The sequence below is a fragment of the Pseudopodoces humilis genome, chromosome 5, assembly GCF_049639895.1.
Source record: "Pseudopodoces humilis isolate 2021_Gansu_Grassland_sample_001 chromosome 5, ASM4963989v1, whole genome shotgun sequence".
In the NCBI taxonomy this organism is placed as follows: domain Eukaryota; kingdom Metazoa; phylum Chordata; class Aves; order Passeriformes; family Paridae; genus Pseudopodoces; species Pseudopodoces humilis.
Genome location: NC_142204.1, coordinates 26432895 through 26569062, shown reverse-complemented (window position 1 = coordinate 26569062; position 136168 = coordinate 26432895). Strand labels below are relative to the sequence as shown.

Genomic DNA, 136168 nt, shown 5'->3' with positions numbered 1-136168 from the left:
TTACCTGCTTTTGTGGTAATCTTACAATTGTGAATAATGCTGATGAAAAATTCTGTAACCCCATCATAAAAAAAGTATTCATCAGCAGAAAGTGATTTGTTATTCTGTGGGGAGTAACTTAAAGAGAATTCTTGACAGGTTACCATGTCTGTTCTGCTACGTGTAGACCTTTATCTAATTCAGTGGTTCATTTGTCATTATTGGAACTTCATAGTTATTTGATATTGACATTTACTAAGTAAGTACAACTGTGAAATAAACAGTTGACCCTATGGAAGAGAAAACAAATGAAAACAGGTCTTCCTTGTAATAAATTACAATACTGAACCCTGTTTGGTATTTTTTGTTTCTACCTTCCTTCTAATTTTGGGGCAGCTAAGAATTTAATCATAAAGTATATCCTTTTGTTTTTTGTCAAAGTATGACTAGACACTAAACATGAGCACATAGCACACCTCAGCAAATACTGAGCACAGCTCATATATTTTCTTTTACCGGTATCATGACAGTAAACATGTTTGACAAAAACAATTAACTACCATATCTCCAAAAAATATGTCATAGAAGAGTGAGATGTGTTCCCTTTTCACTGCAGTCATAAATCACACAATTGAACCTCAGTCCAGTAGGTTAGCTAGAAATCTAAGCCATGATAGCAAAAGATATCCCCTGAGTTTTTCTTAGGATATCAATTTATGGTCAGAATAGGGATCTGCTTGTTAGCTAGGGAAGCCTGCTGAAGGTGATGTGGGGTTCTGAGGGATGCACAGTGATCAGACACCATGTCAGTGACTCAGTAATTTAACATAAGCTGTTTCTGAGGGAGAATCAGTTGTGGAGCTGTGCACAGCTCTCCCATAGCTGAGATGAGATGGATCTGCAGAGCTAGCAGTGCACAAGCTGAAGGGAAAGGTGGATGAGAGATGATGAATTTGGGTCACTGACTGACAAGTCAGTAGTGCAATTGTAACATAAAGAAGACATTACACTTATCCCTGTAGTATGTTTTTTCTCAGGCCACTCTTGCTCTCTGCCACTGCAGTCCCCTTTTCCAGTAGGTATCTATGCTACACAGCCCAACTCAGCTTTACAAGTTTAACAGGAATTTTTGATTTGATTATAAATTTGTTCCTGTAATGGACAGTATAACCACTGGAGCTTATATACAGTGCATTCAGTGTTCCTGCACACATTTACACTTTTTTGTTGTGTGGAACAATTTCTTACAATATTGAAGTTATATCTGGAGTGAAAGATTAACTTTGCTGGAAGTTTGTGCTCATTAACTGTTATAGATACATATTATATTGTTGGCTTTTCGCAAATATTAAAATGAATGTTATGTGTATAAGAATGGAAAATTTTGTTGTATTAATATAGTTTTCTTTGTTTCTGTTATTGATGAAACTTAGAAATAGTAGTATAATACATATGTTAGGCTATGGCATAGTATTAAAATAAAACCTGCTTTTGTTTGTATAACCCAAAGACTGAGAAAAAAAAAATAGCTAAAGAACCCCTGCATTTGTAAACTATCTTACCCAGATGAAGACAGCAGTGACCAGAACTCTGTGGGGAGGAATTTATTGCATTTCTGGTATCAGGGAATGTAAATCTCAATGGTGACAATAAGATTGACCTATTGGGAAGGGGGCAAGAGAAAACTAAACAGAAGAACACCAAAGATCCTAAGAAGAACGTATGAACATGTATGAGAATTTATGCATATGTAGTAAGGTTCTGCTTTTAAGGGACAGTCCTTTGTTAGTAAGGTGTGCTCTCTTGGCTGAATGCAGAGACACCCGGCCGTACCTGTATACTTTATTTTTTTCTCTTAATTGTAATTTTTATTTAACTTTTAAATCCTATAAAAATTATGTGAACATCGTTTTTCACATTAACAACGTAAATCCCTGCCCAGAGGCTATGATCACCTTATACTCAAAATAACCCAATTCCTCATAGAGCAATTGCAGTAAAAATGTGCGCACGGCATCCTTTAAACCGAGACGGGAGAACTGCCAGTGACTGCAGCGATACATTGTTACGTGTGCAGAAAATATCAAGTTTTTACGGTTCGAAGTGCGGAAAAAGGAACACTCGGCAAAGAACTGAGCGCAGCAGCCCAAATAAGAGACTTAGAGCGCCGGAGGACTGCGGGCAGCACCAAGGCAGCTCCAAACCTCGAACTGCCCGGACCCCGCTGGCCCCACGCTTTCTAGAGCGGGCACAAAACTAGACTGGAAGTGAAAAAGCCGGAGGGGATGGTGGAAGCGGGGGGAGATCGTAAGCGTCTTCCGCCAAGTGAATGTAAAGAAAAAAGCGGAGCGCCTTTTTAACCCGAAAATTGCCGGGCACTAGACAAGCCAAAGAGCTTTGGCCAATCTTTGCGGAGCGCGGGCTTTTCGAAATGTGCCGGGCTCTGGGGGCGCTCCGAGGCGCTTCTCCGCCTCTCTCCCGGCTGACCGGAGACAAACTACGGGGAACCGCACCGTGCCCACCCCCATTCCCCCTCCGAAGAGCCGAGGAGCCCTGAGCAGTGCCTCAGTACCCCGAGGAGTTCCGCTTTCGCAGCGATTTCCTGCGGCGAACGGGAAGGAATTTACACCGACGCACGGGATTTTTTTGCTTTTTTACTTTATGAGATGTGCCGCGGTGAGCTCCGCTGCAATGCTGCTGTGCGCTGGCGAAAAACAAAGCAAAAAATGTTAACGGGTTCACCTAAAAGGTACTGCAAAGAGAAAAAACAAAGCTTAAATTCAGCACGAGTTACACGAAAACTGAATTAATGAAATGAAGTGAGTTCCAGCTCATTTTGTGAAAACTTGGGTGGCTCTTAAAAGAGCCGTTGGGTTTATCTGCAAGGCAGATGGGTTTTTTCCGCACCATTTACTTCTTCTTGGGAGCTGCCTTCTTTGCCTTGGCTGCTTTCGGCTTGGCCGCCTTGGGCTTGGCTGCTTTGGGCTTCACCGCCTTCGCCTTAGCCGGGCTCTTCACTGCTGCTCCTGCTTTTTTGGGCTTGGCAGCCTTTGTCGCCTTCTTGGGGCTCTTTGCTGCCTTCTTGACTGCGGCGGCCGCCGGCTTCTTAGCTTTCTTGGGGCTCTTCTTCGCCGCCGCCGCCTTCTTGGGCTTCTTGGCAGCGCTGGCGGGCTTCTTAGCCGCCGGCTTCTTCGGCTTGGCAGCAGCAGCTTTTTTCTTGGGGGCTTTTTCCTTTACGTCTCCTGGCTTCTTGCTGAGGCGGAAGGAGCCGGAGGCGCCGGTGCCCTTGGTCTGCACCAGGACGCCCTTGCTGACGAGGCTCTTGATGCCCAGCTTGATGCGGCTGTTACTTTTTTCCACATCGTAGCCGCCGGCGGCCAGCGCCTTCTTGAGCGCGGCGAGGGAGAGCCCCTTGCGCTCCTTGGAGGCGGACACGGCCTTGGTGATGAGCTCGGTGACGCTGGGCCCCGCGGGCTTGCGGGCTTTCGAGCCGCTCGCCGCCTTCTTCGGCTTCTTAGCGGCGGCAGCTTTGGCCGGGGCCGGGGCGGCGGCGGCGACATCGGGAGCGGCGGCGGGAGCGGTCTCGGCCATGACGGCTCTGGGTCGATCCGGACGAACAATGGGAGCGGAGCCGCCGCCGCCCCCTTTTATAGCAGCGCCGCGCGCTCTGATTGGTGCGCGCCGCTCCGCTCCGCCGCCCGCCGCCGCTCCCGTTGTGTTTCTTCCAGCTCCAAAAAGGACTTTTTCTCTCCGAAATTTAGCGCCGATGCACCCCGTTTGTTTTCGGGAGGGACGGGGGGAGTCTGTTCTACAAGTTAATGGAGTTTCCCGTTAGAATGAGCAGAAATGAGGGAAATGCGACCGCTGAAACTCGGCGGCGGGCAGCCGCGAAGACCTCGGCGTAGAGAAACCTTCGGTTTAAATTTTAAATTAAAATTTTACCGTGAGCTAAATGGGCACAATTGCCATGAAATCTTGTTCTTTAGAAGGTTCTTTACAGAACAGGTAAGAAACCGGAGGGTTTGAACCTTTGGTCTCAGAGTAAATGGGTGTTAAATCCGAGGAAGTAACACAGTTTCAGCCCCTGGTCCCGGACGCTGATGCAGCGCTGACTCCCTCGGCTGAGCCGCTTCCCTCCGAAATCAGCCCGCTCGGCCTCTGTCCAGCAGTCACTGCTGCTTTTTGGGGACAGGTTTGTGCTTTAGCAGCCTCTGTGAAAGCCGATGTACTTTCCTTATACTTTGGTATTTCAGTGAAATAAAGCACCGACGTGCCCCTCTCAAGACTGATGTTCCTGTCATTTCGTTCTCAATATAAATTTAATGATGTAGCTTTTGTCTGTTAAATTCGAAATCAGGATAACTGCAATTACAGTAGATCTGCTTTTTTGTGTTAATACTTACAGCAATTGTTCAACTTTGCCTCGTAATTAATTAAAATTGATTGGGAAGCAGAAGCTGGAGTGTATTGAATTTTGAATTTTAGGGATAGTTAAACATGAAAATTATTCTTTTGAGGGTATATTGAGTAGCCAGGACACTTAAAGCAAAACTGATTTCTCGGTTTCAGTGAATGAATGCTGATTGTATAAGTTTTTATCTTTGATAACACCATCTGGTGATTCACCACTTTGCTACTTTCAGAAGAGAAGAACCTACACCTTACCGAGAGGATTCCTGCCCAGCGAAGTGGCAGCTCGATATTACAAGCAATGGATGGAATCTCTTTTTTTTTCTTTTTTTTTTCTCTCTTTTTCTTCGTTTTCAATGCAATGCTTCTTCTATTGAAATTCCAAGCAGTTAACAGCCTGCCTGCAATAGTATTGTGTTTGTACCTTCCATATCCGGGCTATCATCAGCTCCTAAAAACTTGTGAGCAGCTACATTCAGAGCTAAAAGCAGGTGTGAAAGGGTGAATGAAATGTCGGTAAAACAGAGTGCCTTCTGTTTAACAGCGTGAAAATAAAGAAATGCACTGACTTGTTCTTTTCTTATTACCCATGTTTAATTGAAAAATCTAAACTGCTACATTCAGAGGAAATACTAGATGTATTCTTGTAATTTGTAATACCTTTTTTTTTCTCTGCTTGAAAATAAATGCTGAAAAACTACAGCTTAGTGAGGTCTCCCTTAGAAAATATATCAAACAAAGGTCAATGTATGTTTTGGATGATCTGGCTGCAATAACGAGCACATCAAAACTGCAGAATGTTGTATTGTTTCTTAATTAAACGCAGAAATGGGAAAATACATTTAATTCTCATTTTATCTCTTATTTCCTGTAGTGGGGGAGGATTAAGGCCTTCTGACACTACTGAACACTATCAGAATGCTGAGAATATTTTTTTCTAAACTAGTAGTAGTAACCACATAGCCAAGGTTAGAGTTCAAAACCTCCCAGAGGCACCAGTGCTAAAATTCATAGTTCTCTAGTCCCTTGATATTTGCATGTGAGTGGTTACTTTGTGTCAAGGTATTTACATTTAGTGGCAGCTTTCTGTCAACTGCCTGGGCTTGTACAAGAAATATTGTCATGTTTATCAATCCTTGAAAGACTTGGTAATCCTTTTATTTCTTCCTACTTCTTTATGGCAGAAAGGAATTCTGAGATTCTTCAAAATATAAACAGGACATTAGTATTTATGTTTATTTTCATTATTTTTATTGCATATGGATTTACTTAGAAACTGGAAGGTGTTCAGAGATTTGATTCTAGTCTCTCAAGCTTATCTTTCCTTCATGTAAGATATTACTGAGCCTTGGAGATTGTCTCTACCCACTATGAGAGATTGATAGTATGGGGCAGTGGATGCTCCTAGGAAATGATCCATTATGAACTCCTATTCAGTGGAGACCAAAACAAAAGTGGGCATAAACTGGAAGACAGGATGGGCAGACCTGACTACTGATGCAAGTCAGAGATAATTTGCCTGACTTTTTTCCTTCAGCTATGTTTTGCTTTTGGAAATTCAAGTATAATAGCCTGGAGTCATACAAGTATTTGTATTCTAACCCAGTAAATGGGTTTTAATTTCTCAGCCACTGTAGAATAAAATTTATTTTTTCAGCCACTATAAAAGGAACCCCAAAAAGGGAACTTGTGCTCAACACTGCAAGTTGGTGCATTTACATATGTACAACAGAAAGGTTTCCCAAGGCTTTGATACTCCATCATTTCTTCACATAGAAGCTGCATTTGGGTATCATCACTCTGTTCACCTTCCCCACATTTTTAAAACCAGCAATAGTCAATAGAAACACTGAAATATTTTAGTAAAATATCACTGTTTTCCTTCCAGGGAAAGAACATGTTTATTAATTAGCACAGACCTTTACAGAGATTGTACTCAGAATTCTTTTTGAAGGATAATAGAGGAAAAAACAGAAAACAGAAAAAATTAACCATTGTGAAGTAGGCTTATGTTCTGCATCAAAATCACACACAGGCTGTGAAATAATTCAACTTTATGCAGAGTGCTTACAGAAATTAGACATCTACCCTTGGTCCTGTTCCAAAGATGAATAGGGGAGGTAGTAACAAATGATTGGCATTAAAACATAGGCAAACAAATTTCAAAGCTGATGCCTAGCACATGTGTTCTAATGTAAAATAAAAAATGAATCCCTGCTCCTTCTGCTTAAAAGAGTGATAGGCTCTGTGCCTACTGACATTTATTTTTCTAAATTATTAGTAAAGTCATAGTGTCTGGTAACAAATGTTGATTTGGTATTTTCATTACCCCACCCTAAAGGTGTAGCACTCAAATTCTTCACCAAGTGTTGTGGCTTCCATAATGGTGAGACTCAGAGCTCACAGGTAGTGCAATCTTATTTTATTTATCTGATAATTTCTGGTATAGGCCAAGGCTCATGGTGAGATATGTACTTCAGAATGTTAAATAAGTCTGTATTCCACATTTGATAGACATATAAATTTTATTTCTTTTTTTCACATGCAATTGAACATGCCTGATTTTCAGGAAATAAAATAATTTCTAAATTACAGAAATTAAAATTCACACCATTCAAATACAGATGGAAACTATCACTGTCTTTCAACCTTTGTCCACTAATGCTTTTGAGATGACAGAAATCCTCTTGCTCAGCATGCAGAAATACAAATGGATTGTATGTATCTGCACAAGCAGACAAAGTTTTCATGCAGTGTAGTGAGGGAAGTCAAGGATGTTCACAAAATTTCTAACCTATGTAGATTTTTTTTTTTCTTCTGTACGGCAAAATCAGTTCATGAAGCTCCATTGATACCAGTGAACTGAATTTGTATTACTGTGTAACAGACCAGACTCTGGGGGTTACTTTAGACGACACTCCAGGTCTTTCTGCACTGAATGGAATGTTTCAAAATTTATTAAACCAATGGTGTAGTTTTAGCACAATGTATCTTGCATTGTAACATTAAAACGTACAGGACTTTTTTCCCTTACAGTTTCTGGTAAACTAACTTAGAATATCAATTCTCCCACCTAAAAAAAAGACATTCCTCCTTTATTTCTGATGTTCCTTTTATCTTAATACTGCTGCATTAAAATCTCTTTACTGAGCATTCACAAAAGAGGAATATTTATTTTTAACCTAATGCTGTAAATTGCAGATGAATGAAGCAAAACTTCCAAGAGAACTTTAATCTAGCCTTCAGCACCTGGAATTTTGAGTAAATAACCACAATTCAGGGAAAAGTGGGTCCCTGCTGCTTTGCAGCTTTGTGAAGATTTTAACCCTTGCACATGAAAGAAGATTGTCAGGTAGATTCTCCAGCATGCACTGAAGTAGATAAAAAGGGGGAAGATAACCAGATGGCCCATAAGTAAATGAAAATGTTATTCAAGAAAGTGCTAAATAGAAATAGAGTTAGAGTGAGCTTGAAAACCTTTCTTTATAAGGTTCTACATATCTGTAAACATTTATGGGCATAGAAAGGCCTAAGCAGCCATTTCACAGTGATTTCTGCTGTTTCCTGCTGTTGGGATTCAGTTTACAGCTGACATGATTACATTTTATGTACTCAGTGCTGGTCCTCACTGTTGAAATACAAAGAAATCAACTTATTATTTTCAACACACAAAACAAAATAAATTCCACATAAAATGATATTTTCATGTTGATTTTCTGAAATAAAAAAAACAAAAAACAAACCAAGCCAAAAATAAACCACGCAAAAAACCAAACACTGCCAAACCCTTCAGAAAAACACAACACCCCACAAAAAAATAAAAACACATCTAGGAAAATCTAAAAGGGGGAAATAAATTAAGAGAAACTGTAGGAAATTCTTTCAGAATTTTCATGACTAATTGACAGAATACCTGCCAAGGTTAGCCTGAGGCTTTATAAATTTAATCATTTGTTATTCTAGGATATATAGATGCATTCACATAAAATGATGTTTAAAATGGTTCCAGTGCATATGTAGACCCAAACCCCTTATCTTAAAAAAAGGATAAAGGCTAATGAAGTGGACATACACTTTTCTATCAATTATTTCCACTGTACCAGGTTAAGTTTCTTCAAAAGTACTGTTATAGAGGTTCCCAGTATATGGTACCCAGCAAAACAAGAACAAAGGATTAAGAGGATTTAGTGCTACTCACAAAGGGAAATGAAACAAAATCAAATCATGACATCAGTGTCCACTCTTGGAAAAAAAATAGTACACAAAATATATAGGCTATTTATACCCAGATTTGACAGGCAAAAGAAAAAATAAAATTGTTCTATAGGTAAAACACCATAGTAAGGTAAAAAATATTTGTTGTAAATCCGACAGACCAACAACAATAAGAAGACAAATATTTTTCAAACAGTTGTGCCATCTGGTAGAAAAAGCGATGTGACAACGTTAGAAGAAAATGGCATGAGGCGCATCAGGTGGTAGGAGAGAATAAGGCGAGGTTCAGGATATCAACTCCTAACGCTTTTCGGGTACACTGCAATGGGAGAGCGCTGCACCAACACACGCTAAAGGCTCATGGAGTCGGCACAGCCGGCCCAAGCCCAGCGGAAGGGCTGCAGCCCGAGGAGGAAAAACTGGATACACCGAGCCCGCATCGACTCGACCGCAGGGACCTGCTCAAAACTTTATAGACAGGTGAGGGGTGGCCACCCCCAGGAGGGGAAGAAGCAGGGAAAAGCGTTTTAGGGAAACCGAGAGGCTGCGGAAGAGCGAGCGAGGCCGGTGGGGCAGAGGCGGAGGCGGGAGCGGAGCCGGCGGCGGGGCCCGGGGAGGAGGCGGCGAGCGGCGAAAGGGGCGGAGGCGCAGGCCCGGCCCCCGCCCGCCGAGCCCGCCCCTGCTCCCAACCAGGTCGGACCGCAGCGCATAAAGGCGGCGGCGGGAGCGCCGCTGGCTCAGAGCGGCAGCAGCAGCAGCGGTTCCATCATGTCCGGTCGAGGCAAGGGCGGCAAGGGGCTCGGCAAAGGAGGCGCCAAGCGGCACCGTAAGGTGCTGCGTGACAACATCCAGGGCATTACCAAGCCGGCCATCCGCCGCCTGGCTCGGCGCGGCGGCGTCAAGCGCATCTCGGGGCTCATCTACGAGGAGACGCGCGGCGTGCTCAAGGTGTTCCTGGAGAACGTGATCCGCGACGCCGTCACCTACACGGAGCACGCCAAGAGGAAGACGGTCACCGCCATGGACGTGGTGTACGCCCTCAAGCGCCAGGGCCGCACTCTGTACGGTTTCGGCGGCTAAAGCCTTGTGCTCGTACTGGACCATCTCGACAAGAACCCAAAGGCTCTTTTAAGAGCCACCCACTTACTCTTTTAAAAGAGCTCAATTGCTGTGTTTCTAGATTCTGTTACTGGTAGTTTTGTTCCTGATTCTCTCTCCCTTAGTGCAGTAGTCCTAACTGCTGTTTCGGGCAGGTCGGGCTGCTGTTCCTCAGCGCCCTTTTGGAGAGGGAAAAACCCCGCACAGGGCCAACGATTAAGCTATCCAGCCCATGCCAAAATTCAGGGAAACTTACACACCAATAATGCTCCGCATTATCGTTTTCTCTATTTCTCGCCCCTGTCTGAAAAGAACCGAGGATCCCATAAGCAAAGCTGTGGAGGAGGCTCCACACATTCCCTCGCGCGTGGCCGGGGCAGCGCAAACTGACCAGGGAAGTGAGGGGGGGCGGGGAGGGAGGGAGCGGCGTAGGGTGGGTTCAGCACCGCGAGGTTCCCAAAAGCCCGCGCAGGCCACGAATGGCTCCGGGAGGTTCCCCGCTCTCCTCCTCCCGCGCTCGGCTCCTTCCACAGCAGCTCCCAAGCGCCGGGAACAGAGCGCTCCCACTGATCCTGGCCCAGGACGGTAACGGAACCCAGCAGAACCGGCTCGGGTTGCCCACAGCAACCACACACCAAACCACACGAGCTCCCCAAGACAAACACGGGGGGCCTTTCCCCTCCCCACCCCACCGCCCGGCACCAGCTCTGTAGCGTCTCAAGCTCTTTCTCGAGGTCGTGGGTGGCTCTGAAAAGAGCCTTTGGGTTTCGCTTCTGGGCACGGGACGCTTCCCCCGCCTGCTTTACTTGCTCTTGGCCTTGTGACTCTCAGTCTTCTTGGGCAGCAGCACGGCCTGGATGTTGGGCAGCACGCCGCCCTGCGCGATGGTCACCTTGCCCAGCAGCTTGTTGAGCTCCTCGTCGTTGCGGATGGCGAGCTGCAGGTGGCGGGGGATGATGCGCGTCTTCTTGTTGTCGCGGGCCGCGTTACCCGCCAGCTCCAGGATCTCGGCCGTCAGGTACTCCAGCACGGCCGCCAGGTACACCGGGGCGCCGGCGCCCACGCGCTCCGCGTAGTTGCCCTTGCGCAGCAGCCGGTGCACGCGGCCCACGGGGAACTGCAGCCCGGCCCGCGACGAGCGCGACTTGGCCTTGGCGCGCGCCTTCCCGCCCTGCTTCCCGCGCCCGGACATCTCGCCTCACTCGCTCGCTCGAAACACAAACTGCACGCCGCTCAGTGACCGCCCTCAGCCCTCCGCCCTTATATCCCCTCCCTTCGCGCCGACACCGCCTCCTGATAGGCCGAGGCGCCCATCTGGGCACGCGCGGCCCAATGGCGCAGCGAATCTCACGCTGACCAATCGCGAGGGGCGCAGCGCCGAGAGGCTCCGCCCGCGCTCTCCCCGCGGCCAATGACGGGCAGGGACGGCCGCGCCTCGGCTCCCGGCCCCGCCCACCAGGACCGGTCGCTCCCCCGCAGCCGCCGCCCCGGCCGCTGCCGCTGCTGCCCGGACCGGCGGGGCCGCGATGCCCCGTCCCGCACCGTGTTTGCTCTCTCCTGTGTTTTATTATGTTTTTAAAGGCCGCCGGGCTGCACAGTGCGGATCGCCACGGCCGAGCCGAGGAAATAGAGGAGGAAACAGCCGGGAGTTGTCAGTGTGCGGGAAAAGGGGGACGGGTGGGACACAGGGTTTGACAAAGAAATAGATATTTGTTTCTCGGCGGATATTTCTCCTCGGCTATTTCGACCGCTCCTAACACTATTTCGATCCTTTTTTCCAGCTTAGAAAGAATAATATATTTTTACGAATGGGAAAAGCATAACCCTTTCTTTCACTTATACCCTATGGGTAAAGTATACAAAGAGCTACACTATGTCCACCCCATTAGTTTTCATCTATTCAGTTTAGTTCTTTAGTGTCCCTCGAAACCTATTGCAAACATAATAGTGTTACAGCTCTTTTTATTGTGCACGTAGTGGCTCTTAAAAGAGCCTTTGTGTTCGTTAAAATACTTCAAAAGAGATGGTAGCGTTCTGACAAAAGCTTATGCGCGCTCTCCGCGGATGCGGCGGGCCAGCTGGATGTCCTTGGGCATGATGGTGACGCGCTTGGCGTGGATGGCGCACAGGTTGGTGTCCTCGAAGAGCCCCACCAGGTAAGCCTCGCTGGCCTCCTGCAGCGCCATGACGGCCGAGCTCTGGAAGCGCAGGTCCGTCTTGAAGTCCTGCGCGATCTCGCGCACCAGGCGCTGGAAGGGCAGCTTGCGGATCAGCAGCTCCGTGGACTTCTGGTAGCGCCGGATCTCGCGCAGCGCCACCGTGCCGGGCCGGTAGCGGTGCGGCTTCTTGACGCCGCCCGTGGCCGGCGCGCTCTTGCGGGCAGCCTTGGTGGCCAGCTGCTTGCGGGGCGCCTTCCCGCCCGTCGACTTACGCGCTGTCTGCTTCGTGCGCGCCATCGCTCCTCAGAAAAGCTCTCAGATAGGCACTACCAACAGCAGTAATAACTTGCTTGTGTTCGGGGAGTATTTATAGCACCGGTGCCTTCTCTGATAGGCTGACGGATACGGGCTCCGTTTCATTGGTGGATTCAAATTTTAAAGTTCCCGCCCTTGTGAGATCCCGCTTACCCTTTTCAACCTTGCTTCTGACTGAATGCTTGGTGTTCTTGTATAAAACCATCACGTATATTGTAATTGCTTGCGGAACCGCTAAGACTTAGGCTTGTTATTATCTGACAAAATTTAAAATCACTGTTAAACCACGTAAAGCTTAAAGCTTTTTTACATTATGGAAGCTTATAATTGCATCTACCTTAATAGCTCACTTTATCACTTCTTAAGTGTGAAAATTTTGCTATTATTCTACAGGATATATTTGTTTATGGATAGCAAGGACAAATATTTCCTGGAAAGTATTTATATTTTAGTTTAGATACGTTGAACTACCAGAGAAATTTTTTAAGCGTAACGAGAAAAAAATCGTATTTGAAAATTTCTACTTAAGATACAAAATTAAAAAGGGATATTAAGTAAAGTAACATGAGCCCAAGAATGAAAACCCTTTAGAGCTGTTGGGTATTATTGACAGGTCACTGATCTGTAAACTTTTTCAAGTCGTTGTGGAACAAAGGGGTATGGCTAGGAGTAAAATCTTGTAACCAAAGGTTTAGATGCATTTTAGGTTTTAAGTGAAGAACACCTGTTTAAATAACGTCCCGCTAAAAACATGGGAGGGAACTGCTGGCTTGTCAGTCCCTGTGTCCCACCCGTCCCCCTTTTCCCGCACACTGACAACTCCCGGCTGTTTCCTCCTCTATTTCCTCGGCTCGGCCGTGGCGATCCGCACTGTGCAGCCCGGCGGCCTTTAAAAACATAATAAAACACAGGAGAGAGCAAACACGGTGCGGGACGGGGCATCGCGGCCCCGCCGGTCCGGGCAGCAGCGGCAGCGGCCGGGGCGGCGGCTGCGGGGGAGCGACCGGTCCTGGTGGGCGGGGCCGGGAGCCGAGGCGCGGCCGTCCCTGCCCGTCATTGGCCGCGGGGAGAGCGCGGGCGGAGCCTCTCGGCGCTGCGCCCCTCGCGATTGGTCAGCGTGAGATTCGCTGCGCCATTGGGCCGCGCGTGCCCAGATGGGCGCCTCGGCCTATCAGGAGGCGGTGTCGGCGCGAAGGGAGGGGATATAAGGGCGGAGGGCTGAGGGCGGTCACTGAGCGGCGTGCAGTTTGTGTTTCGAGCGAGCGAGTGAGGCGAGATGTCCGGGCGCGGGAAGCAGGGCGGGAAGGCGCGCGCCAAGGCCAAGTCGCGCTCGTCGCGGGCCGGGCTGCAGTTCCCCGTGGGCCGCGTGCACCGGCTGCTGCGCAAGGGCAACTACGCGGAGCGCGTGGGCGCCGGCGCCCCGGTGTACCTGGCGGCCGTGCTGGAGTACCTGACGGCCGAGATCCTGGAGCTGGCGGGTAACGCGGCCCGCGACAACAAGAAGACGCGCATCATCCCCCGCCACCTGCAGCTCGCCATCCGCAACGACGAGGAGCTCAACAAGCTGCTGGGCAAGGTGACCATCGCGCAGGGCGGCGTGCTGCCCAACATCCAGGCCGTGCTGCTGCCCAAGAAGACTGAGAGTCACAAGGCCAAGAGCAAGTAAAGCAGGCGGGGGAAGCGTCCCGTGCCCAGAAGCGAAACCCAAAGGCTCTTTTCAGAGCCACCCACGACCTCGAGAAAGAGCTTGAGACGCTACAGAGCTGGTGCCGGGCGGTGGGGAGGGGAGGGGAGGGGAAAGGCCCCCGTGTTTGTCTTGGGGAGCTCGTGTGGTTTGGTGTGTGGTTGCTGTGGGCAACCCGAGCCGGTTCTGTTGGGCTCCGTTACCGTCCTGGGCCAGGATCAGTGGGAGCGCTCTGTTCCCGGCGCTTGGGAGCTGCTGTGGAAGGAGCCGAGCGCGGGAGGAGGAGAGCGGGGAACCTCCCGGAGCCATTCGTGGCCTGCGCGGGCTTTTGGGAACCTCGCGGTGCTGAACCCACCCTACGCCGCTCCCTCCCTCCCCGCCCCCCCTCACTTCCCTGGTCAGTTTGCGCTGCCCCGGCCACGCGCGAGGGAATGTGTGGAGCCTCCTCCACAGCTTTGCTTATGGGATCCTCGGTTCTTTTCAGACAGGGGCGAGAAATAGAGAAAACGATAATGCGGAGCATTATTGGTGTGTAAGTTTCCCTGAATTTTGGCATGGGCTGGATAGCTTAATCGTTGGCCCTGTGCGGGGTTTTTCCCTCTCCAAAAGGGCGCTGAGGAACAGCAGCCCGACCTGCCCGAAACAGCAGTTAGGACTACTGCACTAAGGGAGAGAGAATCAGGAACGAAACTACCAGTAACAGAATCTAGAAACACAGCAATTGAGCTCTTTTAAAAGAGTAAGTGGGTGGCTCTTAAAAGAGCCTTTGGGTTCTTGTCGAGATGGTCCAGTACGAGCACAAGGCTTTAGCCGCCGAAGCCGTAGAGAGTGCGGCCCTGGCGCTTGAGGGCGTACACCACGTCCATGGCGGTGACCGTCTTCCTCTTGGCGTGCTCCGTGTAGGTGACGGCGTCGCGGATCACGTTCTCCAGGAACACCTTGAGCACGCCGCGCGTCTCCTCGTAGATGAGCCCCGAGATGCGCTTGACGCCGCCGCGCCGAGCCAGGCGGCGGATGGCCGGCTTGGTGATGCCCTGGATGTTGTCACGCAGCACTTTGCGGTGCCGCTTGGCGCCTCCTTTGCCGAGCCCCTTGCCGCCCTTGCCTCGACCGGACATGATGGAACCGCTGCTGCTGCTACCGCTGCCGCTCTGAGCCAGCGGCGCTCCCGCCGCCGCCTTTATGCGCTGCGGTCCGACCTGGTTGGGAGCAGGGGCGGGCTCGGCGGGCGGGGGCCGGGCCTGCGCCTCCGCCCCTTTCGCCGCTCGCCGCCTCCTCCCCGGGCCCCGCCGCCGGCTCCGCTCCCGCCTCCGCCTCTGCCCCACCGGCCTCGCTCGCTCTTCCGCAGCCTCTCGGTTTCCCTAAAACGCTTTTCCCTGCTCGCTCCCTCCCCTGTGGTCGCGGTGGGAATGTAGAAACACATTTTTTTCCCTGATCGGGCGGCAGTGTCCTTGCGCAGGGCCCTGGATGTCTTTCGGGCGCCGCGCACGGTTGTTACGGCCGTGCTGACCATAGATTGTTACTTCTGAGGTTCCATTTAGGCATTCCATATAATGAGGACCATCTGATAAACGTAAGGTTTCTTTGGTTAGTTTCACGACCTTAGGGTCGTATTTATCTTCTATACCATGAACCGTGAGGAAAACTATTCCCAAGTGCTCACCTCAGATCAAAAGGAAACGTTTGTTTTCCTTAAACCTGGCTACATCTGACTCTAAGAGTATTGTATCATTGGGAAATTTGCACAGGAATGTTTCAGTAATGAACTGAAGACCCTTTATTTTCTATCCTACTGTTTCCAGTGTTTGCTTCCCATTCACCCTTTATTTTCTGTCTCTAGTGCTTGCTTCATGTTAAATTCTGGACATCGAGCTGATATACAAAAACCATTACATTTGCATCAGATAATTATTTCTAACTGGATTAAAATTATTAACATATACCACATGCACAACAAAAATGTCTGTGCCAGCTGTGTTCATGTGTAACCCCATGTTTTCAACATCTTGTCACAATCCTGAAGGGATACTTTTTCTTTCATGTAATATGTTTTCTTTTCACTAGTGTGTGTTGCAAGTGATGACATTTCTCTTTGTTATGGTGGTATAAGTTCATGACTCTGAAAATCAGTCATTATGGCTTTTCCATCTATGCCTCATTTCTGTTGGCTATGCCTGCAGTCCTCCATTTGTAGTTCAGGACCTACTGTGTCTAGGAAATTAACATAATTCCAATATGGAGAATTTGCTGTGCTCATCATGGCCAAATACACACGTCATTACTCACAGAGAGAGAGGAAAGTCCTTGAAGGTGAAGGGCTCTGAAAGATCTCTGTGAACTCTGGCAACCCTTTTTCTCATTGACTGGCATTTTTTTCTGCCTTAATCACAGTGACTCCAGGTTACAGGTTAAGTCTGAAAAAATGATGGGGTCAAAAAATAGAATGGTGAAATTGAAATAATTGTTTCACTGAATCTTTAAGCTCAGATATTATATATAAGAATGTCTTAGCCTAGCCCTGAAGACCTATGAGGTTTTTTTATCTCATCATTTATAAAACTTGCCATTCCCTCTGTTCCACGTGTATTACCTTCATCTCTGCAGGGAAGAGTACTGAGTTCACTGTCTTTGCTGTGGGCAGTTTGTTCCATTTCATGCATGTTTTCCAGCAGCATTTTACAGGCACATACTGAAGACAGCTAACCACATATTACTGGAATTCTCCACTATGACAGGGATACAGCCCATGTAGCCCGTGTCCATCACTCATTTGTCCATCTACTACTCCCACTCACCTATTCCTCAAGATTTTGATTTGTAATGCTAAAGCAAATTCAAAAACATGAAAAATGTTTTGTCTTGGGAAAGCAACTGCTACACAAAGAAGAAAAATCCATTTGCAGCTCCCGATTTCATCCCTGTCCTACAACATCCCCTCTGACTCAACAAGTCTCTGGCCTATAAAGTACTAAAATCTAGAGGACCACTTTGATGAGATTATCAGCTATTATTCTTACCCTCTTTATTTACTAGCCTCTGTCACAGGTATGATATTGGTCCAAAAAGAACTTTCCTGTTAATTACTAATTTCTTCAAGTGTTATAATTATGTCTCCAGCATGCAATTCAAAGAGAACAGAATCTCAAGGCTCATGTCCTGCTCATAACACCCCTTAGTTTCTCCCCACTCTGGATCTCTGCTTATATTACTAACTTAAGAAAGTTCTGCTACTACACTGTATATTTTTCTGACCTCTCACAGGCTTATAGCTTTCTTTGTAGCTTCTACTGGTCCAAATACTAACCTAATAAAGCTTATGTGTCCCTTTAGTTGGAAAGGACCATAAGTGGATGACTCTGCTAACCAAGGGGAAGGTAAAAACAAAACCAAAACCAACCCAAAAGACCCAAACAAAACCATAAACTAAAGCTAAGACTATTTACCATGAAGGGAAATTAAGCACATGTGGTAAAATGAAAATAATATAAATCTAATCTCAAACAGACTTGAAGATAAAGAACCTGTTTTTTTCATTAGTGTTAAGTACAAACAAAAATTCCTGTCTTCATCCACTGATGTGGCTGACAGTGATAACCCTTGAAAGCCTTGCTATGTACTCAAGCATGCCAAGACCTGTTTTCTTCCAAAGAATTAATAAAACAAGAATAGATTTCAATTTTTCTTCCACTTAGGTTTTCCTTCTATTTCTTTTTTTTTCTTTCTTCCTTTATTTTTATCCAAGTGATTTTTTTTTTATTAAAAAGACCATGCCTTAGATTTGGACTATTAACATTAGAACTACTCAAATGTTCCCTTTATTGATCACCAGCTCTTTCTCAACAGCTTCGAGCAATTTCAGCTATTAAGTTTCCTTGCACATGTCTCACTGCAGTTTGAGCAAATCCAAACCCCAGCAGGTTTCTCTTTACTTACCACCTCTATACAGCTGGATGTCTGCTGATCCCTGCTCCTAGCTGCTCAGTGCTGGCCTTCTGTGCTAGTCTTGTTAACTATGCAATTAAATGTCAGATGTTGCAAACTATTAACCTAAACAGCATACAAAAGTTAAAGCTGTTACTTTATTCCCTATTTCAAAATCAAATCAACAAAATCTTTATGGCATTTTCAGTTCCAAAGCAGGAAAATATGTGTGCCAGAAAGAACAAGGTTTAGTTTAAATACATTCATTATGGAAGCAAATCTTTTCTGGGACCAAGCCAATTTGCAGGCAAAATAGATGAAGTATATTCTTCCTGAATGTGCCCAAACCATATATATATATATATATATATAGTCTCACAAGCCTGTGAAGCCAGATGCCTGACTTCTTCACTGTATGACAGCAGAAGTGACAAGTTACTGACCTCATTAATATATTGCCAGGAAAATCAGGGAGCAGCCAGCACTTCCAGTGTCCCTGGCAATCCAGAGAACATATTGACCTGAGGCAGAGCTACTCTGGCAACAGACCATGGACTGTAGAAGCATGAACTACAGCACAACACACGGTGAACAACTCTTCAAAACCTTTCTCTTCCCTTCTATGGGAAAACAGCCTATACAGTGAGCTCCCAAATGCTAACATGCAATACTCCTGCTCTAAAAAGATGGCACAAACAGCCTTGTCTAGAGCCAGTGCCTGCTTCAGCTTTACACCTCTGACAAATAACAGGAAGGCAGCACCACTTAAGGAGAGCACCTTCGTGTGGTGTGTTCCACAGCGCTCTGGCTCTTAGCCTCCAATGTGCCTACTGTCAGTGCCTGTGAGGCCAAAAAATGAGTTGCCTGCCAACCCAAATTTACCTGGAAGGGTGTCACATCAGCGTCTGAGGTGTCAACAGCCAGGAAGAGAGCAGACTGCAGACCAGCTGTGCATGCACAATGCGTCCAAGGACGCTTTGTCCCTCCATCGGCTCCAAACACGTTTCTGGCTGGAGTGGGAAGTGACATTTAGATTCATCACATTGCTCCCTCCCGCGTACCAGAAGTCACAGACAGCACTGCCACACAAGCAGGAAAGTGTGGAGGGCAGAAAATATACAGAAGTGCTGCAGTGTTGAGGGGAGGAAGAGTGAGCTGCTCAGCATCACTCCATGTGATCTGCTCACCAGTCGGAGCAGCCAGGATTCTGTGCTGATGGAGAGGATGCTATGAAAAGACAGCGTGGTGTCCCCTTTCCTTGGTGGACTTCACTACTAAATGCAGGCCAAAGCTAGGCACTCTTAATTCAGGAGGAGACAATTTCTTCAGGGAGTCATAGCTGCTGCAGCTTCTGTTAATTTTGCTCACTGTTCAGGGACAGTTTGTCTAAGGGCCTGAGGTGTCCTCAATCTCCTGTCGATGAAAACATTCAAACAATGCCAGGGTGGTCCAGCACACAATTTTCCAAGTAGCTTGGATTAGTTTTAGAAGATCAAATTACTCTGAGATAGAAATAATTATATTCTTTGATATTTGACTGTGGACCTTTTAATTGTGTGTGAAAAAAGTAAAAAATGCATTAAGCTAATAAACACACACAGAGTAAAGAACAAAGTCCGTATGTTTTTCATCATTAGCTGCTCTCAGAAAGGTTTTGGCCCCCTGCATTTTTGCTGACTATATTTTTTTTTGCTTTCCCAGGAAGGATTTCCTTCCCAGTGCCTCCTAACTAGATCCAGGTTTCAGACTATAGATTTTCAATTGCCAAATTACATGCCAAGGCAATGAAGAAGGGAGGATACAACAACCCTTAACCAAGGGTATGGGGAGGAGTGTACAACATTCCAGGAAGCTGAGTCTGGGGACAGTCATCTCTTGCCCTGCCCTATTTGTTCTGCTCCCTATAGATGCTCACCCATACCCTGAATTTAAAAGGCTTTATATGACCTCATGATACTTAGGGGCCCTAGAAGCAGTAGCAGCAGACACATTAGTATTATGTAGGCAGAGGCTTGTTCTGCTGAGCTGCAACAAGTTTGTAGTTTGGTAGGTCTCACTTTAAAATTCCTTAGCTAAGTGTTAAAAGTTGCTAAACTGTGCTGGCTGGTTGGATCACACAAGTGTTATTACATTTGAAACTCAGATGAAAGATGATGTCACTGAGGGCAAGTAAGGCATGGGTGTAACACTGTAATAGGAGTATAATCACGGTTGCAGGGAGCATTTATGCCTTCTTCATGTGGAACGTGTATGTGGGAATGCAGCACATAATGTAAAGGCCCTCACCTAAATCTCACTGGAAATTGCCATCTGAAGCAAGGAGAGGGGCTCTGGTGTAACAGCTGTGCTTCCTCCAGCTGTCTAAGAATGACTGACCACAGCACTGAGCTACAGCAGGCAGAGCAGCCCAGTAGCCACATTTGTGTGGCTGGCTCTCATGCTAATGCCTCCCAACAAAATTGCTTGGGAACAGCTACTGTGCAACCTCTCCTTAATGCAGACATACCTAAATATAACCCACAGCTTATTTTCATAGGAACAAGTATTGGCAGGTCCTAAACTGCAGATGGGAACGCTTGATAGTTCTCAGGTGTAGTGCCAGCCCTTGGCTGTGGTTCCTCTGCTTCCTTGCTTATGGCAGGAGGTCTTAATGATAACTGCAAAAGTCAGACAGATTTGGGTATCCAAAGGGAAGCAACTTGCAGGGAGGGCTCAGATTGCAGGTTTGTGATGAAGTGTGGCCTGCTGGGGTGCCCAGAAGGTGAGAAGGAGTGAAGTAATTAGGATGAAGTAGACCTTACAGTGGTGCCTTCTCCAGAAGCATCTCTGGAGATCCAGATATTACTTTCCTTCTCTTATTAAATAATGAATTCTGCCTTCCTCAAGTCTCACTGGGAAAACCAAACTGCATGTAGCATTCTATGTAGTCTCTTCTCGATGATATTTTTCCAAAATATCCTATATGTAAAACAGGATTATATTTCTTCTTCACTTGCTCAGCTGGAGGTAAAACCACTTCTGCCTTTTAGGTAATCTTTCCCCACATTGTTTTCTCTGCCTGAGTACATCTGTTCATTGTTTTTTAACTATCTGTTCTGACTGCAGAGCAGCTCTTTTTAAAATTGCCAAATACACCTTAACTTTCCAAAATATTGTTATTGCATGTATTTCTTTCAAACAAAGAAGAATATGTGTTCCAAGCAGCAATTCTACATCAGTAAAATTGGTTTATCTCTTCAATGCAAAACCATAAAATAAAGAGAAAACATAGCTTCTCTGTCATTAAATTTCTGAAGTTAATTCAGTTTAACTTACTAGATTATAAGTGGAGACCAGAAGCTGACATATATATGCTTAGCAGTCCTTTTTGGAAATGAGGAAAGGGTAGCAGCTGCTGGGAGAAAAGCCAGGCAGAAAACTGGGATAGTGACCATTTTAGCCACCTCAATTTTGCCACCAGCAAATGTGAATGAAGCCTCTGTGCAGCCACAAATGAGAGCTGGAATATTTACCTTTCTTTCAGTGGAGATTACTGAAGTGAATGAGTTCAAAATAACAAGAATAAGCAAAAAGGAAATTTTCATTTTGCTGACATGTCACTCACAGTCTGTGCTTTTCCTGTGTCTATATGCAATGAAGCCCCTAGGCAACTGCTAAATTTCATATCTTCCCAGCAATTGCTACCTTCATACACTAAGCAGCCAAATAAATGTAAAGGTTAATTCATAGTTTTACATATAGAAAATAAAGGCTGCAAAACATTTTACTTCCATTTGGCAGTATATGAAGGTATATCTGCAATACCCACATCCACTCCATTTAATCCCTGTATCTTCACCTTGTCTTACATAGTGTTGCCAAACAGGACCTTGAAAGTCACAATTTGATTAGCTCTTCTCAATTATTTTCCAGTTAAAGCAATACAGAGCTCAGGTGCAGTTTTACTGAACCTTTTTTATGGTATTTTATCATTATGGGGTGGAGGTCACAATTTTTCGCTTCATTGCATTTATTCACAATTTCACATTCCCTAAACCACAATTTTACAGCAAGCTAAATCTCTCATCTTATATATTTTAGCATTTATAAAACAGCCCTAATAAATGAAACCATGACACAAAAATAGAATTATAACTACATACTCATGCAGTCTGAATTACTGGTTGCTAATATGTACTTAAATACTGTATTCAGATATGTTATATCAGCCAATACAAAAGGGCTTGCTGTAGTGTAGTCTTTGTGATTCCTAAACAACTACAAAAGGCAATGGATAATATACTTTTTTTTTCCACAATCAGTTACAGATTAATGAAATATTAATCCAGAGCTCTGTTCTGTTCAGCATATTACACCATCTTCCAGCAGGTATCAGTATTGATTGAGTCCTTCCTAGTTCTTTAGGAATGACCTACGGCCTACCTCTCCCCTTGTTAAAACTCAGGTTATCACAAAGTGCTCTAGTTTCTGTCATAAAAGTATTTCCTTATTCCAGTGATTGCTGTAAAATGCACATGTAATAATTAGGTGGGTTTTATTTAGAGTGAGAAGAGGATTCAGAATTTAGAGGCTTTAGCTAAACCTTTGTGTAGCCATATTGTGTGAGGCACATTAAAAAACCCAAACAGTAACATGGTTTAAAATTCTACTACTTTTAAAGAAAATATAAAAGAAGATAATATTATTTGGTAATGAAGAGCATGATTACTAAACTGCAATGCTAGTCCTTGCAAATCTTAAATTACCAGAGATAAAGATAACTTCCATAAACAACAGAAGTTTAGGAGATTGCTTTCTTTTACAAAGCTGCAGTTTTGTAACCTAAGGTTTTAAATGACTGTATACTTCAAAATAAAATGGAACACGGTAAGCAAATAGCTTGATTTACTTAATAATAGATAGAAAAATTCGTATGGAAAACAAACAAAAAGAAAACACCCCACATAGGGCAGCAGAGTAACTTTGCCTCCCTTGTACTGAAATTCCAGGAAGACAAAATAAACCAACCGTATGTTCATAAAGCTCCAGATAATAACAAAATCGCTTATGTTTCTATAAAAAACGGAATAGGAGGTTGTACGAGACACTATTTCACTAGACTTTAGCGTTTTAGTAGGTAAAACACATGGTCAAAGGAACCGGTTCTTAATCCATATTCAGAGCTGAAAAAGGAGTTTGTGTTACTTCCTCCTCTTCAAAATCAATTTAAACTTTCGAAATAGCTTCAAATCGTCAGATTTCAACTTCGACCCCAAGAAAACCCTCTAAAGAATAAGACTGAGTCGTTGCTGTGGCATTTATGTCAAAAGGAAATTTTTAATTTGCAAGGAAAAACAAAAGTTTCTCCCTTCAGAGGTCTCTCCAGCAGCAGCACACGGGATTTATCGCCTCTCCTTTAACTCAAATCGCGTGTTTGCCGCAGGAAACTCTCCCGAACGCAAGTACCTGCTCTTCTCCCCCCTCACCGGGGAAATCGGGCGATTTGGTGGCAGAAATTCCGAGGAAAATACACTTTTGTTAGTCCAAAGAAACACAAATCGAGCACACCGAAGGGCTCCCCGGCCGTGCAGCGGGGCGGGCTCTGCAAGCCACCAATCACCGCGCGGCTCCGCTCTAAAAATACGAGCATCTGACCCGGGCCAGCCCAATTGTGTTCGCCCGCTCCGCAGAGGAAGTCGCCGCGATGTCCGAGACCGCTCCCACCGCCGCCCCCGATGCGCCCGCGCCGGGCGCCAAGGCCGCCGCCAAGAAGCCGAAGAAGGCGGCGAGCGGCTCCAAAGCCCGCAAGCCCGCGGGGCCCAGCGTCACCGAGCTCATCACCAAGGCCGTGTCCGCCTCCAAGGAGCGCAAGGGGCTCTCCCTCGCCGCGCTCAAGAAGGCGCTGGCCGCCGGCGGCTACGATGTGGAGAAGAACAACAGCCGCATCAAGCTGGGGCTCAAGAGCCTCGTCAGCAAGGGCACCCTGGTGCAGACCAAGGGCACCGGCGCCTCCGGCTCTTTTCGTCTGAACAAGAAACCAGGAGAAGTAAAAGAAAAAGCCCCCAAGAAGAGAGCAGCTGCGGCCAAGCCGAAGAAGCCGGCGGCTAAGAAGCCCGCCAGCGCTGCCAAGAAGCCCAAGAAGGCGGCGGCGGTGAAGAAGAGCCCCAAAAAGGCGAAGAAGCCGGCGGCTGCAGCTGCCAAGAAAGCGGCCAAGAGTCCCAAGAAAGCCGCAAAGGCAGGCCGCCCCAAGAAGGCAGCGAAGAGCCCGGCTAAGGCGAAGGCGGTGAAGCCCAAAGCGGCCAAGCCCAAGGCGGCCAAACCCAAAGCGGCCAAGGCAAAGAAGGCGGCGCCCAAAAAGAAGTAAATTGTACCTGGAGAGTTTTGTTCTACATACTTTGTTATCCAACGGCTCTTTTAAGAGCCACCCACACTTTCCCTAAAGGAGCTGATGCACCGAGGTCGTCCGTAACCTGCAGCAAGGGTCCACCAATTCGTAAGTCGCCAAGAGATCAATTGTGTCTTGTGTTTTTTGTTCCCTAGCATTACCGAAAGAGAGCCTAAAGAACGCGGTAGAGCGCGGCGGCTTTAGGGAAGTGTAGACTTTTGTCTTTCCTCCGGGTGATTACTTTGACTACCGAGAAACGATGTTTTGTAATGATTTGATACAAAAAAATCGGATGTATGTTTTTTTTTTAAATATATATTTTTTAACAAAATAATGCAATTGCCAGGCACGCTACTACTGAGCCACGTCTAATCTATTGAATTTCTTATAAAGTATCTCCGTAAATGCCTTTGTCTCTTTGGGGGGAGGAAGGGAGGGTTTCTTCACTGACACAAAAATAGCCCGGATCTCTCCCAGTCCTTTTGTTCCCGATGAGAGCTTTAAGTGTTGAAAAAGCCCGCCCTGCTCAAGGATTGGCCAGCGGAAATCCCGGCCCGCTGCCCTTCCCCCTCCCTTCCCCGAAGAACGATTACGCCTCTTATCGCTGGAACTGTATCAGCCACTCGGAGAAGAAAGAGGCGGAAAAGGGGGGAGGGACAGGAACTCTCAACGAACAGTGTCCCCTATGTTCTCCGAAAGATCTCAAACGGAAAATATCTCATACCTGGAAGAACTTGCATGGGGAGGAGGACGTTTTGGCACGATTTTGTTAACGAAAATATGGAAAACGTCGCTACTACATCCAACCAAAAATAAAAAATAAGTTAAAACACGGGTTGAGTAGTTAATACAAAAGGGCTTTCACTGTCGTTTAGATAACTCAGCTCTCTTAGGACCTTGTGGGTGGCTCTGAAAAGAGCCTTTGGGTTTCTCTGGTTGAAGGTCTGCAGCCTTTATTCTTCGGTGCTCACTTGGCTTTAGCCTTGTGGCTGTCGGTCTTCTTGGGCAGCAGCACGGCCTGGATGTTGGGCAGCACGCCACCCTGCGCGATGGTCACCTTGCCCAGCAGCTTGTTGAGCTCCTCGTCGTTGCGGATGGCGAGCTGCAGGTGGCGGGGGATGATGCGCGTCTTCTTGTTGTCGCGGGCCGCGTTGCCCGCCAGCTCCAGGATCTCGGCCGTCAGGTACTCCAGCACGGCCGCCAGGTACACCGGGGCGCCGGCGCCCACGCGCTCCGCGTAGTTGCCCTTGCGCAGCAGCCGGTGCACGCGGCCCACGGGGAACTGCAGCCCGGCCCGCGACGAGCGCGACTTGGCCTTGGCGCGCGCCTTCCCGCCCTGCTTCCCGCGCCCGGACATCTCGCCTCACTCGCTCGCTCCCCGCGGACAGGAACGCACAGCACAGCGGAGCAGGCACTCGGCGCTCCCCAGCTCCGCTCTCGCTTTACTCTCTCGTCCCTTCGCTGATAGGCTGAGAAGTAGGTCTTGTACAGGGAGCCAATGAGAAGGCGAATCCAATTCTGACCAATCAAACGCGAGTGCTTGGGAGCGATGACATCTTTTTCTAGATTTGACCAATGAGGGTGCGCGCGGTCAATGCCGCTCATTTGCATAGAGCAGCTATAAATAAATGGCGCACAGCCGCGCTCCTCACTTCTGCTCTGGGTTGGTCTCCGAGCACTTCCGTGTTTCCGGGATTCAAACCATTGCTGCCATGCCCGAGCCGGCCAAGTCCGCCCCCGCGCCCAAGAAGGGCTCCAAGAAGGCGGTGACCAAGACGCAGAAGAAAGGCGACAAGAAGCGCAAGAAGAGCCGCAAGGAGAGCTACTCCATCTACGTGTACAAAGTGCTGAAGCAGGTGCACCCCGACACGGGCATCTCGTCCAAGGCCATGGGCATCATGAACTCCTTCGTGAACGACATCTTCGAGCGCATCGCCGGCGAGGCGTCGCGCCTGGCGCACTACAACAAGCGCTCCACCATCACGTCGCGGGAGATCCAGACGGCCGTGCGGCTGCTGCTGCCCGGCGAGCTGGCCAAGCACGCCGTGTCCGAGGGCACCAAGGCTGTCACCAAGTACACCAGCTCCAAGTAAACGCCTGCTCAAAATACCATTTAACCCAAAGGCTCTTTTAAGAGCCACCCACATTTTCAATAAAAGAGCTGTATAGTCAAGTAAGAAACCGTAGAGTTATTGTGCAATCCTTAACTTAAACGGTTTTTTTGGTTTGGGTTTATTTTCGTTTTTCAAGGTTTTTGGGTTTTAGAGGCTGTCTAATTATTGTTAAAATTATTAGTTATTTTCATAAAATACTACTCTGCGTTTGCTGCATTAATGAACATTTACTAACTGAAATGTATCTGTAAATGGTTTTATATTGCTGGGGGTATTGGGTTCTTTTTTAAGGTGGTGCTTTCCTTAATTTATGGTTTTCGGAATTTTCAATAACGTTATATGTGAGCAAAACCTTACTATTGCAGGTTTCAGTGTTGCACGTGTTGATGCAGATATAGTTACAATACAGATATTGTTTAATATTTTCATCAATATCAGGGTCTTCAGGAAATTAGTAGATGTAATGCGTTGTAACCGAAGGATAGAAATATTTCTGGAATTTTCTAGTAAGGAGGGAATTGAAGTTACTAATGGATACTCATCCATTAATAAAAAGCATTGCTATAGTAAGATCTACCACTTGATGGCGCTCAGCCTCTGGTTTTTGGGGGTTGGGGTTATTTTTTTCGCAGGAGAGCTGAGTACAGCAGAGTATAAAATAAAAGAATTTATGTAGCGACAAGTGACATTTTCCTTAACCTCTTGCAAATAGCCCTGTGATAAATATAACTTAGAAGTACTTCCAAACATCTTTATCTTTCCCATTTGTCTTTATAATTCTATTGTATAAGTGATTTTTTTACAGTGACTTGCCTAGCTTCTCCCCATGACTGCTTTAAGTTCTCCTTGCAAATAAGAAAACATGTGATGATTGAGATTTTTTTTTTTACTTATCTGACTTTTTCTGCATTTATCTGTCACTAGTTGTAGTAAAACCATTAAATACTAAGAAACTAGACCCTCTGGGCCGACTTTGTAAACTACCAGACTTTATTACATAGTTACTAATTAGGCTCAAAATGCAGGCTTTCTGAGTCACTCCCTGTCATTCTTGGATATTCTTGGATATTGACATACCACCATAGATGCAGATCAAAGCCATTATCACTTTCAAACTGCATCTGAATAATCCTAAATTTCCACTATATATTGTGAACTTCTGAAAATACCTAATTAGTAGAGGGGCCACAGCGTCACTGTGGGAGCAGTCGTAACAGAAAGCAGATCCATAAGAAACTTCATCCTTCAGCCTTTATTGTGCCTGCACATGGCGTTTTTATCCCCTTCTCACCCCGTAGTGCACCCCATTCCATTGGCCATCACCACACCACCCCTCAAGTCCATTGGTGGAAGCACCGTCTTGAGAAAGTATCCTCAAAAATCCAAAATACACATAGATGTTGTTTTTCCATGGTGTTTCTCACAGCACAGATGTTCTTTGTTTTCCTCTACCTTTATCTTCTTTCTCTTCTTCTCACTGACACACAGGAATCCTGCTGGCTTCTTCTTTCTGTTAACTCTTTCATCTGACCCTCAGCCACAGTTGCCCGTTTTCTTTGTATTTGAGCAAACACAGCTGCCAAGGATTTCTGCAGGGCCCTTTGCAGAAATCCAGGCAAACAAGGGAGATACAAAACAACAATTATAATCACCAGCAAAACTGACAATCTGATTCTTAGCCATGCTTTTAACCATACAGTGATGCCCCACCCTACAAAGAAACTACTTAACTATTCCCATTATTCATCCACCCATAAGTGAATAACTCTTTCTTTAAAATCTAAACCACTCCTGTGATTTAATTTGTTAAAATCTGATAAATTCACAAACACAACATATCCTGATGTATGGTCTCAGCCAGTGTCATCCACACACTCTGCTTTGGCTGTAGGACCACCCATCCTGTTCAATTTTGCATGCTCTAGGTAAGGCTTAATACAGAGAGCAGGAACCCAACCAGGGCCATTGTCTGTCAAAACACAAACATATCCCCTTCCCCAAGTTATTAATTCCATGGGACCAGACCACACTCCAGTAAGTAAATCTTTAACCCACACCTTAGTATTTCTACCAAGGTCTGATTGTTTAGAATTCAGAGAGGAAAAATTATAGAAAATAGGAGACAACTGTGAATGAGACAAGGGACTTTAAAAATTTAAGACATAAACTGCCTTATCTAATCTCACTTGAGGGGGTTCCTGTTGCATTCCCCCTTTCTGTTTTTCATTTTGGAGCTTAAAAATGCCATGAACTGTTTCAGTGATTGCTTGGCCCGTAGAGGCATGAGGGATACCTGTAGAATGATCAATGCCCCAAATACAGAAAACCATTTGCAGCTTTTGAGAAGCATCGGCAGGGCCATTATCTGTCTTTCTGTGTGATGGAGCTCCTAAAATAGAAAAAGCATGACAAAAATGATGAATAGCATCACAAGCTGCTTCTCCTGTAAATGCTAGTGTGACCATTGCATGAAAGCGTCAACTGTGACATAAACATACTTAAAATTACCAAATTCAGGTATTCTGGTAACTCATTAAAGCATTTACCTGTCGCAAATCATGCAAAAGTCTCCATTTCCCTGATTTATTTTATTTATTATTTATAAAAAGAAAGGGGGTATTCCATGGGCTGAATGATTTTTCAATATGTCCAGCTTGCAGCTGCTCTGCAACCAATTCTTGCAGGGCAGCAAGCTTTTCAATAGTGAGGTGCCACTGGCTGACCCAGACAGACCATGTCAGGGCCTGGATGTTTAAGGCCCTGCATCCCAGTGGCCCCTGCTAAAAATCCGTAGTGATTTTGACACCCCACTGAGATAAGCAATCTCCCCCCCCAAATTATTTTGGGAACAAACAACATAAGGCCTGATGTTAGGCTTGTTGGTCATCAGGGTGTTTTACATTAATCTCAATGGCAGACAGAGCACCTGTAGTTGAACCACCCCGTTCAATAATTCCAGAACCCTTTTGTGTAAGAGGCCACGTCTGAGGCCAGTAAAGCTGCGACATTATAGTTACATCTGCTCCGGTGTCAATCAAACCTGTTATTGTTATAGTCTCTGCATGATGTCCCTTGGCTGTGATGACACATGTTCTTTCCAGACATTTCTCTGTCACTTTCTGAGTCCAAAATACTCGAGGTGCTCCTGTAGATCCAAAACCTACTGTGCCACCACTCCAGTCCACTGTATTTGGAACACAACTCACAAAGGGAACAAGTTGAGCAATGCAAGTACCTTTCAGAATGATAATAGGGGGTTCACTAACAGATACCATATCATGAATTTGTCCCAGGTAACCAGCATCAATAATCCCTAAACGTACATAAATACCTTTAATAATACTGCTTGATCTCCATATCGAAAAAGCACTCAGCCTGTGTCCTGTGGGACTATAGGCATCAAGAGGAACTTTACATATTTGCTTTATTGCAATAGTTACTGTGTACATGGTGGGTATATCTATGTATTTACCTCTGTGGAGCCCCTTATGGCCCCTGAATATTGTCCACAAATTGACAGCTTTTCAGTGCTGGGAGAACTCGTGGTTGTTGGCGTATTTGTCCCCCCACACTGCTTTGTGCTCTTCTTCCAGTTTCCCTGCAACAGCTTTCTGTTTGCATTGTTTAGTGTAGTGTCCAGATTTACCACAGCGATTGCAAATAGTCTTACAGCTCAAATTTGTTTTAGCTTTCATCTTTTGCTCATTATTTTTTGGGCATTGTGCCATTCCCCGTCCTTGCTCTTCGGGAGTAAAACATTTCTGTTTCGGAGGTGCAAGCTCCATTGTTTTAATTAGAGCACTGATGCCTATTTGTTGAGCCTGTGCCAAAACCAAAGGATCCCACTGGGCCTGTAACTGTGGGTCGTCAAAAGGCCCAGTGCCCATCAAGGCATCAACTCCCACCCCATGACAGGGGTGTTGCTGTGGGAGTTTCATATTGTTTAAGGCAGCACTCTCGACTAACTCCCTCCACATATCTTGAAATATATCATACAGTACAGGTTCAAACAAAATCATAGCAAGGTGTCTTATATCACATGGAGCAACCCTATAAACATTAATAACATGAACCAATTGCATTACCTCAGGAGAATTAACACCAAATTGGGCGACCTTTGACAGAAGGGATTTAACAAATCCCCAGGAAAATGTTTTATGTGTATAATTCTGTCCTGTGTTAGGAATTGCTTTGGGAGCAGGAAAGGCTGTGTGATCATTACTAACAACATCTGTATCAGTGCTCGGCGCATTGGTTGTTGCTGGCAGACCTAGTTTTTCTATTAAGTTCCCATCACACATCTCCAGTGCCTTTTCCTTGACAGATTCCCAAAACTGGGCAGGGTTGAGCAGCACCACAGACACTTCACAAGAAGGTAAAGTCCAGGGAGCAGCAAGCTTAGATCTACTACGAGATTTACGAGAAGCAGACCCACGCTTCTGGCCAGAGTTTCTCATCTCTGCCAATTCATCATCTTCTCTGTTAGAATCAGGTAATGGAGGAGAGACTCTCAACAGCTCCGTTCCTTCATCTGACTCAGAAGAAAGCGGGGGGGCAGACGGCTGGGCTTGTGTCTCTCTCAAGGTCAGCTCTGCTAACTGCCGGGCAGGAGGAAGGTATTTGTGCCTCGCGTTTAACTCCTGCTGTGCAGGAGAAGGATACACCGGTTGTACGCGGTCTCTCGGAGACAAATATCGGGGGGTATTGCTCCGTGACCGCTCGGTCCCCGCATCAGCAGAGCCTGACGAAGCCCCCACGGAAGCGACTCCAGCAGGCTGTCCCCCAGGGAGGGGCACAGCACCAGACCGAACCTCAGCCATCTGTTGTTGCCCACCAGCTCCCGTGCCTTGCCCTGGCTCTCGTTCCACCTTCTGCTTCATCCTCCGCTCTCTTAAAACATCATAAAGCTGTCTCCACGTCGTAGCTAAATTTACAGCTGCTTTGTCCCCTTGCGAGATCACATCCCACAGTCTGTCCCCAACGGCTTTCCACCGTCTAACGGAAAAAGCTGTATTTACATCAGTGCACAGATTTTGGGATTTAGCCCATAGTAACATGCTACAAAGAGCATCATCTTTAATTTTAATGCCTTTGCTTTGAAGCAAAGCTTTCCACGCAGACAAAACTGTGCTCTCTTCTCTTGATAAATTCGAGCCCATTTTCCTCTAACCGATGGCTCACCTGGTAAATATGCCAGATGCCAGAGGCCTCACCGGTCTGTGCTCCCCGTGGCTCACCTGGAGTTTCAACTCCGGATGCCAAATTCTCCTTTGGCTGCTCCCCTCGCCGCTCTCAGGGTCCTGCAGGGCTCTGCTCCCCCCGTCCGTCCCCACCGGTTTGTTGTGCTTCACGTCACCAGACGGTGCTGTGGGAGCAGACACGACACAAAGCAGATCTGTAAGAAACTTCATCCAAGCCATTATTGTGCCTGCACACAACGTTTTTATCCCCTTCTCACCCCATAGTGCACCCCATTCCATTGGCCATCACCACACCACCCCTCAAGTCCATTGGTGGAAGCACTGTTTTGAGAAAGTATCACCAAAAATCCAAAATACAGACCTTGTTTTTCCGTGGTGTTCCTCACAGCACAGATGTTCCTTGTTTTCCTCTACCTTTATCTTCTTTCTCCTCTTCTCATGGACACAGAGGAATCCTGCTGGCTTCTTCTTTCTGTTAACTCTTTCATCTGACCCTCAGCCTGCTGTGGGCCCTCTCCACACCACAGAATCACAAAAGCAAACTTTCTAGTATTGACTTGCATATTCTTTGGTAGTACGGGTAAGGAGACAGGCACCAGGTCTCATAAATCTGTCACCTATTGCCTAATAAATGTTCATTTCAGTTTGAAGTGTTATGGGGCCTTCTCAGATTGGATTCAACATATCCAGTGGGAAGAGGCATTCTCCAAATGTAACTGGAATAGGGAAATGGTGTTTTGCTAGAAATGATGTTTTGAAATGAAGCTTGAAATGGTGTTTTGCTATCTCTCCAAGTGCTTAAGTGCAAACTCTGAAACATAGGTTGCTTATTCTGAGTGCCTGTATATGTCTAATACTTTAAAAGATTAATAAACCATTGTATTTTCCAGTCTCTAGGCTTTTTCAAGTTTTCCTGGGTCACTAGAAAAGCACAAAGAAGTGCTCATATTTTGACAGTTGATTATGGTCACCAGAAGAATTTTTCTGTGGCTATTCTGTAAAATCAGTTGTGTAAAAATACCCCAGTGGAAACTACAGCTATCATGGGAAGGCCCTGCTGCCTGATTTAAAGTTTGAGCTCAGTGATGCCTTTTGGCTTTCCAGCTCATAAGTGTTCGTTTAGCCCTTCCTATGTTTGCGTGCTCCATGCTGCACCCTTCATTAGAAGCTGTCACAGAAATTCAGAGGTTTTTTTTAATAGATTTTTTCAGTGTGTGAAATTACTACTAGGCCTATGAAACCCTGTCCTAAACAGAAAACAAAAGGTTGCTGATTGCTTCTTTTAATTTCAGTATGAATGATAAGACAATATTAGGGGGCTATAATGTGGTCATAGCATTTGACATCAGATCTGATTGTAACATAATTCATTTTTCTAACAGGGCTGAGAACAAAGTCCCTGAACTCACAAAGAGCTACTACCATGGAGAAATTTTGAACTTGTTTTCACCAGAGGTAAAAGTAGTAGGATTTAAAGCTCAGCAAAAACAACAAATCTTAAAAATTTCATACCACTATAGGATGAATATTCAAAACCACTAGTGCAGCTACTGTGAGTATAAAATCATATGACAGCTAATTATTCCATAATCCATGTTCTTTACTGTTCTTTCCTATTTATTTCAGAGGAGTCATCTTTGTAAAGACACCCTACCCAGATGACATCACCCAGCACCAGTAAGAGGGCATGGTGTTCAAATACAACACCCTGGTAGAGCAGGTATTATTGCTGCTGCCACCAAAACATGAAGGAACTAAGCAGGTGCCCCCTCTAACAATTTTCCTGCCCTAGGTTCCTCTTGGAAGATCAGTTTCCAATTCACTGAGTAAATAGTTTCTTTATCCAGTATGCAGAGGAGATAGAGCTGAGTGCCTTCAAAGAGGAACTCCCTATAGCAGATTGCAACCCAAATTATGTCTGTGACACCCATCACCCAATCCCCAAATCCAATAATTTCATTCTTGATGGTGGTCCCTTGACATCATATTGAGTTTTTTGGTCACAGGGCTGGCCTCCTTCTGAAGTTATCTCATTTTTTGGGTTTGGTTCCCTGGCCCAGCTTTATTCTGCTTCTGTCTTACCAGTTTCAGCTTGTTCTGTGTTTGTGACATTATTTTTATCAAAAAATTTACACTGCCATCAGCTCATGTGCCCTAGGGCTCCAGCTTCTTGATCATCCAATGCAAAGTTATTAATCCAAACAATTCTCAGAATTGAGAAGTGCTTGAAAGCATAATCTATAAACAGGCCCCTCATATTGTCTTTTAATCTACCCTCCATGTTTACTTTCAAAACACCTCTTGATTCACAACATCTGAAATATGGGGAATATTCATACCTGGTAATACAAACATTTTTGTCAAAATTTTTTTTATTTTATCAGCAACTTTTTGCATCTCAAATGATCAAAGTGACATTACAGTTTAATCTTGTAGTAAATAACCAGAAAAAAAAAAAAAAGAGAATACTTAAGAATAATACAACCAGTTACAAAATTTTCCCCTATTTCATTTTTACTAGAAAAAGAAAGTCAATATCACTCCTGGGAGAACATATTTCTTCTCTAGACAAACATCCCCACAATAAAATTTATATTCATTCATTATGTTTAAATAAGAAAACACCCTCTCTTTTTATTTCTGCAAAAGTGAAATACACCATCTGGGGAAACGTGTATCTGTATTCTCTAGTTAACTCACTGAACAGTGTATCAGAAATGAGAAATAGATGCCAAACACCTGGATCAAAAGGTGAAATCACAGACTCTCTTTAGCAATTTTCTGCTACTTCCTGAAGTTTTGTGGGATTTTTGAGGGTTTTTGATTTTGGTGGGGTTTTGTTTGGTTTTTTTTAATGCTTGTTTTGTTTTTATTAATGAAGTAAAGCAATATCTGCTCTCAAACCTGAAATAATTTATCTTAATGGCCACAAAATATAATTACCTGACACCCAAAAGAAAATATTTCAGTGTTAGTTTCTCAGAGGTTTTCTTTCCCATTTTAAATAGGAAATATTATATTTGAAAACAATTACAATTGCAGGAGAAAGCATTAACTGCAGCTAGGGAAAAATATTTGGTCTTACACACCTTGATGTAATGTTTTTGGCCAGTGGTGAAAATCTGCCCTGGTTAGATAGGAAAAGAAAGAAATTGAGACTTCAGGTTCCTAAACTTGGTCTAAGGATTGTGCCATTCACAGAACAACACAGCTCAAGACGTGACACAAATCTCACTGGAGGAGAGGGCTGAAGGTAGATGGGAATGCAGCTGGAAACTTCTGCCTTCCCAGCTCACACATCTGTGGGGAAGGAAGAATCATTACAGGGAGCAGAGGCAGCTTTTTCCTCAGGGACTGGGGTCACAGAGCTAGAGGCCTATGTAGGTGGAAAGGGTGTTTTCAGTTAGATTTCTTTCATGGCTACAAAGAACTGAATTATTTGACTGCAGTGCTTTCAAAGAAGTTGTTCCAAAAGCATTCTTTGTCAAAAATGATAGAAGGTATTGTTCAAAAAACTTCATACTTTCATTTTTAACACTGAAAATCTCAGGAAGCAATTCTGAACATAATGCACTTTACAACTAGAAAATAAGTAGATTGAAAACAGTTACAGAACAGATCAGAATTTTAATCCCACACAAAATCCACAGCCTTTTTGTGCTTGTACTCCTAGTTATTTTACATGAGGATTATTTTACTTGCAAACGTCATAGGAAAATGGAAGAAATAATTCCTGAAAGAAGAAGAGAGCACACATAGAGTGTTACATCTGAAATGTGAACTTCAAACAGTGGAAAGGACATTAATCTCCTTTTGTGCGGTATCAGAACTGTGAAGAAATGCACACATCTGTGGTATTCAGCCTCTTTTCCTTTTGTGGCAAATAGCAGCCACTGCAACAATAAACAATCTGAACACTCCACATGATCAAGTTTTGGTTGTTTTTGGTTTTTTTCCTTATGCTCTAGGGACACAGCAAGATTATTCCAATTAGAAAAGAGGACAAAAATTGCCATGAGAATGGCATAACTCCAATCTTTCAACACATCAAAATACATCTTTAAACAGAGATGCCTCTGCCTGTGCTCCAAGCAGCAGCAGACTGGACTGACTGCATCACAGGCAGACCTGGGTGCCCAGACAGCTGAGCTGGCTCAGGATGCCGAATTTATCCGAGTCTGTTCTACTCTACATTCAGGGGCTTCTGAAATCACTGTTAAAACCCCCATGAAGGAAGTGAAAAGGTCACATTTCACAGGCATATGCAGCTGCTGGAGTTTTAGCCTTAACTGATACTTACACATCATGCAAAACCCCATAAGATGTGTATGTGTTGTACTTCAGATTTACCACAGCAGCTCACATTTCTCAACAGGAAATGGCATGGGATAAAGAATGAGGGGAAACACCAGGAAACTGCAAAGGAGCTGGGATTAATTTACAGCATTTGTCTGAACTGAATAGTGTCTACTTTTCTGCTTCACCCTACAACCCTGACAATGGTAAAGTAAAAAATACTTTAATTGGAGGCTGGGGTGAAACTGAAGAAGAAATCTCTTGTTCCTGGATTTAAAAATCCAGGGCCCTTCTCTCTCCTTCCAGGAGACATCCAAGCCTTTTCATTGCCTTTCCCTGCTGCTCCCAGGGGCCTCTTGCAGTTCAGGGTGTTGGTAGAAGCCATAGAGTAGCACAACCTGTTGAGCTCCAAAGCTGAAACACCCCCATTCCCACTGGGAAGTCCTGCTCCATCCTGTGTTACCCCGCCCTGCCATTTGCCCTTGAGAGGAATGATGGATTTGTCTTTACAAACAAGCTGTGGGTCTGCTGATAGATGAAACTAGCACTGAGAGATAAAAGGAACAATGGGATGGGGATGGATTCCAATGATTGATGAATGGAAAAAGATTACAAAGCCTTTACAAACAAACTGTATGTTTGCAGGTAAATGAAACTGGATATTGAAAGGTGAAAGAGACACTGGGGAAACACCATAAATTCCATAAGAATTAAAAATTAAGGGGGAGGGTTATACATTAGAGGGGAATCTTAGGTATCAGGGGTTCTGGGAAATCTGTACCTCTCAAGTACCTCAGCCAATGGGGAAAGAGAGAGGGACTTGTGGTTGGGAAATTAAGATAATTCAGAAATTAAGATAAAAAACTGAGAGACCCCAGGGGAATGCCCCATGGCCTCTCCCTTTATTTGAATAAAGTAAAAGGACTCCTCTGTCTCCTTTTTAGACATAAACCTCTGGTGTTTGTGGATTAATTTTCCTGCCACCCTCCTCCCAGAGGCGCATTAGTCCTTAAATCACCATCCCTGATCCCAGGACAGGGAGCAGGAAAATATCAGCTTGTCAAGGCCTGACCAACAAACACAAAGGATTTCGTTGTTGCTGGAGAAATGATGGTTCCTGGTGGGAATCATCCACTCCGTTACTCACCTCCCACACTCCCCCACTGCTGTATTTATGCAGCAATGGGATAACTCAGCTTCAGCCCAGCTCTCCTCCTTAACGTGCCCAAATCAAAAGATTAAATTGCAAAACGCACAACTAAGGAAAAAAAGAACCAAAACAACCACAAATTCGTATGTGATTCCTTTGTTTTAAGGCACAGCCGGGATCCAGAGTGCATCTTGCTTTTCCAAACTGCGCTCACACTCCTTCCCTCAAGCACAGGGGGTGGCAGGGGGAGAGGGAGGTGAGTGGGGGATGCGGCATCAATGGGCAGAATGGGGGGCTTAGTAATGCCCTGCCCAAAAATCTGTCCACTCAGAGTTGTTAAGTGCTCCAATTTTCACCTTCCTCTCCCAGTCTGGTGTTGCATAAACAAGTTATTGTCAAATATCCAGAAGGCCATCTGTGCCGATCAAAGGAGGCTGCCCGTGTTCACACCAGCTCTTTTAGGAAAGACATTTTCAAAGCAGTTCTGCTCTCTTAGCCCAGTTTTGGTAAACCACATCTATAAAGCATTTTCACAAGTGTCTGGCTGCAAAATATACCTTTGAGGTCCTGCAACCCTTCATAATTTAGACTTCACGTAGCCCTATCTTTATTTTCTGGCTTTATTTCCCACGTTTGTAACTCAATACTACATAATGACTAAGCACATTCTTTAGCAGAAAAAAATGAGGGGAATGACAACAATAATTAATTACATATCTTTTCTTGACTATTACCACTGTACCCTTAATACCACAGAATTCTTTTGTAAGGAAAATAAACCCACAAAATCGTTCTGTTGGAAGTTTCTTGAGATACAAACTAGAATTTTATTCCAGTCACACAACATCGAGATGATGCATACACAGTTTTTCTTAGAAGCCTTTCCCGTTGTTTTCTAGAATCCAATATGCAGAGAACAATTTTGTTATGTGGAACAAACATATGTAGACCTCCTTCCCCTGTGGAATGGTGAGCTTAGCACTGCCTCAGTTTTAGGGAAATTAAATTCAGTGAACACCAGGTCACAGATGTTAAGTCATATCTACTTTTCCCTGTACTGGAGGATGGAGAAAGACACGGTCACATTGAAAACTGCTCCTGTTGCTGCAGTACCACAAACAGCAAGGCAAAGACTCATGAAGCCAAGAAGCTTCTGGCTTCTGCAGCCATGAGCAATAAAGAAAAATAAGCCAGAAGGAGCCCAAATAAAGCCAGAAGGAAATTGGAAGCCAGCAGGACAGCACCAGAGAATTAAAAGCAACACTGTGACCTGCTGTAATACCAGCAGCTTTTCTAAGACTGACTCACTTTCTCCCAAAAACAAATGCCGGCTCGAAACTCCTCGTTTCGCACAGGGAGAAGAGGGCGTGGATCCAGTGATCAGTGCCACAAAAACGAAATCGAAAGAGATTGTGCTCTTTCCAATGTAATGCAGTGACCATCACAGGTAATGTAGTGGCACATCACATCAGGCCGCTCCTTGGGAACACTGGCAACTCGTACCTGCCTGAAACATTTCCCAGTGCTCTACAAACCTGCTAAGGAACGCCGGTGATACAGCTTCATGCGCGAGTGTTAAAAGGCACCAAAAGTGGAGCAATCAGGAGCCCGAGGCTAGGAACACGCCTCCTGTTGAGAAACAATCTGTTCAAGGTTACTACCAGGACCACATTATACTATTTAGGGGTTTAATTCTGCAAGTTTTACTTCCTTTCCCATTCACCCTTCTCTGAAACACGATGGTACAACAGTGACTACCTTCTCCTTAGTAATCTTAAAGGAAACAGGAACAACCCAGATTGCTAAAAAGTCTCTAATGTTTTCCTCTAACACGTAGTGAATAGAGCGCTTACAGCAAAGTTGGAGCTAGCTGACCAGGACAAGTGATATTCATACCACTAAAAAACTCTTAATTCCCACTGTTGAAACATTGAAAATACCAATGCATTAGCCGAGAAAAAAAAAATTAAGAAATCTAAAAAGGCATGAAATGAGAAAAAATCTCAGTGAAAAAAAACCTAAGTTGTTTTAAGAAAAAGAAAACTAGCAGTAAACAGTCTCGGTCAAGGAACAGGGAGAAAGAAATAAAGAAGAGCATAATTAAAAACTAATGAAAACACAAACTTACGTATCAGTCTCCTTTCAGTAGAGAACGAAAATAGCAGTGACACAACCCTTTATGACGAATGTGGGCGGCTCTGAAAAGAGCCTTTGTTTCACGATGAGCCACACAAAGCATTTACTTGGCTTTAGCCTTGTGGCTGTCGGTCTTCTTGGGCAGCAGCACGGCCTGGATGTTGGGCAGCACGCCGCCCTGCGCGATGGTCACCTTGCCCAGCAGCTTGTTGAGCTCCTCGTCGTTGCGGATGGCGAGCTGCAGGTGGCGGGGGATGATGCGCGTCTTCTTGTTGTCGCGGGCCGCGTTGCCCGCCAGCTCCAGGATCTCGGCCGTCAGGTACTCCAGCACGGCCGCCAGGTACACCGGGGCGCCGGCGCCCACGCGCTCCGCGTAGTTGCCCTTGCGCAGCAGCCGGTGCACGCGGCCCACGGGGAACTGCAGCCCGGCCCGCGACGAGCGCGACTTGGCCTTGGCGCGCGCCTTCCCGCCCTGCTTCCCGCGCCCGGACATGGCAGCGACTTCAGCGGCACCTACAGCGGCAGCGGCAGCGAGCTCAGGAAAGCCGGGAACACCGAGCGAACGCTGAGCGGGAGCCCCGCCTGCATTATATACAACTGGGCCGGAGCGGCAGCGCCCGTTCTGATTGGCTGCGAGAGAGGACTTGTTCGACGGCCAATGGGAGAGCGGCTCGGGTCGCGTCCAATAGCGAATCCCGGCGCCCTGCGCGGAGCCGAGGACCAGCCAATCGCGATGCGGCGCTGCCGGCAGCGCTGCTATAAAGTCGGCTCCCGAGGCCGAGGCGCTGTTGTGCGCTGCTGGTCGCATTGTCTAGAGCGGGTGAGGGAGCTGCGGTTGCTGCCATGCCCGAGCCGGCCAAGTCCGCCCCCGCGCCCAAGAAGGGCTCCAAGAAGGCGGTGACCAAGACGCAGAAGAAAGGCGACAAGAAGCGCAAGAAGAGCCGCAAGGAGAGCTACTCCATCTACGTGTACAAGGTGCTGAAGCAGGTGCACCCCGACACGGGCATCTCGTCCAAGGCCATGGGCATCATGAACTCCTTCGTGAACGACATCTTCGAGCGCATCGCCGGCGAGGCGTCGCGCCTGGCGCACTACAACAAGCGCTCCACCATCACGTCGCGGGAGATCCAGACGGCCGTGCGGCTGCTGCTGCCCGGCGAGCTGGCCAAGCACGCCGTGTCCGAGGGCACCAAGGCTGTCACCAAGTACACCAGCTCCAAATAGGCGCTTTCTGCGTCTTCTGTCGGATATTTTCCACCCAAAGGCTCTTTTAAGAGCCACCCACCTTTTCAGCAAAGGAGCTGACACTGGAGGGAGTGCTTACCTGTCCCCTTCATTGTCCCGTTATTTTTTTGTTTTCGGAGGGGGTGCCTGGGGAGGGGGGGACATGTGTAGCTGCGTTGTAATAGTACCGTGAATCTCAAGGGAAGCCGGTTGTGCCATATTCGCTATAAATGGTTACATCCTGCATCTGCTTCAACGAATCCGCTGGTGTATATAATGCCCTTAAAAGTCTAAGAAGCCTTCTTATGTTTACAATGTAGGAGAAGTAGCTTAAGAAATAAATGCTGTCCCTAGTCTTAACGGCCAAAACCAATGCTCTGACAGCCAGTACGTTGTATTTTCCAGTAAAGCTACGCTAACGAAAGTCTCATTCGGAGACATTAAAGGCACAGGCAGTTCCAAACGACCCTGTGGCCTTGCTTTTAAGTTCTTTGATTCTGAGCAAAGGGATCCGCTATGGATACTCGCTCTCCTTCATTACCAGCAAACTGCGTTTTCATAAGCGACCGGGGGAAGAAAAACGAAACTCTGCTTTGCTTTTTCGTCCCCAAAATGCAGTTCTGCACAGTCGCTAGCACCGAGCACAGTGTGTATCTTTGCCAGTTTTCGTCCCCCTCCCTCTCCCCACCGCCTCTGTCCCCGCTCCCCACAGACTCCGCCGCCGAGCAGCGGGCGGCGCTGGGGGCGGGCGGGCAGGGCTGGGCCCTCTGCCGCTTTCGGTCCGACCTGAGTGAGGACTACGCGGAGCCTCCCCGCGGGCGGGCCCGGCCGCCTCAGGCGCCTCCCGCTGATTGGTGCCGCTCGCGGCTCGCAGCCCGCGCTTCACCGTGAAGCGCCCCCCGCCACAGACACGCCACTGCCACCGGGGCGGCAGCCGGGTAAGCTTGGCCGGGCAAGTCGGCTGCCCCCCGCGCCTTCGGCCTTTCTGCCGCGGCCCTCGACCGAACGCGGCTGCCGAGCGGGAAGGCACCGCGAGCCCTCGGGGAAGGAGGCGGCCGGCGGCGGCGGCAGCTTTAGGCAGCGGTGCCGAGGCCGGGCCGGGACGCGGGTGGAGCGGCTTTGCAAAGAAAGAGGGCGAACCCGAGGCTCGGGCAGCGGGAGCGCACCGTAGCGCTCGCTGCGGTGCCGCCGCCCCTCCTCCGCCTGGCAAGGGGCTGCGGGAAGGGGCCGGGGCGGGGCGAGCAGGGGGCGCGTTTCCCGCCCCGGAGGCGGGGCCTCTTCCCGGGCTCGAGCGAAGCGTCCAATGGCAGGCGGGCGGTGCCGCGAGGGCGGCCAATGGGCGCGGGCGGCGGCTTATAAATGCCGGGGGAGCGGGGCGGCCGGTGCAGTGTGCGTTGTGCTGGTCGCGATCGGCTTTTTGCTGGGGCTGGGCCATGGCGCGCACGAAGCAGACAGCGCGTAAGTCGACAGGCGGGAAGGCGCCCCGCAAGCAGCTGGCCACCAAGGCTGCCCGCAAGAGCGCGCCGGCCACGGGCGGCGTCAAGAAGCCGCATCGCTACCGGCCCGGCACGGTGGCGCTGCGCGAGATCCGGCGCTACCAGAAGTCCACGGAGCTGCTGATCCGCAAGCTGCCCTTCCAGCGCCTGGTGCGCGAGATCGCGCAGGACTTCAAGACGGACCTGCGCTTCCAGAGCTCGGCCGTCATGGCGCTGCAGGAGGCCAGCGAGGCTTACCTAGTGGGGCTCTTCGAGGACACCAACCTGTGCGCCATCCACGCCAAGCGCGTCACCATCATGCCCAAGGACATCCAGCTGGCCCGCCGCATCCGCGGCGAGCGCGCCTGAAGAGTCTCCTGCCGCAGCCCTTTCCGCCCAGGCACGGAGGCAAACCCACACGGACCCAAAGGCTCTTTTAAGAGCCACCACATGCACAATTAGAAGAGCTGTGCACTGGTATGAAATGAATACATTTTCAGTAGTTGGAGAAAAAGGGAGCTTTTATGTTCTGGGGGTGTATCTTTATATAATTATTCTTGAGCTCTTATAATTACTGCTTTTGTCATATATCGAAGTAGCTGTTAAGTTTCCTTTTCCTGATAGTTTGAGGTAAGACTAAAACTTGTGATGAGCTGTAGGACTTCTACCTATTTTGGAGCCAGTTACATTTCTAAAAGGTGTTAAGTTTTTCCCCCGGGATAACTGCAGACACAGTAGTTTATGTACTCGCTCTTTGCTAAGAGCTGTGTCGTCAGGCACAGTCACAGGGATGTAAAATCTATTATTTGAGACTGCTTATCTCCTTTAACTAATGTATTTTCACATTCCTTACTTTATAGCCCTCACCTACTGTTCATGAAACACACGTTACTGTCTGGAAAACCTCGAGGATTAATGTAAATGAAATTTAGAACCTTACGGGGGTTTATAAAATAATTTTTAATATGCAGGAGCTCAGTATAATGAGACTTAGTAAAAAAAAAAAAAAAAGCTGGGAACACCCATAAGGGGGCAGCAGGGACTAAGAAATCACTTTATGCTATTTAGTTCTCAAGCCGTTAGCAAGTTGTTAAAAGATTTCAACTAATAAAATGAATTAATAGGTAAGTGCTCTATTAATATTTTAAGGCATTTGTTTTAAATTTTATTTTTCAGATCGGGAAGACCTATAAAACAGTTAAAAAGAGAAAAAAGTATTTCCCTACCCTATAAATTCAGGAAGGCACCTTTGAAATACATGGCATTTTTCTGTGAGAGATATGAGAGGGGAGAGGCCACGGCTGAAACCCAGGGCAGATTTGAACTCCCTCTTTTCAGAAAGGACTGGCTGATTTACAGGAGGTGGATGGCACAGGAAAGGTGCCCTTTAAAGGCCTGGCAATTGAAGCAACTCTTACATAATGAGCAAAATGAAGGCTTATCAGTAAATAGAAGGGCTCAGTAGGGAAAACAATATGCAAGCCTAAAAAAATACAAATAGGATCTAAGTAGGATCTTATATTTGTACTACTTAACTAAATAGTTGTTTTCGGTATTTGGGATTAAACAGTCAATGCTAAGGTACAGAATACACTCTGAAAAAAATTCTGCTAAAATAAAGAAATTAAAGCTCCTTTGCTGAAAAGGTGGGTGGCTCTTAAAAGAGCCTTTGGGTGGAAAATATCCGACAGAGGACGCAGAAAGCGCCTACTTGGAGCTGGTGTACTTGGTGACAGCCTTGGTGCCCTCGGACACGGCGTGCTTGGCCAGCTCGCCGGGCAGCAGCAGCCGCACGGCCGTCTGGATCTCCCGCGACGTGATGGTGGAGCGCTTGTTGTAGTGCGCCAGGCGCGACGCCTCGCCGGCGATGCGCTCGAAGATGTCGTTCACGAAGGAGTTCATGATGCCCATGGCCTTGGACGAGATGCCCGTGTCGGGGTGCACCTGCTTCAGCACCTTGTACACGTAGATGGAGTAGCTCTCCTTGCGGCTCTTCTTGCGCTTCTTGTCGCCTTTCTTCTGCGTCTTGGTCACCGCCTTCTTGGAGCCCTTCTTGGGCGCGGGGGCGGACTTGGCCGGCTCGGGCATGGCAGCAACCGCAGCTCCCTCACTCGCTCTAGACAATGCGACCAGCAGCGCACAACAGCGCCTCGGCCTCGGGAGCCGACTTTATAGCAGCGCTGCCGGCAGCGCCGCATCGCGATTGGCTGGTCCTCGGCTCCGCGCAGGGCGCCGGGATTCGCTATTGGACGCGACCCGAGCCGCTCTCCCATTGGCCGTCGAACAAGTCCTCTCTCGCAGCCAATCAGAACGGGCGCTGCCGCTCCGGCCCAGTTGTATATAATGCAGGCGGGGCTCCCGCTCAGCGTTCGCTCGGTGTTTCCGGCTTTCCTGAGCTCGCTGCCGCTGCTGCTGTAGGTGCCGCTGAAGTCGCTGCCATGTCCGGGCGCGGGAAGCAGGGCGGGAAGGCGCGCGCCAAGGCCAAGTCGCGCTCGTCGCGGGCCGGGCTGCAGTTCCCCGTGGGCCGCGTGCACCGGCTGCTGCGCAAGGGCAACTACGCGGAGCGCGTGGGCGCCGGCGCCCCGGTGTACCTGGCGGCCGTGCTGGAGTACCTGACGGCCGAGATCCTGGAGCTGGCGGGCAACGCGGCCCGCGACAACAAGAAGACGCGCATCATCCCCCGCCACCTGCAGCTCGCCATCCGCAACGACGAGGAGCTCAACAAGCTGCTGGGCAAGGTGACCATCGCGCAGGGCGGCGTGCTGCCCAACATCCAGGCCGTGCTGCTGCCCAAGAAGACCGACAGCCACAAGGCTAAAGCCAAGTGAGCACCGAAGAATAAAGGCTGCAGACCTTCAACCAGAGAAACCCAAAGGCTCTTTTCAGAGCCACACACTTTTTCCTTAAGGAGCTAAATTGCTAGCTAATAATGCAAAAAACACTAAATGGAATAGCTTATACATTGTTTTCTGTTTGCACCCCTCACTTTGACCATCATTCCTTTATACATGGTATCAGTAATTATTGTATTAATTACCGTTTAAATGGTGGCAAATTGTATTTAAAAATGTTGACCTTGTAACTATTGGAAAGGATTTTTCTAAAGCTGCCATTATCCACAACTCCTTAGACTACAGTATAAATACACCTACTCATGATTTCAGCACTTTTAAAAGAGCATGTGGGTGGCTCTTAAAAGAGCCGTTGGGTTTAAATGCAGAGCAAGACTTCCTCAGTGGCTTTACTTCTTTTTTGGAGCCGCCTTCTTTGCCTTGGCCACTTTTGCCTTTGCAGCTTTCGGCTTGGCTGCCTTCGGCTTTACTGCCTTTGCCTTAGCCGGGCTCTTCGCTGCTGCCGCCACTTTCTTCGGTTTGACCGCCTTTGCTACTTTCTTTGGGCTCTTGGCCGCTTTCCTGGCCGCCGTCTTCTTGGCTTTCTTGGGGCTCTTCGCTGTCACCACCTTCTTGGGCTTCTTGGCGGCGCTGGCAGGCTTCTTAGCCGCAGGCTTTTTGGGCTTCGCTGTAGTTTTCTTTTTGGGGGCTTTTTCCTTCACTTCCCCGGGTTTCTTGCTGAGGCGGAAGGAGCCGGAGGCGCCGGTGCCCTTGGTCTGCACCAGGGTGCCCTTGCTGACGAGGCTCTTGAGCCCCAGCTTGATGCGGCTGTTGTTTTTCTCCACATCGTAGCCGCCGGCGGCCAGCGCCTTCTTGAGCGCGGCGAGAGAGAGCCCCTTGCGCTCCTTGGAGGCGGACACGGCCTTAGTGATGAGCTCGGTGACGCTGGGCCCCGCGGGCTTGCGGGCTTTGGAGCCGCTCGCCGCCTTCTTCGGCTTCTTGGCGGCGGCCTTGGCGGCGGGGGCCGGGGCGGCGGGCGCTGCCTCAGCAGCGGGAGCGGGCGCGCTCTCGGACATGGCGACGCTGCAGGAACGCGGCTGCCGCGGCTCTGGAGGCGCCCCCTTTTATAGCAGCGCGGCGGGCGCTGATTGGTCCGCTCCAGAGCCCGCCCCGCCCCCTGCCCCGCTCCCCGCCGCCCGCCCTGTGTTTCTTCCCTGGCACAAAAGTGGATTTTTCTTAAAAAATGCTGCACCGCCGCACCCCCTTTCTGAGCATTCCTGCTGAGGACAGAGAATATTTCTGCCTTGCGGCATTTCTTTCAACCGAGACTTGAAACGAGTTTCAGGCTAGTCAGTAATCCCCGAGTTTGGGGATTGCACGTAGAGCTGGAGCTTAAATTTTTTCTCTCTCCTTTTGAATTAAAACTTTGCTTCTGACACCACCGTCTCAGTGACCTGGGATACACGTCTCCAAGAGGGTTTTTCATCGAGGTGTTGAAAAATGGGGGTAATCTCGAGACCTTCTCTTAGCATAAATTAGCTTTGAAAAGATGCAAGTAACACAAGGTAGTCAGTCGGGTCTGTATCTGGGTTAGGAGTTGTTTTCCATAACGCGACTTCATCTCTTCAAAATAATGAAACCTTTGGACACAGTGTCCTATTTATCTCCAGCAAGACTTGGTAACAAGTAAAAGAAAGGCATTTTTTGCCAGAAACTTTAACCTGAAAAGCAGCTCTCTTAAATAATTAGCTATCTTTAAAGCCCCAGAATAACATATATAAGTTGCTTCTCTGTCCCCCTGGGTTTTCTATGCCTTTGTATTAATATTTTAATGAACTATATTCCAAATTTTTCCCCAAAATGCTTCTTTTCTCACTGCACAGTAGGCAAACATTCATTTGTATGTTCTCATCTAAAGGTAGTGTTTATTTTTTTGCTTACTTTTACATTATTATTCAGGAATTTTGCCAGCCACAATCAGCAGTTTTACAAAAAGAAAAGCAAGATAAAATCATGTTTTATTTAAAACTAAAAACATGTTTTTCTGATGAAAAAACAGATGTAAAGCTGCAGGCATTTCTTTAATAAAATAATATCATTCAAGTGACTTAAGCAAACAATTTTCTCTTCACACCTGCCGAGAGAAGCAATGGCTTGGCTTTTTTCAATGTGTGACTATTGTGATGTGGGATAAATTGAATAGACATAAAAAGGATTTTTTCTTGAGATGAGTTTGATAATAACTGGACAGTAATGTTGGAATATTTGTAGGACACTGTGGGAAAGAATCAGAGTCCTAGGTGATTGATTCATGTGATTGTAAATGTAGTTTTTTGGCTTCTTTCACTTTATCTTTTGATAATAAAATATCGTACACTGTCTTGTGAAGTTTTGATGATGGTGGAGTCAGGTTTATGAACATCTCAGTGGTACTAGATTATCTTGACTGGGATATACTTAAAGACAGTCAAGAGATGTGGTGGCATTTCAGAGAGGGTTTTTTCGAGGGAGGACAACCAGTAGAATAACATCATGTGGGAGAGGATAAAACCAGAGGATGGTGTGGATTTGTTTTTGTCCTGATGCTATATTTTGTGGTAGTTTCACCTCCTGAATCAACTGTGAATTTCAGTTGTCAACTACATTTGCACAAAAGTGAATCTCTTGGGAAGGATACACACCACTGGGGAGAGGTTTCTGGGTGATAATTCTGTAGCATACATATTTCCATCAAATTCTGTATCTTAATACATTCCAATCACTCAGAGTCTCTAGTTCCTTTACCCTTAAATTCTTTTGAACCTTTGCAAATGTATTTTCCTGAATTTAGGCTAGGCCTCTATGCTACTTCCAAACACCTGATGTAGCAGCACACTCCTGGAGCACTCCATGTGCTCTCCTAAAAGCTCCTTTTCCGGTCTTCCAAAACTTTGGCTACCTATCTGGACTTTTAAAATTTTGTTTTTCACAACCATATACAGTTAATTTTAGGCTAAGCAAAGAAGGAAGTGGAAAGAGATCTTGCAAAGGTTTTCAGGTAGAGGAGGGAGGGAGAAATAAGTTTAATTCCTTTAATTAATGGGTGAACTTACTTAAAAAAAATAAATCATTGCTTCAAATATTATGATGTGCTCAGTAAAAACAAAATTATATCTTTCTTCGATTTTCCCCTTTAAAAAACTTGTCAAGCTAACAGACCATTTATTAAATACCAATTGGTCTTGGGCTGATTGATTGAAAGATCAGGAGCACAGGTAGTGATTTCCTTGATCCTTCTGGTAACAGTATAGATTTAAATAAAGTGGACAGAGATATTTGGAAGTGCTGGACCAGGAGGAAGCTTCCTTCTCCTTCTGAAAACGTAACAAGTAGAACTGGCACCTTATACAACAGGAATCAGGCCCTGGAAATAGAAGGTCAGACAACTGATGAGGTGAGCCCTTCTGGGATAGAGGGGCCCCCTAAGCCAACACCATCTGTACCCCACATCAAGACCTCCTCTGTCTTGAGGAAAAGAAGGGTAATTGCAATCAGACACTCCCTTCTACAGGGAGCCAAGGGCCTGGTATGTCAGCCTGACTGGTTTTCACACATCAGGCACAAAGAGTTAGAGTGACTGGGGTAACATCAGGCTGTCAGCATTGGGGTTTAGCAGGGCTCCACCCTCACCCAATTCTCCACATCTTCATTAGCAACTTGGATGCAGGGCTTAAAGGAATACTAAATTGGCCATTGACACTAAGCTGGGAAGAGCTGTCAGTTCCCTTGAGTTCAGAGAGGCCCTGCAGAGAGATCTTGGCAAATTAGAGACATGGGCAATAACAAACCATATGAAGTTTAATAAGGGCAAGTGCTGGAATCTGCACCTGAGACAGGGCAATCCTGGTTCTGTGTGCAGACTGAGGAATGAGAGGCTGGAGAGCAGTGCCATGTAAAGGGACCTGGGTATCCTGGTCGATGGCAAGTTGAACATGAGCCAGCAGTGCCCTGGAAGCCAGGAGGGCCAACCCTGTCCTGGGGGGCATCAGGCACAGCATCACCAGCTGGGCAAGGGAGGGGATTGTCCCCTCTGCTGTGCACTGGTTGGCCTCACCACAAGAGCTGTGCACAGTTTTGGTACCAGAGTATAAAAAAGACATTAAGTGATTAGAGAGCATCTGTAGAAGGGCCACAAGGATAGTGAAGGGTCTGGACGGGAAGCCGTATGAGAAGCAACTGAGGTCACTTGGTCAGTTCAGCCTGGGGAGACTGAGGAGCGACCTCATCATCACAGTCTGCAGCTCCCTCAAGAGGGGAAGAGGAGAGGCAAGCACTGATCTCTTCACTCTTGTGACCAGTGACAGGACTCTAAGAAATGCCATGAAGCTGAGTCAGGGGAGGTTTAGGTTGGATGTCAGGAAAAATGCTTTTCACCCAGAGAGTGTTTGGGCACTGGAACAGGCTCCCCAGGGCAGTGGTCACAGCACCAGCCTGACAGAGCTCAAGAAGCATTTGGACAACACACTCAGGCACAGGGTGTGACTCCTGGGGTGTCCTGCACATGGCCAGTAGTTGGACTTGATGGTGCTGATGGGTCCCACCCAACTCAGCATATTTTATGATGCTATGATTCTATGAAAGTTTTCCAAAGTTCAGTCATGAATTCAAGAACTCCCTTTTCTCCTGTTCTGGTATGGATAGGTGCTTTCAGGAAGGTCCTTCCTATGGTTCCTATGATTTGGTGCACTATGGAGTCACACCATGATTTGTGTTGGAAGGGTCCTTCAAAGATCTAGGCCATGTCATGGGCAAGGACATCTTTCACTAAACCAGGTTGCTCAAAGACTTATCCCGTGTGGCTTTGAAATCTTCCACTGAAGGCATTAACAACTTCTCTCGGCATCTTGTTCCAGTGTGTCCCAACACCTTCATAATGAAAAATTTCTTCCTTGGAACTTATCTAAATCTAACTTCTTTCACTTCTAAAACTTTTCTCTTGCCCTGTCACTGCAGGCCTTGGTGAAAGGTCTTTCTCTGTCTTATAAGTGCTCTTCAAGTATTGAAATGCCACACTGAGGTCTACCCAGAGCCTTGTCTTCTCCAGACCTAACATCCACCACTCTCCCAGCTTTTCCTCATGGGAGAGGTGTTCTAGCTCCCTGATCATTTTCACGGCCTTCCTGTGGACTTCCTCCAAGTCTTTCTTGTACTGGGGACCCCAGAGGTAGGTGCAATACTCCAGGTGAGGTCTCATTAGTGGTGTGAATGAAGAGAATCACTTCCTTTAACTGCTAGCTGTGCTTTTTTTTTTGTGTGGCCCAGGATACAACTGGCTTTCTGAGCAGCAAATGCACATTGCCACCTCATGCCCAAATACACCACCCATATCTCTGAGTCTTTCTGTGCAGGGCTTCTTGTAATCAGTTCATCCTGCAGTCTGTACTGATATTTGGTATGGCCCTGACCTGAGTGCAGGGCCGTGCATTTGACATTGTCAAGCTTCACGACGTCCACATGGGTCCATTTCTCAAGCCTGTCCAGGTCCCTCTTCATGGTGTCCCTTCCCTCCAGTGAATCAACGGCACCACGGAGCATGGTGTTACCCACAAACTTACGGAGGGTGCACTGGATCCCACAACATTACTGATATCTGTATTGTAACTACATCTGCTAATTCCCTGAAGACCCTGGGATGAATCCCCTTAGGTGCCATGGATTTGTGTATATTCAGGTTCCTCAGACGGTCTTGAACCTGATCTTTTCTTACAGCGGGGGAAGGACTTTGTTCCCCTGGTTTATGCCTTGAGTTTCACAGACTTAAGAGATGAGAAAGACAGACTGCCAGTGAAAAGTGAGGCAAAAAAATTTGTTGGGTACCTCAGTCTTCTCTATGCCAGTAGTCACTAAATCTCCTGTCTTTTTTATTTGGGGGCCCATTTTACTTGGTCCTCCTTTTCTGATCAGTGTACCTACAGAAGCCCTCATTATTCTTCACACCCCTTGTCCCATTCAGTTACAGAAGTACTTCAGCTTTTCGGATTCCACCCCTACACACCTGGACAGCACCCTATATTCATCCCAGGGTGTGTGTCCCTGCTTCCACTGCCTGTGCATTTACTTCTTGCACTTCAGTTTGACCACAAGGTCTTTACTCAGCCAGATTGGTCTTATACCTTCCTAGCCAGCTTTCTTACGTGTGGGAATGAAGTGTACCTGCTTCATTGGACAAATGTCCTTAAATGACTTTCAGGCCTGTCCTTCTCCTTGACCCCTGAGGGCAGTTTCCAAGGGGGTTTTCATATCTTGTTTTCTTAAGCAACTGAATGTTTACTAAATTAAATATCTTGTCTCTCTGGTTTGCCTGGCCCATATCCCTCAAATCCGTGATAGGTCTGGACTCAGGCAGCAGCCCAGGTTACCACCATTCTTGACATCTTCAATTAGTTATATTTTGTTGGCAAGAACAGGTCAAGCCGTGCTTCTCTTTTGGTTGGACTTCTTTTCACCTGGATAAAAATATCCAGCATTGTCTTCAACATGCTCTAGGAGTCTCCTGGATAACTCCTGGCTTTCTGTGCCACATTTCCAGCAGATGTCAGGTTGACTGATGTTTTCCCACAGGAGCCTGTGAATATGATGGCAACTGTAGTTGAAGAAAGAAACTTCATCAGCATCCTCCATCTTTTGTTTGGGTGGCCTGTGGTACATACCATCCATGAGGTTTCCTTTTTTGGCTTGGCCTCTAGTTTTGTACCCAGAAGCTCTCATCTGTCCATCACTGTTTTTCTAATACAGTTCTTTGCAATTAATCCACTTCTTTTTTTTTTTTTTTTTTTTTTTTTTTTACATAGAAGACAACCTGCCCCTGCCTTTCTTTCCTGATCCTTCTGAACAGTTTATAGCCATCAATTTCAGCCCTTCAGTCTTGTGATTAATCTCACTGAGCGACCTGTGACTGTGACTGACTTTCAGTGTTTGCTCAGGAGGATGTATGGAGACATCCAGCTCACAGATGCAGCTGAGGGGCAGGAATGCAGCCTAGATATGCACACTTCAAACAGGGTGATCAAGTCATGTGTGAAGCCTGTAGCTGCAAAGCCCCATTACCATGTTTTTCACCTGGGGCTACCTAAGTCTGCACTGTAACTGCAATATTTTCTCAAACCCTTCCTGATGTTTGTGCTACGTGATACTTCATCCATGTTGTGCAGATAAATTCATTCTGACTTTTGGGAGCTTCTGGTACGAAAAAACCCTTCATAATTAAAGTCATAGAGTTACTCACGGCAACTCAAACATGCCCTTGATGTAATTGCAGACTTTGTGTGATTTGAAAGACATCTTTTGTCCATGCATGATGGATTTTATTTAAAAACTGATTTATCATGATATTCTAAACCATAATACATTGTTACATTAGTAAGAAAACTTCATGTCTCAATAGGGAAGAACTTAAAATTACATACTGTTCACTTTACAGCAAAGGACTCCTCCCCAAGACAAAAGTTTTTGTATTTGTAGAGATTTAAAGGCCCCAGATAGAACAGCAATCTCTCAAAAAAAAATGTCCACGGGCAGAGTTAAGGTAGGCATTAGGAAGGAAATTTAAATATTACACAGATACAGCTTGCTTTTATTTTTATTTTTTTTTAATTACCTTTTTACAAAAATACTCAGATTTTAAAAACAGTTTGATTTTGGTTCAAAGCAAGAGAGAAATATTTCCTATATCATTCCAGACCACAAAGTTGTTGATAACTTCTGAGCTCAGTTAAAGGATAATTTCAAGAATCAGTTCAAGCCAATCAATCAATCAATCCATTGAATTGCTATAAATGTTTTTAATATCTAATGCACAAGGTGGGTGGGGTAGGGACTGTGACAGTGACTGGCCACAGCCACAACATCCTGGGTCACTGAGCAAATCGGCTGGGATGGTGTTGATATGGGGTTGAGCTGGGAAAGTGGAGCCAGAGATGCACAGGCACAACATGGAAGGTAAAACCTGAGACTGGTTTCAACCTGGGGTTCAATACAACCCCAAAGTCAAAGTGTTAAAACCAGCAGGGGGAGTGCAGAGTGCCAAGTCTGAGAAAACTTGGAAAACAAATCACCTTCAAATCAAGGAAAAGGGAGAAGGAATGTCCAACCAACAAGAAGGATATTTCCCTTATGGGAACAGGTTCCATTTGGATGCAAAGGTATGAGCAGAACTGCGATTAAATCTGCCCGTACACTGTTACTGTGATGAAATAAGCATTTTTGCTCTGCACTTCTGGCTCAGGGTCAGATTTTCCAGCATGTGGAACCAGTAATGGGGACCAGCTTCCCTACCAAATGTCATTCTGTGTTCAGGGAATCAGTTGTTCCATAAATCTGAAAGCACAGAAAAAAGGAGGGAAACAGTCAGGTCAAATGTCTCTGTGGGCTGCTCCTGCAGGTAAGACAATATTTTACAAGAACAAAAGTATGTTAAAATCCCTGTCTGTAAAGTGCAAATGTTTTTCATTGTCTTTGCCGTCCCCATTCCCTTGATATCTTGTTGGTACATCCACCCTGAGCAATGCATTCAGCTTACTCGTTTAGAACTCTTCACAGGATATTTTTCTAGATATGATATTTTCCTAGAAAGAGGTCAGACTAACTGTGGGGGCTCTTATGGTTCTGTCTCTTCCAGATGCAATTTGATAAGCAACTCCCAAAGAAAAAGTAATTTATACTGCCTGGGTCAGTTTGGGATTTGTTTTCTATTGTGTGTTTGTTTATTGTTGTGGTGGTAAGGTTTTGTTTGTTTCTTGGGGTTTTTTGGGGGTTTTTCTGTAGGGGATTTTTGTTGTTCGTGGGTATTTGTGTACTGAGGTTCTTTTGGTTTTGGCTGGTTTTGGGTTTTTTTTTTGGTTTTTGTTTATAATCGTGCCTTCTGGTGGTGATCCCAGCTGTTACTGTCTTTTTACATTGCACATAGCTTTTTTTCCCCATGCAAAAATATCTTACCCATCAGTGCCTATTAAGGAGAAGATTTTAACAGGCAATCAGTGGCAGAGACATGACCTATCTGCAAAAATCCATCAAGAAGAATGTCTTAATTTAGATAATTTTCATCTCAAAAAAAAAAAAAAAACAAAAATAAAAACACTTCATACTGTCACCGAGAAGAATTTTCTCCCCATCCCATGCCAAGGTATTTTCACCTTAAGAGTCTGCATGAAACTGCTCTTGGAAAGCTAAAGATAACACAGACAATCAATTAGTGATAATTGATTGTTGGAGTCAGAGGCACAGAGTGTGTCCTTATCTCTGACACCAAGAGAAAAAGCATGGTCAGGTTTGCTGTCAGCCCCACGGCTGTCCCACCTGGACAGGACAGGGTAACCAGGGTGCAGCAGCTGGGGAAAGGAGCTGCTCCAGGACACGAGTGCACCTATGGGACTGTGTACAGCTCCTCTGTTTCCACACACACCTCGGAAGCCCGTTAAGTGTTAATTTGGGCGCCATAAGTATGACAGTTCGAGTGCTTCCTGCAGAGATTTAAGAAACAGAAAGTAAGTAACCCTCTCAAAACCAATACTTCTAGAAAGGAATATCCACACAAGACAGATAAGAATTCATCAAGGGAAGGTGTGTGGAATTAACATCTCAGTCACTAAGCCAGGCAGAAGCAGAGAGAAGCCGGGAGGCGGCCGAGGGCAGAGCACTGAGGCCAGGGTGGAACCAGGCATGGCTTTGGGCAGAGCACTGTCACCAAGCTCCTGATCGTGCTGGGCACCTTCGTGACCAGCTTGTCTTCCCAAGGCTGGCCTGGGGAAGGTCTGACCACCCAGTGAACCTCGGGCAAGGAGGGCAGGGAGGGCAGCGCCGTGCTTGGCAAAGGGGAGCACAGAAATGCAGGAGATTTTCACCTCTCACTGTGCTGTCGCAGCTTGTGCAAGGTTGAATGAGGAAACACAGAATGAAATTGGCAAATTATGATCTAGCGACTTGCACAGCACATTCACTCCCACATCAAGAGGCGTGAGAAGGCACCCCTGATGCCTCTTTCCAAGTGCTTGGGAGTCCCAACACGGGGTACTTATTACAGTGACCTCTCCACAGCTCATTGATGTGTTTCAGTACTCTGCTTTGTTCAGCACACACATCCTTCACGTTCTAAAAGTTCCATAACATGCTTACCATTAAAGGATATGCAAACATGCACACAGTGTGTATCTAACATACACATAGCTCTATGATCCAGAAAAAGACAGTGCACCCTGAAAAACAAACTAGATTTACACTCCCTGGCACCAGCATCATCGGGCACCCCCCAGACATACACATCACTCCTCACTGCTGGTGCACCCATTGCTCTGCATACAGGGCTGCCATCGCTCTGCGCCTCCCGAAACACCGCTCTCCTCCCAATGACATGGGCATCTTCCCGCTGCTCCCGCACACACATCACTGCCCGCCAATTTACACACATATTGCTTGGTTCCCGAAGGAAAGCACATCGCTCCGCACTGCTTTACAAACCGATCGCTCTGCGCCCAACGATGCACGCAGCTCATCACATCCCGTGTCTCTGAGCCGCCCTGGGCCGTCCTCCCCACACACCTCCCAGCCGCTGCCAAAGCACATCGCTCAGCATCCTCAATCCACGTTAGCCTCACGTCCTGACCCACAGAGCCCTCCGCATGCTGACTCATACATCGCTCTGCTCCCTGCAATATACAGTACCTCCTGAGACCAGCACACACACAGATGGTTCTGCACCACCTGACAAACATTGTTCAGCACCTGATAGCGCATCCTTTTGGTCCTCCACGATGGAGGGATCATTCTGATCCCCAATGAATGGGCACAGCACTCTGCTGCTTCCCTCTACACACATCACTGTGCACCGGCTGGCACACACCTCAGTCAGAGCCCCATGTGGCACAGATGTCTCCTCTCCCGATGACACATGCATCGCTTTGCGCATCAAACAGCAAACAAGTCGCTTTGCCTTTCCCTGACACACACGCATGTCGGCGCCAGCAGATGACACACACATCACCTCACACCCTCCTTCTCTGTTCCATGTGAAAAATGTTGCATTTTGATACCCAGGAAACACAAATAGCCGTGTACACGGATGTGGGGTGACGGTGACTACATCTCTTTACAGCTCACAAGAACTCTCATTACTCGGCAGCCTCATCTCCTAAACTGCCCCACACCTGAATGGAGCATGTAGCTGGCAAGGGAAAACAATATCTGTCTCTGAGGATAACAAGGCTCTCACCAAATATACCACATCCACATAAGATGCTTCTGCGCCCTGTTCAAGACCTCCTGGATCATCTTTTCAACAAGAGAGCTGATGCTATGCTGACCTGTACTTTGCCGTCCCATTTGGATTCTTTTTTTTTTTTTTTTGGAAAAGAGAGGTTATGGTATGAAAGCATTGTAAATTGTAAGGAAAGCGTGACATGCACTGTTTGCAGTAAAAAGATGTGCTCTACATCTGCTTCAACAAAGAAGGGAATGCTTGTAACTCTCTTAAAAAACCCCGGGAGCTCCATTTTGGTGTATGCCCCATTTGAGGGCCACGGGTTAGACGAGCAATTGCTGCCGTTGGTCTCAAAACGACCTAAACAAATCTGTTCTTCACTGCTAGTATGTGTGCTGTTTCCTCGTTGAGCTACGCAAATGGATGACGGTGTGAATCGGAGAGTACAGGCGGTTCCAACAACTCTGGGCTCTTATTTTTCAGTTATTCTGGAAAGGCTCTGAGATAGATACCCTCACTCCTTCCCTCCCATCAGTATGCTTTTCCGTCCCCGAACTGCACAGTCCGACACAGGCCGCTAGCACCGAACACAGGGTCCCAAGCGTGCCTCTTTCCATGCTGTCATCCGCTCCCCCACTGCCCATTTGTCCCCGCTCCCCACAGACTCCGCCGCCGAGCAGCGGGCGGCGCTGGGGGCGGGCGGGCAGGGCTGGGGCCGCTGCCGCGCTCGGTCCGACCTGAGTGAGGACTGCGCGGAGCCTCATCCGCGGGCGGGCCCGGCCGCCTCAGGCGCCTCCCGCCACGCCGCTGATTGGTGCCGCTCGCGGCTCGCAGCCCGCGCTTCACAGGGACGCGCCGCTGCCACAGGGCCGGGGCGGCAGCCGGGCGAGCTCGGCCCGGCCGGGCAAGTCGGGGGGCGCCCGCGCCTTCGGCCTTTCTGCCGCGGCCCTCGACCGAACGCGGCTGCCGAGCGGGAAGGCACCGCGAGCCCTCGGGAAGGAGGCGGCCGGCGGCGGCGGCAGCTTTAGGCAGCGATGCCGAGGCCGGGCCGGGACGCGGGCGGAGCGGCTTTGCAAAGAAAGAGGGCGAGCCCGAGGCTCGGGCAGCGGGAGCGCACCGTAGCGCTCGCTGAGGTGCCGCCGCCCCTCCTCCGCCTGGCAAGGGGTTGCGGGAAGGGGCCGGGGCGGGGCGAGCAGGGGGCGCGTTTCCCGCCCCGGAGGCGGGGCCTCTTCCCGGGCTCGAGCGAAGCGTCCAATGGCAGGCGGGCGGTGCCGCGAGGGCGGCCAATGGGCGCGGGCGGCGGCTTATAAATGCCGGGGGAGCGGGGCGGCTGGCGCAGTGTGCGTTGTGCTGATCGCGATCGGCTTTGTACTGGGGCTGGGCCATGGCGCGCACGAAGCAGACAGCGCGTAAGTCGACGGGCGGGAAGGCGCCCCGCAAGCAGCTGGCCACCAAGGCTGCCCGCAAGAGCGCGCCGGCCACGGGCGGCGTCAAGAAGCCGCATCGCTACCGGCCCGGCACGGTGGCGCTGCGCGAGATCCGGCGCTACCAGAAGTCCACGGAGCTGCTGATCCGCAAGCTGCCCTTCCAGCGCCTGGTGCGCGAGATCGCGCAGGACTTCAAGACGGACCTGCGCTTCCAGAGCTCGGCCGTCATGGCGCTGCAGGAGGCCAGCGAGGCTTACCTGGTGGGGCTCTTCGAGGACACCAACCTGTGCGCCATCCACGCCAAGCGCGTCACCATCATGCCCAAGGACATCCAGCTGGCCCGCCGCATCCGCGGCGAGCGCGCCTGAAGAGTCTCCTGCCGCAGCCCTTTCCGGCCAGGCACGGAGGCAAACCCACACGGACCCAAAGGCTCTTTTAAGAGCCACCACATGCACAATTAAAAGAGCTGTGGCACTGCTTTAAATGCCGCTTCTTGAGGCCTGGGGGATGTTTAAAGTTTACAGTGGGTCATTGCGAGCAGTTGTGTTCCAGTAATGTAACCTGCATTATCAGAGTTGGTAAAACTTTCTGTAAATATGTCCTGGGTACGAACTGCAGTGAACCTCGGTAAGTTTTATATCAGGATCCTGGGACAACCGCAGACACCATCGTCTGTATTCGTTCGTATTGCCCTTACACTTGGCAGCTCTGTTGTCAGGCAATTTCAAGAGATCTAAAATGTTTTGCCACTAGTGTATAATAATCTGTTACCTCCCTACTCCAGTACTGTTCATAAAGCCCCAGTTAAAGGTCAGCACAGAAATAAGGAAAACAAAGGGAGGTTGGAGAAGAAATTTTATAACCGTGTGTCTGAGGAGCTCTACAGCTCAATTCAATGTACATGTACTGGCTTTTAAAACGCTCTTTACCCCTAGGTAACAGCCGTCTGTATAGAATGAGCAGCAAAATGACAACACAATGCTCTGAGATTTACCTCCACAATCCTCCCCCATCCAAAAGCATTCTTTTGCACGACAGTGCACAGCTCTTCTAATTGTGCATGTGGTGGCTCTTAAAAGAGCCTTTGGGTCCGTGTGGGTTTGCCTCCGTGCCTGGCCGGAAAGGGCTGCGGCAGGAGACTCTTCAGGCGCGCTCGCCGCGGATGCGGCGGGCCAGCTGGATGTCCTTGGGCATGATGGTGACGCGCTTGGCGTGGATGGCGCACAGGTTGGTGTCCTCGAAGAGCCCCACCAGGTAAGCCTCGCTGGCCTCCTGCAGCGCCATGACGGCCGAGCTCTGGAAGCGCAGGTCCGTCTTGAAGTCCTGCGCGATCTCGCGCACCAGGCGCTGGAAGGGCAGCTTGCGGATCAGCAGCTCCGTGGACTTCTGGTAGCGCCGGATCTCGCGCAGCGCCACCGTGCCGGGCCGGTAGCGATGCGGCTTCTTGACGCCGCCCGTGGCCGGCGCGCTCTTGCGGGCAGCCTTGGTGGCCAGCTGCTTGCGGGGCGCCTTCCCGCCCGTCGACTTACGCGCTGTCTGCTTCGTGCGCGCCATGGCCCAGCCCCAGCACAAAGCCGATCACGATCAGCACAACGCACACTGCGCCAGCCGCCCCGCTCCCCCGGCATTTATAAGCCGCCGCCCGCGCCCATTGGCCGCCCTCGCGGCACCGCCCGCCTGCCATTGGACGCTTCGCTCGAGCCCGGGAAGAGGCCCCGCCTCCGGGGCGGGAAACGCGCCCCCTGCTCGCCCCGCCCCGGCCCCTTCCCGCAACCCCTTGCCAGGCGGAGGAGGGGCGGCGGCACCTCAGCGAGCGCTACGGTGCGCTCCCGCTGCCCGAGCCTCGGGCTCGCCCTCTTTCTTTGCAAAGCCGCTCCGCCCGCGTCCCGGCCCGGCCTCGGCATCGCTGCCTAAAGCTGCCGCCGCCGCCGGCCGCCTCCTTCCCGAGGGCTCGCGGTGCCTTCCCGCTCGGCAGCCGCGTTCGGTCGAGGGCCGCGGCAGAAAGGCCGAAGGCGCAGGCGGAAGCCGACTTGCCCGGCCCGGCCGAGCTCGCCCGGCTGCCGCCCCGGCCCTGTGGCAGCGGCGCGTCCCTGTGAAGCGCGGGCTGCGAGCCGCGAGCGGCACCAATCAGCGGCGTGGCGGGAGGCGCCTGAGGCGGCCGGGCCCGCCCGCGGATGAGGCTCCGCGCAGTCCTCACTCAGGTCGGACCGAGCGCGGCAGCGGCCCCGGCCCTGCCCGCCCGCCCCCAGCGCCGCCCGCTGCTCGGCGGCGGAGTCTGTGGGGAGCGGGGACAAATGGTCAATGAAAGCCGGGAAAATGCGACCCTGGGGACCCTGTGCTTGGCCCTGGATGTGATAGGACTGCTGAGGTCGTAGGCGAGAAAGCGTTCCTGTTTGCTACCCCTGGTCACCCGCCAGAGCGCACATTGCGGGCGAGGGTATGCACCTCGCAGCCTTTTGCTCTTAATCAGAACAGGAAACAAACGCACTGGGCACCTTTCCTGTCAATGCTCCCGGTTCACACTATCTTCCGTTAACGTAGTTCAGCAAAGAAACCCAGGTAGCAGCTGTCAGGAACGTATGACCTTCAGCTGCTTAAATTGAGCGACTACCGACATTTATTTGTTGTGTAACCCGCCGCCTCCGTACAGCACGTACACTAAAATGGTCTTTGATAGTTTAATAAAGCGGTTATGAACGTCCTCGGGGGTCCGTTGAAGCAGATGCAGGACAAAACCGTTTACCGCAAACACTGTAAAACCGGCTTTCACTGAGATTTACGGTACCATTATAACGCAGCTACACATCTCCCGCCCCCCCCAAGCCGCCTTCCGAAAAGAAACAGGACAGGTAAACACTCCCTTTAGCATCAGCTCTTTTGCTGAAAAGGTGGGTGGCTCTTAAAAGAGCCTTTGGGTGGAAATTATCCGACAGAGGACGCAGAAAGCGCCTACTTGGAGCTGGTGTACTTGGTGACAGCCTTGGTGCCCTCGGACACGGCGTGCTTGGCCAGCTCGCCGGGCAGCAGCAGCCGCACGGCCGTCTGGATCTCCCGCGACGTGATGGTGGAGCGCTTGTTGTAGTGCGCCAGGCGCGACGCCTCGCCGGCGATGCGCTCGAAGATGTCGTTCACGAAGGAGTTCATGATGCCCATGGCCTTGGACGAGATGCCCGTGTCGGGGTGCACCTGCTTCAGCACCTTGTACACGTAGATGGAGTAGCTCTCCTTGCGACTCTTGCGTCGTTTCTTGTCGCCTTTTTTCTGCGTCTTGGTCACCGCCTTCTTGGAGCCCTTCTTGGGCGCGGGGGCGGACTTGGCCGGCTCGGGCATGACAGCGAACGCTCTCACTGCAACCGCACCAACGACTTCTCTGACAGAGAACTTAACACTCCTCTGCGCGCCCGCATTTATAGGGCGGTTATGCAAATTAGGGTTTCCCGCATGCTAAACTGTTATTGGCTGAGGCAAGTTTTTGTAGCGTTGGCGCTACGGCGTGCACTACCATTGGTCAAATCTAGATCCGTTTAGCTATTGGCTGCTTCAGTCTCGTTCCTGTCTCAGCCAATCGAAAGTCGCGCCTTCCGCTGAAAAGGCATATAAGGCCGAGCTCGGAAGTTGGGCGCATTGTGTGCGGCTGCTGACGCGAGTTCCGTTGGTGCAACGATGTCCGGGCGCGGGAAGCAGGGCGGGAAGGCGCGCGCCAAGGCCAAGTCGCGCTCGTCGCGGGCCGGGCTGCAGTTCCCCGTGGGCCGCGTGCACCGGCTGCTGCGCAAGGGCAACTACGCGGAGCGCGTGGGCGCCGGCGCCCCGGTGTACCTGGCGGCCGTGCTGGAGTACCTGACGGCCGAGATCCTGGAGCTGGCGGGCAACGCGGCCCGCGACAACAAGAAGACGCGCATCATCCCCCGCCACCTGCAGCTCGCCATCCGCAACGACGAGGAGCTCAACAAGCTGCTGGGCAAGGTGACCATCGCGCAGGGTGGCGTGCTGCCCAACATCCAGGCCGTGCTGCTGCCCAAGAAGACCGACAGCCACAAGGCTAAAGCCAAGTGAGCACCGAACAACCAAGGCTGCAGACTTTCAGCAAGAGAAACCCAAAGGCTCTTTTAAGAGCCACCTACAATTTCAGAAAAAGAGCTTGGATTTCATTAAGGTGACAGAAACGTATGACGGTTTTTAAAATACTTGCCTAACAATTTAACAAGCAATTCGAGACGGAGCTCCTTGCACACAAATCGCCAGTCTCACACCGCCTTCCTTCGCTCTGGGGCGGGGCTGAAGCGGTCCCAGGAAGCAGCTCAGCCCTTCCGCAACCAGTCCCTGAGCCCTGTGGGCATTTTGAAAGCCACCAAGGAGCTGCTCCCCACCCCTACCAATTCAAGTGCTCCTCGAGCTGTTCCCGGACTCAAACAGCACATTGACGAGCAGATAGCCGTTTCCCCCATACACCTCCCTGCTTAAACCGCCCTAAAACAGCGGCAGCCACAGCATTTCAGCTCATTTAAGAAAGAGTGGGTGGCTCTTAACAGAGCCGTTGGGTTTAACTGCGGAGCAAGGCTTCCTCAGGGAGGAGCTTACTTCTTCTTGGGAGCCGCCTTCTTTGCCTTGGCAGCTTTCGGCTTGGCTGATTTGGGCTTCACCACCTTTGCTTTAGCCGGGCTCTTTGCTGCTACCACCGCTTTCTTGGGCTTGACAGCCTTTGTCACCTTCTTGCTACTCTTGGCTGCTTTCCTGGCTGCCGGCTTAACTTTCTTGGGGTTCTTCTTAGCTGTCACCGCCTTCTTGGCGGCGCTGGCAGGCTTCTTTGCCACCGGCTTCTTGGGCTTGGTTGCTGTAGTTTTTTCCTTCATAGGAGCCTTTTCTTTTGCTTCCCCGGGTTTCTTGCTGAGGCGGAAGGAGCCGGAGGCGCCGGTGCCCTTGGTCTGCACCAGGGTGCCCTTACTGACGAGGCTCTTGAGCCCCAGCTTGATGCGGCTGTTGTTCTTCTCCACATCGTAGCCGCCGGCAGCCAGCGCCTTCTTGAGCGCGGCGAGGGAGAGCCCCTTGCGCTCCTTGGAGGCGGACACGGCCTTGGTGATGAGCTCGGTGACGCTGGGCCCCGCGGGCTTGCGGGCTTTCGAGCCGCTCGCCGCCTTCTTCGGCTTCTTGGCGGGGGCTTTGGCCGGGGCCGGGGCGCTCTCGGCCATGGCAGCTCCGACCAGCAGCGGCCCCTCCGTGCCCCCTTTTATAGACGCGCGGCGGGCGCGGATTTGCTCCGCCCGCTGCCCCGCCTCGCCCCCTGCCCCGCGCTCCGCCTTGTAAAATAGAATGGGGTTTTTTCTGCTTTATCTGTCACGAAATCGTCCTTTTCCTACATCTGTGAGGCCGCTTGAGCGGCTGTTTTTCGCCTGTTGGTGTCTTGTCGTGAAGAATTGTTTTTGAGTAGCTAGGGGACAAGAACTCCCGAGTTCTGCCACCTAACGGACCTCGAAAACTTTTCTTTGTAAATTAGAAATTCTCCTTTAAAGTTAAGCGAGTCAGAAAACTTAGTATTAATCTCCAGAGGGTCGATTTTACCTTAGATATGAAAGCAAACAGTTAGACTCCCATTCTTTAAAATAAAACGGTTTCAAAGAGACTGAACAGCACAAAGCTGTGCTGTGTCTTCTCCTACCGGGGTTTATATCTCTGGCTACTGTGGAAGACTCAGGCATATTTTTCTCCTGTACTTCCAAACATAAAGTTTCCAGACGTTCTGCATTTCTATGCATGAAGTATTAGACAGCATATACTTTATCCCTCTCAGAATGGACTGCCCGCTTTGAAACACTTTCCTATTGTTAACTCAGTGAAAGGCACCCCAATATCAGTGGAAAAATTTGGGACCTAAAGACCAAAGATTAAAAATTTTGTGTTAGACCACAGAGCTTCATGGAAGTCTCTAGTGCACAAACAGATCACACTATAAATAAATCACACAGTGCTAAATCTGTAAAATCCACCCATATCTCTTGTGAACGTGGGGAAAAAAAATTGACAGAGGTTGATTCTGCAAAGGATGTGAGAGAACCATTCTATTCATATTTTGATCTGTAGCTGGAAAGAAAAATACAATTTTTGTTCACTGTTCTTTTGCTGTGTTACAGATCATGTCACAGCAGTTTCTGTACATAAAAGCTTTGGCTGCAGCATAAAGTGAAGCAATGCTCTTTGTACACCAGAGATCATTACTCTAGTCACGCTCAAACTTATTTGATACGTGTAGTAGTACGTATTTCCCTGCAATTCAGACATAAAAAAGAACAGATAGGAAGGATCCTTACTTGGAGGAATTCTCCTTCCCTCCCTCTTATGCATTTACCATCGCAATTACAGTTAGCTTTGAGGTGAAATCAAGAACAGCAGGATCTCAATGGTATTCCAGGCTGTCAGTCTCTACATGCACTGTCAGTATGGACAGAGATCTCTGGTAGAGTAACAAGAATCTGCCAGCAAATCCTACAGAACAATTTATTTTTTGCAGGTGCTATCAATGTGAGCCAGCTCAGACTGCAAGAGATCAGATCTGAAAGCCCCTTAGAGCACTTCCCAGACAGCATGGAAAGTATAGATTACTATAACCAGTAACAAACATCAATTAACTTGCAAAAATAAATAGTAATACAAACCAAACTTAGTGCCTGCTGGCAAGCTAAAAAAAAATTGCAACATCAGGGTAGCTTTCCAATTACTGCATGTTCTTTTCAATTATTGCACGTCCCTTTTGTGATATTTGGCTTTAGGGAACAAAGCTGAGCAGCCACCATAGATGACATTACAACTCCTAGGAAGAGGACCTTACAAAGGTCCAGTGTTCAGCTGTTTGTACTCATACTGAGGAAAATTCTTCTTGAACTCTTTCTCCTATTCTTCCCCTTCTTTATGGCTTTTCTTCATGAACACCTAACTGCACTGCATTTCACATTGCCATGACTTTCCCAAACATGTGAAGCCCATCTCTGTTTTGGAGATAGGAGAACTGAGAGACACAATTCTTAAAAATACAGTTGCTTGGATCCTCCTATATTAGTCTGATTCATGTTTTCTACCCTTCTTCTGAGGCTCAGCTATAGGTATTAATTCTCAGCATTTTCTGGCAGCAGAAAAAATGGTTCAGAGATGATTCATCTAATTTCATACAGAAAGAAACCAAAACCAAATGCCAAAACATGTTCAAAATGCAATGAATTCCTCTACTCATTTTAACTTTCAATTTGGCACAGCTCCCTGCTATACACACACACAGGCAAGGCCAAGAAGTCAGTCTGCAGGTGGGATCAGGATCAGGCCTGGAGAGGGGCTTTGGGCTCAGCCCCAGCTCCAGGCATTGGGTACCTCCCTGGGGCAATGGGACCATGGCCAGGTTGTGGGGAACTTGAGACAGGCCCTATTTCTGTGTTGCTGTGGGGCTGATGGGTCCAGGATGGCTGGAATGGGCTCCTGGGATCAGAACAGGATTGGGGGAGCCCCAGGAAATGTTGGGCAGGGACAGGTAGGGCTGGTGGTGCCTTGACAGTACCCCTCCTTGGTGAAGCAGGAACTGTAAAAGGCTCTCAAAGCTCTCTAGGTCCAGACAACAGGGAGCACTTTTGGCCAAGTTGCATGCAGGTGTTTAATTACAGTCCTAGTGGAGAGAAAAGCAGATTTCAGTTATAAGGAAACTCTACTGCCACTTGTACTTATCATTGACATCGGATGTAGTCACCAGGTTTAGGTTCAGGATGGCTGGAAACAAACAGTTCCTGCACCTCACTTTGGTGATTCCCAACTCTTTTGCCATCAAGCACGTAAATGTGGGAATGGCTTGGCTGACCTTTTATAGGGCCCAGAGCAGTCAGTTGCATCTGAAATACCCTTTCACCTTCATTTCAGCATCCTCACAAGGAAACCTCTCAAGAGGCTTTGGACTAAGAGCAGCCAGCTTCAGTTTCCAAAAGGTCCTTCTAAAATAATAGCATTTCCATCTCATGCAACAGTCACAAAACCCAAAGGGGACAGTAGAAAGAGCAGTTTGTTCCACCTTTCAGCTGCTATCTGGAGAAAATCCCGACCCACAGTTTTGGTTTGAGTGGCAATGTACAACCCTCCCTACCAGCTCCTGATGGGGACTTGCATCTTTTCCCATCCCACTCTGAACCATGACATTCACACCACTTAGGCAGATTTATTTCCTCTGAGGCACCTGGTCTTAAACTTCTGGCTGACAGCAGCCCTTGGGGTTTACCTGCTCCCCATTGGTGCCCACCCTGGTCAAGCAGAGAACAACAACCTGCAACTCTCCCACTTTCTGCAGAGAAGCCAGGAAGATGAGCTACCACCTCATAAAAACAAGCTCATAGTGGCTCAGAAGAGGTGGTCAAGAATCCTTGAGGGAGAAGAGGTTGGCCCCTGTCAACCTGGAGGGTGAGGATTGAAGATGACATTCCCTGCACTTTTCCAAGCGGACACTGGGATGCAGAGCCAGCAGAGGAAAGGAGCAATTTGAACAGATGTCTGGCAGCTGAAATGCTGCCCTGAGCTAAGAGCAAAAACAGCTGCTGGTATCACTGCACCTGTGAAGACAGGGGAAACACGTGAATTTGGGCAAGCAGACATCTTCAGAGAAGAGCTAGAGGAGGAGGAATAAGTCTGGTGGGTTGTTTCGCTACCTTCTTTTTCAACATATGTAAGGTCTGTTATATAAAGTGCTAAGTTGTTAGATCCTGAATATATCCGTGTCTCTTGTTCCTTTTCCACTAACTCTTCTGGCAGTTTTGAACTGATGAACAGATTCCAAGATGTTTTTTTTTTTTAAATTACCAGCATGAAGCAATATTCTTTCCTTATTACTGACATCTATTCAAATAAGGATTCCTATGACAGCTGTCTAATCACTTCCATATTAATAATCTAAAAAAAACAAACAAACAAAAACAAACAAACAAAAAAAAATCCACAAAAAAAAAAAAAAAGAGGGATAAAAAAACCCCAGCATCTTGTTCCAGAAGCCTTACAAGGGAAAGAATTTTTTTGGCTTACAGAAACCTTTTATTTTCCAAGAAATAGAGAAGAATGGAGTATGATATACCCTTAAACATGGAAAAGTCTCAACCACCAATCTTGAAAAGGGCCAGAACAAGGGAATTTAAAATCATGACCTGATCAGTATTGTAAAAGCTGTGTCAGGTCAGAGGATAGCTTCAGGAAGCAAACACTCATCTGAAACTAAGGCCACCTACATTCACTGTTTGCTCTGCCCAGGAGACAATGAGAAAACTATTGGCTTCCTCCCTGCCTCTGTTTCCCTGCATATCAGGTGAGAACAGGAACCTCCAAAGTTCATTGAAAATGTTGTAGAACAGCAAGGAAGTGAATTGTCTATAGCTCCATGTTGAAATTCAGAGGTCCTGGATCCAAACTGATGTGAATTTTGAGTATACATCAGGAAATGCATCAGCCACTGTATGCTTCCCAAAATAGAAAAGGTGGTAAGAAGTAGGCAGCCTGGTTATTAATGCCTACTTGCAATCTACTGTGCTGTGGAGGAAAAGATTCCTACTGGGGAGCAGGTTTTAGGGAAAGAGACTACTGTTTTCTAGACTCCCTCATGACCCATCACTGTGAGAAGACCTGCCCACAGAATGACAGAAGGAAATGTTTCAGGTGCAATTATTGGTGCACACTAAAGCTGAAGGAAGAAGGATGCTCATTTTCAGACATCACTGTAAAGAGGCACAAAGTACAGCAATGTGTTTGCTTTTTGAAGTCAAATACAGTTCCCTGACTGCACCAGATTCAAGCAGGGGCTGACAGGAAGAGAACATATTCACCCTTTCTGCCCACTTCCAGTTCTCCAAGTGTGCAGAGCTGCTTCAAGAATGAAAACATTTTTCTAGAGCTATACCAACTCACTGCAAAATGCTGTCATCTGATCCGAACAATCATTAGATGTCTGATGTGCTGCAAATAAAAAATAATACCCAGCCTAGAGGGGAGCCCTAGGATACTGCAAGAGATATTAGTCAAAATCTGATCTTGGTATCAAGAATGCAATTTGTCCTTAAAGGCAGAGTTCACAAACACTCTTGAAAGCAGGTTTGTCAAATACAGAAACTTGATTAATGATGGAATAAAGGCCATCCCAACACCATACATCTCCTGCTGAGCACTGAGTTAAGTATGGAAGCAAGCAGTGGAACCTGTATGACAAACATTTGGGAGGTACAGAAGGCCACACTGCATGCTCATAGCCAGATGTCCATTTCTCTTTGGATCTAGATGAGATACATCCCTCTCGTGCAAGTGTTCTATAGCCTTCCCAAGTCTGGCTGATGTCATCAGGATCAAAAGGTACCTGAAAAATCCATGGGTGAGACGGGCCTGTTATCAGAGGGGATGGGCAGGGATGCACCACTGCCACATGCAGCATCTCCTGCTCACACTGCAGGACAGCAAGGGCTGGTTTAAGGGACCATCTCTGGCCCACAGCAGAGTCTGTGGGACAGGATATTTGAAACTAGAACATAAACCTAGCAAACCTGTCCAACCTAGCGAGCCATGGAACGAGGCAGGAAAGGGATAAAGAATTGCTGTCTATAATTTGTCACGTATTACAGAGCAGGTACCTGGAAGAGATGGACTGAAAGAGCTTTTGGGGATGTCTCTTTCTTTTCCTGGCTCTAGAGGGAGCTTCAGAGTGTGAATAAACTGACTGAGTATGAGAGGGCTGAAATTAAGTGAGATACATCTCTATCTGAAGTTCCAGGTAACAGTTTTTAACTTTTCCTGGACTTCTTTAGGCCTTTGTGTCTTTAGGTCTCCGTTTCTGTTGTGCCAGATGGGAGGGGTAGTCAGTGTAATGACAGCTGCTTTTGAGGTTCCTAGGCAACCTCAGCCAGAATTTGACAAGGCAGTCAAGATTTCAAAGACACTGACTTCTTGAAAGTGTCACAAAAATAAGTAGATTTTGTAGGTGAGAAGAATCCACACTCCTTTATTTCAAGAGAAATGTTGCCTTGTGGACTCAGCCATCAAGTCCATTGGAAAAGAGACAAAAGAAGAAAGGTTACCTAATTTCTGATTTGTACCAATCTAACAGGTTTCTTTACAGTTCTGGAAATACGTTAACAATTCTCTATTTTCTATAGTCCTGGAGGGGATGGGTAGCCAGACTTGCTCTGGTGTGGTGGTGCTGTAGCCACTGCTAAGATGGTGAACAGAGAAAAGTCCTCCAGCAGTTCTGGTCTCAGCAGAACCTGCGTGTGGCTGCACTGAATTACATCAGCTGTGCCGCATCCTGGAGGCTCATGGGCTGAGTGGGGAGCTGCTCCTTTGTGCATCAGAGTCTAACACCACACAGCCTGCACTGAAACATGTAATTATAGCTGGAAAATGGCAGCGTAAGCTGGTCTATTTAAATACATCACAGAAATTCATTCTCTGCATCCAAACAAATGCTTGATCTCTGCAAACGCTGCTAACAGTGTTTTGACAAGGCAATTCAGGATGGTATTTTTGTTACATGGATGCCGGCTCACAAAGCAGGCAGTCAGTGCGCCTGACTAATCTTCCGCTTAAATGGAACTAACAAGAGGTGTTCTCATCCCATAGGCTTTCCTGTTCCCCCCCCACCCTGCTCTGCTTTCTTCAAACCCAGCTGAAGTCCCACATACACCAGTGACCAGAGCCCAGAGCATCTTGTCGCAGTCTGGAATGCTTAAAAAAAATTTATTTGGATCTACTGGTAAGGTAACTAAGAGCTGATACAGCCCTTTGGCTCAAATTTGCTTTCTTTGTTTTAGTTTTGGCCAATTCTACTTTCCACTGATTCTAAATTAATATTTTGCTGTGAAAAGTGAAGATTCGTCTTTGTTACAATTGAAAAAGAAAATAACAGAAAAAGAGACAGCTTTTAGCTCCAGGGTCCAGTAATTAAGGTTGAAAGTAATAAGCATGGCAGAAATCTCCTATTAAAAAGACAGTATATAAAGTGCAAATTTACTCAAATTTTCTCAGTTATTTGATCAAAACAATGTTAATAAAGGAAGTGTATATTTGAAACTCCAGCTTCAAAGGTTACACATTTGCATTCAAAAGTTACATCGCAGTAGCTGCAAACAGCTTCAGATCAAAGACTTCTGCCATTTATCCCTTCTGCTGGAGAGACCGGGAGCATAAAGAGCAGTCCTTTCTGCCAAAATCCACTGAAAGGAAGAGAGCTGAGGCAATAAAACATCCTTCCTTCCCTTTTCTGGTCACCTGCTGCCACGGAGTGCCCTCAGGCATTTCAAGAGGATGTGGCTAGATGGGAAAGGGTGGAGCAGAAGTATCATTTTCGGCCAGGGCCATTGTGGAACACCTGCTGTGCCCTTTCCACCATCAAGCCCCAGGTCACCAGCAAAGAGGCAGCAGCAGCAGCAGCAGAGGGGTTGGGTGAAAGTGTACAGCAGGCAGCATGGTCAGGCCTCCACCAGCTTGCAGAACTGCCCAGTGAGGGTCAGATCTACCCACACACCTGGAGAGCCCCAGTAAGCTAAGATTCACTCCAAGCAGGCTCCTGGAACCCACTCGGTGACCCTGCAGACATACTTACATCTGGGCAAGTGCACTAATGGCACTAGAAGCCCTTCAGTTCTTGGCAAGTGCTGAGAGAAGACACTTTTCTCCCATCCAGCTCCAATTCCCATCTGCTCACCTTTGCTGGAGCAGGTCTTTCTGATTATCAGTGGGAGAGAAGACCAGCACCCTCACCAGAGAGATGTTTGTTGGGAGCGCCAGCAGGGACAAGAACAGGTAGCAAAACGCTGTGGTAGGGCCACTCCCTAGGAAACAATGTTTCTTTTTATAATACACACCTATTTTCTAAAATCACATTGACGTCTGTCATTTCTCATGTGAATTCCATGCTTTCTGGATAAGCACCTTATTACAGGGGTAGATTATGGGGAAACATTCTCTTTAAATGGTGAAGGAGCCCACGGATGATTCCTGTGAGAAACCATCCTCGGATGAGACCAACATCTCATCTTGAGTGAAGTGCAGATCTTTCAGTGGGCATGAAAGCCTGTGAGGGAATAGTCTAAGAAAAATTAATTGTCTTCTGCACCCTAATCAGGTCCTTGCCCACAGACTGAGCATTGCAGGGGTTTCTGACAATATTTTGCAGTATATTGAAAGAGAACTGGGAAAGGAAGGAGAGCATCCGAAACTATGTCGTCATCTTAGGCTCATTCTAGACCCTTTTTTTCGTTTTCTAAAAAACTCACTGTCCTAACAAGGATATATCTATAGGTACAAATTCTAACACAGATGCAGTTACATGGAAAAAAAGTGCCCTATTCTATTTGTGAGTGTGAGAAAAGAACTCTCTATGAACTGCACACCCCTGCCAAGGCAGATGGGCTCCAATTCAAGCCTACGCTTGCTAAAACAAAGGGAAGGGCTAAAGTACAGTTTCCTTCAGTGTCAAAGCTCACCTTCCTGTTAACATGCAGCATGTACAAATTGTAACAGACCAGGACTGCATCTTCAAAATGGTGTTTTCTCTTTCCATGTCTGTGCCAGGCTGAAATAACTCTTCCATTCTATTTATTTTTTTCATTCATGTTTCATCTCCTGTAGGTCCACCCCTGAAAAAGCATTTGACATACTATTTCACACCTATTTTAACATAATTGAATACTAAGTTGCCATTGAAATGAATAACCCTAGCCTTCTCCTCTCCCTGCTTGCTGCTTCTCAGTCTTGGCCCTTTTTAAGGTCAGCTCCAGCAATTGTGTGGCTACACATCCCACAAATTCAACAGGAAAGCCTCACCATTCAGTGACAGCTAGATAGCTTTCAGATTAGATAAGCCTGAAGAGTAAGAATCCACCTAACATGAAAGTAGATGCCCCATCTCCAAGCACAGCTGCTCAAAAGAAATGTCCCCAGGACCACAGGCCCTGTGTCAATAAAGACACACATCATTTTGGACTACCACTGAGTGCCATCAAAAGAGTTATTTTTCCTGGCCCCATCAAAAGAATCTTTCTTTGATTTAAACTGGCCCTGGCTCAGCATGGAAGGCAGTGCCAGGAGTGGCACTTAGGCTGTTCCTCCCCAACACCTTCATCACTTCTTCCCTCTGGCCACATCTGTATGGCAGAACTGCCAGGTAACAGCAGGCAGCAAAACAGAGGATGGAAATGATCCTTTCTTTCTGATTATTGATTGCTGGGCAGGCACTTCAGGAAAACAAGAGGGATGTTTCTCAATCATTTTGGTGCCTACGCTTAAGAAACAGAGTAAAACCACAGGGCGATCACTCCTTTTGCAGTATGTTTTTAAGTACTGGGAAGGAGAAGGGATGGGAATTCAGAGCAATGATCTTGCTGTGGGGCTGCTTCCCTTTTATGGATTTTCCCCAAAGAGCTAGGATTTTAAAAGTACACTGGCCTTGAATGGAGGAGTTGGCTGGCTGATAGCTCCCCTGGCTCTAGATGTGTAGTGGAGGGAAACTTAAGTCACCAAGCAATTGGCAGCTCCCGCACAGAGTAAAGTCAGTTGCTATTTCAGGGAAAGGAAAGGCAACTGCTCCCTGCAGGGAATGTCTGCACTACCTCAGAGCCAGGAATAGGCTGCGATTTTTAAACTTTTTTTTCACCCTACAATTCAGGAAAAGCGAACACACAATGTTCATTCGCAGGGATCGTTTCCTGAACTTGATGTGTGCTCACTGTCCCACAGGTCACTTTCCAGTGTGTCACATCCTCCTGCACAGGGAGAGCAGGAAATGGCAAACTCCCAGTATGAGGCAAAGCATTCCCATCACAGCAATTGGTCCACAGGAGCTATAAATTGGTCTCCTCCAGAAACAGATCAAAATTTGTCTTCTGGGAGAGTGGCTGGAAACCGAAGGTAAGTTTGAACCAGTAATTTTTGGAGTGTCTCTGAGTACTCTATTAGGAAAGTGTTTGCAAGTTTTTGACTTATGTATACCTTTATTGTTGGGGAGATTTTTCTCTAAGAGCAGGGGTTGGATTTTTTTTTTTTTTCCTTTGTACTGGCATTAGTCAATAGCAAAAGATTTGCATCACTACATGGCCAGTGCTCTATATTGAATGATTGTTCTCATAATTCAGTGAGAGTCGCTGTTATTACCTGAGACAGTTCTCAGCAACTAAATCTTCAGAACAAATTGTTAAGAGGCTACAGGAGTTGACACATTTAATGATCATCATATTGATCTGTTAAGTTATTGATGATATGCTCATTGTTCATTTCAATGCTGGTATCCATTTAGATTAGTGTTAGTCCTTTTGCTTCCAGCTTTATTTCTAATTATAGTGTAAAAATAATAGGGGACAGCCTCCAGCTGAGAGAAGCACAATTTACCAAGTGATTCAAATGACCCAATGACACCAAGACAAACTGGGGGCATTTCTGCAGGGCATGGTGGGCTTCTTAAAGGATCCGTGTGAGATGGATCAGGACAAGCCAGCAGAAGGGGGAAATACTGCAGTGAGAATTATTTATGAATACACTTCCGGATGGAAAGACTATTTATGGTACAAACAAAGTTTTCTCCTCCTAAAACACGAGGATTCTACAGAATGAAGCCCCAAGAATCCTAACTACATAGTGTAACTTTATGAGGGACCAGGCACCTGTAGTTCCCACAGCACAGAAGGCTTAGAAGTGAAAAGGTGCCTGCAGCAATGAATAGTTTTATTCAGTTGGCTTAGTAGCAGGGTCTTTCTCCTACAGAGACTCCTTTTGGCTGTAAGGGCATTATGGGCTCCAAACAGCTTCTCAGCCCTATGGCTGGACCTTGCTAGGTGCAGAGGCATCACAGCTGTGTGCACAATGCGGTGTTGTGAAGCACAGAAACCCTGCTTCCACCATACAATCAGCTACATCACTCCTGTTGACTCTGTTGCCTCAGGTTCCCTGTAAGCAGGGTTAGGGTTCCTTTGTAAAGCATTTTGCAGCCCTAGGAAAACCTGAAAATGTTATTGGAACATTTTTTTCTGCCCTTGTGGCAAAGAACAGAGACAGCAAACAGAGATTGCATAGCACAGAAACACTGAAGATTCATCTTCTAGAAGTGAAGGCTCTCCTGCTATCTTGCTGGGGGAGGTTTTCCACAGCCAGCAGTTTCCAAGCCTTTTCTATTCACAGGCCTCTGTATTTCCCCTGTTCTCCCATCCACAAGGGAGTGCAGACTAAAAATGGGCCTGCTTTTCTGATGTGCTCTTCACGACTCTTTTAAACAAGGTTTGTAGGCCTCCCTGCCACTGTAACTGGGTATTTATGGCCACAGGTTGGACTAAGCACCACAGAACAATATCTCCCATCTTTGCTCATACACTGACACCAGGTTACAATAGGAAAAAAAAAAAAATGCTGCAGGGCATTGAGTTGCTGAAGCTTAAAAGGCATTAATAAGCTCCTCACCTCCTATATGGAAAATCCAGACATAGAATCCACTCTGCAGTTTCCCTCTGTCCTCCTTTAAAAGGAAATCACCGCTAAAAAAAAACCTGGGATGGTGGCTTTCACCTCTTTGGAGTCTGACCTTTCTTGTGAAAGATGCACCTCTATATTGCAGATCCTCTGAATCCCATCAGGGGGACAACAGATTAATTCTGGCAGCATTGCTTTCTAGGCACTGAGCCATCTAATCTCAGGGGAATTTCTGTCCCCAGGGTTTGAAGAGACGTTTTGTGTCTTCACAAAGATAATGGTAACAGCACCTCTGACCCCAGCCCTCAGGATATTTTAGTCTTTGCAGGGATTAAAGGAAAACACCTTAAAGTTTCTGTCTCAAAGTTACAATGGACTACATAATTAAATGTACACATTCATATGGGTATGTGTGTGTACGTGAGTGTGCACGTGTGTGCAGATGGAAAACCTTTCTTGTAGCTGGGTGAATCAACAAAAATTTGGCTGGATGCCATCCCTGAAATGGTGGTCCAGGATGAGCATGTCTCATGGGAAGTTTTTGACATAAATCCCAACCCAGACTCTTCTTTTTCTGGACAGAAGCCATGGAGAGGAACAGTGCTGCTTTCCCACCAACACCAGACCCCACGCACCACTTCCACGTAGCCCTGCTGGACCAGAGACGGAGGCTGCGTGGCCAAATCGCTCACCTTCACAAGGCAGCTCGTAAACTCAACAAGCTCCGCAAGAGGTCCCTGATTGCCAATGTCAGTGGGAGCACCCTGACTGCTGCAGGAGCAGTCACGGCCATCCTGGGGCTGTCCCTGAGCCCGGCAACGTTGGGAGCCTCTCTCCTGGCGTCGGCTGTGGGCCTGGGCCTGGCCACGGCTGGAGGGGCCGTCAGCATCACTTCCGACCTCTCCTTAGTGCTCTGCAATTCCCGGGAGGTGAGGAAGGTGCAGGAAATTGCAATGACTTGTCGGAAACAGATGAGGGAAATACTCGGCTGCCTGGAGTTCCTTCGCCGGGGGCAGGGCCCTGGCGACCCCACGCTGCGCCAGTCAGAGAAGAGGGCATCCATCTCGCTCTACAACTCCGTCTGCTTCATGGTCTTCTGCGGCTCCCACAGCTTCCTTGTGCCAGAATACACAAAGGAGGTCACCAAAGTAAGCCAGGCTGTGCTGAAGGCCAAAATCCAGAAGCTGGCTGACAACCTCGAGACCTGCACCAGGGCAATGGATAAAGTCTGTGATCTTCTTGAGTCCAGAACAGAGCTTTCTCCCTGTACAAGGAGACTCAACTTGGGTGCTAAAACCGCTGCCGAGATCCTGAGAACATCCTGAAACAGTGTTTGGCCCTTATTAAAACTGGGTTTGGAGACATTACATTATTAACTGTAACCATTAGCACCGCTACCTGTGTATTACAGTTCACGGTGCTGATGCCACGAGGTGGACGTTCTGCACCCCCTGTTTCCCCAGCCATCTCCACTGCTCTGCTTCCCCAAGGCAGCAAAAAGAAGTAGGTCAGGAGGCTGATGAAATACTTGATGCTGACTGAACTTGGTTTGTAAACAGCTTATGAATCTGTGTGAGGTACAGAGGCTGGAGTACCCTAAAAAAGCCAGCAGCTGCCAATTTCCAGTAGAGAATCCCACTACCAAGGTACATCTGGAAAGGCTGTAGAAAGAAGCAGCTCCAGATATGACGGACTGTATGGATAGTTCACCATCGCAGGGTGAAAGAGCAGGGCCAGAATTTATCCCTTATGAAGAAACTTCTCCAGACTGAGAACTGTGATGTTTGTATTCTATTTATTTACATAGAATGATTTGAAGGTTATGATATTGTATTTAAAAGTGTATATACATATATACATACATACATACCTACGTACATACATATATACATATATGTATTTTTTTTAAGGAGGCCTCTGTTCTAAAGGAAAGCTCTTGTTTTTCAGAGTAAAAGCAAGTCTGAAGCACGTGAGAGCAAGTTACCTGTTATTTTGCTGTGAGGGAGGGCAAATTCCTGTAGGAAATGGAAAGCACGACCTGAATGCTGGCAATTGTTAAATAGGTGAAACACAGTCAAACAGTGACAATAGATCTTAGGAGGCAAAAGAGAGAGAAGAAGAGTGACCCTGGGATCAGTCTGCCTCAGGGCACTGGCAGAAGGAAGCAGTTGTATCTCCTGCAGCAGGAAGGGAAGCATAGGTTGGTGTTACTGGTCTCAGACAGAGCCCCACTGTGATGGGAGCACACCTGGGAGGTGGAGGTGCCACTCTCCATATAGTCAAGCAGCCTGTGAGACCCACAGTGCATCATCTGTGAGGAGGGAGGCAGCACTCCTGGAAAGCTACACGTACACCTAGCAATGCTTCCCAGGGAAAGCTTCATATTAGTGAAATATATGCGGGTACTAATACTCAGGAGGGGTAGAGAGGAGTAGGATGATTCAGTGGCAGAGCCCCTACAAAGCAGGAGCAAGGACTGGGACCCTGTTTCAAGTGACTGTTCTGCTAAATACACCCTCTGTGGTTTTGAGCCATAAGTACCTCAGTTTCCTGTCTAAAAATGGGCATAGCAGCACTTCCCTACCTCACAAGGATGTTTCTGGGATCGTCTCACTGAGAAATACCCAAGCATGGTGATGATGGGGATCATGTCAGTACCTGAAAGAGGTACAAGGAAGAGACCCTGAAACTAGCTTGAGGCGACTAGAAGAATTAATGCAGAGGTAATTCCCTCCACAAGCATGCCCCAGTGGATAAGGGAAACTTCCCTGTGCAGGCACAAATCCAAATGATTGGGGAAATCTACTCTGAAATTCTGTAGCACTGACCAAACTCTTAAGGAGGGCAACACTCCATTTCATAAAGCTTGAACCCTTGTCCTTTTTGTCTTTCCATGATATCAACATTTGTGTTAATATGTTGTAAGACAAATAAAAGCTCTGGTTCCCCAGAGTGGGACTCAAATGCTTTTGATATCCCTGCCTGTTTGACAGAAATGAACAAGTACACTGCTGATTTGAATAAATGAATATGAAGCACTTTTGTGTCAGTGTCTCTCTGCACACCTGGAGGTGACATGCTGTACATATTGTCCATCCTGTCACATTATGCACCCTTTACAAAATAGCTGACATTATATCTGCACTAAAATTCATATGCTTGGGATGCTCTCACCCTGCCCCTGCCAAGGAAGACTGACCTGTAACATGCAGTAGAGCTAGGAGCATATTTGTTTAAAAGCCAAGTTTAAAAGCCATGGAGTGACAATTTCTAAATCCAGTATAATCTTCAGTATCCTGTACTGAAAAGCACAAAAAAGGAATTACTACTTAGAAGCTGTATATTTATTTTATTGTGCATGAATGCCCCCAATGGCAGTTTAGGACAGGAGAAAACTTTAATTCTAATACATCTATTGACAATAGGGAATTACACAAACTGGAATTTCACCAGAATAGAATTGCTCCACCCTGCTCCCCACTGAAACAGCACCATATTATATGGGCAAGGAGTTCAATAAAGAACCACAAGCAGTGACTTCCTGCCACATCCCTGACTCCATTTCCTGAGGCATCCCAGTGACCCTTACAGGGGTTCATGTCTACGTGCTGGCCAGGCTTAACCTTTAGCACTAATGATATACAGCAAGCTGATGGCACAGACTGCTGTAATTTTAGAAACATAAGGTAACAATGAGCATCTACACAGGGGGTTTCGGGCGTGGGGTTTTTTTTTATTTATCATTGCTCCTAAGCACAGTGGGATGCAGCAGTTTCATTTTTTCATTCATTTCACTCCTGCCCATGAATTGTTTCAGGTTTCCTCTTCTTTTTGTCACGCAGAGAGTTCCTTTGTATTTCCTCTCACTTTCTTCATTGTTCTGGCAGCAGAGGAAATGCCACGCTTGGAATCCAGGGACAGATGCTGAAGTATATCAGCATTTCCACTGAGAGCAGGCCCAGGCAGCTTTCCCAGAGAAAGCGAAGTCTGCTCAGAAATAAAGCCATGCGTTTCATCTTGGAGCCAGCTCTGCCGTCCTTTTGAAGCCTGAACATCTAACCCTAACATTTCGTATGTTAGCCTTCTTTTCCCTAAAACAAAAAAACCTCACCCAAATGCAGGGTTGCCCTTCTGCAATCAGCACCAGGAATAGAGATCACAGATGTTACGCCCGGACCAGATGGAAACCAATGACACAGAAACTTCCATCGTGGTGATATTTTGATGCTGCACTCCCTGGATGGTCATTAAATGCACATCCATTTTCACCTCTCATCAAGCACTTGCAGGTCTGAGTCACAACAGCAGCAATCAAGCGAACTGGGAGAGTGTTTGCGTTTATTCTTATCCTGTACTCTCTCATTTAATGATATGAGTTGCCACAGTTCCGTTTATTTTGTATTTCCCTGCCCTGGCCACCTCTCGCACTCGAGAGAAATCCCACCCGCTCCGCTCGGCTCTCTCCCCGGAACTACAAATCCCGTCGCGCCCCGAGGAAGACTACAGCTCCCAGAGTGCTCTGCGCTGCACCGGCAGGAGGCGGGCCAAGATGGCGGCAGGCGAGGAGGAAGGGTCGGCGGCGGAGCCGGAGCAGGAGCCGGCGGCGGAGGAGTCGCGGAGTTTCAAGGACTTGGTGAGGCTGGGCTGGAGCCGCTTCTGTTCCCGGTGCTCTCTGCCCTGTCCCGAGGAGCGTGAGGATGAGGCCGGGGGAGCTCCCGGTCGGCCCCGTGTCCCTGCGGGGCAGACACGTGTGGCGCTGGGCGGGCAGCGGTGCCGGGCCCGGGCAGGAGCTGCAGGCGCTCGGCCGCTGTCCCCTTGGGTTCGGCTTTGCTGCTCCCATCGCCGCTGTCTTCAAGTTGTCTTAACTTGACGTGTTGTTTTTTGTTTTCTATGGTCATGGGTCACCCCTGAGGTGAAGAGATAGTTATGTGTGAAGAGGGAAGTTCTTTGTGTAAACTAGCGTAAAACCGACCATATTCTTCCTGCCATAGTCATCTCTAACAGACTTGAACAAATCCTGTGAAGATACTGATGCAACTGGGGATCACTCTGAGCAGCCTGTCCTTTCGGAGAGTTGCACTGGGGGCCTGCTCGGGTTTGTCTCTGCTAGAGACAAGTTGGCTCTGTTTCAGCATGCATTTAATTTAACTCTGTGATTTAATTTCGGTCTTTTTGGGGATGACTGTTTCCCTTTTTTCTTGTCACTAATGTCCAGGGAGTGACAGATGTCCTGTGTGAAGCTTGTGACCAGCTGGGATGGAAGGTGCCAACGAAGATCCAGATTGAGGCTATTCCAGTGGCTCTCCAAGGTGAGCAGTGTAATTCTTTGATCCTGAACTGGGGACTGCTCCAGGAGCTCTATGTGAACAAATTTTGCTGAGTGAGAAGGATCAGTGTGTCCCAACTTCTTCATTGTTGAGGATCTCTGTCTAGAAGTAGTTTTCATATTCATTCTGTTTCCTTCCCAGGTGGAGCTTAGAATACTAGTTTATCCTATAACAATGCCTGGAGTCACAAACTTTCAAATGGGTACATTGTTCAATGGGTACCATTGTTCAAATGGGTACACAACATTTTTGTGTAGTTCTGACACTTCTTGTTAAATAGAACTCTTATTAATAATTTGAATTGCTAGTCCACATTGATAATTTTGTTTCTGAAATACTCAGGGATACACAGGAAGATTCCAATAGGTTTTGGACTGTGCTGCTTCTGATAGAGACATAGTGTGTGTGTGTATGTGAGACTGAAAGTGAAGATGCCTTGACTGATTCTGTAGTGTGTATAACTTGCTTTGCTGTGAGCAGGCAACTCTTCGAAATTAGATTTCTGAAGAGAGTAATAACCAAACCACAGTGACTTTCTATAAGCATTCTGGAATTGCAAAAAATAAATTACTGAATTCAGCAGACATTTCTGCCTAGAGAAATTTATTTTTAAAAAGAAAAAAATCCCAAAACACTCTCAGGGAGGAAAGGAGCGATATAGTGACAGAATGGGAACAAACTTCAGTATCTGCTCTGTCCTACCATTTAACTTTTGTCAGACTCTTTTCCTACACATATAAGATTTTCTTGGAGGAGTAAAAAAACAAGCACAAAGACTGCACTCCTGAGAAATTGATTCCAGTGTAAAGTCTGTTGTTAGCATCTTCTTGATTGTATGAGTTTAGGAGATCATAATGGATTCTACTGATGAATTCCACCTGGTTGTCTGCAGTGTTTGGGGGCAAAAGACTTTCTGTCCTACCCTTCCTACTGCAAACTGGTTTAGATTACTCTCTTAATCGCTGGGACAATTGTGGCTTGTGAAATGTGAGTTTGGTAGTGCTGTTGTCGTGTAGTTTGTGTGACTGAAGTCTCAAACACTGCAGTTTGTTTCCTCCTAAGCCAGAAAACAGACAACATTTGAATTAGAATAGTGAAATGGAGTTATTAAGCTGTAAACTGATGTCAGATTTGAGACATAATAAAGTAAAATTAATTTTGAACCTAAGGTTTGTATGAAACCCTGTACAATATCGGAAATGTAACTAGAAAATTGACTACTGAGACTGTAATCATTGTACAAATCAAACCACAGTCTAAAAATGCTTCAGAGAGATTCTAAAATTCTTTGGTTTGGCCCTTTGTTTTGTTGTTTGGTTTTTTTTCCTTCTGTGTGTCTGCCTTTTTTTCTGCCCTTAGGGAATTCTTGTGTTTTGTTGCACAGTGCTTTAAAGTCTTCTTTCCCTGTTCTGGATGTGTAACAGTTTTTTGCTCCCTTGCTCTTTCTTGCAGGCAGAGACGTCATTGGACTGGCAGAAACTGGCTCTGGAAAAACAGGAGCCTTTGCTTTGCCAATTCTTCAGGCACTGCTGGAAACACCTCAGCGATTATTTGCTCTTGTCCTCACACCAACCAGGGAGCTGGCCTTTCAAATCTCAGAGCAGTTTGAAGCTCTTGGATCTTCCATCGGTGTTCAAAGTAGTAAGTAGCTTTTATGGTATTGGACCAGTTTTTTCTGAAAGCATTTGTCACCTGGAGATTGCAAAGATAAAAATAGAGGATTTGTATGAGGGGTTGAAGAAAATGTGAGGGAGGAAAGCTTACGCTGCAGGAAGACAGAGATCTGGTATAAGGTTTGAGAAAAAAAAGACTGTATGGTGTTTCCTCTTGGAGTGGTCTACAGCTCTTCTGCATTCTGTGTCTAAATAGTTAAAGGTGGAAGTAGAAGAGAATGTTCTCAACAGTGGGCTTGTGTCCAGTGAAATTGCTTAGAGCTAGCTCCCTGCTATGGTGTGTAGTTTAATCTTCCTTTCAGACTGTCTGTATTGATTCTTTAGATAATCTCTTAAAAAAAGCTTTGTGGGTATTTTTAGAATTCCTGTATTTTTGCAGCCGAGTTGAACTGCAAGGAATAGACTCTGCTTGTAGCTCTTGAGCTGTGAAAATAAAATACTTGTGGCCAGTAAGGAATTAATTGTATGGCTTAAGAAGCCTAGGAAGGTCAGATATGCTAAAGTAAAGTAAATTCTCATAAAAAGAAGTAGCTTTTCATTTGTACAGAATCGCTGTGGGTGGTGGGCAGTAGGAGTGAACACTACAGTGCCAGTGCTGGTGCTGCACTGAGGGATTCACTGCACTCTGTTTGTCCTGCAGCGGTTATTGTGGGTGGAATTGATGCGATGTCGCAATCTCTGGCCTTAGCCAAGAAACCACATGTTATCATTGGTAAGTGGATGTGCTGGGGATGGGGGAGTATGAGTGTTACCAAACTGCAGCTAACCAAAGAAAGGAGAGTACATTTTCATTTGTTTTTTATCCCAAGCTCTGAGTACTGGCTTGTTAATGTTTCTAAAGTATCCACCAGTAACTTTGTTACTGCAAGCTCATTCTAAAGCCTTCCTGCTAGACCTAGAGTGCTTTGGGCTTGTTCTTTCATTCTCCTCAAGTATTTTAAATGCTGGTCTCATCTTTCACAGTACAACTTGTCTACAGTCTTCTTTTTAGGACATTCTTCAAAGAGTCTTACTCCATTAGTCTTATTTCAAAACACTCTGTGAAGATACTGTATGAAAAAGTTATTCCCACAAAGCAATCTTTACTTTTCTTGGGCAAATAATCCCATTTCTGGGATGGACAGCTCTCTTACCTGTTTGATCTTTTCCTCTGCTTTCATTCTGAATTTGCTCTCATGATGCTGTTGCTAGCAACCCCTGGCCGTCTAGTTGATCATCTGGAGAACACAAAGGGCTTCAACTTACGAGCTCTGAAGTTCCTAGTGATGGATGAGGCTGACCGGATTCTTAACATGGATTTTGAGACAGAGGTAGGAAACTGCTAAAAGACAAGTTTGGAATACCAGATGAGTCCCTTTAAAATCACTTTATATGGTCACATAATAAACACTGAGCTGCTCTGTAGAAATTAATAGTAAATTGTAACTAAGATCTAATAATTACACAAAAGTCTGTGGTTGGATTAGAACAGAGCAGAGTTCTGCAGAGCACTGCCAAGACAGTAGGAGGCACTTTGTCTCTGGAGAGCCTGATGTAGAATGTAGGTAGTGTAGAAAACAATCACACACACATTCCTGCAGAAACATTGCCTGATATTTGCACTGCTGGACTTTTGGAGTTCACACTTCCTAATTGTCAACAAGATATCAGCCTACACCTTCCCTTTAGAAGAGAAAAAATTTGTTCCTACTATATGTTTACACATGCCTTACTTTTCATGTGGATGATCTTTATATTTGTGGAAGGCTTGTGTCTTGCTTTCTTGTAGTATTTAGTATTTCCATATCCTTATTTTTTCACAGGTGGATAAGATACTAAAAGTGATTCCTCGAGACAGGAAGACATTCTTGTTTTCTGCCACCATGACCAAGAAGGTGGGAGCAGACTAATTTGTTTTAGTTCTCCTTCCATCAGGCTATCTTCTTGACTAGACTGTATTAATGTAATTTTTTGGTAAGATTTCTGTCCAACTAAATTTCATTGATCTTACCAGGTTCAAAAACTCCAGCGTGCTGCTCTGAAGAATCCTGTTAAATGTGCTGTTTCTTCCAAGTACCAGACAGTTGAAAAACTGCAACAGTACTACATTTTCATCCCCTCCAAATTCAAGGTAATGGCACTTCTGTTTCTTCACTCTTATTGCCTTTTCTTGTTCCCACCATGTCCAATATCTTGTCATTTTCTGAGTCCTAGACTTAACGTTGCACACGTGATTATCTCTGGGGTTTTTTGAATTCTCTCTCTGTTTCTTTACAGGACAGCTATCTGGTTTATATCTTGAATGAACTGGCTGGTAACTCTTTCATGATATTCTGTAGTACATGTAACAATACTCAGAGGACTGCTCTACTGCTTCGCAACCTGGGCTTCACTGCCATTCCCCTCCATGGGCAGATGAGTCAGGTATGGGCATGACCCCACAGAATAGAGCAGGCAGGGGGCCTGGGGCTTGGGAAATGGGCTGCACCATACTGAGTCACACCTGCCTTGCAGGAGGAGTATTTCACAGCTAGTGGACTGGACTGATCCATATAAATTTAACTCATGTGAATGCTGCCCCTGATTCTGTAATATTAAAAAAAAAAAATTAGAGAAGTGAATTTTTTGAGTAGTTTCTCCCCCAGTTCTTTTGTGATGGTATTTTAACAAGAGCATTTTAACTAGAAACTAGAATGAGTGTTATTCTCTCATTCCCTTTTTGTCCTGTTTCCAGAATAAACGTTTGGGCTCTCTAAACAAGTTTAAGGCAAAGGCACGTTCTATTCTGCTGGCCACTGATGTTGCAAGCAGAGGTTTGGACATCCCACATGTGGATGTGGTGATAAACTTTGATATTCCTACACACTCTAAGGTAAGCCTCTCTGAGTGCCACTGAGAGCACAGATAGACAAAGAAGGTAGACAAAGGAAGAGAGACATCTTTTCTCTGTTTTGCTGACTGAAGCCAAATTCATGATTCTGTACATTGAAAGGTGTAGTTCAGCCTCCTCTATTCAGTTGGTACCTCTGTATGGTCTCATGGCCTGGGTTGTAGAAGTGATCCTGTAAGTGAAGAGGGGAAGTGAGGAATGCTCTGTGTCTTTGCATTTCTGCTCAGACTTTATGTTTTGCCTTATCACATTAAACGGCTCTGAAAACAGTTTTAACATATTACTAGTTTCATGTAATCATCTCTGCCTGTGATCCAGGTCTGCCTTCATATTTTAAACTGTGCTTAAAAAAAAAAAAAAAAAAATCTCTCAGTATGACATTCAATAAGCATTTGGTTAAATAAGGTGTCCTTAATATGTTTCACCTTCATATCACAAAAGTACAGCAAAAGGGAAAGAAAGTAAGTTACCAACTCTCTGTTTTACAGAAAGTATGGTATGATTTCAGGGATGTGGCTGTTTCTTAGCTTAGTTCCAGAAAGCATACCATTAATGTGAACTTCAGGAATTGCTATTGCTGCTTACAGTGAATAAAGATACTGTGCCTTGGAAACAGAAGGAAGTGTGGCAGGTCTTTTGAAGACACTCATTTTGTAAAATCACAAAAGTAAGAAAAAAGAAAAAAAAAAGGTTGGGGCAGCAGCTTGAATGGTGTTATTATGGTCTTTGTGCTTTTCTCTCTTATCTCACCCATAGAACAGATCCTTTCTTAGAATCCTTGCTCTGCAAATCCTGTATGAAGAAGGGACTATTTTAATTTCCACAATGTAGTATAAAACCTGGAAAACAGCCTAGAACCATACTGACCAAAGATGCTTGATAGATCAGACTCTTCTGAATAATTCTCAGTCACCTTCTCTTTCATCATGCTTACCAAGTTTAATTCTACTTGTCAGAGTTTCTCTGGAAGATGCACTATGCAGAGCACTAGATCCCAAGACTGAAAATGCAGTCACGGGGACACTGTGAATATTAGCTTTCCAATGAAATGAAAGTGAGTATTAGCTTTCCAAGAAAGTGAGAGTGAAGTCTTGTCAAAGGTCACGTATTGCAACTTTTTTTCTGCAGTCTGGAATAATTTGAGTTGGTCTTGTTTAGAAAGAGAAGAATTCAATTGTTAAAACCAAAGTTAGGCCTCCACTTACACCTCTTACCAAAATCTGATGCTGCACACCCTCCCGAGCATTTAATCCTGGCAGTTCTTGACATTCTCTTGTTCTTTGCTAAAGAGAAAATATATAGGCTGATCTGCCTTAAGATCTGTTCTGTGTTTGGTGAACATAAATTGTTGCTTATCAAGAAAATTCTTTCCAGGATTACATTCATCGAGTTGGGAGAACAGCTCGAGCTGGGAGATCTGGCAAATCTATCACCTTTGTCACACAGTAAGTGATAATATTTAACAGACTTACTCTTTCCAGCTGTGTTTCACAGCAGAAAATATCTGACCTTATCCTGGCTTAAACTAAAATACTGCTTTTCATTCTGAAGTGCCAGTTGGTTTTATTTAGTTAAAAGGGAGAGAATTCAAAGCCCAGGGTGGGGAGGGAGGAGATAGATAAGTTCTAGAAGCAGGCATTCATTGAGCAGAACTGTTTTAACTGGACTATGCAGTATATTTATATATTTTTAAAATATATAATGCAAGTTCAGTAACTGTGGGGGTGTTTCACAAACACTGAAGTGTCTGTCTAAAAAGAAAATCTTTGCCAAATACTTCTGAACAGATGAGCTGAATAAATCAGAGAAGCCATGCCAAACAGCATCATTTGGATGCAGCTGAGCTGCTTGTGAGACCATCAGCACAAACTAACAGTATCTGTGGGCTGGAGATAAGGGGTGAAGTCTGAGTGGTGACAGCTGAGGCCCTCTCAGGAGGGCTGATTCAAGCTGGTGTCTTGTCTTTCCTCAGGTATGATGTAGAGCTGTTCCAGCGCATTGAACACCTGATTGGCAAGAAGCTGCCAGCATTCCCCATGCAAGAGGAAGAAGTTATGATGCTGACAGAGCGTGTGGCTGAGGCACAGAGGTTTGCTCGAATGGTGGGTGCTGGCTTTTTTGACCATGTCCTCACTGTTGCAGTCTGATTTTCTTCAGGTGCCAGGACTCTGGGTCAATCTGTTGATTGCTTTGCAGGAGCTGCGGGAGCAGGGAGAGAAAAAGCGATCTCGGAATGATGATGACGACACAGAAGAGGCTATTGGTGTCAGGAATAAGGTGGCAGGAGGGAAAAAGAAGAAAAGGAAAGCCTTCTAGTTTGGTATTTGAACAGACTTTTTTTATTTTTCTCTATATGGCTATCTGAGCTATCAAAAACAGTCTACCAAGCCGCCTCCAGTGGATTTTTTTTCAGAACTACATATGAAATTTGGCAGTCCCTGAGGAAAAAAACTACTTTTCTTCTTCACCAGCTACAGACTGAGCTTGGCCCATGTTGGTACCATGGTACCAGTTTTCCTTTCAGGGACACACCATCAGAGACCATCACCTCTGGACCTGGAAGCAACTGTGGTCTGGCCCTGCTTGTTCACTACGAAGTGCAGTATGAGTGCAGCTTTTGCTCTGCTGCAGCCTGTCCCACTATCCAATCTCACTGAGCCCATCTGGAGTCAGATCTGTCAGAAGAGAGAGAGGAAAAATTAAAAAGAAGTGACTGAGTTTTCACAGCACAGCTATAATGCTCTAGCCTTGGTGAAGGGATGTGTTACATTGAGAACTCAAAATATATTTTACTTAATTTTAAAGCTATCTGGTTTTCTTTATCTTGTTACTGACCTGTTCTGTTCACTTTGTGTATCAGCTCTGCCAGAAGGTTTTCTAGCAATCCTAGTAATTCAGATGTGACATCAATGCCTTAGATTTGTCAGCTGAAGAGTGGTCCAACACAGAGAGAACGAGTTTCAGCAGGATGAAACTATTCACTGCTTGGAATTCGATCCAATATCTGTTGATGATTGACACCATCAAGGATAGGTCTGGGTTTTGGGTGGGGTTTTTGTGGCCGATTCTCGTAGTAGTTACAAGTGAACACAAGAGGGGGCTATTTACGTGGGAAAGCACCTGACGAGCTGGGAGGTGCAGAAAAACAGGTGTCCTGGGAAGCTCTTTGTTTCCCTAGGCAGGGAACTTTGTTACTCTTAGGCAGAGTTCCATGCCGGATAAGTAGACTTTTGCAAGAATGAGATAAATTTAATTCGTATAAAACCAGAAGGTTACTGCTGGTACTCATTGACAATAAAAATTTTCACACAGGATGTTCCTGCTGGTAGGCAGAGAAGACTGAGAAGCTTCTGCATATGTAAATTTACTGAGAACATGAAAATTTTATGCCCAGTTGATCCATTCATAAACTGGATTTTGTGCTACAGGAAAAACAATGTTCAAAATAGTCCTTTTGAGATCTAAATGGAAAAGAGAAACTATTGCAGTAGTCAAGATGAGCACAATGGTTATTTCACACTGTCAGCATAAATCTAGTATCAACATGTATGCTAGTCAGAATGCTTTTACATTTTTGTTAGAGGCAGCACATTTTGCAAGGAAATGCCAGAAAACCTAGGTCTCTTCTTTCATGAGAAACTGAGCTGCTCTTCGGAGCAAAAGAAGTGCCAGTGTTCTCACTCCTTACTTATGTTGTAGCAGTTTAATTAAATCTCCCAAATATCTTCAAGTCTGATAGCTCTAAAATGGTCTTGAGTCAGTGGCAGATGGTAAGTGTACAAATCTTGGGTGTGTTCATTGCTAAGAGCACTTGTGTAAAGTAGAAAGTGTTTATCTTCTCTGGGTCCTAACACAGAGGGGCAAGAGTGAAAGCCCATAAATGAGAACACGTTCATTCTACGAGGCCCTTTGCTAGCAAACCACAAGGTAAGAGGAAACAGCCCTAGAATGCACCAGAGAGAGAACAAAATGAGTGATAATATGGGTGGAGAGGCAAATGCTTATTCCCCATGGAGCAAAGGAACACTCCCAACTGTCCTGCTGTGTGCTTGAACAAAATTTCTTATTCTTTGCAGGCAGGATTGGATTGGTTCCAGTATCAGCAAAGGAAGCTTAAATTTCTCTGAGGGTCCTGGATCCCTGGAAAACCTCTGGAGTGTTATTCCCAGCTATGTAATGGATGAGGTGCAGAATCAGTCCTGAACTAATCTTGTAAAGTGATATGAAGGGCACTTTGACTGCTGGAGGAGGTAGGGCAGAGTCATTCCTTTCAGAAGTAGTGAGGGTTGCTTTAATAGGTTGTTGGAGTCTGTAGTATCTCTGTGTCCCTCCTATGTGGAAGCCTGCAACAGCAGAGGGGATGTTTTGTCCTTTGATGGAGTCAAAGATTATCCCTCTTTTGCAGTAGTGAGGATATTGGTGGAGAAAAATAGAGCTGCTCCTTGAGCCTCCTTGAGAGGAGTGACTAGACAGCTGGCCACCTCCCTTGATTTGGAATGACAAGCTGTAGAAGCATTTGGCATTAGAAAAGCAAAGGTCTCACCACACCCGCATTCTCACTGGTGCCTCACCTGCCACAGGTATGTACATTCAGTTTCAACTAAAAATATCTCAACAGGTTGGAGGGGCAGGAAATAGTTTTTTATTGTGGCTACTCCAGAGGGGCTGGGTCAGAGGGTGTTCGTATAACTGAAGTGGAATAGGGAGTGTCCAGAGATGTACCTGGGCAAAACAGAATTTGCAGCCAGCTTAAAACAAAATCTCTAGCTGATCTAATGAAACACGAGGGGAAAAGAATGAAGTGAGACCTGTCTCTCTCTGAATAAATGTTCAGAGAAGACCAGCACTGGTATGTGTGTGGCTGCATACTTTCATACAACAACTGCTGCCAGTGTGTTTGTTCAGTCAGGAGGGCTTTTGAGGGGCAGTTCTGAAGCACACCCTTGCACGCTCTCGAGTTTCACACAGCAGGGAGCTGAGTGGAGGATTAACCTTAGCTGATGTAAGGTAGGATTGAGCTAACACAGTTTGTCATATTTTTATGGTTGAAACTCAGGTGAAGTTTCAATGAAAGCTGTGTTCTCAAAAAATGTTCAGTGGGGATGTTTGCAGTTTGAAACAATTACACACTTCCAAAGCCCATCATGAGAAGGTGATTATTTATATATTTGTAATACATATTTTAAATTATGTTTTATGGTTTTGATTTTTAGTACTGCGTAGGTGAGTACTTGGGGCAGTAACAAATAGGGATAGAGTGTCTTTCATTTAAATGAAAGCTAGAGCTAACAGAAGTGGGTCAACCCTTATGAGGGGAGAAGTAAAATTAAACATGGATGTCATGCGGATAACTAACTTTAAGACAATTGACAATAGGTGCAAAATAGTAGCAGTCCCTGCAACTGCCCCGTGGTCCAGTACAGAAGCTGCACTGAACTGAAAAGGATTTGGCCATGTCAGTTCCCCAGTGCCATGCACCTCCTGCCCAGGGGCTGCAAGGAAAGGCATGGGCCAGAAAGCACAGCTGGGTACCAAAGTGGGCAATCCAGGGCCATTTTCTGTGGCAGCAGCCTGAGCCTAAATCTTCTAAAAGTAACGAGGCACACACAAACTGGTTCAAGGACCTACAGCCCACCTGTCCCCCTGCCCCCAGAAAGGTAGAGATAACTAAAAAGGGAGAGCTGAATGCCATGACTTTGTAGCAACACCACTAATTTGTGCTAAGAGTCTCAGTTTAGGAGGAATTCTCTGAAGTAATTAGCAATCAGGAATGCCTTAATTTACAAATCAGGACTGAAGTTAGTAAAAATTCACAGTTTAACCAAGCACAGAAGGAAAATATCCAACATACTTTAAAGCTCTTAAACATACCTAAGAAGGAATGGAATTCATTGCATGACCTGTGAAAGGCATTTACCAACCACTCTGGTGTTGTATAAATGTGAATTTGTGGTTTGCCTGCAATGACATGTAAGGAGCTTCTGTAAACACTCAAGTGAGCAATTAATTATTGTAAATGTTGCAAAGTAAATGCTGTAAAAATCCAGCTTTGGTGCCAGATGCAGTTCATGTAGTCATTCTGAATTCTTACTCCTCTTTCTTAGGTACTTAGTAGATATTTTTTTTGGGGGGGAACCCCAACAATTGTAAACACAGAGAATCAGAATAAGAGTTTCTGACAGAATCCCAAGATTTGGAGTTAACTGCTGAACTTTAAAAAAAAAAAGGTTAAAAGATACTTTCTTAGTTTTCAGATGGCTTTTTCTCAAGGTCTGACTAGGAAAGCTCTTTTTGAATAACAACATTTAAAAGGGAGAACTAAGGAAGTTTTGTTCCTCTGGCACCTAAGAAATGGAAATGGTCACTTGATCTCTGGCCCGAGGATGAATACAGTCATGCCTCCAGTGCTGTATCTCTTCCTGAGCACCTTTCAAATACAGAAAGTTAGGATGATGACAATAACACTTTCTCTCTGCTTCTAAAGCCCCCCTGGGGCACCAGTGTTTGCCTTCCTGAATATGATAATCAAATATCTGTCATGTCTCATGGTAGGATGTGTGTTGGGCTGTGCCAAGGTCATGCCTACATGTGCAATAGAAGACAGTGGCACTGTGCAGTTTTTAGAAGCTGATATTGTAGGTCCTCAGGGAGGGGTGGATGCCTTTGGAGCGTGTTCAACACTTTTTCAGGGAAGCACCTACAAGCCTGAAGCTGTGTTTCCTAGAGGTTAACACAGGGTAATTTTACATGCCCAAAGGGCAGAGAACTTTTTACCTTTGCCTTCTCTTCAGGAGGATACTCATCATTGCAGAAATGTACATGCTGGTCTGTTGCCTCTCTCTACAATAGAGACAGGACTTGTGCAAAAAACTTCTGCCTTCCATTGGGCTTGGTGCTTGTAAAGGTTCCTGAGGCAAGGGAAATGTGGTAATGTGGGCTTCCTATGCAAAAAGTAGGAAAAGCCTTTTCTTGTGTCTTGCAGACACCATTGCTTCTATCACTTCCTCCTCTCTTTTTGATATTTTCAAGGAAGGTGTTTTTTTTGGCATGTATTCCCATTTGGACTGAAGTTCCCCCTTAATCCTGCTCCAGTTTTCACTCACAAACATGCCTCTGTGTAAAGGAAAGCAAATAGCCAGACTTGCTCTGCAGGTTATCTGTGTGATATAGATGGGGGACTTCATGATAAGGGTGAACTGCTTTGGTTATGCAGGCTTCCAGAAAGAAAAGGACTCCTTTGTGTGGTTTTCACTGTACATTTGCTTCATCCCATGAATAAGGCTAAAGCATGAAATTTATTTCCTTTGATGAAGGAGAAAGTCTTTTGCACAATAAGAGTTGGAGTCACAACAGTACCTCCTTTCCTGCAGTAGCAATGTAAGTATCCACAGAGTAAGCCTGGGAGAGAACGCTTGTAGGCTCATTTGGTTTTCTTGAAAGCAACAGAAATTAAGGAACCCCAGAGTCATGCATGTAATTGCACATACTTGGTCTTCTGTCTTAACTGTAGCTCAGTTGAAGGGAATTTATAACAAGAAATACCCAGCCTGATCTGTCCTTGATGGCTTCTGTGCTTCATCAGCAGGGAAGTAATACTTCTTATCCTTCAATATGTATTCAGAATGATAGATTTGCCACAAGTGAGTGATTTCCTATTACTGCTGCTCATGTGCATGCTTACAGGCTTGTTAAGCCTTTACCCTGCTGCCTGCCAGAGGCTGTCTTTGGTCATTAAGGATTAGTCTTCTCCAAACACAATCACCAACATGAAGCAGACAGCCTAACAGACTCCTGACAAAGCAGCTTGCCATATCTGTAGTTGCAGATTTCGAGATGCTTCTTGGAGATCCTGCAGAGCTTTCAGATATTTTCCATTGGATACACCCAAGGGATGGATGTGTATCTTAGCTTAGTCTTCCTCCACACATTGGTGAGAATTTCTTCAGTCTTTATCTAGGAATCTTGGAGTTGCCTTCCCAATTTTCAAAAAGAATTTAGATAAAAATGCAAACTTTTAAAAATTAAACAATACTCTCCAAAATGAGAGGAATGGTCATAAAAGATCTGTGGAAGAAATGTCAGATTTTTTACTATGTTCTCTCCAAGATCAAATTTAGACATAAGCACAGGCAGATGCGAGGTTATCTGGCTTGCTGTAGCCAGGCCTTCTCATCTTGGATGAATTTGTTAGAGAGCTCTTCCTTGCAAAAAACCTGCTAGTGTTTTGTGACCCTTTGGTTCTTCCAAAGCTGCCACTCAGATATGACTTCTATACTCCAATTGTACTGCTTCTATCTAGTTCAGAGGATGACTTTTTGAAGATCCATTCTCTGTCTACCAGGCTATTCCCTCCTCTTCCAAATGCTGCCACCTGGTTCATCTGATGGGCAGTTTGTCATCAGTGTGGAAATTCCCTCTCCGTCTGGGTTGCATTCAGCTGATGGTGGGGGGAATCACTGTCACTAGTCTTGCTCTTGTATTTGCACTGTCTGTGAGTATGTGACTGCTGTGGTCCTTTGAAAATCCTGTGGCAGAAAATTGTGGCTCTCTTGGGTTTACTAGAAGCAGGAAATGTAGGGGAAAACTTGACTAGTGCAAGGGCCCTATTAGCCTTCTCTTGCTGATGAACCTGTTGTGCAATGGCAAGGGAGCTTGCTGGAGGGCATGGTATCAGTTAAATCTTTGGTGAGTGCCTTTATCTCTGTATCCTACACATACAGCCAATAAGGCTTCCTTTTTTTCTTTTTCGATTCTAACACAAGCAGCTCTTTGGAAAGCTAATTGCTCTGTTCTTTCTTGAAAAGGAAGGTGGAGCCCCTGAACTGGTGTGTCCTCTGACAAGATAAACAGATTGAAACTTTTGAGAGCTCTTCTCTTCTGTCATGTTCTTTAGTTTCCACTACTTGGGCCAGGGCATCCTCAACTGGAAGTGTTCCGGCTTTGTTAGCCCTTTGTTTCTCTCATCACCTGAGATCTACAGGACTGTGTATTAGCAATTTATATGGACAGCACAGAAAATGTGCAGATAGGGATGCTTTTGTGCCTCAAATGACTTATGGGTTAATGTCCAAAAATTTGCTGAAGTCTGGGGAAAAGACAGTGCTGTAAGTTATTGACACATGAAAATACAGGGATAAAGAGGAGGACTGATGGGTGGAGAGGCCCTCTTTTCCAGCAGGATAGTGAGATTGCATGAAACTGTTAAATCTCTTGGTGGGAAAAGACTTCTTACAAGTAGAGAACTGGAGCCAGCCGTGGTTGGGTGACCTTGCTTTGAAGTGATTTCCGTGATTTAGATACTCATTTCCTCTGCCTTCATGATGGCAGGACAAATATGTAAATTTCTGCTTGCTTTGCCAAAGTGAAGCCATGAGCCTTAAAATGAATTCTCTATAGAGGGGAACAGTTTGAACATCTATACTGCCCTGAGTTCTGCTTCAGCTGGTAGGCTTTTCTCCATGACTGATGTGGGTGGTGGGCTGAACCTCGCAGCAGAAACCAGAATTGCCTGATGTACAAGGTGCTGGTACACCAGAGCAGGTGAGCCTGCCTGCTGTACGTGTCAGCAGAATCCCAGAGGCAGACTTTGCATCTTTCTTCTCTCCTGAATTGTCTTGCAGAATTGCATCATTACCCAGTCCCCTCCCATCCTTTGATCAGACAAGGCTGACCAAAGGATTCCACTGACATTTGGAAGCATTCAGTGACTGGTGTCCTGGGACAGTGATGCCTGCAGCTGCATGAAGTTGGGAAAAAACTCTCCTGTGACTACTGAGGGAGAGGGAATCTCCCTGCACAGGCTGAGGTAGGGAAGCCCCTCCGCCCAGAAGTGCCTGGGTGCAGCTACCCTCCCTGCCTTCAGGCCTTTCCACATGGACTGACTTGTTCCTTTGACAGACTGGCCAAGGGTTCCCTTCACATAATTAACTGACAGTGATGTGCTTTGTTTCTTCAGCTGGCACAGACCTGCTGAGATCCTTCCCAGGCAAGATTTCCTCTTGCTCAGCATGTCCCAGAATGTGTTGCATTAGTAAGCTTCCATTATTTGGTGTTTTTTTGGGACCTCCAAACTTCTCACACCCCCTTTAGCCTCTCTAACGTGTTTGAATCCCTTCCTTCACCATGAAAGTCTCATCCCCTTTTCTAAGCACCTTCTGCATTCTCTCCTGCTTACTTTTCCCCAGCCTTCCCCACCAAATAGCCTGCAACCAGGCCCCTTCAACAGGGCTGGTTCTGTGCTTTGCTGTTCATAATGCATTGCAGTATGGTCCTGCAGGCTCTTCTTCTGTCTGTTTAACAGGTGTCTGCCCAAGATGTTTGCTTTCAGTTCTGTGTTGCTTTTGTTTTCCAGAGTATAGGGAAGATGTGAGCGGCCTCAGTAGTTCCCACATGGCTCTCCCATCTTCATGGTATTTTAGGAAACACTTGTGTGCCTTGAAGCCTCTTGCCAGAGGAAGCTACTACAACCCCTGTGCAGGTAGAGATTCATTCACTGCATTCCTGCAGGCATATCCCATCTCAGTTGTTACAGGACTGACTGGAATCTGTGTTTCCAGGTGCTCTCACAGATACCAAACAAGTAGCTATATGATAGAAAATAATAAAGATCCTGTTGGGCTCTATGGGTGTCTTGATAATTAATTAACACTGCTTGTTAGAAAGAGATGGTTTATTTCTATTCAACAACTTGTTTCAACTCATTACTTGTAGTAGTCAACTCTTTTTGACAAGTTACAAGAAGGATGGTTAGATTTAGGGCAAAACAATCAAAATTTTGTGTTGTCCTGAAAAATTGGCATACATCCTAACCAGGAATAATTACAACAGTGTCATTGTTCTGCTCTATGATTATAAATGAGTAGTTAAGAAAGTCAGATTTCAATTGGCCAGCAGAGGTTTTAACCATGCACACATCTAGGTTAGCCACTCCGGAGACTGGGGATTATCAACTGTTACATAATAGCAGACTTTTTTTTTTTTTTTAATTGGAACAGGACTGTTAACAGATGCTGCATTTGCTAAAGAAACCAGATTGTCATGTAATACATCCAGAATGTGTGCTTTGTTTGGCAGAATCATGCATATGGATTGCTACTTTTCTTTGCCTTTACCTCTAGTGACAGCACACTGCTGATCAGACTGGTGAATCATTAGAGGTTGGATTTAGTTCTTATTTGGGCTGTTAAGTAAGAACTGAAGTTGGTTTGGTTCAGTTCTGGTTGAACACAGCTTCACATGTACAGTGTGTGCTCAGTTCTGACTGAGGGAAAGCTAACCCCATGTACTGTAAAATCTCATGGTAACTTGAATCCCATGTGTATCACAGCTCTGTAATTTGATAAGCCCTTGGAGCAATAATATTGCTCAAATCCATAGCTTATGTGGGTGGGATCCCTTCATTCACATACAGCATAAGCTTTTTTTTTTCAAGTTAGTTCATCCCACATAATGGGATGTGTTGTGTGCCAAGCTGAAGGTCCATGCGAAAATTTGTAGTGAATCTTTTTGCCTTTTAAAATGTAGGCACAAAGGCACTGAATTTTCTCTGTGATCAAATAAACCTCCCAACAGGTCCCAGAGAGCGAATAATGCATGCTTGTTGAAATGCAGCAGCACTACCTGGTGCCCAAAAGCTGATGGGTGTTACCCTGGATGAGGTCCTGTCTGCAGACAGGGATTCCTGCAATATATAGCTTTTTAAAGAGAGCTACTTGTGTTCCAGTTGGTATTTCATTACTGCAAACAAATGTCTGTTATAGCAGTTTGTTCATAATGAACAAGGAAGGGATTATCAGGCAAGGCAACAATTTAGGAAGAGGAGAAGAACCTGCTGCAGAGAGGCAAAGCTTCTCTTTGGCTTATCATGCACACAGCCAAGAGGCATCCCTCGTCTCTGATGCTTTCCTGGATTGCTCACACCATTAGCTGAAGCTGTGTTTGCATTTCTGAAGAGGTTAATTGGCAATTAAACCTCCACTCAACCCTTCCCCGGGGTATGGCTGTCACTTACAGTGCTGCTTTTGTTTACCAAGCAAAACAGCCATGGCTGCTGGGTCTGGAGGGCAACGGGGAGTCCAGGGGCTCCCATGGGAGGCTTGTCCATCACACTCAGCAGCCAGCTAAGTGGCCAGGAAAGAAGCACATCCAGAAAGGGACTCCTTAGGTTGGAACTACTGGTCCAAATCCACAGGCTCTCTTTCTCTTCATACTGCAAGCCAGAAGCTTTGTGAACTTCTATCTCAGCCAAGTCCTCTCCATTTGGCTATTAATAATGACTGCACACTGATGTTCTTCCCCCTAGCTTAGGGGAGCTCCTGGGTTGTCAAGAAGTTTGGAAGAAAAATAATCAATGCCAGGGACATGGCAGTCAGTTGTATTTTTTGTCTAGTTCAGACCTCCACCTTCTTCTAGCCCTGGGCACAATATCCAGTCTGAAAGTTCACATTTAACAGTTTAATGCTCTTTTCTAATCCAATATTGCTGCTTATTATTGTAAACATGTCAAGTATACAATATCTTTAGTGACCATAACAAATGTGAGATAGCAAATATTTCCACAGGCTTATCTGAAATTAGGAGAGGAGTTAAATGAAGATGTGAGGTGAGACAAGGAAACTAACCCAGCAGCAGATCAAGAGTCATTTTCAGTTCTGACAGCTAGTCTGAATTTTTAGTGGAAATTTCCATCTAAACTTTCAATGGAATAATAGACATTTGGTCAAATGAGTGAGGAAGAGTATCTATGTATGTGTGAGTGTTCAAGACTATATATTTGAGGGATTCTTTTTTCTTTGCATTAATCAGAAAACTTAATAATAGTAGGAATTTTATGCACAGACTGCATTTTTCAGTTAACTTTCCCTTTGAGATTTCCACTCTTTATTGTGAAAGACTTAAAGGGAGAATAATTAAATGGATTACGTTAGGCCTCTGCTTCAGTTCTCGAGTACTTAATCTCTCTGGCTAGGATTCAAATCTGTGGCCTCAAGTGCTCCATCTTTAAAAAGTGGAACTACTGAACTAGATAGCGTTTAAAGAGTGCACATCTTTTGGATCTGGTGTGACAAAGCAAAGACCTATTGCAGAGGAATAGGTAGATATGCTACATATCCTGCAGGGAATTTTCTATGGAAAACCATTTTCAGTGATGCTCCTGGCTTGCAATTGCCTGTTGTCTTTCTCAACCTGCCTGACTGCCACTTCCACTCCTTGGCAGCTTTCTCCTGCTCTTCCCTCCCCAAGCTATCACTTCCACAAACAGCACCCTCACACCTTGCAAGTTCTGCATTTTTATCTTCTTTTAGTAGACGCTGCAACCACGGAGGGCAGGCGGTGTGAGGCTGGGTGTGTCTGAGGGCGGGGTGTGTGTGCTTGCACACAGGTATGCGTGTGTTTGTGTGGGTACGTGCCTGCAGAAATCAGGTAGAAACTGCAGAAAGAGGCATCATTTTACAGAGGCCAACAGGAATGCTATCAGGCCTCTGAAACACACCCCTGTCGTTGGTATGTCCCTTAGGGAGCTCAGTGTCTCTGGTGATACCTGGGAGTTGGAGATTTCATAAAGCATCAGTTGTGATTAGCAAGTAGGGTGGGAAGAAACTTGAGAGACCTTCCTACTGGTGCAACAACTGGTCACTTCTGGCAAATACTGCATCAAGAGAATCATTTAGGAAATGGGTTTTGGTGGGAGGCATTGAGAACTGAAATGCAGTCCTGGGCCTCCAGTGAGGCAGTATCCAGGGATGCTTATGTGCCTGTGTTGTCCTCGAAGCTGGAAGAACAACCCACTCACCTAAATGTACACCATGATGGTGGAAGCAGTGGAAGGAGACCTGCATGCATAATCTTGTGCCAAGTGAAAAGAGGGTGCTCAGCAACATGCTAGCCTTTTTAATGGAGGATACTGAGCTCTGTTGCCCAGCCAGCTCCATCCTCCACCCAGGATGAGTGTCCTAAGCCATCATCTAAGCTCCCCTTGCAGTGGTGGGACCCACTGCCATCTGTGCATGAGATGTCCAGGTTTTCAGGGCATACCATCCATCTACCTGTGCCAGAAACCAAGTGTTTCCCCAGGCTCCTGGGTTACCACAGGTAGGGGAGTCCTCAAGATTTGAGTGAAAAGGCATTTTGTGCATGTTGGAAACATGGCCCTGGTCCTAGCCTGATAAAGCACACATCCTGCTTTTCTCCTGTCTCATCTCTGAGCATTTGCAAGGTTATAGTGGTTTTTTTTGGCACATGCACACTGAGCTGGGGAAGGACTTCAGCATGGACCAAACTAGCACTCCCCAAATGGATGCTGACATCTGAGTGAGTCCTTGAGCACTCCTGGAAGATATCTGTGGTGTTTTATGATCATCTATAATCAGGGCAAAGCAATAAACTTTATCTTGAGTGAACTGTCAAGCAGAAATGAGGCGTTGGCTTTATAAATTGTTTATACATAATCTGGTTATTATTACTCACTGGCATTTCTGCTAGGTAAGCACTGGCCTGGCACTTTAGCAGTCTCCAGCTCTAACTCACAGGAACACAAATCATCTCCCCTCAAATCACAGGGACCCACAGAGTGTAAGGCCCATGGCTCCTGGGAGATGGCTGTGTCTGTGAAGCAGAGCAGGCACATGATGTCCCCAACTCCAGCTTTGCTGACAAGCCTCTAGCACCCCAGAAGAAACTCTTTCTCCCAGGACTGCAGCAAGACATCCTTCAGCAGGGCTAGCACCAGAGCATTGTGTGTTATGTTCTTTGCTTACATGTTCCTGAAGCCTGACTCAGATTCCCACTCTCCAGCTCCAGGAGGTGACACTGGGATTTGTGACACTCAGAGAACAAAAACTGCCTGCCCTGGGGACCTGCTCTAAACTGTAAGAAAGTATTTGGGATCAATAGGCTGTGAATTCAATTACTTGGCCTTGTCTTACAAATGGCCCTTACATTTTTCTCCCCTGATGCTCATTTCTGTCAAGAAAAATCATAGCATTGATTAAAGGTTAGTCTACACACACTGACCAAAACTGCTGGCTTCTGCCCAGGCCGTGGTTCTGCAGTCAGCAGCAGATTTGTATATAGGCATTTCATAGAGTCAACAAAATGGAATTTTCAATTGGAAAAAATCTTCAAGATCATCAAGGCCAACCAGATGTGTCTGATTCAACATATAAACACAACTGTATTTTTGATAATTTATCCAGGAGAGACAATATTGAGTTTTTGCCAGCTTTTATGCTGGCTGCATGGGGACACAGATCTGTACTTGCATGAAGGATCTTGTTGATAAAAAAAATAATCCAAAATCTATCAATGTTTTTGTTTTTTCTTTTCTGATGAAATCTAAAAGGGAGGAGTGATTTATGTTGGATCTCAGCTTTTCTTTGTGCTATTATGGTGGTGTTTGACCCAGACCAGTAAAGAAGAATTTTCTGTATCATTGAGCAGGGCCATTTTTTGTGTTCAGTCTGATTCCCAGGAATGTTTCTTGGAAAAAATGGAAGCAGTCTCCTGCAGAACCTCTTACCCAAGTGACTGCTGGCAGGAGAAATCAGGTTCCAGGGCAGGATGGATGGCTGTCTCAGAATCTCTATTGCCAGCAGCCACCCATGAAAGAGGGAGCCCTAATCTGCCAGTGAGAACCTCAGCTAGTCTTTGCAACCCCACATCCCACAATGTGGAGTGGACAAGGAGGGAAAAGGGAAAACTACTCCAGACACTGTGGGCAAGGAATGCCCAAAGGAACACCAATAGTGGCCAGACAAGGGTATCAAAACCAGGACTGGGACACATAGAAAGCAAAAGCTCTCTCCTCCTGGAGTGCTTTGCTGAGAGTCTCTCCATCATGTCCCAGCAGCTAAAGATGCAGCCAGACATCCCCTCTCTCCTAAATCATTACCCCAGTCTGAGAGTCAGTCTTTCTGGGAGTGAGCAAATGCAGGCCCTCCTGGATCTCCCCTGTCCTGTCTTCCTTTCTAGGGGTATGTTTTCAGATTCCTTTTTTACTGAGTGTTCCTAAAAGGTTTGTTTATGTACAATACCCAGTCATACATATCAGGGCAACTTGCTGCTTTGGAAATGCATCAGCATAAAAGCAGATGAGGTTATTGTCATAAAGGAGGGCTGGAGCATTCTTTGCTGAACTGGTGAGTGGATGAGCACAGGAAACCTTCAGGAAACTACATCTATAGGAATGGCTCAGTTGTCATGAATGAAATGTTTATCAGCATACTGTTGAAAGTCCTAAAGGAGGTGACAAATCTAACTATATTTTAAAATTTGTTCACAGCTTTAAAAAGCACCAGTTTTGTTGTATGAAAAGGCTCTTCCTGGCAAAAGCGATCACAGTCACAGTTTCAGCGGTTCTCCACTTATTTCTGCCCATTCTTGCTTCAGCTTCTACATCTGTGGAGTATGAAAGACTGTGATACCTGTCCCCATGGAACAGGAGCAAGTCCAAGGCATCAATTCAGCACAGGTTCAGCAGGTATTCCAGAAGCTACCCCCTGGCCCTGGGTTTCCAGGTACCAGGCTGTTCACACCTGGGATTGCATGCAGAAGTGATCCTGTTTGCAGCATTGCAGGGCATCATGTTCCTAGTGGAGGACCAGGCAGTCCGTTTCCATAAGCAAGTTCTTCTCACCAATTAGGAATGCTGTAGCAGTTAATTTCCAGGTTTGAAAGTTTCTGTTTATAGGATATACTCAATAACATTATTTTCAATACTTTAATAAGTCTCCTTGTCTTTTTTAAATCTTTTTAAAATTTAATAAATTTTTAAAATTTATTAAAATTGTCATTTTAATAAATCTCTGACTTTCTAAGTAAATTAAAGCCCTGTACCAGGAATTAGGGCATTAGGAGCCAGGAAGAGAAAGGGGTTGACCAAAACCTGCTCATTTAAAGAAGGGGAACCTCTTTGAGAGGAGACAGCAATCAGCACAGAAAGCAAAGCATTGTTACATACCAGAAATGTTGATATTTTTCCTGAGACTGAAATGGCAGGGAGCACAGCATGCAATTTGGAGGAACTGATAGCTGCAGAGACAAGTAAAGGCTCTGAAGGATGACAGAATTGTTTCTTTTGCAATTATTTTAGATAATACTTAGTTTTTGGTGCAACACTCTTCATTTCCAAAGGAAAACTATTCAACACTTAGGGTCTTGGAGTTTTTGGTAATCCTTGGATACATGCTTTCAAAGCCAGAATATGAGGGATTCAAGGACAGGACACACAGGAGAAAGTCCAGTATTATGCAAAGATCCCACATGTCCCTTTCCAGAAATGAAACCCCTTCCCTTGCCTTCTCTCCTGTCTAAGGCAATGGTGCCCTGAACTGGCTGGCTGAGGACCCATCATCTCTGTGCCAGGCTCTTTCCAAGACTGTCACAATGTTTATACCTGAACTGATTTAAAGATGAAGAAAATGGATGGAGCAGGGTGGGGTGGAGCTTGCTGTAATGTTAGCTCAGGATGACTGTGATAAGTACTGTCAGGGGGATGTTTTTCAGGGAGCAAGGCTGCTCTTATGTTATTAAGCTATCTGTTGTGCACAGGTAGCTAAGCAGAAGGAATGACACAAGCCTATTCACAATGCAGCCAGTATCACCAGTCAAACACAAACATGTTATTTAGACACATTCCAGAGTGCCATGCACCATCTCTCCCCGGACATCTGCTTGCCTTATTACTTGTCTTAATAAAAGATGCTGTCTCAGTCCCTGCACCTCCCAGACATGCCTCCTTCCCCACACCTGGCTGGGCTGAGGGGGCTGCAGCATTCTGCCATTTGCTGTGACACTGAAGCCAGTGGAGAAGGGCTGGTCCAGGGCACTGGGCACCACGGGGCACTCCCACCCCACAGCAGGGAGCAGAGTTAGGCAATGACAGCAGCAAGAAGGGGCAGGGAGCAGAGCTGAGTCAGAGGGAGAGCCCAGCCCTCATCCTGCTGCCTGAGAACTGGGAGTTGTGGGTCAGACCCTGCTGCTGTCCCTGACTCTCCTTGTCAACCAGTCACTATCCCTCCTACTACCAGCAGCCAGCTTGCTTGTCCAGGGCTGCAATATGGCCAAAGCAAACAGTGTTGCCACCAACAACCTCCCACCTAAAGGAATTCCAACCTTACCATTTTGTGTTTAAATAATTTTAAAATTAAAATTATTAACAAAATTAAAGCATTTTGTGTTTAAATAATTTTGGAAATTTGCTATGCAATTCAGCTGTCAAGTGTAAAGATCTGTATCATTCTCCTGTCTCCACCTCTCTTGGAAAGAAATGGGTACTTCTCAGGTGTGATTTAGCTTGTCTTGAAGCAGATCAACTGCAACTACCCTGGTAGTGCCCCTTTCCACCAACTATAATGACTCCACATGATTGCCTCCAATGAAGAAGTCTGCTCTGTAGACACCTAGGAGTTTATTGGACTGTCCATACACTGCTGCCTAGGGTCATTTGGTATTTTCTGTGTTATTTAGCATGAACTAATGCTCCAGAAGGATTGATTTCCACTGCTCTTGTACCTCATATGCCATCCCTATAGTGTTCACTGAGTAACAGGTAACAGAGCTACAGCACCTCCAATTAACTATTTATCTATGCCGGTGTACCAGAATTAAGTCCTTACAGTGGAAGAGGTACCTACAAATAAACTGGGCATCTCAACTCTGGAATAGCCACAGAGATGGAGCACTCAGTCCATTTGCTCTTACAAAGGTGATTTGAGATTCCAGGGATCAAATCCCAGGAAACTATTTGATCCAAAACATCTGCACAGGACTGCCAGATCTGAGAGAGGAGGTATGGGAAATTCATGTGCTCCTGCACTGGTCATTGGAGGCTGAGCAGGAGACACTGGGGCATCTCAAATGACACTATTCTAGTGTGCAAGCAACTAAAGTGAGGCCCCAGGCAATCCAGGCAACCACACCTGGGAGCATTTCAGTGTACACAGAAATAGGCACCTGCACCCAATCAGCTGGGACAGTCCTTCTGACCTTATGGCTGTTTGGGAGCTGAGACACTCAGTTCACATTTAGGTAATAACCATCAGACATCTAAATTTAGGTGCCTTTATCTGCAGGTTACATCCCATCCCTAAAGCGAGGTGACAGCCATCTCACCTTCCTGGTGCGATCACCAGGTTTGGACTGGCACATGTAGACCAGTGGTGCCTCTCCACCTTCCTTGGCACAGCATGAGAGCCATGGACAACACGTCTCACTACAGTGAGTCAGCAGCCCTCAGGCTCCTAAATCACTTAGGATTATTTTTAAATGTAGTTCCATTAGCCTTCTGAAAGTACAGGTTATGTTTGATGAGTGACTCTCATGGATTTCTCAGGCATTCTGAGAAATGTCTGTGTTACTTATATCTTTTCTTCTTTTTTTTCCACTGAAATAATTTGGCATGGTCTATTCCATGAGGTTTTGAGTGTCTGTGTAAATGTAGGGAAGTAGCTGGCAGTCCATAATGTGCTCTGACAAGATGCAGTGACCAATGACCTTTGAAAGCTGCTTGGGATGCTTTACTAAGACAAGTTGGGTCCCACTGAGATGGTGCTAAGCTCCTCTCCATCACTACTTATTTTCTCTTCTCATTTTTCATAACTGCCTCCTTCTCAGAGGCAGGCTCCTAGGCTCATTAGCCCAGGACCTGCTTTAAAGTTTAGATTAGTTTCATGGAGAGGGGATGTCCTTTCCTAAGAAGCCTCAGGATTTTACACTGAAATAAAAGTAGGAAGGACATGAAGAAGTGTCTTAGGACTCAGCATGGCCCACCCCACAGTGACTGCACTGAGTGTTGCCTTTCACTGGATGAGCCACTCATCCCTGCAGGTCCTCATGTACTTTTGTGGGGCATGGAAGAGAGGACTCCCTTGCATGAGTTTTGTGGCAATCTCCACACGTGAGATTCAGGAAGGATCAGCACACAGAAATAAGCCAGAAGCCCTAAAACAAACAAAACTAACAAGCAGATGAGACACCTGTGGGCACTTAGACCTCAGGCATATGCAGCTGCTCTACCCCCACCCCTGGTTTTGGGAAGAAGCACAAACTTCATGAGGTGAGAGGGATTTTTAGTTTTGGGGTTGCGTGTAGGGACTGAGCGCTTCATGTGGATAGGTCTCGATGTCTAATTCCTTAATCAGGATAATGAAATACTCCCAGTGAGTAATATTTAAAATAACAAATGAAGTCATGAACACATTGGATATATGCGAGGATTTAGATGGGGTTGTCCTGATAGGTGTGTCTGGCCAGAGGCATAAAATGTAGAGCAAGGGGGAATTTGTCATTGCCTTTGCTCAATTAATCGTTTGGGCCAGCAATTTGGACAAAGTGACTCAGTGCTCGCGAGCAGGCAGAAGCGAGCCTTCGGAAAGCAAGGCTGCTCTAAGCGAGACACAAGGAAAGCCGCCCCTTTCAGGAAAGACGCCGGTGGCTCTCACTGGCACGGGTGGAAGAGTGGCACAAGCAGAGCAGACGCAGCACCCATCGAGAGCCCCGAGGAAACAAAACCATCTCTGGCTCCGGGCTTGCTCTGGCCACCTCGGGCCGGTTCTCACACCACAGCCTCCTCATCGCCTACTCAGCCAGCAGATTACCTGGCGAGAAAGCAGGCAAAGAGACAAAAGGCTGGGAGCAGGGAGGGCTATTCATAGTGGCGGTCCCCACCCTGGGGTGCCAGGAGTCAGCCAGGGGAGCAGCTTATCGCGTGTCCTTATCGGGTGCCCGAGTGAGCAGCGCTCGGCGCGGGCCCAGGGCTCCATCTCCACCCCGGCTCAGGGGTGAGTGCCCCGCTGACGTCAGGAGCCCTTACTTCATTTCCTGGCACAGGGGCCCAATTTTCACAGCCGTGTCCTGTGGGAGAGGAGAGGAGAGGCGGTGGAACTGGAATAGGCGTGCTCAGCCCCACCTCCTCAGCCCTCCAGCTGTTAAAGCTCCCAAGGAGGGCGAGCGCGGAGCTGGAGCTCGGCCGGGCTTGCGGCAGCGGAGGCGCCCGGCTCCTGGTGCGCTGGAAAAGTGCCGCTCCTAGACGGAGCCTCCCTGCCGCCTTCAGCAGGCGGCACCCAGAAAGGTAATTCGAGGCAATGTTTTACGGGAGCCAGGGTGGGCCTGCCTCCTGCGGCTGGGTTGGGATGGCAGGACCGTGGTTTGAGGGCGGCGAGCAGGGGCAGGGGATGGCGCAGTGAGCTGGGAGTGCCTTCTGCCCTTGAGTCTAAGATGGGATTGCCAGCTGGAGCTGGGGAGACGCTCCCGGGAAACCATTTGAAGTTTGGGGGTGAATGGGTGTATTTTATGTACAAATATCAGTGGGAAAAGAGGGTCAAGGTGGAGGGAGAAGACTCCTCGCTGAAGCGAGGGCTATGATTTGGGGTGTGCTGTATCAGCTACCACAGCACAGGCTCCCTCGCTCAGATTGCAAAGCCCCTTGGAATTCCTAGACAGTGCTGTAGGTGCTGGATGAGCAGACTCAGCTTTTGGGAAGCCACATTCACCCAGGAGACAGGGTGGATGCTCTTCATGCCTCATCAATCTCACAGGACATCTGCTCTGGGAAAAAAGTGAATGCAGTAAAAATGGTTGCAAGTGGCCCAGTTCTCCAAGTCGGGAAGGTTATTTCCATCCCAGTTGTTCCTGTGGCTGTGGTGGCTGGCTGTGGCAAGCACCGCTTGCAGTCAGGACCCAAAGCTATGGGTGTGCTCCGTGCTGCCATGAGGTCACTCACGCTGGTCTCTGGGCTCTCCACGTGCCTCAACAGCGAGCATCAGTCTGTATCTGCCAGAGCTGTGAACACATAAGCTAGTCTAATCAACAGTCTGTCCCTGGATAAAATTTTAGAATTTTCTCTCTAGATTTTCAGAAAGGTTCATTATTTATTACTCATAATTGCCCAGATAATCCAAGTATCTGTTCAAGAGATCATTAATCTCCAAAATTTTGTGTATATTGGTTGTGGAAGCTCCTTCGTTTGTTACCCACTTATTCCATTCTCTCCATGGGAGTTCAAAGTTCCTGCATATTTGAGTAATTCGCATTTTATTGTAGCCAGCCTTTTGAAGAGCTGCACATCTTTTACACAGTGAGGGTAGAAGTTGGAAAAATATTTCCCCAACTCAATTATAAGTAGGTCCGTTGAAGCATATGGGGCTGAGAGTGAGACAGTGATGTTTTCACCCTTTGTTCATCCCTTGGTTAGATCAACTGCCATTTAGTAAAAACACAATCTGCACTCACTAAAATCTGCTGGAAGGGTTTGAGAACCAACTTCATAAGTTTAGTATGTTGTTCTGGAGCAGGAAAATCAAGGCAAATGGCATAGTGAACACTGAAGCCTAAATTTTGCAAGGTTAATTTTTTCTTTACCTATTAGAAAGCCCCTTGTTTTCCAGTGTGGGTTACCATTAAGGACAGGTTTGCTCATGTTTCATTGTGACATTGCATCTAAACTCCTCTTCTGATATGCATCTAAACTCCTCTTCTGATAGATCTTAGAGACTTAAGCCTAACTGAGGAATTTAGTATTTAGAAATCAGTACCTGGCCCCTGGGGTCGAAACTCTCTGTGTGCCTGCATAATGGGCCATGATGTGCCAAAGGCCCCCCACCGTGCTGCCTGAACAGCCCACTTAAGCTCTCTTATCCCCTGGGAGACAGGCTTGCTCAGACAGCACTGAAATCCTTACGATGAGACAGCAGGAATGTGTTAGAGACCTTGACATCATCGGCTTGCAGACTCCTCACGCAGTAACTCGGTGGTTACTTCTCACACGATGAACAGCATTGGCTCTGACATGTCAGGCCTCCAGTCAGTGCAAGGCAGTATCCTGGGAGGAGGCTGAGCTCTTTGAGACGCTCCTTATTGCTACACTGCCGTGAAGAAGGAGGAATATGAGTTCGGGGCTACTGGTTGGTGGCCTGTATTTGCTGTTGAATTTGGAGTGAGAAGGGCTGTGCTGGAGGCAAGGTAAAAGGTGTTAAAGTTCCGCCTTCATTCATAACAGTGAAAAAAGCCAAAAGTGCTTCAGAGGATGTAAAAGGGGGAAAATTAGCGTAAAAGGGAACAACAAGTTTCCTGTGCTGCATTGTTCATCTCTGAATCTCCTTGGTACAAAGTACTGATGTTGTTTGAACTGGTCAGAACAGTGTAAGCTGCTATGACTAACAGCTGCTCTTGTATCACAGAAGTGACAGGGCAGCTCAGTCTCTGCACTGCAGGGCACCAAGCAAGTGCCTGCTGCAGCATCTCACCTTCTCCCTGCTCCCCACACTTGTAAAACATTGCACAACATCAGGCACAGTGCAGAGGACATGCAAAGTGAATTACCTCCTCCCGAGGAGCTTGGCTTGCCCTTGATGGAGAGCCGGTGCCAAACTATGAGGTGTCTCTGCTCCCATTGCCCCGTGTCCTTAGCACTGTGGTGCCCTTGTCCAGTGAGGTGGGGATGGATGTCTGTCCTGCCTCTCCTTCCTCACTGTTGACAGTACCCAGATGGTTGACTTGACAGCCTGTGTTTTCTCTTTTTCTACAGCTTTGGAGAGGTTGTTCAAGAAGGCGAGAAGATGACAACGTCACCTCCCCCAGGCTGCGGCAGCATCGGTGCTGACTACCACCTGCTCTGTGACACAGAGAAGGCCTGGGGGATTGTCCTGGAGTCGCTGGCTGCAGCAGGCATCCTCATCACCATTTTCCTCATCTGCTCGCTCTTCTTCCTCATCTGCAAAGTCCAAGACAACAGCAAGCGGCACATGATCTCCGTCTATTTTTTCTTTCTTTTAGGCACACTCGGCGTTTTTGGTCTCACTTTTGCCTTCATCATTAAACTCAATGACAAGACTCGCCCCACTCGCTTCTTCCTATTTGGAGTCATCTTTGCTCTCTGCTTCTCGTGCCTCCTCACCCACGCCTGCAACCTCAACAAACTAGTGAGAGGAAGAAAGCCCTTCTCCTGGCGGGTGCTGCTGCTCTTCATTGTTTCCTTTGCCCTGGTACAAGTTGTGATCAGCATTGAGTACTTAGTCACCATGTTAGTAAACCAGAGAGAAGAATTCCTGAAAATGGCTCGGGAGAGTACCAACAAGGACTTTGTCATGCTTCTGATCTATGTGCTCTTCCTGATGGCTCTGACCTTCTTGGTTTCCATGTTCACATTCTGTGGGTCATATAAAAGCTGGAAGAGGCATGGGGCACACATCTTTGTCACTGTCCTGTTCTCCATTGCCATTTGGATAGTGTGGATCACTATGCTCATAAAAGGCAACACGGTTTTAGGCAAAGAAATGTGGGATGATCCTGTTGTAGCCATTGCTCTGGTGTCCAATGGCTGGATTTTCCTGATAATGTATATTGTCCCCGAAATTTGTTTCCTCACTGCTCCTCTGAAGCTGGAGGACTACCCTCCAGAAAATGACTTTTGCCAACCCAGGTTCATAAAGCAAGCAACTGGAGTGGACAACCGTGCCTACACCCAAGATGAAATTGTGCAAGGTATGGTGAAGGGAATGACTCCACTGTCCCCCCACTCATGACCTAAAAGAGGTGGGAGAAACAAGAAAATATTTGAAGATGATAGATAAATTAGAGGCTAGGAAAAAGTTTGAGACTGATGAAACTCTGGAAATGCATATGAAAATTAATCTCCAGACATGAGGGAAATGAGTGAGGACCAATGCAAAAGCTAAAGATGTGTAGGAGGAGTGACTGAGTAGGAGACTTGCTGCATGTCAGGGCTGAAATATATTTCTCTATGACCCTGCTATGTCTGGCAAGTAAGTCCATGTTAAAAATCAGGAGGGTTTTTTTGTCTCTTAGTGATGCATCAGCTCTTCAGGCCTATCTAGGTTATACCTTGGAGGTTATTTATTCTGATCAGGTTCCCATAACCATGTAAGAATGAATCCATAATCTGGAAAGGAGGCAAGGAGGTCTTGCTTTGCTGTATGAGACTTTTGCCTACTTGGACAAAGCAACATGTTTTATCAATTGAGGTTTCCCAAACCTGTGGGTAGGAGATGTGATTCCTCTGGCTGTGGATTTGATACTGGTATCACATTCATCACCTGGAGTCAGACCCCCAGCTTTGTAAAAGAATAGCCAAGAAAGGCTGTGCTCTCACAGGGAATACCATGAAGGTGGTCTTGTGCATACAAGTGGGAGGGATTTGGCTGGTGGTGGTGACAGTAGCTGTGATGCAACAGGAGGTGTCTAAACTCCAAGGCCACTTGTGTCCTGTTATTTGCAATACCATTCATTCCTGCTTTCAGAAGGAAGTATTTAATGGCCTCCACCTACAGACTTTAGCCCATTCCTGCCTGCACATTGCACCGTTAAACCAGTCTTAAAGCAGCTGCTCATGTAGCCACAGACCCTCTGAGTCTCCCTTTATGTGGTGTTTCCAAGCTACTGTGTAATGCTAATGCACTAACTTTCCCCTGATTTTGTCTTTTGACACAGGAGACCTCAACTACTCCCCATATGCTTCTCACTTTCAGATGAAGGTAAGTTCATGCCACCCATTTCACCACATGCAGGCTATAGGCTATTGTTCAGCTGCTGAAAGGAAGGGAGGGAGAAGGGGAAAAGACAGATGGACCTAGAGCTGGCTCTGTGAAGGCAGGCCTGTGCTTTTCATGGAGCCAACTGATTCTGTGGCATGTTCGTGGAGGTGCCTGTGGCTGGGAGGAAAGAAAGAGCTATAACATGTCCAGGGATATGGGAAGGCAAGAGGGGCCCACAGTAAAGAGGTTGTGGTTTTCAGTACTTTGGGATTTGGTACCACCAAGTCTTCTCTTTGAGCACAGTTCCTACATTACTGTGCCCTTTCCTCAGGAGAGTGTGCTTATTTCCTCAGCCTGTGCTCTGAGTGTGTTCCCACCAGCAGACACTGGAAGTTACAGTGCAGATCCAGAGCAGGCAGTCTGCATGTCCACCTGTCCACTCACCACTCCTCCTCCAGACCACAGCCTAGCCAGGTCCAGTAGCTCACATCATGTTCCCACATATCCTCTGCTGACATGTGTCCATCACTAATTTGTTCAGCCAGGATCTTCTTCCATAGCCTTATTGGTCACATTCTCAGGAAACCTTCAGCTCTGTTTCTCCCTTCCTTCCTTTGTTTTCTTCATAAGCCTTGTTTTATTACTTCTGTCCAGTTTTCAAAGGTAAAGACTTCTGTGTTTCCTTTTCAGGCCATTGAACCCCAGAATGATTTCTCCATCCCTCGCCCCAAGGCCCGGACAAGCCCTTACCATGACTACACTGGTGGGAAAAGCCCCATGTAGCAGCTCCACAGTGAGCAGAGACTAAGTGTCCCTCAGCAGAGGCATGGGGCCACGTGGTGACAAGTGAGATGATCCTGCAGGAGAGTCAACCCACACCAGCAAAAAGGGAGAGACTCTTTCCCCCACACAGGCACCTTTTTAGCTCCCTGTTATTCTTCAAACATAGCTTTCAGACACAGCCCTGGCCATCCTATCCCTGCTCACTCTGTCTCCATGGAATGAAACTCCTCTCTTCTGACGGACAAGCATCCTGGCCTGTTTCCAGCAGGAATGCTGGAGAAGCAGGGAGATCATCAGCTGGGTCTGTGACTGGCTTTAATCCTTTAAACCTGGCTTTGCCCCAGACAGGACTTGCTTTAATCAGCTCATGGGGATGCCTGCATCCCCCATGTGATGGGAGAAGAGGAAGAACCAGGAGCATCAACCCTACACATTCCTTCCTCCTGCCCACCCACAAAGACATCTCAGGTACTACTGAGGACATTTTATCTATCCACTGTTACTTTGTGCTCACTCCCAGCCCTGCCTGGCTGTCCTCCAGAGATCAGTGGAGAAGAGACAGAGAGAGAGAGAAAGAGCATTCCTTTTTTCATCTTCATATTTGCTTCCAGCACCTTCCTCATCATCTAGGGACCATGCTGGAGATGGGGAAGAGAACTTAAAGACATAAAACCATCTACACCAATTTACCCTGACAATCCATGTTCTAACAGCTTCCTTTCTAGCTCTGCCTTCTACCCTTGTGCCCCGGCTGAGCTCCCCAAGGTGCCTGCCCCCCTGCAAACTCTGCCTCCACACCCCAGTCACTCCAGGCTGGGATCCCCAAAGACAAAGCCTCTTCCACGTGGCTCCTTGCAACACCCTGGTGGGATATAATCCTGTGAGGCCTGGGTTTTGGCCTCTTCCTGAGCGTGTCTGTGACATTAGCACAAACATTTCCCAAGCAGCCAGGTTGTAGAGGGCAGACCCTCTTCCTCCCAGGCATGAGTGAGCAAAAGTGTGTGTGTGTGTGTGTGTGTGTGTGTGTGGACTGCACCCTGGTGATGAGCAATGAGTCTGCAGAGCTGAATCATTCTGTAACCTGCTTTGCATTTGATAAATGGCTTTCCATGGTATTTCATGTGTAACTACAGAGAGCTCTCCAAGTGGGTGTGTGTGGTACACTGGCGTCTGACACAGCTGTATATTTATTTAGTACTTTGTTTATGGACTGTTTAATTAATAAAACCCCAAACTGCCTGACTACAAGAAACTGGTGTTGTTCCTTGGGAATGTGATTCCTGTAATAGCTGTTGGGGTGACGATAGCTCTCCATGGGTTGGAGTGGGCCACCTGGGAGGTTGCACTTGGGGAAGAATGGCTGAGAGATGCTTCTTTGAAGCTGTAATTGTGGAGCAAAGATCAGCTGCTTGAGGGTGCAGAAGAAGGGTTAGTAGCTTCTTTTTTGAATAAAGTTGATTCAATGTTAGGAGTGCTTAAGAAATGAGGAAATATAAATCCAAGCCACAGCAAGCAAATGCCAGAGGAAAGATGTGGACTTTCCATCACTGTACATGCCTGTATCCGCTGTGTCAATACTCCTGTATTTCTTCACTTGTCTCTTGTTGGGTACTTGCATGATCAAGAATAGGAAAGGAACTTGTGGGTATGTAATTCAGTTTGTAAAAAGATGTCTTTCTGATGTTCTGAATTCATGTAATATTTTTATTTGAAAGTAGGAACAATATCAAAGCAAAATCATATCAGTGAAGATGGTGATGATGATGATGATAATTTTTAAACTTCCTGCTAGTATGAGGCTATGATTTCCCTTTTTAGAGGATACTCTCCCATGAGATTCTACATGATGTGTTATGCTACCACATACCCTTATGATCTTGGCAAGTAAACCTGTTCCTCAGGCACAGTGTTGTCCAGAATCAGGCAGCCTACATCTTCCCCACTCTGCCTGCCAGCACTGAAGGGCAACACAAGGACACCCGAGGCTTCTGAATCCCTTGGCATGAGAAAGATCCCTCCTAAGGATTGATTTTGAAATGCATCACAGGATAACTTCCCTTTTTCTAGTAAAATTGAGGTGGAAATTATGCTAACCATCCCTCCTCTTCTCCCTTCCACCTGTACAGTCCACAGCTGTAATACAGAGAATGAGGGAGAAAACTCAAGGATGCTAATGTAACATTGGAGAGCAGGCTGGGAAAAGGGTTTGTAAAGCAACTCGTTGACTTGCAGACTGAAGGGGAGGAAGGATATGCTGGAAACAGTACCTAACGTTCAGGAAATGAACTTTTCAAGCAGATGTGGTGTCATTGATAACTATAGTATGTCCCAGGATGATTCAAAAATGTGTTGAAAGAGAGCCAGCACCTCTGTTTCAGTGGAGTCTGGTGGAGCAAAGGAACAGGCTAGCAGGAGAAACAGGAGTGAAGTGTGCTCTTATTGTGTGTTTTCCATATCCCAGGCACTTACCAACTCCTTCACTAACTGCCACAGACCAGAAAGTACCTCCCAATGTGCCTTGGCCCCAGAGGGTGGCAGAACTAGGAGGGATGAGACATCATATACACTCCCATTGATTCAGAGCATGGTGATTTTCTCGATTATTTGGTTGTTAGTGTGCATGCTGCTTGTCAGAGAATGAAAATCTCCTTCCACGGATTTAGAGTGCCTTTTAGAGTAATTTTTTTAAACCTCTGTAATGACACAAATACTAATCTGACCAGAGTTATTTTGTACTTGTTCGATATTAAGGCAGCTTTGTGTGAGAGCTCATTTAAATGCCAAAATAAATAAGAGTTTCTGTGGAACTTGGCACTGCTGGGTAAGGGGTGCTGCTGCACTTCAGGTTTCTCACACCTCAGGAAAGACTTTTGGAAAAGCAGCAATTTCCTCTCTCCTTATAACTGAGCTTAAACAAAACCAGCTGGCCACTTAGTCACACACATGTCCCAGGGAAATGCTGAAGTGGTGGGGCCAGACTGCCTAGACCCAAAAGGAACAAGTGAGTTGAGTGAGGCAGGGTCCTCATGCTGTTTTTTCTGAGAACCTGCTCTCTGGGAGGTCTGTAAACCAGTAAGGCTCATCCCTGCCCTCTCTCCTGCACAGGGCTCCCTCAGTGGTAGTTGCAGGTGCTCTGCCTTCAGAGCCCTCTGGTTTCCAGTCCCTCCTCTCCCTGTTCAGGGAGACCAGAGAGCCAGAAATGTACACATCAGAGAAGGGTTGGCACACAGCACACCTGGATTATGAAAGCAGCCAGGATTATCAGGAGTTAGGATAAACTGCTGAACTTTGGGTCAGGGGTGTTGTGGGAAAAGAACAAAGAAGGACAAAAAAGCTGTTCGGTCCCAGGACCTTCAGGGTCACCATCCCATGGCCTTGCCAGGGCTGTAGGGCTCCACATGCCTGGCCAGGAGTGAGCATGGAGGGTGCAATAAATTCTTGGGGCACAGACTCAGGTCAGTGGTGACACAACTTGGAATGGGAGGAACCTCCTGGGGTCACCTCCCTAAAGCTCCCTGCTGGTGCCAGTGCCACCGTCCCTTAACAAGATTTTTCTTTGAGAAGGATTCACCTTCTTCCTACAAGCCCCGTAGCCCTTGCTGTGGCACAGGGGTCATGAGTCCCTCTTCCTCAGCTGGGGCCACTTTCTCCAGGCTCACAGGGCCAGGTGATCACTTTAGTCACATCTGCTCCCCAGGGAACAGAATCACAGGGCCACAACTTGGTTGTGGCTACTTTTGGTCCAAGTGCGTGGGTTGGTTGCTCCTTTGCCAAAGGTGACTGACTGTCCCATAGCAGGGCTGGCAGTACAGGTGGTGTGTCCAGTGCCCAATTACAGCAGCCACCTTCTCCCATACAAACCTTACACAGTAGGTGTATTCACACTGGACCAGAACCAGAGGTAGCTGAAGAGGAGAAATGCCTCCCATTTTCCCGGCCCTGCCAGAGGCAAAGTGACCAGCTGGGAGCAGTCTCCTTCAATTACCCCAGGCAGCTGCACTGCAGCCTGAGAGCAGCACCTAGAGGGCAACAACACTCGGGAGCAAGAGAGCATTCCACCCACCCTACACTTCCACTTACACCCTGCTCTTACACACACACACACACACACACACACACACACATTCCCCAGGGAGGGACTGATTTTGCAGCTTCTTAAAGACAAACATGAGGTCTAAAAGCTGCCAGCATGAAAGTCGTGTGTGAGTAATACATGGTACACCTCTTGCTTTATTCTGCCCCAAGCAGAATATTCTGCTTCCTTTAAAGTGTAAGCTCACAGAACATGCAGGGAGCTGGTGGTTCTGGGAAGCCACAGAGTTCTTGCTTGTTTCCAAGGAACCTACATTTTAGTAGGTTTAGCAGTACTACAGAATCACTCAAAGGTTCTGGTCAGATGGGACTTCTGGAGAGGTCCAGTCCAGCTTCTGCCCTGAACAATGCTCATCTCAAAGACCAGTTTGAGATAAGCTTTCAATGTCTCCAAAGGTAGAGATGACACAGCTTTTTGAGGTCCCTATACTGGTGTCTGATGGCTCTCATTGGATTTTTTTTAAACCTGTGTCTAATCAGAATTTCCCTTCTTACAACTTCTCTGTCATCCTTTGACCTTTCACTGTGCACCTCTGAGAGAAGTCTGGTCCCATCTGCTCTATAGCACCCATTTAGTTAATAGACAAGAGCACCCGGATCCCCCTTAGCCTTTCCTCTGATGACTAAGCAGGTCCCTCAGCCTTTCCCCCGGTGACACGGTCTAAGCAGCTCCCTCAATGTCTCAATGCCAGACTTGTTCCCCTTGATCAAGCTCTGAGAGAGACTCAAACTGGACACAGTACTCCAGATAGAGCCTCCTGAGCACTAAATAAAAGGGAACACCAATGCCCTCACCTTGCTGACTTCACCCTTACTCAGAGAGCCTGGTATGTGGTTGGTGTACATTGCCGTAAGTGTGCCTCGCTGGACAATGCCTTCTGCAGACTCATTTTCCCCAGCACCAGCTACTCCCTTTGCCCTGGAGGAGCTTGTGTGGTTATAAATAGAGGGGACTGAACAGTCCTGAACTTCCCTCTGTAAGGTAGGTGGTTTTTGACAGAAGCCAGAAATAGCACCCAAGGCCACTGAGCTGAGGGCTGTAGTGGCAGCTGCCTCTCCTAGGAGGAAACCCTGGAGAAGGAAACCCAAGAGCTTCTGCTCAAATTTGCCTGCTTTCTGGGGCTCTGAATGCAAAGTGGAGGTGTGCCTCAGCAGCAGCAAGCCCAGCCCTTGAGTACCACCTGGCGTGTGTCACTGCGGCTGGGCTGGGGTTGCTGAGCAGCTGCAGGCAGCGGAGCTCTGGGGCACCCAGCTACGGGACCCAGCTGCCTCTGCCCCAAGGCATCTCTGACACTGAGCACTGAGGGACTGTGGCCACCAGAGTGTCTGCTGGGGGTCCCTGCCCCACTCCAGCCACCTTGGTTCCTTCGGGCCTGGGACACGTCTTGTCCCCTCTCCCTACCTGCAGCACATTCACCCTTCTGCACCCAGTACTTTTCTATTTAGGATTCTTTCCCTCCCTTAAAGTCAACATGTTCTGCCACATGCAGTTTCTAGGGAAACTGCTGTTTGCTTTGCTTTTGCTATGGTGACGAGTGAAGCACTCTGCTAGATGTGCCATTTTCTGCAAAGACTTTCTGAAGTGCCAGGCATGGAGCAGGAGCTGCCCTCCTGTCTGACCAGGCTGATTTTATCTGTCTCTATCTCCAGAGACAGCCAGGGTTCTGCCTGGCTGAGCGGTTTCTCCCATCAAACAGGCAACAGGTACATTTGAGGAGAAAGCAAAGGCTGTGGCTTACAAAATGGGGATTTTGTTCTCTAACTAATTAGTCCAGAGCTGAAATAGAATGCTGTGTCTCCAACATACGTCGCTGTCTGTTGTTTCGCTCTCAAAACAGTCTGTAGTGAGGATCAAATGCTTGAGTACAGGGAAATGCTGAACATTTTTGATGAGATCTCTAATCATGGACAGAAAAAGGAGCTCAATATCCTCTGGTACTGCTCCTTGCTCAGTGTTGTAAGGAACGAGGTTTTCCTGCAAATCATCTCTTTACTGGTTTTGCCAGACTGAACAAACACACAGGAATCTCAGAAGTCAGGCACTGAGGTGCTTCTCAGTGTCACTTGATCATCCCAGGGCGCCCCTATAATCCAAAAAGTAGGCTGTTCCTGTTCCTGCAGCCACTGTTTTTAGCAGTGCTGAACCGCCCTCTCTCACTGGCTGTTTGCCACCTCCTCATCCCCTACCCCAGCCACCCGAGACTGCTGCCAAGAGCGAAATGAATGAGGCACGCAGCGTCCAAGAGTGATTCCAGCACCCACCCGGTACCCACGGCGCTCTCCAGAGCAGCGGGCCACGTCCCACCGCGCTAACTCCCGCAGGATTGAAAGCAACCCCCTCAAAAACAGCGAGGACGCTGTGTTTAGGATTCTGGTTCCTCAAAGGAAGCGGAGGCAGCGCCGGGAGGGTCGGCGGCAGGATTTGGAGCCCGGGGGCGGCTCCTCCTGGCGTTCCGGCAGCGGCCGCCGGGCGGTGCCCTCGGCCCGCGGAGGGAGGCGCCGCTCCCGGCCGGGGAAAGGCGCGGGGCTCCGGGAGAGCGGCATGAACAGCCGCATCTCGGCACTGCCCTGGTGCTAAACTGCCAGCAGCACCGTCGTTGTTATTGTTGTTGTCATTGTTAACAGCGACAATAACGTTATTTCATGGCCTGACACTGAACTTCGGTAAAATCTGCAATTTTGCCACCATGAAATGATTTCTTTGACTCAGCATGTCCCTTTATTATGACTATTATTATTATTATTAATAATAATAATAGTAATAATAACAATAATACAAAAAAAAACACAAAACCAAAAACAAGCAACTATAACTTTCCAGCTGAAAAAAGAAAGCTTGTCCACTGTGATGTTCTGCTTGTGTTATGCAGCAGCACAGAGAGCTTGTCTCTGAACTCATTTTATTTTAGGCACAGTTTAGTTTGATTTCAACGAGCCTCTTCTTGACTGTCTGCACTTCAGGTGTTGGAGAGAAGTGGTTGCCTGCAGAGGCTGCTGCTGGTCTTTGGTGAGGTGTCTGTGGTCAAGGAAGATCAGCCAGCCCCCAGACCCTGCACTGCAGATTCCTGGCGTTTCACAAGGCTGCAAGAGATGGGCAATTGCTGGGGTGGGCAGGAATTTGGCATGTTCTGGCAGACTGACTGTCCAGGCAGAGTACAGGTCTTCAGCTCTGCTCCCCATTCTGTGCAGCCTCCCAGATGGAGGCCACCAGCTTCTGGGCTTGCCTAGGTGGGACTATGCCAGTCAGAAAGCCAGGAGACCCCCAGTGTCAGTCTGTGGTATCCGGCAACAACGTGGACAAATCTATTATACAAAGAAGAATCACGTCTTCGTCCTTTCTCCTCCTCACCCATCACCACCATCACCACTATGTCCAGAGACTGTTGTGGCTCTCCTTTGTTACATGCAGACTTTTGGGTTAATATCAGCAAATTATTTGTGTGAGATGAGACATCAATAAGGCCAAGATTAAATGCCCAGCTCTTAAGCACAAGTCAGCTCACAAGCAGATGGATTCACTGATGCAAGGACATGTGTGCTAAGCCAAGGTATGCTCGATTGTCCAGAGCACAGGCTGATGGAAGGACTGTGGGACAGTTGTAGTACTGCCCCAAATGACCTGAGAGCTGTCTGCTCTGTTTTTGCAGCACTGCAGTGCCACTGTCCCCACCTCTGCTACCCTGTTCCTGTCCCAGGAGGATATTGGCTCTACTGCCTGCTGTGCTTTAGTGAACTCTCTGAAAGCCGAACAAAAACCTGTCCTGTGTGAGGATGATGCCTTGAGAGGCTACCCATGGAATGGAGGCTAGACAGTGTGAAAGGAATAAAGGAGGTATTTATTAAAAAGCTTTCAAATTATACACCTTGGGCAGTACAAGAGCCTGGCTGAGGCTAGACCCAAGATGGATGACCAGTCACAAGTTTTCACACTTCTGTAAATTTTGGTCCATTACATATTGGGGTTAATTGTCCAATTAAAGCTTCAGGTTATGAAGTCACATCCTCCCAGATTGCTCTCCTCAATTCACTGTTGTTTGTACTTTTTGGGCCTGAAGCTGCAACGGCATTCTTGGTTCTCAGGCTGGAAAAAGATTGTTTTGTCTAATTACACTGTCACTGAAGGGAACTTGCTAACATTTTATATGAAGGTCAGAGTTATATACCAATGCAGTACAGAATCTGGAAAATATGAAAGCCAAAACTTAAGGCATCAAGAATACAAAATCTGGAACCATCTCTGTTTCACCGTGACATCGGATCTTCAGCAGCCAGGCGGGGGCACTGCGGTATCTGCATCCACCGTGAGCGCACGGCTCCGTTCCTGCCGAGTTACCCAGAACGCGCCAAGATACACCATGAACCATTTTTAACCTGTTCAAAGCACTCGAGTGAGCTCACACCAGATCAGTAGTTCGTTTCTTGCTGGTGATTACATTTTTCATCCGACAGCAGTAGCTCTAAAGCCAGATTTACCGAGGTGTCTAGCCCTGGTTCTAGCTACAACTGCTTTTTTCCAAATCCTCAGACAAGTGGGGTGGGAGGAGGGGAAAGTCCTGTCTGCAAGTTTCATTATGAGTTTTGCCCTTTTTTAAATATAATTTGTATTTATTGCCTATATTGGCAATACTGTCTAAAAGTGGAATCAGTTTTATGGAATGAATGAGGAAACACTGAAAGAAGCTGCATGCTCCTTTACAGGACTGTCTCTCCTGATTTCTCTTTCACAGTGCACTCTTCAAATGTAGTCAGCTTTTGGGGCATGCTCTGCCTCCAACTGTGCATATAATGCTCACACTGAAATTAATAGAAGCCTGGTGATACATTTGAAGTGAGAACATTGGGGACAAAAAGTTAAATTCTTACAGATACAATCAATGGCAAAAGTTTCTTTGACTTTAGTTCTCACCTTAGAGACATCTATAGGTCTAAGTACGTAAGGAATCATTTTTATGGGTATATGTATCTTAGCATAATCCTAAGAAATAAAAAAAAAAACCCTCCATGAACTTGAAAACATATAAGGATTTTAAAAGCATGTCTTTGTGGCCTCCCTCTTAACAGAGATTTGTTACTGTGTTTAACCCCAGTCTCAGCCCCAGCCCTGCTCTGGGGAGTGGGGTATTGTTTGTGTTTGATGGGATCAGCACAATACACGTGGACAAGGTGCTGGCCACCCATTTGCACTGGTAACTTTAGATCTGCTATTCAGAAATTCTGCTGTCTTGTTTTTGATATGTCTTTTGAGTTGCTAAGAGTCCTTCAGAAAGTCTTCCACATGCTTATCCTTCCATCATGGTGGGGAAATAATATTTCCTACATTCAGGGCAGAAAGTGAATGTCAGATTTTCACCATGCCTAGGTGATTGCTCATCCACATGCCCAGATGAATTGCTCTGTGTCTTTCAGAAAAGAGTCAAACCTGGGCTGCTTCCAGGCAAGGACTCTAACTACAGGAAGTGGTGGAGTCACCATTCCTCAAAGTGTTTAAAAAACAAATAGAGATGGAATTTAATGATATGACTTAGTTGGTATGGTGGCATTCAATCAAAGGTTGGACTTGATGATCTCAGAGGTTGCTCCCACCAACATCTGGTTTACAGGACAGAGGGGACCAAACAGGCAGGACAGCTCTTCTGAGCAGCAGCCTTACTCAGAAGGGACACAATTATCAAATTTAAGATCCCTTCCTGGAGGAGGATGTCCTCTCATCTAGCATTGCTCATCTGCTTAAATGGAAGTCTCTGTAGGAAGAAAAGGAGGGTCAAAATATCTGTATGCTCTCAGGGCACAAAGGAAGGGGATGTTTGGTATAGGTCTTCAGACTCAGACTGTCCTCTTGTCCCTGGCACTCAATTGCAAACCAAGCACAGAAGCTCAGTTCAACCCACACTGGCAGCTGGACTTCAGGATCTCTGGACCCTCCACTCCAGCACTAATATTTGGCCTGTCCTGCCCTAGCAGCTACATGAAGCTGCAGTTTCCCAGAACAAGCTGCTTGCCTGCCACTTCTGCTGTGTAAAATCAGCCAGCAGCATCTTGCTGCAGAGATTTCAAAAGAGGGAGGAAGTCATGGGTTAGCGGCGCTTGGTCAAGGGTTTTTCTGGCTGCAGCTATGCCTGGCTGAAGCTCCTGATCCTTGTCTCATGAGCTGGACCAGATTTGCAGTCATGAGCAGACCTCAGGGTGAATGAGAACATCTCCCAGTCAGGCAGAATGACCTCCTGTCTCCCTGGGCAGAAGAGCTGAGATGCAGCTCCCTGCACCCGAACCATGCATCCTCTCATTACACCATGCCCTCCTCCTTAGTGTCCATCTGTCACCCTGGCCAAGAGGAGGAGAAAAGCAGAGTGGAATGTAATCCTGTCACGTTGTGCTGACAGTGAGCATTCATCCTTTGCAGCTTCCTCTGAGCATCTGTAACGCTGCTTTTCCTGCCTCAGCTCCGTGCAGCTCTGCAGGTGAATTCCTGAAAGGGCTGTGAACTAACTGTGCTTTCTAAAGACCTGAAGAATGAGGACATTATTTACTTTGGTTGTCGATGGGCATCAAATGGTGTGAAAGAAATGTATGCCTCAACTCCATCACTATCTGGGACCAAAATAACAGATAAAAGGAGAAAATCTGTGGGAGTTATCATTATATGGAGTTGCCATGGAAATAGCATGAGAGAACTTGGAGGAGAGCTGACACACTATGTCTCCAGGAGGGCATAAATCTCCAGCTAGCCTCACTCCTTTTTTATCACATTAACAGGCAATTTTTTTGGATTCAGCAAGGGGTGGGAAAACATCAAAGCACAGTTCTGACATTTTTTTCTGTCTCTTGATTTCTCTGATGAAGACCTCCCTGACCCCTCAAGAAACAGAAAAGTGAACCTTAATGCTATTGGTAAGTTGCCCTAGAAACCATTTAATGATTTCAGTAAAATGGTAAGAGGGATGTCATTTTAAGGAGAAAATATTACTGACTTTTGTGAAATCATATTAAAAAAACCTTTATTAAAAATGTACTATTCTAAGAGTTCTTTCAAATAAAAAATTATGCACTTCATTTAAAAGTTTTTTTTTTAAATGCTGATTTCTAAGGAAAAGCATTACAATTTGAATGATATCTTTCAGGGAAAGTTGCTGCCTTGTGCCATTGCACTGTTCTGGGAAAGTCTGTTTTATTCTCTTCTTTCAATTGCCAAATCCCACTTTTAATCTATCTCATTCCCCCCTGATCAGGACAGGACAACCAAGAGTGCTCATAGTTTATATCCTAAGACTTCACAAACACAGCTCTGAGGCATGATGTTGTACAGGTGTGGTGTTGTTACAGGGATGGTGTTGTACAGGGGTGGTGTTGTTACAGGGGTGGTGTTGTTACAGGGGTGGTGTTGTTACAGGGGTGACATCCTCCTGCTCACAAGTCCAGCTCTCCACCCTGCACCTCCTGGCAGGCCATGGGTCACTCCTCTGGTGGTCAGTCCCCACTCAGGACTGTCCCTGGTGGCTGTGGCAATCTGACCCAGAGCAAACCACCACTTGGGTGCTGGCATCCACCTGCACCTGAGTGCAGGTGTGCAAGTGTGAGTGAAGGAAACCCCTTCTGTTCACTAACAAAATGGTTGTCCATGCCTATAAGGCCTCACATTTTGTTCTGCTGTATTACTGCCCCAATTTTGCAGAATGTTTTCCCAGGATATTGGTTTACCAGCCCTATCTTCCACCCTTTCCTAGGGCTTAGGCTGCTACAGATTGTTACTGAGCATTTTTAGAGGCAAGGAACATTCAGCCTGCAGCCAGGCTGTACAGGGTAGAGGGTGGACAGGAAAGCCTGGAGCAGGGCAGCAGCAAAGCCTTCATGTTTGTACCTGCTTCCTTTCAGCAGAGCCCAAAAGTGGAAAAGGAAAGATGCCTAGGACCCTCCAAAGAAACCTTATCCTCCCCACCCACCAGTACCAATGCATGAGTACTGCAAGGGCAAGCGAGATGAAAGGAAGCAGAATAACAAAAGAGGAAGATAAAGAGGATGGTCCCCAAATGCTGCTCTAAGACTCAATTCAAATTATGCTCCAGCTATTGACCGAGTTATTTCTCAGAGCACCATCTCACCGACTGAATTTACACCATACTTGTGACTCCACCTGCAACACCTGGAACCCCAAGAGATATAATGGCCTACATTCTGAAAACCAGAATTGCTAAAGCCATGGAATTAATTTGTGTGGGGTGACAACTTTGGCCAAGGCTTCTTCTTTGGCTTATAGCTGTCACGTTTGCCATAACAGCAGCAATTTCAAGGTTTTTCCTTAAAGCTGTCTTAAAGAAAGGAAGGAAGGGTAAAGGAAGGTCTCTTTTGACACCTGCATTTCTAAGACAAAAGTCTTACAATTATCTAAGACCAAAACTTGTGTTAAGTTCTTGTTGATTGTTTTGTCTCTTTGCTCAGCATCAATTTAAGATAAAATTATACACATAATTTTATAAGTGCTATTTATAAAGCTGTGGATACATATTATGCATATTTTGTGCCAAAATGAATCCATTTTTACCCCTGTGAAATGACAAGTCCCAAACACTGAATAATTCCACAGGGGCTATTTTTAAGGCACTTGGTGCATTTGTTGCTGAGTAGCATCTCTCTGTCTATAGCCATGGGAATAGACACCATTTTTAGCTTCTCATAATTCAGGAGCTGGATTCAGTCCAGAGGAGTTTGTCACAACAATTTTGAAAAGCTGTTTATGATAAACGGATTTGTGGATTATGGGATCAAACATTTCAGAAAACAATTGTGCTTACCTTCACATCAGAACTGCCTGGGGAGCTCGTATTCATTCCCTTGCTACATGTCCCAGGAGCAGGAACTGCAGCCACAGGGTAACTCTCTGTTAGGGTGGCAGTTCCCAGGATATTTTCCTCACCTCTCTGGTGTGCCTGGTTGCAACTTGCTGCTTTCAGCAGAGTTATCTGGAAGCAGGTGCCTTCAGTATTGCTTCAGGATTGTTATTTTCATTTGTTTCTTTCCAAGGAAAGGGAAAACATCCAGAGCCTTTTCAAATGCTACTGACTGCCTTAGCATCAGGAGTGGGAGTAACTTGAAAGGTGAAACAAAAATCCCTGTCTGTATCTGCAATTTTTTTGCTACATTATGTGCATTCTGGGCTTCCATTCAAAATAAACAAATTTTTAAAGGCCAAAAACTAAATCATGTGCTTCAGAAATAAGCCTGCATTTTTCTCGCTTATTCAGAAATAGCATCATCATGATGAAAAATAGATGAACTCCTGTTGCCTGTTAACAAACCAGCTCTGTGGAGAGCTGTCTCCAGCCAAACGACTCCCCTGGCTCAGGATCTGGCCTTCATTCCTGGATTCAGGGACATGTCCTGTGCAGCCACATAGAAGCTGATACAAACCACGCCTGCACTGGAGAGACAAAGTGGGGAGCAGGGCACTGCCTGCCCCCCATGTGAGCAGTGCCAGTGCCATGCCCGGTGAGATGGGAGAGGTGTGGCATGAAGCCACACAGGGGTCAACACACGGGCATATTAACAAATAACACCTGGGAGGAACAAAACCACACCTGGGCACCCTTTGTGCTTGAAACTGCACCCATTTTTTCCACCTCTACTTGCTCCAGGCCCTGCTACCCCATTTGGATCAAAACCTGCAGGACTGCTTTCATCATTTTGAAATCAGCTGGGCAGGTTTCTAACTTGAGAGCATTTCAGACCAGGTTCCCAAGATGCAGTATCTCATAAAACTGTCATTTCTGTTTCCATCCCTGCCTGGGGACAGGGAGGAGCGCTCAGAACAGTCCCAGCTGCACTTGCTGCCTCAGGATTTCGCCCCTCCAGGGAAGCAGCGCCAAAGATGTCCTCAGAGGAAGAGCATTGCTTTCCACAAAGGCGTATACCAAAATCTTCTGCAAAGCAGATGGCAACACGGCGGGAGGAGTCAGGCGGGGAATTTCCAGGAAGATCTTTGTTCCTTGGGCCCTGCTGTAGGGAGGAGACCTAGTCTGTCTCAAGGCAGGGCTGGAGAAGCTGGGAGGAATCTCTGGTTCCTCTTCTGTGATTAATTGTGCTGCAGCCATCACGGCATAAACCCTACTGAAAGGGGCTTGTCAGTCTCCCCACCAACACCCACCAGGGCAAAGGGCCACTGCGGGAGCTGCGGGGCACCAAGGACACTGCCTTCAACCCTCACACTGCCCTCCCCCGAGGGAACTCAACCAAGGCATCAACCTTCTCCTTCCTACAGCTCCACAAGGTTTCCTCTTCTCCTCCAGCCTTGCTTTCCCACACTTAGGTATCGGCGTGCAGGTGTGTTACGGTTTAACCCCAGCCAGCAAAGAGGCATCACACAGCTGCTCGCTGATTTGCTCACTCTGGTGGGATGGGGAAGAGAAGCAGAAAAATAAAAGTGAGAAAGCTTCGTGGGTAGAGATAGAGACAGTTTAATAGGTAAAGCAAAAGCCATGCAAACAAAGCAAACCAAGGAATTAGTTCACCACTTGCCGTGGGCAGATAGGAGTTTCAGCCATCCCCAGGATGCCAGGGCCCCACCACAAGGAACAGTTCCTCGACAAGAAAAATGACATCACTCTTAACATCCTCCCTCCCTTCTTCCCCCCACTTTATATGCTGTGTGGCACCATATGGAATGGAATATCAGCTGTGGTCAGCTGTCCCAGCTCTCTCCCCTCCCAGCTTCTTGTGCACCCCTGGCCTACTTGAAACAAGGAGCAGAAAAGATCATGGCTCTGTGTAGGCACTGCTCAGTAATAAATAGCAAAAGCTTCCCTGTATTATCAACACTGTTTTCAGCACAAATCCAAAGCACAGCCCCACACCAGCTACTATGAAGAAAATTAACTCTATCCCAGCCAAAACACACACAAAGCGGAAGAAAGGTACTGGAAAATGAGAGGCATGGTAATTACCCCAAAGAAACACCACTCTAGTCACTATCCCCTTCAAAGTACCCGGACTAAATAGTACTACAGATCATGAAAGATACTTCAATGAGCCAGCTCATGTTGATTTGGAAAGATGTTCCTTCACAAAGCTGAGTCATAAAGAAGATTGGGAAGGTCTACAATCAGCGATTAAACAGCCTAGAAAGATCTACCAGCAAGGGAGTGCCCAAAATTGTTATGCTGTACACTATCTTTTATTTCCATGCTTTGCTTTAACTAAAAAGGCTTCATTTATCTGTTTTATCATTTATTTATCATTTGTCTGGGTACAATACATTTCAAATTTCATATCTCCTCTTACAGCAACATTCAATGCTGCTGATCTTGTACTTCACAAGTTGTGTGGGAAGGTGTCTGAACTTTTTGTCTAATCAGGGAATTCACTTCAATTTGTTTTTTGGACTCCAATTAGGAAAGGCCTTAAATTAAACACTAGAGATATAAGAAAAAATGAATAAGATTAGAAAACACTGGAAAAATACTCGAGAATAGTTGCTATGGCAATCCTTCCCTGCCTTCATGTGCTGAAGGACACATTCCAAACACAAACACCTCTTGGAACCCACCTAGCTTCCGAGTTCCAGCACGGGTGGGGGGGGTGGTGCAGTTGCCCACATGGCACAGGCTGGGCTCTGCTGTCCCACCACAAGGAGCCCCAGATTTAGGTCACACTGTCAGGGTCACACTGCACACCCAGTGCAGATCAGAGTGCTGCAGCACATGGTATATTGCAGGATGTGGTTTCTGGGAGCTTTCACTTGCACTGGTACTTTTGAAAATCTGCACCTTAGATTCAGGCTCCTCAACCCACTCTTCTTACAGGGACTGCACAGAAGACACATCTGAGACTTCCTTGGGACTTTGGGATCATCAAACTTCACACTCAGTCTAAGAACGGTGCAGCTCCTTTCACCCCAGTCCCTCAAATTTATTTTCATGGGGGTGATCAGCAGTGAGGGGTATGGGAGTGGCATGCACTCAATGCCCACCGAGGTGTAGGGTCTGGATGTAGAATTAAGCAGAGTCTCAGGAATCAAGCAGCATTTGCACTGACCCATCTTCTGCAGCAGCTCCCACGGAGGACTAGAAAAAAAGCATCTGCCATGGCTGAAGCCTGTCTTGTGCAATGGATTCTGCTGAGAGCAAAGCAGAGATTATGAATGAGCTGACAAAACCAGCCTGCTGTTGGCATAGACACCAAGCAGAGATGGAGTAGCTATGCTGGAAGTGTTTCATCCATTACTGTCAGAGAAGTTACTTTTACCACTGATCCTGCTCTAATAAATCATGTTGCCAAGCAGTTTTATAGAGGCGTTATACATCCAAAGCTACTTATGGTCCTGTTAGAAGAGATGCATTTCTTTTTTAGCTCAGTGTGGCTGAAATGCTGTCACAGAAGAAAGAGAGCTGCTGCTCAGAGAGCTATTCTAAAAGAAGTATTACTGTAATTACAATAGGGAGGGATGACGTGAGCTAGGAGCCACAATCTTCCTCCTCTGACCCATTGCCTTGGGGCAGCATTGCAAAACTGAAAATTTGTGACCATAAGCACAATAGCTGCTCACACGGTCTTTACCATGGGGATTGATGAAAATGGGGAAATAATGATGTTACTTCTTCATTCACCATAGATCACCCATCCCCTCAAAGTGACTGGAGTATTATAAGTCTGGCAAGATGTATAAGGACAACTCAACCAATTAGCTCTTTTATAAAAGCTGTCGTCTTCTTAATGCAGTGTTAGATGTATTAAGGCATGTGTCTACAAAGTAAAGTATTTCTTTCTGAAGCTAACAAAGCTCTCATCCTAGTAGTCTTAAAACTTCAGTCTGCAAATGTTCACCCTGTGGCTGCATTCACTCTAGTGAATTATTCAGTGACTACAAAGCCAAACAATAGATCAAAGTGGCTGGTCTACACACACTACATATACATACATTTATACCGATATGCACGTACATATTTATATATATATATAAATATATAGGGTTTGCCATGGTCAATACCAGCAGGAAAATACCAGTTTAGGAAGGCTGTATATCCAACACAGCTAAATCTACATGGCACGTGTATAATTCCCATTAAAATTATGCTTTTAAATTTGGCTCTGCTTAAACGTAGCCATTCCTATCGCCATCATACCACTGCTTTGCACAGCACTGAGAGGGACTTGCCCAGCTGCTCACAAGCAGCAAGGGCACTCCTGTCTCTGGAAGGCAGAGATAATCCCCAGGACCACTCCCCTGCTGAGCCTGTCCAGCCCAGCAGGCAGCAGTGGAGCTGTTCCACTGCACTGGCAAGTGAGGCAGTGGGAAAGGGGCCACGGGCAGCAATGCAGTGTCTGATGCACAATCCCACCACTTCCCAACAACCCAGCAAGGCAACCTCTGGCAGCCCTGAGGGGCCTCAGCACGGAGAAATATCCGCCTTGCAGGTTCCCCAGCACTGTCTTCTTAAATCAACACAAAACAGGCAACGTCACGGTGCCCTGTCAAACAGATGGAAAGCACCAAAATCTCTCCATTTCAGCATTCACTGAAGACAGAAAAGGACACTGCACAGGCTCAGAAGAGAAGCAAGGCAGTCTCTAGGCAATCTGCTGTGCTCTAATCTTTCAGAGAACAAACACTGCAGGGGATGGAGAAAATTGTTTTTGTTTTAACATCAGTTCAGGAGTCAATTGCATGTAACAGTGTCTGTGGCCATGCTGGCCTTGGGTCAAAATCCAGAATGCACCTCTGACTTCTGGCCCCAGCACAAAGAGGTGGCTGGAAATCCTCCAATGTCAACAGCGACTCTGGCTGTCCAAACAAACATTCACTTGCAGTGACAGAGGCATATCAAAAAGCTGACTGACCCAGCTGCCTAAGGAACAGAGAGACAGCCTGCTGGAAATCCTCAGACAAAGAGTATTTCTACTCTTCCATAACCAAGGAAGGATGAAAGGATGCCATGGAAACTAACTTTACCTTATTTCTAGAAAGCAACCTGACAAATGCATGAGATAAAATCTGCCTGGGTCCACCCAGCACAACAACAAAAATCCCTGGACCACATTGTACTAGAGACAGGGAAATATTTAGAGGAGGTTTGAGCCCACAGTTGCACTGTTCCTGTAATCTTGTCTCAGGTGTCCACTACTGCCCATCACAGACACAGGACACCAAGATAGATGGACCTCAATGGGACAAAATGTCTAACGTTTCTGGATCATAGATCAAGTTGAAAATCAGTCACACGTATTTGCCTCAACATTAATGCATTCACTGCCTGTGAGCCCCAGCCACAGGAACACATAATTTTCCTCAGGTGAGGGGGCCCCTTGTTTCTACATAACAGAAATGCATTGCTCAAAGCCTCTCAATGTCTGGAACAAATGAAGGAGATTATTTCATCTGCTTCTGTCTCCCACAGTCAGATAATGCAGGGCCACACCAGGATACCCAAAATAATGATTTATTGGAAAAAGCATTATGACTATTTATAATTGTTGTGACATGATTAATACCCCAAACAGAAAGATAAACTGGTAGCCTACGGTCTAGCAAATCAACTACTCCCACTGAGTTCACAAAGTCAGCGATCAGCACAGAAGCTGTAAATCACAATATTAATTTTTATTTATTTTGAAATTGTGGAAAATGCAGACAAAACACAGGCATCTTTGTGTGTACAGAAAAGGCAATTCAATTTGCATAAGGCTTTGACATTATTTAACAATGTTTATGAAATCCTATCCTGCCTGCCTGATGCAAAAGGCCAGTAGCAGGGCTGCACAGGCAGAGCCTACAGATGTTTACTCTCACCATTGAATCTGAAGCTCCCACACTCTGTTCAGAGGGTATGCATTATATAAAAGAACCCCACCATGCTGCTGAGCTGTGCAGCTTTGTCTATACCAGGTTTATTACTGGTATCCCTAACATCTGAGATTTCACAACATAAATTTTGAGAAATTGCAAGGTTTTGATCTTTGAAGGACATTCACCACAGGTCATCAGACTGTATCCACACAAGCTCCAAAACAAACCTGGGAAGGCATAAAGAGGACAATATTGTGCTCCTCCATTCCTCACCCTCCCACATTAAAATAATCTGGGACATGAATGGTCCCTTTGGATTCAGGTGCAAGCTTAAAAGGGCATTTGCTGCTTCAAAAATTCCTTCAAAAGCCTATTTCTTTGTTCGTCTTGATTTCTCTTTTTATCCTTTATTCTTTATTCTTATCTCTTTATTCTGCACTGCAATCACTAACCACAGCCAATAGCTTTTCCCCATCACTGTTGTTTGGTTTTTGCTTAATTAAATTATATCTTTTTACCCATCCTGAACTAGCTGCTCTTACACACAGGTGACTGAAACTCTCATGAAGTTCACAGCAAAGCTCTTATATGGCTCAGCAAGAAAGAAAAGAAAAGCACATCAAAACCTCAGGTTTTCTCTTTTGAATCTCCTGCTGAGATTTTTTTCTCAGAAAGCAGGCGTACATGCAACAGCTTGACTAGCCAGAAGCCACAATGCCATCTGACAAATGCCTCTTTCAGCTCTAGGGGAAAATGGCTTTTGGAAAGCATCTGAACTACGGGCCACTTCATCACCAGAGGACTACACCTCTTCCGGTGCAGGTAAGGTATTACACACACCCAGTAGCAGTGTGAGTGTTCCCACTGTGGGCATCCTGCTGCCTCCCCAGCAGAGCCAACACAGCTAAAATGCTGGTTTGATACCTGACATTTCAACATTGCCACTCCTCCTGAAACATGACCCACACTTGCTATTGTATTTGAAATTTCCAAAAGGCTACTCATTATTTGACTCATTATTGAAAGTCCCCGCTTTCCAGAATGGCCAGGTTTTCCTTTTCCTCCTCTAAAGAAAACAGCTGGTCTGAGGAGCCCTTCAAAAACTGACATCTTTTAAGAAAAGTTTTTTAGACTGGCACCCATGGTAACTTCACCATATGTTCACCGTTCTTCAAATGCACCCTCAGATCACAAGTAATAAGCATCTGCTTTCTTCCCAGCCTTGCATTTCTCTAGTTCAATTAGATAACCACACACATTTCTGCTCTGGCCCTTGCATAGGCTAGTTTTAAAGAAATGTTGCACAAAAGTAATAGGAAGGTGAGGAAATAATCTTGAGGTCTCCAGGTCAAATTGTCCAGCTGCTAGCTGAGATGAATACACATCACATGCCAAAACATCTCTCCTCAAACAGAAGAAAGCTGCAAACAGAATCTGGATCTTTCTCTGAATGGTATTTCTCAGACAGACGACAGAAGTGTTGATCTTCTGCACACTCTGAATTAATGTAAAGAACGTTTTATTTTCACTTGGCTGTGTTGGCAGCGATGCCAAGTGTCCCTTTAGATTGTTTGTGGAATGGCAAAGATAAAAGCAGCATTTTACAGCTGCAGCAAACTAAAGGAGATAAAAAAGTCTCTGAAGGCACTTTTGTCATGTTCCCCTACCCGTCTCAGGTGGGACTAATAGTCTGCCTACACTTGGACGTGACTCTTGTCAGGCACCAGTCAATTAAGTACTTTTGGCTTTTTCAGCACTGAACTCTGGAAGCACAAAGGAGATAAAAACAAGCCAAGAAGAGATCAAGAGAGTCTGTGTGGCTGAGGACCTGCTCTGGAATAAAGGAGCGGGACCATCAGGAGGGTCAGAAAGTGTTCTCCTAAAATGACTTTTATGGTCCATAAAAGAGTAAGGCATAGGCATGGAGAAAAGCAGTGATCGTTTTTTGCCTCTGCTGAATTATTAGTTTATTTTAAAGAGGACAGGGACAGTGTGGGGAGGTTATCAGTGCAAGGCAGCACCACAAGGAGCCAGACGTTCACTCCTTCACAAACCAGACCTCATTGCGGCGTCCGTAAGGCTTCATAGGGGGGTCATATCCATTGCACAAGTAGAAATCCTTGCAGTATGTAGCATCACTCCCCAGAGCAGCCTGCAGCTTGGCAGCGTAGCTGACGTAATCTGCCTCTTTGGCATAGCCACCAAACTGCCTGCAAAGGAACCAGAGAGGTGTTGAGCAGTCCTGGCAAGGCACAGAAGGAAGAGAAAGAGAACAATATATGGCCACAGTATATTTAGGCAGGCACTTTGATCCAGGCCCTGCCAACAGGCACTCATGCATGCACAGTTCATTGTGAAGCAGCACACTTCATCTGGGACAGATGAAGTCTCATGGGTGACACAGCCAAGGTGCAGTCATTCATGGGGAGGCCCCACAGGGATCTCCCCAAACAGCCCCATGTATGCCAGCCAGCAGAATGGCCTTGCCCTGTGAATCAGCACCGTATCAGAGAAACAACTTTCTAAAACACAAGGTTATCTCCAAGTCAGCTCAGCCCACAGTCTTCACCAACAACCACTTCACTGTGGTGTGAATAACCATCTGCTGGAAAGATCATGAAGGAAAGCCAAACTCTAGCTAGCCCAAGAAGAAGGGGAGGTAGGAACAGACAATTTGGTAATTACAGGACACAATGAAATTTAAAAGGGGTGGACTGAAATGGGTCTGGTTTCTGTAGACCTCCCACTAACAGGAACCATTTGCACATCAGCCTGCACCTCACCACCCTCCCTCAGGGCCCAAGTTTGAGACAAAACAGGCTGATATTGCAGAAGTGGCCCACACCCAGAGCAAAGGCCAAGCAGCAACTGGAGGCAAGAAAGAAGTCAGTTAGAGTCAGCCAAAATAGTTGAAGAAAGTAGGCAGGGGAACCTCCAAAGGGTAAAAACAAGGTGAAGAGCTTATTGCTATTGTGATGCTAGTTTGAGTCCAGGCTGTCAGTCAACAGCCCAAGACATTCAAAGGTGATTTGAAGCAATGCAATTGCTGCTTGTTTCCATGGTGGGTTCTGGTATGAGTCCACCTGAATGAGGCTTCAGCGGACAGTTTGATGCGAACTACACCAAAGAACATTCTTAATGACTATGAACAATCTGGAACCCAGAAAGTGGGAGAAACAATAGATTCACACAATAGAAATGGCACAGTATCTTTCAGGGCTAGCCTCCATGCTTGTTTACCCCACGGAAAAAAAATCCATATTCCAAATCAGTGCAGAATGACCAGAGGTAAGAAGTGACATAAAACACCTGTCTTCAGTCTAGAAACAATCCTCCATCTCCTTCTGCCACATGCACCCCTTGTACAGCAAGTCACCTGGTAAAACAAATACTGCTCTTCAGAGTGCCCTAAAGACCTCATCACTTGAGACTGGAGATCCCGGGATGCATTCCTTACGTGGAATAAATGATCATCCCCTGTCTTTCTTCAATCTTAATGCTTTCATCAGTAGGACAAGGAGGGTTGTCTTGAAACTGGCTTGGGATCCGCAGAGAGACTTTCACCTTCTGCTGAAAGGAGCCATCTTCAGCAGGATAAGCAGTGATGGAGACAGGAGCAGTCATGCCCATTCCAACCCCTGAAGCAGACACACAGACGTAACTAAAGAAGCGTAGGCTCTCAGGAACCCACACAATTAACAGAGAATTCACAAAAGCTAATTTTAGTTTTGGAAAACTCCTCATATGACCAAACTCCTTGTCAGGAGTAGACTCCTCTGGGGAAACAGAACAGCCATCATCAGGCTTCTGCTTGGGCCAAGCTCTCTCTCCACACCAGAAGCCTGGGAAATAACTGTCCAAACTGACCTCTGGAATGCTTTTTATTAATGGTGCTGCTTTTGTGGTTCTGGGAGACATTCTGTTCTTCTGACAGATCAGCTGTAAGACAGCACGGTCTGTAGCTCCAGGGCAGGCCAGCAGCACATATAAATCTACATCAGCATTTAAATTAATACTATCTGCACTTAGTCATGAGCCCACAGCCAATACTGGGTGACAGGAACTATCTCTTAAAACCTTCCAAATGCTTCCAGACATCCTACAAGTTCCAGTGCCCCAAACCTCAGTGCTGTTATGGCTTTCAGCAGGACTGTCCATGCTGTCCACACTCCAGGAACAGCATGTTTTTTTCCTATTCATTACCACCAAGAAGTACCACATGGCACTGAAGACCATTTTTCTTCACTCTTCTTGCAGCATTAGGGAACCTCTAAACCTCATGATCAAGCAGCCATAAAAACAGCTGAGATCGAACCATCTGTCTCATTTATTTTCCTTTTATGTCATACCTGTGTTTGTGTCACATGTTACAGAAGGCACCCTTTCTCCTACAGCAGCAGCGATCATCACCTTTCCAAAAATGTTGCTGTAAATATCATTTCCCACTGCATGCACCTCCTACTCCTACAGAGACTACACTAGTCCCTCTGCTTGATGCTGGAGAAAGGTGTTCGAGAACATGTATATGCCTCACAGTTACTCTGTAGTCTTCTCCTGCTATGAATGGTTAAAGTGTACACACTTTAGTAAAATGAGAATTAGAAGCAATCACCTGGAAGCACTGCCATAAAACATTACAATATACCATTAAAAAATGAAGCTCATTGTTCATTACTCTTTCATGAATAAAAATAGCCAGATAAAATATCAAGGTCATAACTGTTATTTCACTGCCCACAAGGGCACATCATAGAACTGAAGTATCCCAGATATCCTGGATTTCATCAGCTACTGCTCACCCAGGGAGCTGTGATAGATACACGTCTGTCTGTCCTCATGTTATCCCAGCTGCAAGGTAACTCATTCCTGTTTAAGCAAATAATTTTTGAGATTTTACCCTGAAACAGAGATGGGTTATAAGCGGACCCACAGCATGAGTTGGCTGGGCACGACTTAACCTGGTGTAAGTTCACTTTTCCCAGTGAGGGGCCATCCCCATCAAAGACTCCCAGTGCCAGGAGCCACAAGCCAGGCGGGCCTGCAGTGCCATTGCCTCCATCCATCCTGCGTTCACCAAGCCACAAACATCCGCCAAGCCCCGCGGTGCAGGCAGCATCTCTCACCCTTGTCGTTGCTTCCTCCGACGTACTTGAGGAGTTTGACTGCCCCTTCCTTTGAGGCTTCGTCGAACGCTTTTCCCACCAGCTCCACCGCCGCGAACCTGCCGCCCTCGCACGCCCTCTCCTCGTAGCTGACCTGATCCTGGGGAAGGAGATGGGAATGGAGGCGCTGCCAGGGGGAGCGCGCTGCCCGGGGCTGATAGCCGCTTTCCCCGGCAGCGCCTTGGGGCAGAACCGCCCGGGGAGCAGCGCCGGCCGCCCGCCCCGGCACAGACCTTCTCTCCCTTGCTCAGCAGGCGGTAGGGCCATGCCTCCACCGTGCTCAGCAGCGAGTTTTTCACCATGCCCAGCATGATGCCGCTTCTTGGCTCAGCACCGCTCGGCCCGGCCCAGCACCGCTCGGCCCCGCTCGCCTCGGCTCGGCCCCGCTCGGCTCGGCCCCGCTCGGCTCGGCCCCGCTCGGCTCGGCCCCGCTCGGCGGAGGTGGGAGGGCCGCAGCCGCCCCGCCCGCAGCGCGGCCGTCGCCCCCAGGGCGCGCCCGAGGCCGCCCGTGCCGCGGGGCCGGCGCCGTGCGAGGGCACCGGGAGCGGCGGTCCCGGAGCTGAAGTGTGGAGGGCGCCGGGAAGTGTGAGCAGTCGTGAAGTGCGGCAACAGATGGGATTCATCTCTGGGAGACAGGAAATATGAGAGGGAATATGAAAGAAATGAAATACGGGAAAAGGGAAGTACTGGCAAAGTGTGTCATGCATAGCACATAAGGGCACCGTGCTCCTGGAATTGCAAAATCATAACCTCTTGTTTTTTCGGTCTTCTGTGGTTTGGGGCTTTTTTTTTTTTTTTTTTTATTAAGAGAACTAAACAGGCCTAAAAAGGGACATAGTTGTTTTTTTAAGGAAGTGGTTTGTGCCACTGGATATTGTAAACTTTAGGTGAGGTGTAGATTTTAGACATTCCTGATGATACTTGAACTCCCTCCACTGACCACCCAACTGGTCACCTCTGTTTAAAAGTTCTGTCCAGATCCTTTCCCAGAAATACATGTAAATGAGCATAACAGAGAGCTTAGCTGGATACATTTATATGCATAGAAGACTTGGACACCTTGTGACAAATGTTTTTGTGTTGTATAAGCCATGTCAAAGAACAAGTACCAGTTAGAGAAAGTTCCTTACCCAGGATATTTTAAGAGGTTAGCAGAAGCAGAAATCAAATACCAGTCCCTGGGAATCAGTCCCATGAGTCAGACCAGTTTCCCCAGGCAGATGGGATAGAGGCATCTCAAGTTGCTCAGCTGGACTGCTGCCTCCTCAAAAAGAAGATGAACAGTGCAGAAGTAGGCTGGCACATAACCTTCCCACACTCTTAAAGAGCAAAAAATAAAAATATAAAAGAAATAGGACACTAAAACTTTTCCAGCTAGAGAGAGGGTTGTGCAAAGGCAGGTTAAAGAAGCTGGCTGTTATCATCTGATCAAACAGGCTGTGTTCAGGTCAGGGAGCTGGGCTGGAGCCTGGCATGGGCTTTCACAGAGTGAATGACAGGGGCTGCTATCACTGCTGACAAGGTCACAGACTAGTAATTTATTAACCATTTATATTACCTGGTTTATTCACTATTATGCATGAAATTGCAGAATTGTAATATACACTGAATGCTGCAACTTATTTATTCTCTTATACAGCAAATGGTGGCCTTCTCCATTGTGCTGAGGAGGTTTTGCTGAGACTATAAACTTGCACATATCAGCACAGGAATACATGGGCTGGGTTAAACTGGGAGTACATCTTGCCTTGTCCTCTGTCTCTGGCAGAAGCTGCTGGTGGACATCTAGGTATAAAGTAAAAGGATGCAATGACATGGTCTGGCCTCCCACCACCAGCCATCTGTAACTTGAGGGACTTAGGGAAGTCTCATCTTTCTATTTCAAGTAGTCCTCAATTTACACAACTTCAGGTTGCCTGACAAAATGCTGGTGTCTAAAATATGAACATGAAAGCTAACATTTATGTTGTACTCTTCCTTCAGATAGGCCAAAAAAAACCAGCAATCCCTACAGCTCCAAGCAAAGCATCCCTTGGAGGGATCAGCAGTCTGTGCAAGGATGCAGCTGTTGCTACAGCACAGCCTAGAAACTCTGAATGCAGAATAACAAGAAGTTAGGGGCCTTTCTCTCTTGTTATTCCTCATAATTTATGTAAATATATTCTGGGATCAAAATGCTCTACATTTCCTGAGAAATTATGATGACAACTTCAACAAAGGCACAACTGTATCCTTTTATCAGCCTTTTCAGTCTTGATTTTTCCCTTCTCTGGCTAAGCAGTGTTTCAAATTCCCAAGCAAAAGCCAAAGAGAGCCAAGTTTGAGTTTTGTTA

At 46.5% G+C, this 136168-nt stretch overlaps 24 protein-coding genes and 1 long non-coding RNA gene across 26 annotated transcripts; 12 read left to right on the top strand and 13 right to left on the bottom strand.

Annotated features, from left to right (window-relative positions):
- Nucleotides 1-2603: 2603 nt before the first annotated feature.
- Nucleotides 2604-3576, bottom strand: LOC102111694 (histone H1.01). The gene has a single exon (XM_088055387.1). The coding sequence runs from the start codon at nt 3568-3570 to the stop codon at nt 2890-2892; it is 681 nt and encodes a 226-aa protein (XP_087911513.1). The 5' UTR covers nt 3571-3576; the 3' UTR covers nt 2604-2889.
- A 5779-nt stretch (nt 3577-9355) lies between these two features.
- Nucleotides 9356-9746, top strand: LOC148184310 (histone H4). Its single transcript, XM_088055472.1, has one exon. It carries the CDS (start codon nt 9373-9375, stop codon nt 9682-9684), a length of 312 nt encoding a protein of 103 aa, XP_087911598.1. The 5' UTR covers nt 9356-9372; the 3' UTR covers nt 9685-9746.
- A 682-nt stretch (nt 9747-10428) lies between these two features.
- On the bottom strand, nt 10429-10922 carry LOC148184309 (histone H2A type 2-C). The gene has a single exon (XM_088055168.1). The coding sequence runs from the start codon at nt 10892-10894 to the stop codon at nt 10505-10507; it is 390 nt and encodes a 129-aa protein (XP_087911294.1). The 5' UTR covers nt 10895-10922; the 3' UTR covers nt 10429-10504.
- Nucleotides 10923-11710: 788 nt separating this feature from the next.
- On the bottom strand, nt 11711-12179 carry LOC102100682 (histone H3). Its single transcript, XM_005527726.3, has one exon. It carries the CDS (start codon nt 12156-12158, stop codon nt 11748-11750), a length of 411 nt encoding a protein of 136 aa, XP_005527783.3. The 5' UTR covers nt 12159-12179; the 3' UTR covers nt 11711-11747.
- Nucleotides 12180-13424: 1245 nt separating this feature from the next.
- On the top strand, nt 13425-13910 carry LOC102100496 (histone H2A type 2-C). The gene has a single exon (XM_005527725.3). It carries the CDS (start codon nt 13453-13455, stop codon nt 13840-13842), a length of 390 nt encoding a protein of 129 aa, XP_005527782.1. The 5' UTR covers nt 13425-13452; the 3' UTR covers nt 13843-13910.
- A 374-nt stretch (nt 13911-14284) lies between these two features.
- LOC148184308 (histone H4) lies at nt 14285-14998 on the bottom strand. The gene has a single exon (XM_088055488.1). It carries the CDS (start codon nt 14976-14978, stop codon nt 14667-14669), a length of 312 nt encoding a protein of 103 aa, XP_087911614.1. The 5' UTR covers nt 14979-14998; the 3' UTR covers nt 14285-14666.
- Nucleotides 14999-23445: 8447 nt separating this feature from the next.
- On the top strand, nt 23446-24977 carry LOC102099095 (histone H1.01). The gene has a single exon (XM_005527717.3). It carries the CDS (start codon nt 23465-23467, stop codon nt 24122-24124), a length of 660 nt encoding a protein of 219 aa, XP_005527774.1. The 5' UTR covers nt 23446-23464; the 3' UTR covers nt 24125-24977.
- A 125-nt stretch (nt 24978-25102) lies between these two features.
- LOC102099276 (histone H2A-IV) lies at nt 25103-25522 on the bottom strand. The gene has a single exon (XM_005527718.3). The coding sequence runs from the start codon at nt 25500-25502 to the stop codon at nt 25113-25115; it is 390 nt and encodes a 129-aa protein (XP_005527775.1). The 5' UTR covers nt 25503-25522; the 3' UTR covers nt 25103-25112.
- Nucleotides 25523-25768: 246 nt separating this feature from the next.
- On the top strand, nt 25769-26326 carry LOC102099458 (histone H2B 1/2/3/4/6-like). Its single transcript, XM_005527719.3, has one exon. It carries the CDS (start codon nt 25774-25776, stop codon nt 26236-26238), a length of 465 nt encoding a protein of 154 aa, XP_005527776.2. The 5' UTR covers nt 25769-25773; the 3' UTR covers nt 26239-26326.
- A 1166-nt stretch (nt 26327-27492) lies between these two features.
- Nucleotides 27493-33136, bottom strand: LOC148184307 (uncharacterized). The gene is made up of 2 exons (XR_015772601.1): nt 31822-33136; nt 27493-31624 (listed from the first exon to the last, which is right to left on the bottom strand). It is a non-coding gene; the product is annotated as an uncharacterized LOC148184307 (long non-coding RNA).
- A 5054-nt stretch (nt 33137-38190) lies between these two features.
- Nucleotides 38191-39545, bottom strand: LOC102099639 (histone H2A-IV). Its single transcript, XM_005527720.3, has 2 exons — nt 39035-39545; nt 38191-38535 (listed from the first exon to the last, which is right to left on the bottom strand). Exon 1 carries the CDS (start codon nt 39533-39535, stop codon nt 39146-39148), a length of 390 nt encoding a protein of 129 aa, XP_005527777.1. The 5' UTR covers nt 39536-39545; the 3' UTR covers nt 38191-38535; nt 39035-39145.
- A 304-nt stretch (nt 39546-39849) lies between these two features.
- Nucleotides 39850-40352, top strand: LOC102099828 (histone H2B 1/2/3/4/6). Its single transcript, XM_005527721.3, has one exon. It carries the CDS (start codon nt 39886-39888, stop codon nt 40264-40266), a length of 381 nt encoding a protein of 126 aa, XP_005527778.1. The 5' UTR covers nt 39850-39885; the 3' UTR covers nt 40267-40352.
- A 1310-nt stretch (nt 40353-41662) lies between these two features.
- Nucleotides 41663-42200, top strand: LOC102100013 (histone H3). The gene has a single exon (XM_014256556.2). The coding sequence runs from the start codon at nt 41700-41702 to the stop codon at nt 42108-42110; it is 411 nt and encodes a 136-aa protein (XP_014112031.1). The 5' UTR covers nt 41663-41699; the 3' UTR covers nt 42111-42200.
- Nucleotides 42201-42936: 736 nt separating this feature from the next.
- Nucleotides 42937-44004, bottom strand: LOC102114244 (histone H2B 1/2/3/4/6). The gene has a single exon (XM_088054858.1). The coding sequence runs from the start codon at nt 43827-43829 to the stop codon at nt 43449-43451; it is 381 nt and encodes a 126-aa protein (XP_087910984.1). The 5' UTR covers nt 43830-44004; the 3' UTR covers nt 42937-43448.
- A 133-nt stretch (nt 44005-44137) lies between these two features.
- Nucleotides 44138-44809, top strand: LOC102114438 (histone H2A-IV). Its single transcript, XM_005527715.3, has one exon. The coding sequence runs from the start codon at nt 44180-44182 to the stop codon at nt 44567-44569; it is 390 nt and encodes a 129-aa protein (XP_005527772.1). The 5' UTR covers nt 44138-44179; the 3' UTR covers nt 44570-44809.
- A 9-nt stretch (nt 44810-44818) lies between these two features.
- On the bottom strand, nt 44819-45648 carry LOC102114613 (histone H1.11L-like). Its single transcript, XM_005527716.3, has one exon. The coding sequence runs from the start codon at nt 45646-45648 to the stop codon at nt 44983-44985; it is 666 nt and encodes a 221-aa protein (XP_005527773.2). The 3' UTR covers nt 44819-44982.
- An 11534-nt stretch (nt 45649-57182) lies between these two features.
- On the top strand, nt 57183-57647 carry LOC102113509 (histone H3). The gene has a single exon (XM_005527710.3). It carries the CDS (start codon nt 57187-57189, stop codon nt 57595-57597), a length of 411 nt encoding a protein of 136 aa, XP_005527767.1. The 5' UTR covers nt 57183-57186; the 3' UTR covers nt 57598-57647.
- A 658-nt stretch (nt 57648-58305) lies between these two features.
- LOC102104165 (histone H3) lies at nt 58306-58800 on the bottom strand. The gene has a single exon (XM_005527744.2). The coding sequence runs from the start codon at nt 58781-58783 to the stop codon at nt 58373-58375; it is 411 nt and encodes a 136-aa protein (XP_005527801.2). The 5' UTR covers nt 58784-58800; the 3' UTR covers nt 58306-58372.
- Nucleotides 58801-59893: 1093 nt separating this feature from the next.
- Nucleotides 59894-60593, bottom strand: LOC102113692 (histone H2B 5). Its single transcript, XM_005527711.3, has one exon. It carries the CDS (start codon nt 60557-60559, stop codon nt 60179-60181), a length of 381 nt encoding a protein of 126 aa, XP_005527768.1. The 5' UTR covers nt 60560-60593; the 3' UTR covers nt 59894-60178.
- Nucleotides 60594-60892: 299 nt separating this feature from the next.
- On the top strand, nt 60893-61313 carry LOC102113881 (histone H2A-IV). Its single transcript, XM_005527712.2, has one exon. It carries the CDS (start codon nt 60893-60895, stop codon nt 61280-61282), a length of 390 nt encoding a protein of 129 aa, XP_005527769.1. The 3' UTR covers nt 61283-61313.
- A 490-nt stretch (nt 61314-61803) lies between these two features.
- Nucleotides 61804-62477, bottom strand: LOC102114066 (histone H1.01-like). Its single transcript, XM_005527713.3, has 2 exons — nt 62462-62477; nt 61804-62420 (listed from the first exon to the last, which is right to left on the bottom strand). The coding sequence occupies exon 2, from the start codon at nt 62413-62415 to the stop codon at nt 61804-61806; it is 612 nt and encodes a 203-aa protein (XP_005527770.1). The 5' UTR covers nt 62416-62420; nt 62462-62477.
- Nucleotides 62478-72041: 9564 nt separating this feature from the next.
- APOLD1 (apolipoprotein L domain containing 1) lies at nt 72042-76710 on the top strand. Its single transcript, XM_014256577.2, has 2 exons — nt 72042-72124; nt 74255-76710. Exon 2 carries the CDS (start codon nt 74260-74262, stop codon nt 74995-74997), a length of 738 nt encoding a protein of 245 aa, XP_014112052.1. The 5' UTR covers nt 72042-72124; nt 74255-74259; the 3' UTR covers nt 74998-76710.
- A 1484-nt stretch (nt 76711-78194) lies between these two features.
- On the top strand, nt 78195-86349 carry DDX47 (DEAD-box helicase 47). The gene is made up of 12 exons (XM_005527709.2): nt 78195-78305; nt 78888-78981; nt 80452-80640; nt 81313-81384; nt 81864-81982; nt 82475-82546; nt 82666-82782; nt 82929-83075; nt 83386-83523; nt 84916-84986; nt 85514-85643; nt 85738-86349. Exons 1-12 carry the CDS (start codon nt 78222-78224, stop codon nt 85855-85857), a joined length of 1353 nt encoding a protein of 450 aa, XP_005527766.1. The 5' UTR covers nt 78195-78221; the 3' UTR covers nt 85858-86349.
- A 17128-nt stretch (nt 86350-103477) lies between these two features.
- On the top strand, nt 103478-111063 carry LOC102113135 (retinoic acid-induced protein 3). Of its 2 annotated transcripts, none has more exons than XM_088055868.1 (4): nt 103478-103594; nt 107063-108018; nt 108985-109028; nt 109719-111063. In XM_088055868.1, exons 1-4 carry the CDS (start codon nt 103506-103508, stop codon nt 109809-109811), a joined length of 1182 nt encoding a protein of 393 aa, XP_087911994.1. In that variant the 5' UTR covers nt 103478-103505; the 3' UTR covers nt 109812-111063. The 2 variants fall into 2 exon arrangements, with proteins under 2 accessions (XP_087911994.1, XP_005527765.1); XM_005527708.3 differs by lacking the exon at nt 103478-103594 and adding an exon at nt 104368-104608.
- Nucleotides 111064-128466: 17403 nt separating this feature from the next.
- On the bottom strand, nt 128467-134260 carry HEBP1 (heme binding protein 1). Its single transcript, XM_005527707.3, has 4 exons — nt 134069-134260; nt 133797-133935; nt 132131-132311; nt 128467-130883 (listed from the first exon to the last, which is right to left on the bottom strand). Exons 1-4 carry the CDS (start codon nt 134144-134146, stop codon nt 130712-130714), a joined length of 570 nt encoding a protein of 189 aa, XP_005527764.2. The 5' UTR covers nt 134147-134260; the 3' UTR covers nt 128467-130711.
- Nucleotides 134261-136168: the final 1908 nt, after the last annotated feature.

Bases quoted from the DNA above. Each gene is read 5' to 3' on its own strand.
- LOC102111694 (XM_088055387.1), bottom strand. From the start codon at position 3,570: ATGGCCGAGACCGCTCCCGCCGCCGCTCCCGATGTCGCCGCCGCCGCC.
- LOC148184310 (XM_088055472.1), top strand. From the start codon at position 9,373: ATGTCCGGTCGAGGCAAGGGCGGCAAGGGGCTCGGCAAAGGAGGCGCC.
- LOC148184309 (XM_088055168.1), bottom strand. From the start codon at position 10,894: ATGTCCGGGCGCGGGAAGCAGGGCGGGAAGGCGCGCGCCAAGGCCAAG.
- LOC102100682 (XM_005527726.3), bottom strand. From the start codon at position 12,158: ATGGCGCGCACGAAGCAGACAGCGCGTAAGTCGACGGGCGGGAAGGCG.
- LOC102100496 (XM_005527725.3), top strand. From the start codon at position 13,453: ATGTCCGGGCGCGGGAAGCAGGGCGGGAAGGCGCGCGCCAAGGCCAAG.
- LOC148184308 (XM_088055488.1), bottom strand. From the start codon at position 14,978: ATGTCCGGTCGAGGCAAGGGCGGCAAGGGGCTCGGCAAAGGAGGCGCC.
- LOC102099095 (XM_005527717.3), top strand. From the start codon at position 23,465: ATGTCCGAGACCGCTCCCACCGCCGCCCCCGATGCGCCCGCGCCGGGC.
- LOC102099276 (XM_005527718.3), bottom strand. From the start codon at position 25,502: ATGTCCGGGCGCGGGAAGCAGGGCGGGAAGGCGCGCGCCAAGGCCAAG.
- LOC102099458 (XM_005527719.3), top strand. From the start codon at position 25,774: ATGGCGCACAGCCGCGCTCCTCACTTCTGCTCTGGGTTGGTCTCCGAG.
- LOC102099639 (XM_005527720.3), bottom strand. From the start codon at position 39,535: ATGTCCGGGCGCGGGAAGCAGGGCGGGAAGGCGCGCGCCAAGGCCAAG.
- LOC102099828 (XM_005527721.3), top strand. From the start codon at position 39,886: ATGCCCGAGCCGGCCAAGTCCGCCCCCGCGCCCAAGAAGGGCTCCAAG.
- LOC102100013 (XM_014256556.2), top strand. From the start codon at position 41,700: ATGGCGCGCACGAAGCAGACAGCGCGTAAGTCGACAGGCGGGAAGGCG.
- LOC102114244 (XM_088054858.1), bottom strand. From the start codon at position 43,829: ATGCCCGAGCCGGCCAAGTCCGCCCCCGCGCCCAAGAAGGGCTCCAAG.
- LOC102114438 (XM_005527715.3), top strand. From the start codon at position 44,180: ATGTCCGGGCGCGGGAAGCAGGGCGGGAAGGCGCGCGCCAAGGCCAAG.
- LOC102114613 (XM_005527716.3), bottom strand. From the start codon at position 45,648: ATGTCCGAGAGCGCGCCCGCTCCCGCTGCTGAGGCAGCGCCCGCCGCC.
- LOC102113509 (XM_005527710.3), top strand. From the start codon at position 57,187: ATGGCGCGCACGAAGCAGACAGCGCGTAAGTCGACGGGCGGGAAGGCG.
- LOC102104165 (XM_005527744.2), bottom strand. From the start codon at position 58,783: ATGGCGCGCACGAAGCAGACAGCGCGTAAGTCGACGGGCGGGAAGGCG.
- LOC102113692 (XM_005527711.3), bottom strand. From the start codon at position 60,559: ATGCCCGAGCCGGCCAAGTCCGCCCCCGCGCCCAAGAAGGGCTCCAAG.
- LOC102113881 (XM_005527712.2), top strand. From the start codon at position 60,893: ATGTCCGGGCGCGGGAAGCAGGGCGGGAAGGCGCGCGCCAAGGCCAAG.
- LOC102114066 (XM_005527713.3), bottom strand. From the start codon at position 62,415: ATGGCCGAGAGCGCCCCGGCCCCGGCCAAAGCCCCCGCCAAGAAGCCG.
- APOLD1 (XM_014256577.2), top strand. From the start codon at position 74,260: ATGGAGAGGAACAGTGCTGCTTTCCCACCAACACCAGACCCCACGCAC.
- DDX47 (XM_005527709.2), top strand. From the start codon at position 78,222: ATGGCGGCAGGCGAGGAGGAAGGGTCGGCGGCGGAGCCGGAGCAGGAG. The intron at 78,982-80,451 runs GTGAGCAGTGTA...TCTTTCTTGCAG, and splicing joins TATTCCAGTGGCTCTCCAAG to GCAGAGACGTCATTGGACTG. The intron at 80,641-81,312 runs GTAAGTAGCTTT...TTTGTCCTGCAG, and splicing joins TTCCATCGGTGTTCAAAGTA to CGGTTATTGTGGGTGGAATT.
- LOC102113135 (XM_088055868.1), top strand. From the start codon at position 103,506: ATGAGACACCTGTGGGCACTTAGACCTCAGGCATATGCAGCTGCTCTA. The intron at 103,595-107,062 runs GTGAGAGGGATT...CTTTTTCTACAG, and splicing joins AGAAGCACAAACTTCATGAG to CTTTGGAGAGGTTGTTCAAG. The intron at 108,019-108,984 runs GTATGGTGAAGG...CTTTTGACACAG, and splicing joins CCAAGATGAAATTGTGCAAG to GAGACCTCAACTACTCCCCA.
- HEBP1 (XM_005527707.3), bottom strand. From the start codon at position 134,146: ATGCTGGGCATGGTGAAAAACTCGCTGCTGAGCACGGTGGAGGCATGG. The intron at 132,312-133,796 runs GTGAGAGATGCT...TGTCTGCTTCAG, and splicing joins CGGAGGAAGCAACGACAAGG to GGGTTGGAATGGGCATGACT. The intron at 130,884-132,130 runs GTAAGGAATGCA...GTTCCTTTGCAG, and splicing joins GGGATGATCATTTATTCCAC to GCAGTTTGGTGGCTATGCCA.